This window comes from Hemiscyllium ocellatum, assembly GCF_020745735.1.
Source record: "Hemiscyllium ocellatum isolate sHemOce1 chromosome 27 unlocalized genomic scaffold, sHemOce1.pat.X.cur. SUPER_27_unloc_40, whole genome shotgun sequence".
In the NCBI taxonomy this organism is placed as follows: domain Eukaryota; kingdom Metazoa; phylum Chordata; class Chondrichthyes; order Orectolobiformes; family Hemiscylliidae; genus Hemiscyllium; species Hemiscyllium ocellatum.
This window is the reverse complement of record NW_026867510.1, coordinates 58,235-174,664: the sequence shown is the minus strand read 5'-3', so window position 1 is coordinate 174,664 and position 116,430 is coordinate 58,235. Positions and strand designations below refer to the sequence as shown.

The 116,430-nt window shown below is 46.6% G+C and overlaps 27 non-coding genes across 27 annotated transcripts; 5 read left to right on the top strand and 22 right to left on the bottom strand.

Moving 5' to 3' along the window:
• Positions 1 to 13,166: 13,166 nt before the first annotated feature.
• Positions 13,167 to 13,239, top strand: trnaw-cca (transfer RNA tryptophan (anticodon CCA)). Its single transcript has one exon. It is a non-coding gene; the product is annotated as a tRNA-Trp (tRNA).
• Positions 13,240 to 24,876: 11,637 nt separating this feature from the next.
• Positions 24,877 to 24,948, top strand: trnaw-cca (transfer RNA tryptophan (anticodon CCA)). The gene has a single exon. It is a non-coding gene; the product is annotated as a tRNA-Trp (tRNA).
• Positions 24,949 to 48,419: 23,471 nt separating this feature from the next.
• trnae-uuc (transfer RNA glutamic acid (anticodon UUC)) lies at positions 48,420 to 48,491 on the bottom strand. The gene has a single exon. It is a non-coding gene; the product is annotated as a tRNA-Glu (tRNA).
• A 567-nt stretch (positions 48,492 to 49,058) lies between these two features.
• On the bottom strand, positions 49,059 to 49,130 carry trnae-uuc (transfer RNA glutamic acid (anticodon UUC)). Its single transcript has one exon. It is a non-coding gene; the product is annotated as a tRNA-Glu (tRNA).
• A 1,205-nt stretch (positions 49,131 to 50,335) lies between these two features.
• On the bottom strand, positions 50,336 to 50,407 carry trnae-uuc (transfer RNA glutamic acid (anticodon UUC)). Its single transcript has one exon. It is a non-coding gene; the product is annotated as a tRNA-Glu (tRNA).
• Positions 50,408 to 50,974: 567 nt separating this feature from the next.
• Positions 50,975 to 51,046, bottom strand: trnae-uuc (transfer RNA glutamic acid (anticodon UUC)). Its single transcript has one exon. It is a non-coding gene; the product is annotated as a tRNA-Glu (tRNA).
• Positions 51,047 to 51,613: 567 nt separating this feature from the next.
• Positions 51,614 to 51,685, bottom strand: trnae-uuc (transfer RNA glutamic acid (anticodon UUC)). Its single transcript has one exon. It is a non-coding gene; the product is annotated as a tRNA-Glu (tRNA).
• Positions 51,686 to 53,299: 1,614 nt separating this feature from the next.
• On the bottom strand, positions 53,300 to 53,371 carry trnae-uuc (transfer RNA glutamic acid (anticodon UUC)). Its single transcript has one exon. It is a non-coding gene; the product is annotated as a tRNA-Glu (tRNA).
• Positions 53,372 to 53,921: 550 nt separating this feature from the next.
• trnae-uuc (transfer RNA glutamic acid (anticodon UUC)) lies at positions 53,922 to 53,993 on the bottom strand. The gene has a single exon. It is a non-coding gene; the product is annotated as a tRNA-Glu (tRNA).
• Positions 53,994 to 54,560: 567 nt separating this feature from the next.
• On the bottom strand, positions 54,561 to 54,632 carry trnae-uuc (transfer RNA glutamic acid (anticodon UUC)). Its single transcript has one exon. It is a non-coding gene; the product is annotated as a tRNA-Glu (tRNA).
• Positions 54,633 to 55,199: 567 nt separating this feature from the next.
• trnae-uuc (transfer RNA glutamic acid (anticodon UUC)) lies at positions 55,200 to 55,271 on the bottom strand. Its single transcript has one exon. It is a non-coding gene; the product is annotated as a tRNA-Glu (tRNA).
• Positions 55,272 to 55,838: 567 nt separating this feature from the next.
• On the bottom strand, positions 55,839 to 55,910 carry trnae-uuc (transfer RNA glutamic acid (anticodon UUC)). The gene has a single exon. It is a non-coding gene; the product is annotated as a tRNA-Glu (tRNA).
• Positions 55,911 to 56,477: 567 nt separating this feature from the next.
• trnae-uuc (transfer RNA glutamic acid (anticodon UUC)) lies at positions 56,478 to 56,549 on the bottom strand. The gene has a single exon. It is a non-coding gene; the product is annotated as a tRNA-Glu (tRNA).
• Positions 56,550 to 57,116: 567 nt separating this feature from the next.
• trnae-uuc (transfer RNA glutamic acid (anticodon UUC)) lies at positions 57,117 to 57,188 on the bottom strand. The gene has a single exon. It is a non-coding gene; the product is annotated as a tRNA-Glu (tRNA).
• Positions 57,189 to 57,755: 567 nt separating this feature from the next.
• trnae-uuc (transfer RNA glutamic acid (anticodon UUC)) lies at positions 57,756 to 57,827 on the bottom strand. The gene has a single exon. It is a non-coding gene; the product is annotated as a tRNA-Glu (tRNA).
• A 1,616-nt stretch (positions 57,828 to 59,443) lies between these two features.
• Positions 59,444 to 59,515, bottom strand: trnae-uuc (transfer RNA glutamic acid (anticodon UUC)). The gene has a single exon. It is a non-coding gene; the product is annotated as a tRNA-Glu (tRNA).
• A 567-nt stretch (positions 59,516 to 60,082) lies between these two features.
• trnae-uuc (transfer RNA glutamic acid (anticodon UUC)) lies at positions 60,083 to 60,154 on the bottom strand. The gene has a single exon. It is a non-coding gene; the product is annotated as a tRNA-Glu (tRNA).
• A 567-nt stretch (positions 60,155 to 60,721) lies between these two features.
• On the bottom strand, positions 60,722 to 60,793 carry trnae-uuc (transfer RNA glutamic acid (anticodon UUC)). Its single transcript has one exon. It is a non-coding gene; the product is annotated as a tRNA-Glu (tRNA).
• A 567-nt stretch (positions 60,794 to 61,360) lies between these two features.
• On the bottom strand, positions 61,361 to 61,432 carry trnae-uuc (transfer RNA glutamic acid (anticodon UUC)). The gene has a single exon. It is a non-coding gene; the product is annotated as a tRNA-Glu (tRNA).
• A 1,877-nt stretch (positions 61,433 to 63,309) lies between these two features.
• On the bottom strand, positions 63,310 to 63,381 carry trnae-uuc (transfer RNA glutamic acid (anticodon UUC)). The gene has a single exon. It is a non-coding gene; the product is annotated as a tRNA-Glu (tRNA).
• A 567-nt stretch (positions 63,382 to 63,948) lies between these two features.
• On the bottom strand, positions 63,949 to 64,020 carry trnae-uuc (transfer RNA glutamic acid (anticodon UUC)). Its single transcript has one exon. It is a non-coding gene; the product is annotated as a tRNA-Glu (tRNA).
• A 567-nt stretch (positions 64,021 to 64,587) lies between these two features.
• Positions 64,588 to 64,659, bottom strand: trnae-uuc (transfer RNA glutamic acid (anticodon UUC)). Its single transcript has one exon. It is a non-coding gene; the product is annotated as a tRNA-Glu (tRNA).
• A 566-nt stretch (positions 64,660 to 65,225) lies between these two features.
• On the bottom strand, positions 65,226 to 65,297 carry trnae-uuc (transfer RNA glutamic acid (anticodon UUC)). The gene has a single exon. It is a non-coding gene; the product is annotated as a tRNA-Glu (tRNA).
• Positions 65,298 to 78,301: 13,004 nt separating this feature from the next.
• On the top strand, positions 78,302 to 78,375 carry trnan-guu (transfer RNA asparagine (anticodon GUU)). Its single transcript has one exon. It is a non-coding gene; the product is annotated as a tRNA-Asn (tRNA).
• Positions 78,376 to 81,025: 2,650 nt separating this feature from the next.
• Positions 81,026 to 81,099, top strand: trnan-auu (transfer RNA asparagine (anticodon AUU)). The gene has a single exon. It is a non-coding gene; the product is annotated as a tRNA-Asn (tRNA).
• A 29,064-nt stretch (positions 81,100 to 110,163) lies between these two features.
• trnap-cgg (transfer RNA proline (anticodon CGG)) lies at positions 110,164 to 110,253 on the bottom strand. The gene is given in 2 exon segments: positions 110,164 to 110,199; positions 110,218 to 110,253. It is a non-coding gene; the product is annotated as a tRNA-Pro (tRNA).
• Positions 110,254 to 114,468: 4,215 nt separating this feature from the next.
• On the top strand, positions 114,469 to 114,540 carry trnaw-cca (transfer RNA tryptophan (anticodon CCA)). The gene has a single exon. It is a non-coding gene; the product is annotated as a tRNA-Trp (tRNA).
• Positions 114,541 to 116,430: the final 1,890 nt, after the last annotated feature.

Here is a 116,430-nt window from a genome sequence, read left to right as displayed (position 1 = left end):
ACTGAACAGGAGAATGGCGTCTCCCCAGTGAGAACGCATCTGTGGGTGTCTAGCCCCAATTGGGGAAGGGAACCCTTTCTACAGTCCCCACAATTTCCATGGTTTCCCCATAAGGGGGAGCCATTCTTTGTGTCACGCTGGTTTTGAAATTTAATAAAACAGAATGCGATGCATTGTCTCTCCCCACTGTGAGGGGTGAGATTTTGATCCCCAGCTTAGTAAATTGTTTGACACATTTTTCACAGACAGCGTACTGAATCTCCCTCACTGGGGTGTCTCAGTATTATTCCTGCCAAAACCAGTGTTCAAAATCTTTTCACACAGACAAAAGCAAACATTTCTTCTTGATTGAATGGCTGCTGATATTCAAGCCCCATTGACTCACGTGGCGCTGTCAGAAGATGATGTATCATTTGTTTTCAGATTTCTTTCTGCATGTCTTCCTGCAAAAAAAAAAAATCACAATTGAGTGATCACTGTCAGTACTGTTAAGTGACATAACATTGGTGGAATTCCTGTAGATTGCTAGATGAATGCTGACCATATATTATGGCAGGACACAGAAAACCCTCATGCAACAAGATAGCCTTAAGTGTGTATGGAGGAAAACTTAATTTAGATCGCAATAACCTGGCAAGCTGTCAACAAAGTGCTGGAAATGGAGCTGAATCAAGATATGATAATGAAATGTTAGCTGCTTGGGAAAAGAAGCCAGTGAAGTTACTGAATGGACTTCTGCTGTCCTAGTAAAAAAAAAAAAGACACGAAAAATAGATAGAATGTAACTCTATTACTGCATTAGAAGGTGTAAAATCATAGCCACAAAGTTTTTATGACAGCCAACAATATCGATATACACCATCTGAAGCAACATATATCTACATTTGAAATCAATGTGCCAATCCCTTAAATACTTTTCTGTTCCATGAGAAACTACCCTTATAATTCTGAACATTAGGTAAGAAGCAAACCTTTTCCAGGGTGCTAACTGTATACGTGCCAAACTGAGGTAATACACAAGGAAAATACCTTTGAGAGGGACAGAGAGCATCTAAGCACCTTTGGAGAGCCTGCTCCCTCCATGGAGTCACTCCAGTTGCTACAAGTGAACAGTCTCCACCCCACCCCCCCAACCCCAAATGCCTCTCTCTCTCCCCTCCCAAGATGAGGAATGGAAAGGGGGGGAGACAGTGCTTTGCTCCCAGATGTTACCCAGAGGGAGGGAGTTTCACTCTGGAAATTGACAGGGCTGCCTCCACGTTGTGACGTCCACAATGGGGTGGGGGACGCACTGCGCCTGCGCTGCCCTGCAGCTGAAGCACATGGGGAGGGGAGGACACTTTGCTAACTCCTTTCGCTCTCCTCCACATCAATGCGGTTGAGTTCTAGCAAAGCACGGGGTTTAATTTTAGCTTTCCACTCTCAGAAGACGCCCACCTCTGTGAATCCAACACTTTTACTCCCCCTCCACTCCCTGGAATACGATTTGAGAGACTCCAGAGTTCCTAAAATATCTGCTGTAGGGGGTTTGGTAGAAGCTGTTTATTTTAATGAACCATTTTGTCCTTGCCATTCAAAGACTAATTTTACAGAGAGGGTGGTGATGTGTGGAATGAACCTCCTCAGGAAGCGATGGATGCGGTACAATAAAAATACATTTGTTTTGGTACATGAATAGGAAAGGTTTGGAGGGATACAGGCCAACAGCAGGCAGGAGAGATGATTTAGTTTGGGATTATGGTTGGCATGGACTGGTTGGACCAAAGGTCCATGATCATGCTGTATGGCTCGATGGTAAGTTCATAGTTCCTTGAAGGGGAGTCGCACACAGACAGGATAGTGAAGAAGGTGTTTGATATGCCTGCCTTTATTAGTCAGTGCACGACTGCAGCAGTCGGGAGGTCATGTTGCGACTGTAGAAGATATTGGTTAGGCCACGTTTGGAGTATTGCATGCAATTCGGTACCAGTGATCCCCACCCTGACACACCATAAACCAGAGATAGTGGACTGACATTGACTCTGATACAAAATCAAATCATTAAATCGCTGCAGTGCAGAATAGGCCATTTGGCCCATTGAATGCATTTGGTATAGGAGTTGGGAGGTCATGTTGTAGCTGTACAGGACATCGGTTTGGCCACTTTTGGATTATTGCATTCGATTCAGGTCTCCCTATGATAGGATACGAACGATGTTGTGAAACTTGAAAGTGTGCAGAAAAGATTGATAAGGATGTCGCCAGGGTTGGAGGGTTTGTGGTATAAGGAGAGCCTGAATAGGATGGGGCTGCTTCCCTGGAGTGTCGGAGGCTGAGGGGTGATCTTATGGACATTTATAAAATCATGAGGGGCATGGATAGGGTAAATAGGCTAGAGGAAGTGGTGGAGGCTGGTACAATTACAACATTTAAAAGGCATCTGGATGGGTGTGTGAATAGGAAAGGTTTGGTGGGATATGGGCCAAATGCTGGCAAATGGGATACTAGATTTATACAGGACATCTTGTCAGCATGGATGTGTTGGATTAAAAAGTCTATTTCCGTGCTGTAAATCGCTATGTCTATTTGATAAAAGATGTTTTATTTCTGTTGATGTAAATATTTTTAGGGAGAGAGAATTCCTCAAGTAGGGGATGATAAGAATCCTGGGAGACCCCTAATTCTGTTCTACTATCTAATTAACACACTTTAAGCACCAAATGTGCATTTATGTCTAATTTTGTTTCATTTTTCTTGTTTTATTCCCTGCTCCGATTACTCTCTCAGTCTGGATGGTTATCAGACTGAGAATATTTGGACTGGGCCTTGATCGACTGAATGTTTTATTGCTCTGGAAGGTGTAAAAGGGGCTCAAAGTTTCAGTAGAATGCCAGCTGAGCTGAGAACAGACAACATCTTATTCTGTGGGAACAGGGAGAAGAGGACAGAGAAATCAGGACCTGAAATCCGAGCTGACACCAGATTACCATGTTATTAGTGCTTTGATTAGCAGTGCCAACCCTCTATCTTTACCTCGCTTCCTATTCAACTTGAATGTCACGTACCCCCTCAATATTCAGATCCAATCCTTGTCATCCTGAAGCCATGTCCCTGTAAGGAGTCTCAGATCATAATTATTCTCTTCAATGTGTGCAGTCAATTCATTCAGTTTTGTTACATTGCAGCACACATTCAGCCATACAGTCTTCGGTTTCAATTTTGTAGAATCCAGTTTTGATTGATTAGATTAGATTCCCTAGTGTGTGGAAACAGGCCCTTCGGCCCAACAAGTCCACACTGACACCCTGAAGAGTAACCCACCCAGACCCATTTCTTTCTGATTAATGAACCTAACACTATGGACAATTTAGCATGGTCATTTGACCTGACCTGCACATCTTTGGACTGGGACATTTACTTTCCGTGTCCCTTTCTATCATTCTCTGATGTTCATTTTCCACATCACTACATTGCTCACCTGCCTTGATTCGGATTGGCCATGAAAAATGCATGTTTATACATTCGCAGTAATAGAAGCAGGAGTAGGCCATTTGGTCCATCGAGCTACTCCACCATTCATTAAGATCATGGCTCATCTATCCATCGTCTCAGCTCCTCTTACCTGCATTATCCTGACTATCCTAAATTCACCTACTATACAAAATCCCATCGAACTAAGTCTTGAATATGGCTGCTTCTACTGCTTCCTTGGGCAGAGACTTCCATAGATTCACACTCTCCGGAAAAGCAGTTCCTTCTCCTCTGTCTTAAACCTACTCCCTAATCTTGTGACCTAGTCTCACTCACCGGCAGAAATGACTAGATAGCGTGGGTCTGGGTGACATGCTCGTTGGATGGGTCAGTGTGGACTTGATGCGATGAATGACCTGCTTCCACGCTGTAGTGATTCTATGATTTACCGCAGTTGTGTTTGCCATGGACCGCAGCACCAGAAACTCCCACCTTCTGCAAATCGAAAGACAAATCCCACCCTGCCCTCTTGTACGTGTGTTATCTAACTGCTTAATCATTTCTAGTGAATACAGCCCACACCTCCCGCTGCTGCCAGTACCTTTACAAAGCTGATGAGACAATGCAATACCTGCAGTACTGAAAATCGTAAGGCTTCTAACGCTACCAGTTACTGATTCACCGCTCCCACTGATGGACAGCATTGGAAATACAATGTTGGAGGCTGAAAGAAATGAGCAGTTTAAAACAAAAACTCACCTAACCCTTCACTAGGCTCCCTGCTCAGCACACTTTACTTCAATCACTTCAACTCCACATTAAAACAAATTCCCACTTTCCACCAATATTCTGGATGTCCTCACTCACTCAGTTGCTGTCTCACAAATGAAAGATTTCATTGTAGCTTCTGCTCCCAGTAAGGATGAAACATCCTTGAAAGCTGCTCTGAAAGTCCAGTCTTCACAATGACACTTCTGCTTTCCTTCAGTCCAAATTGTCCGTGCTGACCAGATATCCCAAATTAACATAGTCTCATTTGTCAGCACATAACCCATATCCCTCTCAATTCTCCCTATTACCAGATGCCTTTTAAAAGACTTTAATTATACCAGCCTCCACCACTTCCTCTGGCTGCTCTTTCCATACACACAACACCCTCTGCGTAAGGAAGGTGCCTGTAAAGTTCCTTTTAAATATTTCCCCTCTCACCTCAGACCTATGCCCTCTAGTTTTGGAAACCCCTACTCTGGGGAAAAGATTTTGGCTATTCACCCTATCCATGCTCCTTATGAGCTTCTATAAAGTCACCCCTCAGCCCCAATGATCCAGAGAAAACAGCCCAGCCGATTCAGCCTCTCCAATGAGATCAAACCCTCCAACTTTGGCAATAGCCTTGTAAATCTTTTCCAAATCCTTGCAAAAGTTCGTAACACTTTTCCTGTAGCAGCGAAACCAGAACCGAATGCAGTATTCCAAAAGTGGCCTAATCAATGTCCTGTACAGTCGCAACATGACCTCCCAACATCTATATTGAAATGCACTGACCTATAAAAGCAAATATACCAAATACCTTTTTTGCTATCCTGTCTACCTGCGACTCCACTATGAACCAGCACTCCAAGGTATGTTTATTCAACAACACTCCCCATTAAATGTGTAGATCCTGCCCTGATCTGCCTTTCCAAAATCCATATTTCAAAATGGGGTTGAGAAACATTTAAGCTGTGATTGAATGGTGGAGCAGATCTGATGGACTAAATGGCTTAATTTCTGCACCTATGTTGTATGGTCTCCTGCTGTCCTGGACACAGTGAGAGAATTGGAAGCAGGAATAGGTCATTTATATTTCCAGCTGGCACCAGCATTGAACAGTTCATAACTGGATATAAACATACCTGCATCTAGATGGATAGGCTGAGACTTTTTTCACTGGAGCATCAGAGATTGAGAGGTGACCTTAGAGAGGATTATAAAATCATGAGAGGTATAAATGAGGTGAACGGCAAGTATTCTTTCCCTAGTGTGGGTGTTTCAAGATTAGGGAGCAAATTTTGAAGGTGAAGAAAGAAATATTTTAAAAAGACATGAGGGGCACCTTTTTTTCTAAAAGATAAAGAGTAGATCGTGTGAGGAATCAATGTCCAGAGGAGTTGCTGGATGCAGGTGCAGTTACAATGTTTAAAAGGCATTTGGATAAGTACATGAATAGGGAAAGTTCGGAGGGATATGGGCCAATCATTGGCAGGTGGGACCAGTTTAGTTTCAGAACACCATCAGCATGGACGTGTTCGACTGAATGGTCTGTTTCTGTGCTGTATGACTCTGTAACTGTTCTGTACTGGTCTTAAAACCATTTTCTTGCCTCCTCCCATAACTTCTTCGTTCTTCAAAGTCACATGAACTCAGCCTTGAATAAATTCAATAACCGACCTAACTGCAGGAAGACATCCTCACTTCTGAACTCAATTCCTCTCGCTGATATACCACTTGCTTTGCTCATTGCTTGCTGCACTTTCTGACAACTGGCAGTGACTGGTGTAGAAGGACACTGAGGCCCCTTTGTCTATCCACACGTCACTCCTGATGTAGGGCTCGTGCCCGAAACGTCAACCCTCCTCCTCCTCAGTTGCTGCCTGACCTACTGTGGTTTTCCAGCGCCACAATATTCAACTCTGATACAGCACAGCAGTCCAACGTTGAGCACGTACACCTTAGTCCAACACAGGCACCTCCCGATCATAACAAATATTAAGCGTCCAAATGCGAATACGGGAGACAAATGCCGACGCTATTTTATTTTGCCGATTTTTTTCCCTGTGCCTCGACATTTTATTTCTTTTGCATTTTGTCTGGCTGCTCAACGTTTCTGTCCTTTCCCCAGGGTAGAGGTATTCCAAAACTAGAGGGTAAAGGCTTAGGGTGTGGGAGAAAGATTTTAAAAGATCTAAAAGACTAGGAATAGAACATTTACCCCTTACTGGGCGAAAGTGAGGACTGCAGATGCTGGAGATTAGAGTCGAGAGTGTGGAGCTGGAAAAGCACAGCAGGTCAGGCAGCATCCGAGGACCAGGAGAATTGACGTTTCGGGCAAAACCCTTCATCAGGAAATAGCCATGGGGAACTGCAGGGCTGTAGCCTAATCGAGTGAGTAAGTGGGATGCTGTTGGGAAGGTCGGTGTGAATGGCCTGTAGGGATGATATGGTTCCACTGCCTTAGCCACGTGTATAGTGAGAAATGTAGGAGGAGTGGGTTCCAGTTCGTGGGACATTGACACCAGGCCTGGAGAAGGTGGCATTTGTGCCGTCTCTCTCTTCACATTCTGCCCCCTGTCCATTTTCTCCCCATTCACTGCCCCCTGCCCATTCTCTCTCCTCACACTGCACCCTCTATTCTCCCCCCAACGCTCTGAACCCCAGTCTGTTCCCCTGTCCATTTCCCTCCTTTCTCCACTACAGCCAGCGAACCCCTCATCCCCTGCACCCCCACAATCGTCCTTTCTCGTGCCTCAGCCCTCTTTGATCGCTGTATGAAGTCTTTCTCAGGTGAGAGAGAGAATGGATGGTGATGACTTTACCTGGGAAACACGGCATGTGGGAAATAGTTGATATTTAAAATTGAGAATAACTAAAACCGTATATTCAGAAACTTCGTTAAAGTCGGGAAGAATGTTATTTTTTCCAAAACAAAAGCTGCAAAAATCTTTCTGAAACTGGCATTGATGTATGTGCAGTTAGGCCACAATAAAGGAGAGGCTGTAAGGAGTGAATGAGTGAATAAAAGACAAGTCCAACCTTGCCCTCGAGGAGAAAGTGAAAACTGCAGATGCTGGAGATCAGAGTCGAGAGCGTGGTGTTGGAAAAGCTCAGCAGGTCAGGCAGCATCCAAGGGGCAGGAGAATCGCGTTTCGTGCATAAGCACTTGGCACTCGGCCATCGCTCCTTCAATCCCCCTGCGATGGCGCGTGAACTCACTGGTGCCTCCGCAGGTGGGAGGAGCAGGTGAATCCTTTTCGGTACTTACAGCAGGTGAATGGCCTCTCTCCGGTGTGGACCCGCTGGTGGGTCAGCAGTGCAGCTGTCTGAGTGACCCCTCTCCCGCACATGGGGCACGTGAATGGCTTCTCTCCCTTGTGGACCCACTCGTGCGCCTGCAGATGGCAGATCCGACTGAAGCCCTTCCTGCACACTGAGCAGGTGAATGGCCTCTCCCGGTGTGAATGAGTCTGTGGGTTTCCAGCACGGATGGGGAAGGGAATCCTTTCCCACGGTCCCCACATTTCCACGGTTTCCCCATTGAAGGAGCTTTCCTTGTGTTACTCTGGGTTTGAAATTACCAGTCTTTCCCCACTGTGAGGGGTGAGAGTTTGATTCCCCTAAGCTGAGTAAATGGTTTGAAGCACTTTTCACAGTCAGCGCACTGAATCTCCCTCACTCGGGTGTCTCAGTATTCTTCCTGCCACACCAGTGTCCAAAATCTTTCAAGCAAACATGTCTTCTTGATTGGAATGGCTGCTGATATTCAAGTCCCAATGAATCAAGTGGCTCTGTCAGAAGTTGATGTATCATTTGCTTTCAGATTTCTTTCTGCACGTCTTCCTGCAAAGAAAAATCACAAAATAAGTGATCACTGTCAGTACAGTTAAATGAACATAACATAGGTGGCAATTCCTTTAGATTGCCAGATGCCTGCTGATCACATATTATCCAGGCCACAGAAACCTGAAAACCCTCATGCAGCCAGATAGGCTTAGGTATGTATGGAGGAAAACTTCATTCCAGTGACAATAACATGGAACAAACTGCCTACAAAGATGCTGGAAATGGAGCTGAATCAAGGATATGAAAATGAAATGTTAAGGCTGCTTGAGAAAAGAAAGGCAGTAAAATTGCTGAATGACTTCCTGCTGGCCTATTAAATAAAAAAATGACAAAAAAGGACGTAACTCCATTACTACATTAGAAGGTGAATAATAATTACAAAGAAACTTTTACAACAGCCAACAATATCAGATATACATCATATAGAACAAAGAACAAAGAAATTTTATAGCCCAGGAACAGGCCCTTCAAGCCTGAGCCGATCGAAATGTACTGTCTAAACCTGTTGGTCAATTCCTAAGTATTTATCCCTCTACTCCCACCCACTCATGCATTTATCCAGACGCATCTTAAATGAATCTACCGTGCCTGCCTCTACCACCTCTGCTGGCAACGCGTTCCAAACGCCCACCACCCTCTGTGTGAAGTAAAACTTGTTTTCGCTTTGAATAAGTGTTGCCCTTGCCACGTTCATTGTAATGGTAACTCTGTCCCATCCCTGATTCAGGAAGTCGGATCTCGTTGAACGAAGCTGCTTTTTGAGAGAATTGATTAGCCGTTTTTGCACAAGGCAATGTAAGAAGCAAGGGCTCGTCCGGGATTTGAACCCGGGATCTCTCGCACATCCACGCAGTAGGAGGCCCGAAGCGAGAATCATGCCCCTAGACCAACGAGCCACATGCCCCAAAGGCCCTACATTTTTTTGACATGTGCCAATCCCTTAAATGCTGCTCAGATCCATGAGAATCTAACCTTTTAGTTGTGAACATGAGTAAAGGAGCAATCCTTTTCGAGGGTGCAAACTGTACACGTGCCAAACTGAGTGAATACACAAGGAAAATAGCTTTAAGAGAGATAGAAAGTATTTGAGCACCTTTGGAGTGTCTGCCCCCTCCCTGGATTCACTCCAGTTGCTACAAGTGAACAGTGTTTCACCCACCCCTACCTCCCCTCCCTGCTCGAGGATGGTATATGGAAAGGGTGTGACATTGCTTTGCTCCCAGATATTGCCCAGAGGGAGGAAGTTTCACTCTGAAACTGACGGGGCTGCATCCGCATTGTGACGTCAACAATGGAGGCGGGCCGGACAGCTGCCCTGCAGTTGAGGCACGTGTGGAGGGGAGGACACTTTGCAAATCCCACTCTCCTCCAAGTCAATGCAGTTTGAGTTCAAGCAAAGCAAGGGGTTTAAATTTATTTTAGAAAACCTCCTTTGTGCCGTGGGAAAACTGCTGTCGCGGGAAACGCAGTATTGCAGATTCATAGTAACAGAAGCAGGAGGAGAGGACCATTTGGTCAAGCCTGCTTCGTCATTCGTTAAGATCACAGCTCCACCAACCTGCATTATCCCGACTACCTTTAATTCCCCTACCATGCAAAAACCCATCCAACTGTGTCTTCAATATACTTCATGAAGCTGTCTCAACTGCTTTCTTAGGCAGATAATCCCATGGAGTCTCACAGAGTGACACAGATGTACAGCACGGAAACAGACCTTTCAGTCCAACTCGTCCATGCAGCCCAGATATCCTAATCTAATCCAGTCCCATTTGACAGCACTTGGCCCAAATCCTCATAAAACCTTCCTATTCATCTACACAACCAGAAGCATTTTAAATGCTGTAATTATACCAGCCTCCATCATTTCTCCAGCAGCTCATGCCGTACATGCATCACCCTCTGCGTGAAAAGGTTGCCCCTTATGTCCCTTCTATATCTTTCCCCTCCCCTTCCTAAACCTATGCCTTCTAGTCCTGGACTCCCCCATCCCAGGTAAAAGAACTTGTCTATTTGCCATATCCATATCCCTCATGGTTTTATAAACCTCTATACGGTCACCCCTTAGCCTCTGACGCTCCAGAGAAAACAGTCTATTCAACCTCGCCCTATAGCTCAACCCTCCAACACTGGCAACATCCTTGTAAATCTTTTCTGCACCTTTTCTAGTTTCACAACATCTTTCCAATAGGAAGCAGACCAAAATTACATGCAATATTCCAAACGTGGCCTGACCAATGTTCTGTACAGTGGCAACATGAGCTCCCAACATCTATCCTCGATGCTCTGACCAACAAAGGAAAGCACACCAAAAGCCTTCTTTACTATCCTATCTACCTGCGTTTCTACGTTTAAGGAACTATCAACCTGAACTCCAAGGTCTCTTTGTTCAGCAACACTTCCAAGGAACGTACCATTAAGTGTAAAAGTCCTGCTCTGATTTGTTTTTCCAAAATGCCACACCTCATATTTATCTACATTAACCTCCAAAAGCCACTTCTCAGCCCATTGGCCCATGATCAAGGTCCCGTTGCAATCTGAGGTAACCTTCTTTGCTGTCCACTACACCTCCAATTTTGGTGTCATCTATAAACTTACTAACTATACCTCCTCCGTTTACATACAAATCATTATATAAATGACAAAAAGTAGCTGACCCAGCATCAATCCTTCTGACACACCATTGGTCACAGGCCTTCAGTCTGAAAAGCAACCCTCCATCACCACCCTCTGACTTCTGCCTTCGAGCCAGTTCTGTATCCAAATGGCTAGTTGTCCCTGCATTCCATGAATTCCTGAAGAAGGGCTCATGCCTGAAACGTCGATTCTCCTGCTCCTTGGATCCTGCCTGACCTGCTGCGCTTTTCCAGCAACACATTTTCAGCTTCCATGAGATTAAACCTTGCTCACCAGTCTCCCATGAGGACCCTTGATGAACGCCTTCCCGAAGTCCATATAGATCACGTCTATTGCTCTGCCCTTATCAATCCACTTTGTTACTTCTTCAAAAAACTCAATCATGATTGTGAGACATGATTTCCCAAGCTTAAAGCCATGCTGACTATGCCTAGTCAATTCTTGCCTTTCCAAATACATGTAAATCCTATCTCTCAGGATTCTCTCCAACAACTTGCCCATCACGGATGTCAGGCTCACCGGTCTATAGTTCCCTGGCTTTTCCTTGCCACCTTTCTTAAATACTGGCACCACAGTAGCCACCCTCTAGCCTTCCGACACCTCACCTGTGACTATGGATGATACAAATATCTCAGTGAGAGGCCCAGCAATCACTTCCCTAGTTTCCCACAGAGTTCTAGGGTACTCCTGATCAGGTCCTTGGGATTTATCCACTTTTATGCATTTCAAGATATCCAGCAATTTCTCATCTGTAATATGGACATTTTTTCAACATGTCAGCATCTATTTTCTCACATTCTATATCTTCCATGCCCTTCTCCACAGTAAACACTGATGCACAATATCCGTTCAGTATTCCACGCACCCCCCCCCCCCCCCCCCCCCCCCCATCTACTGCAGCTCCAGACAAAGGCCGCCTTGCTGATCTTTCAAGTGCCCTATTATCTCCCTTTTTTCCTTTTGTCCTTAAGGTATTTATAAAAACCCTTTGGATTATCATTAACTCTATTTGCCATAGCTATCTCAAGCCCCCTATTTGCCCTCATGATTCCCCTCTCAAGTATGCTTGTACTGCCTTCATACTCTCAGGATTCACTCGATCTCTCTGTCTATACCTGACATATGCTTCCTTGTTTTTCTTAACCAAAATCTCATTTTTTCTAGTCATCCAGCATTCCCTACATATACCAGCCTTTCCTTTCACCCTAACTGAAATATACTTGTCTGGACTCTTGTTATCTCATATCTGAAGGCTTTCCATTTTCCAGCAACCTGCGAACATCTGCCCCCAATCAGCTTTTGTAGGATCTTGCTTAATACCTGAATCTTCCTCCAATTTAGAACTTCAACTTTTAGATCTGATATATTATTTTCAATCACGATTCTAATGTTAATAGAATTGGGGTTGCTGGCCTTAGGTTTTGCACCCTCTCCAGTAGGTACATCCACATTGTGAATTAGAAAATTTCCTTGTACACACTTAACATATTCCTCTTTTTGGCAGATAGGTAAATGGGCAGGAGTTATGCCTTGGGTCCACACTTCATTCATTCCCATCAACCCTACCCCCATTCCTACCCCAATAGTCCAACGCCACTTTCCTCTGCAACTGCTGAATGTGTGACGCCAGCCCATTTACCTGTTCCCTCCTCACTATCTAAGCGCCCAAACTTACCTTCCAGGTGAAGTGGTACTTTACCTGCACTTCCCAGAACCAGTCTACTGCATTTGCTGCTCACAATGTGGTCTCATCTATATTGGGGAACCGAAGCATAAACTGGGTGACTGCTGAACAGAACATCTACGCTCTGCCTGCAAAAAAGACCCTGAGCTTCCAGCTGCCTGCCAATTCCACACCCCACCCTGTTCCCTGGCCAACATCTGTGTCTCAGGTTTGCTGTATTGTCCCAGTGAAGCTCAGCACCAGCAGAACGAAGAGCACTGGATATTCGACTTGGGGACCATACATCCCTCCGGTCCCAATATCGAATTCAATAATTCTAGGGCCTGAACTCCATGGTATCCTCGTCCCTCCCACACACACCAAGCCTTGTTATCACATCGTCTGTCATTCCACACTACTTAGCCACGAACAGTCTCCATTAACAGTTATTCACCCTCCCACGCAGATCGTTATCAACTCCTTTATCTGTCCAACAGTTCTTCCTTCGCTTTTGGCCCTGTCCTGATCTCCGCCTTCCTCCCACAATATCTCCTGCATATAAACCGACATTTTCCCAATCACCATCAGTTCTGTGGAAGGGTCACATGCTACTCCTGTTTTTTTTGTTTCTGATATACAGCATCCGCAATTCTTTCAGATTTTTATTGAGAGAGAGTTGGAAATTGTTTCGAGAGACAGAAAGAGAGGGGGGAGGAACAGAACAGATATGAACTGTTGATCTCCGTTGCGACTCAAAACGTAAAATCATTGAAGTGCGATCATTTCCTTTAATCATGAATAGAGACCACTGGCCACCCGTGAGCTTGTGGCGCAACGGTAGCGCATCTGACTCCAGATCAGAAGGTTGCGTGTTCAAATCACGTCAGGCTTCACTGAAGTCGACCGTTTATGTTTCAAACCAAGGAAGGAGGACGTTTACTCCGTTTTTCTGTTGAGCCAAATCTTCTTCCCGGAAACTTTCGATCACAGTGAAGCTTTGCTGTCAGTTTGATTTGTGAACACTGAATCAGGGAGGTGGTGTGCCCAGTGTTTGGGGCAATGCTCAGCTCCCCCCAGTGTGAGAAATAAAAGACAAACTGTTCATCACGGGATTTAAACACACAGCCGTTTCGTTCAGTTGGTGACAGCGCGGTGTGAAAAACATTATACCGATATTTTTACAACATAATCAAGAGATTATCAGCTTTGTGTTTCAAACTATCAGGAGGTCCCAGCTCCTTCTCTCATAGCAGAGTGACAAACGAGTTCAGATAGAAATGTTTCCCACCAACAGCAAATCCTTTCCTCTCACTGGACACAGTTAAAATTATCTTTATTCAACAGAAGGAGCGGAAACTACAGTCTGACGGCCCCTCTCCACATTAACGGTGAGCCTGAATTGTATAAACGGTGTCAGTAAAATCCAATGGAGGACACTGATTTGGTTCAATCGTTTTTATTTGCCAAGCGTAATTCACCGAGAGGATGCTGCTGTGTGAGACAGCGTGGGGAATTACAGCAGGGCCTCCTGCGCATGGAACACACCGCAACTGATGTGTTTCACCTTCATCAGTTTATTCCCATCTCGGAGAAGAGAGTTTTGATGATTCGGATCATAGGAGGCCGACAGAGAACATGAGAAGAGCACTCAGACCTTCACAAGCTTGTCACCACAGCTGGGTCATCGTGGCCCGTGGATCAGTATGGGACAGTAATCTGCATCTACTGACTGGAAGCACAGCAAATTGGAGTGCTGGTGGGACTATCACACAGGAGAAAACGGCTTCGACAGATCAACTGGAGTGGCTCCCAATGCGCAACTCCACTCACCTCAACTGAATAACTAAACAAATTACTCAGTGATTCAAATGAATACTCGGTTTTGAATCTGCACTGTGTCATGTACCATCAAGAATGATGTCAAAACACTTTCATTGCTGTGATGGAGTATCCTGTTGGGCAGAATATACCCGTTGCCAAATTTCCTACGTTCTGTTGGTCTAACTCCGATTTCACTCAGAATCACGAAATGTGTGACAGTGCAGACTGAGGCCATGCAGCCCACCTTAGCTCTGCTGGTTCAACACAATATGTAAATACGTGTCTCATTCTGTCTCCTTCTCCCTGTAAATCTGCACATTGTTACATTGAACATGCCCACCGAATTCCCTTTTGTGTCCATTGAATCTGCCTCTTTGTCACTGTCAGACAGCGACTTACTGACCCCACTCCCTGTGCGAAAACGGTCTTCCTAATGTCACTTTTGCTTATTTTCCTGATGACATTAAATCTCTGCCAAATTGTTCTCGATCTTTTCAGGCCTGGGAGCATTTTCACTGCATTATTTCCTCTGTCTAAAACCCTCATGATGTGGAAAACTTCAATCAGGCCAGTTTTCAGCCTTCTGTTCTCCAAACACAACTGCCCTAACTTTCCAATCTACCTTCATGACTGACATTCCTCGTACACGGTACCATTCACTTCAACCTGTTCAGCGCCGTCTGCAATCACTTCACTTCCCCGCTTCCTGAAGTATCACCCTCAGAATTGAGCGTAATACAGGTGGAGGATTCATTCAGACTCAGATTGCGCCGGCGAGAAATCTGCAAGACTTGTTCTCACTTTGAGCAAGTGTTTCCCTTCGCCGTGTTCACTGCAATGGTCCCTCTGTCCCATCCCTAATTCAGGCAGTCCGATCTGATTTAACAAAGCGGCTTTTGAGAAAACTGACCCGGCATCTTTGCTCAGGTCAATTTAAGAAATGAGGGTTCGCCTGGGATTGGAACCCGGCACCTCCCACCCGTCTGTATAAGCTAGAAAACCCAAAACTGACATCATACCCCGAGACCAATGAGCCAAAAACCATATGCGCGCCCAGCTCCTGAAGCAACTGGGAGTTGCTCAGTCCGAAATACATTGTACATTGCTCCCAGAATTACAAGCAGCAGAGAGTTTCAAGAACATCTGCTTCTCATTCTGCCTCCCTGCTCCCAGGACGCTGCTGTTTGTTCCGTCCCCAGGAACCGGGCTGTCTCCACTGGTGGATAATTGAACCATTTCGTTTCTACTTGCAATTCTCCCGCCGACAGAGGCTGTTAAGTCCATCGAGTCCACCGCGACTGTCTGCCACTTGTCTCTTTCTGAGGTGATTCACAATCAGTGATATCTGTCCTAATAGTAAGGGACTGTGTCTGAATGGTGATACAGTTTCTGACATGCTGATCGTCTTGTCATTCACGTCCGGCCCGGCGTGGCGAATTACTGCAGGGAATGGGCGAAACCGCAAGGCATGCGTTTCAACTTTTTCAGCTCATTGGCATCTCAGAGAAGTGGTTTTGCGAATCAGTTCATAGGAAACTGATGAAGAACAGGAGAAGACCACTCAGACCTCCAAAAGCATGTTACTTGAACCGTGTGAGGTTCGCTAGTGTATCGGTATGATACAGGGTATTCAGACACTCAGGCAGTAGGTGCAAAGGCAAGATACAGAACAGAGCACAGCACCATTACAAAAGGAAGCTGCTCAAGGAGACATCGAACAACAGCAGAGGATGGTTTCAACCCATCGATCTCTGCGTTATGGGCCCAGCCCGCTCCCGTTTTCCCAGGTCCCTTCAGCTTTTCATCTGGCACGCGGCATGCACGTTCCAGACTGATGTCAAAGACCTCCACTGCTGTCGTGTAATATGCTGGTGCGTAGACGTATGGAGGCTGTGTAAATAAAAACTTTTTCTCACTTCCCACATTGTGTTGATCGAACTGTGATTTCATTCTGAATCACAGCATGTGTCACAGCGCAGACGGAGGCCATGCGGCCCACCTTCCCTCTGCTGATTCGACACAGTAAGTAAACGTGTGTCTCTATTCGTATCATTCTCTTGCCTTCTCCGTGTATTTCTGCACATTGTTACTTTAAACATGACCAGCGAATTACCTTATGCGTCTATTGAATCTGCCTCTTTGTCAATGTCAGAAGATTTGCTGACCCTAACCTCACCTTTCTAATCTCTCTTTTAGTTCTTTTCCTGATGACTTTAAAACTCTGCCGATCCTTTCAGGTGTGGGAGCATTTCAACTGCATTACTTTCCCTGTCTGGACCCCACATGACTTGGAAAACTTCAAACACGCCAGATTTCAAACTTCTGTTTTCCGAGGAGAGCTGTCCCAATTTTCCAATCTGCCCTCATCGCTAACATTCCCTAAACACGGCACCACTGACGTCAGCGCAATATTCCATCATTTCACTTCCTTGCTTTCTGCTCAATTTGTACTCCAAGCAGCCCAACCTACTTTAGCAAGAGTGGGTTTTGAGAAAGTTAAGCGGGCACTCTTGCACAAACCTGGAAACGCAGGCTCATCAGAGATTCGAACCCTGGATCTCCTGCAAGCCTGCACAATAGAAGGCCCAAACCGCGAATCATACCCAGAGACCAACGAGCAACACCGACACTGCGCAAGCCCCCCCGCTGTTCCTCTTCAGCCAGCTGAGTCTTGCTCGGTGTGAAATACATTTGACATTGCTCTGAGAATTGCAAGCGGCAAAGAGTTTCCAGAACAGCTCCTTCTCATTCTGTCTCCCTGCTGCTGTTTGTCCCGGGTCCTCTCTACTGGTAGAATTTTAAAACATTTTGTTTCTAAACTTTTCTGTAACACCGGAGTGACCAGTGATAAGCATTGCCCTCCTCAACACAGGATACAGAGAACAACAGAAGACCAGTCAGACCTCCGCGAGGCTGTCATCTCAACTGTGCACATTGGGCCAGTATATCAATGTGAAATATTTATGTCGAAGTTTTTTGTGAAAGAGATGAGAAGGCGAGGTGCAGAACAGTGCGCCGTTAGACGGGAAAGTTGCTGAAGACGACATTGACTGAATAGGAGAGATGGTTTCCCTTCTGGGTGATGCTTCCATCACACACCCGCAGACATATCGCCGTTGTACCAGTATAAACTCTGTCTAAATTCCCACATTCTGTTTTTCTGAACTGTGATTTCGCTCAAAAGCACAAAATTTCAACACTCGCAATGTTCAAACTTTAACAAAGTGCTCATAGATATATTTAGCGAACACCTGGAAGGAATTCTGCCAAACGTACCTTGGGAATTTCGGTTTGAGTGCTCTTGAACTTTAAGTCAAAGGAAGGGAAATTTGCCTCGAGGCTGTGTAATGTGGAGATGTGTTCCCCATCTAAACTGATAGTGGTTCGCCATCCCAGTGCTTCCCGATGCATGGCTGCGCTGACCCACAGGGAGGTTTCTTTGATAAACTGTCCCGGGGACTTCCAGTCGCACCATGACGTCATAGTGCGAGCCCCCGGTGATGGCCTGCAGCTGCTGTGACGCAATAATGGCGCTGGCCCCGGAACATGAATACGAATTAGTTCATGAGTCACGTGGTACTGAATCATTCTATGGAGTGTTCTTTCAACTTCACGGATTTATATATGCGAGGAGGTAAATGGGCAGGGCTTACACCTCGGGTCCACTCGTCCTTCACTCTCACACCCCACAACCACCTCCTATTGTCCCAAGGCACTTGCCCCTGCAACCGCCGAATGTGTAACACCTGCCCATTTACCTGCTCCATCCTGAATATCCAAGGGATCGAACATACCTTCCAGGTGAAGCAGCACTTTACCTGCACATTTGTCACAAACTAGTCCACTGCATTCGTTGCTCACGGTGTGGTTTCCCCAAAGTAGCATGAAGCATAAACTGGGTGACTGCTTCGCAGAATATCTCGGTTCTGCCGAAAAAAAGGCCCTGAGCTTCTGGTTGCCTGTCACTTTAACACTCCACTCTGTACCCTGGCCTACTTCTCTGTCTCAGGCATGCAGCAATATTCCAGCAAAGTTCAGCCCCTGATTGAAGACCAACGCCTCATTTTCTACTTGGAGATCCTATAGTCATCAAGTCTTCAACATCGAGTTCAATATTGTTCGGACCCGAACTCCCCCATGCCCTTGACCCCGACCACACTCACACGAGGCCTTATTTTTACATCTTCTGCTGTTACACACGACATATCGTTAGCCAGCAACAGTCTTCATTAACAGTTAGTCACCCTCCTACACAGATCGTTATTCACTCCTTTGGCCATCCAATGTTCTCCCTCTGAACTGGTGGCAAAGAGAGCAATGTGGACTGATAGCCCTGAGTCAGCAGTTTGTCCCATCTCCAGGAACCGGGTTCTCTGCATTGGCGGATTATTAAACCATTTTGTTGTTGCGTTGATGTGAGGAGACTGTGTAAATATAAACTTTTCTAAATTCCCACCTTCCGTTGGTCGAACTGTGAGTTTACTCTGAATCACAATGCGTGTCACAGCGCATTTGGAGGCCCACCTTAGCTCTGCTGGTTCTACACAGCAAGTAAATAAGAGTCTCTATTCGTATCATTCTCTTACCTTCTCCCTTTAAGTCTCCACATTGTTACTTTGAACATGACCACAGAATTCCCTTTTGTGTACGTGAATCTGCCTCTTTGTCACAGTCAGACAGAGATTTACGCATCCGAACCACTCCTTGTGCCAAAATGTTCTTCCTAATGCCACTTTTACTTTTTTTCCAAATGCCTTGAAATCTCTGCCGATTTTTTGGGAAATTGAAATGATTCTCATTCCTGCACATGAGGCTGAAATAATTTAATTTCTAACGTAAAGGACTGCGGATGCTGAGAATCCGAGACAGAAAGATGAACTGCTGGAGAAACTCAGCAGGTTTGGCAGTATCTGTGGGAGAAAACAGAGTTCTGAAATATTGTCTCTGATTCTCTTTCCACCGATGTTGCCTGACCTGCTGAGTTGCTCCTGCAATTTCTGTTTTTGCTTTTAACTGAAAGTTCATTTCATCTTTCGGTGTGAAACAACCAGACTCTCCATTTGCAGATATTTAACCCTTTCGTAACCTGTGAAGTGATTGGATTCAAACAAACCCAGCAATAATTCACTCTTTCTCAGCTCCACAGGCAGAGAGACCTGGGAAATGAAGCTGTCAGTGTGGGTCTTTATTCGTGGGCAGAGTGGTGAATGCGACGGACGTGAAATCTATTGCGGTTTCCCCACGCAGGTGTGACCCCTGCCGACTACAAAATTGGAAATGTCGTCAAAACGAAAGGGAGACTGTTCCCCGGTTTTTTCTTTAAGATTCAAATCAGTGGAGGGCGAAAGATATTTCACTCACATTGGGACTGGTGGGAATCTGCAACCCACTGCCTGTTCGGGTGGAACAAGCAGATACCCGCAGAGCTTCTTTTGAGGCTATGAGCCAAGTGTTTGGAAATGAGACTAGAACAGTGAGGGGCTGGAAATCGTGATCGAAATGAAGCAGGGTGTTTCCTTTGCCAGTGAAAGATACTGCTTCACAAAGTTGGGACCGTGGAAGGGAAGCAGTGACTGTGATTATCTTTGGTTGTTGACCTTGTGACTGTTCCCATTGCTGCGCATGTCCGTGTTAACGTCAGAACTCTGCCGCATGGTGGCGTTAGATACGCACAGGGCCGCGGGCGCAATGGATGACGCATCCGACTCCACCTAACTGTTTGAAATGCAGCTCACAGCTTCTTCACACACCCCAATTAATCTTTCTCATTGTCCTGAAGCCGGCATACTGTTTGAATTCTTGATCTGCAGGAACGAGACACTTTTCACTGTCTCACGTCAGTCAGTGTCCCTGAGAACATCAGAGTCACGTCACAGCGCTGTCAGAGGAGGGGAAGCTGAAATAGCCCCACAAGCTGCTCACAGGCACATTTCACTTTCCCCAACTCACCGCCCCAACCCACTGATCCTGGGAATGGAAAGGGAACAAACACCAAAACCCAGTCTCATATTTGTGAATCTTCCGAAAATAAGAAAACTGTTTATCCCTTCGGATCTTCCATCCTGGGCTAACAAAGGGTGATTGTAAATGGTTGACCATTCAGTGTCGATTCTTTTTGGCTGAAAATATCTTCCTTATCTCATCCCAGCATTTCTTGCCACAGATAACTGTGCGGGTAAAAAATGAGGTCTGCAGATGCTGGAGAGCACAGTTGAAAATGTGTTGCTGGTTAAAGCACACCAGGTTAGGCAGCATCCAAGGAATAGGAAATTCGACGTTTCGGGCATAAGCCCTTCATCAGGAATGAGGAGACGGTGCCAGGCAGGCTAAGATAAAAGGTAGGGAGGAGGGACTTGGGGGAGGGGCGATGGAGGTGTGATGGGTGGAAAGAGGTCAAGGTGAGGGTGATAGGCCGGAGTGGGGTGGGGGCGGAGAGGTTAGGAAGAAGATTGCAGGTTAGGAGGGCGGTGCTGAGTTGAGGGAACCGACTGAGACAAGGTCGGGGGAGGGGAAATGAGGAAACTGGAGAAATCACCTACCACCCCACCAACCTCCGTATACAGCGTATCATCCGCCGTCCTTTCCGCCACCTCCAAACGGACCCCACCACCAGGGATATATTTCCCTCCCCTCCCCTATCAGCGTTCCGCAAAGACCACTCCCTTCGTGACTCCCTCGTCAGGTCCACACCCCCCACCAACCCAACCTCCACTCCCGGCACCTTCCCCTGCAACCACAGGAAATGAAAGACTTGCGCCCACACCTCCTCCCTTACTTCTCTCCAAGGCCCCAAGGGATCCTTCCATATCCGCCACAAGTTCACCTGTACCTCCACGCACATCATCTATTGCATCTGCTGCACCCGATGTGGCCTCCTCTACATTGGGGAGACGGGCCGCTTACTTGCGGAACGCTTCAGAGAACACCTCAGGGACGCCCGGACCAACCAACCCAACCACCCTGTGGCTCAACACTTTAACTCTTCCTTCCACTCCACCGAGGACATGCAGGTCCTTGGACTCCTCCACCGGCAAAACATAACAACAGGACGATTGGAGGAAGAACGCCTCATCTTCCGCCTGGGAACCCTCCAACCACAAGGGATGAACTCAGATTTCTCCAGTTTCCTCATTTCCCCTCCCCCCACCTTGTCTCAGTCGGTTCCCTCAACTCAGCACCGCCCTCCTAACCTGCAATCTTCTTCCTAACCTCTCCGCCCCCACCCCACTCCGGTCTATCACCCTCACCTTGACCTCCTTCCACCTATCATATCTCCATCGCCCCTCCCCAAGTCCCTCCTCCCTACCTTTTATCTTAGCCTGCCTGGCACCCTCTCCTCATTCCTGATGAAGGGCTTATGCCCGAAACATCGAATTTCCTATTCTTTGGATGCTGCCTAACCTGGTGTGCTTTAACCAGCAACACATTTTCAACAGATAACTGTGCGGCAGAGTTCATGTGTATATTTCCTTGAATGATATTTTGTAACTAACATTCGTTTGCTAGTTGTTTGTATCGGGTATTTCAGGTTCATTAGCCGCTGTTCAAGTGTGTTGGTAGATTTGTGGGCTACCATGATGCTGAGAGGTTTGAGTTGTCTGGACACCATTTAACAGATGTATTTAATGTAAGGTAATGTGGCTAGGGTTTCTGCACAAGTTGTGTCTGCTTGTGTCAATTTGTTGATGAGAAATCGGCACACTGGGTGTATTGGGTCGGCAAAGGTGAGGACTGGAGATGCTGGAAGCCAGAGTTTAGATCAGAATGGTGCTGGAAAAGCACAACGGGTCAAGCAGCACCTGAGGAGCAGGAACATCGAAGTTTCGGGCAAAAGCTCTTTATCAGGAATAGACGCAGGACGTCTCCAGGGTGGAGAGATAAATTTGGGTGGGGGGTGTGCTGGGGCGAAGGTAGCAAAGAGTAAAATAGGTGAATGGTGGTGGGGATAGAGGAGACAGGTCAGAGAGGAGGGTTTAGCGGATAGTTGGGAAGGGAGATTGGCAAGGAGGACAGGTCATGAGGTCAGTGCTGAGCAGGAAGGTTGGAACTGAGGTAAGGTTGGGGGAGGGGAAAGGAGGAAACTGGTGAAATCTACATTGATGCCCTGGGGTGGAAGTGTTCTGAGGCGGAAGATGAGGTGTTCTTCTTCCAGGCCTCGGGTGGGGAGGGAGCGGCGGTGAAGGAGGCCCAGGACTTGCATGTCCTTGGCAGCATGGGAGGGTGGATTGAAATGTTAGGCCACAGGGCGATGGGGTTGATTGGTGCGGGTGTCCCGGAGAAGTGACTTGACTCTCCAATCTCCCCAATGTTATAGAGATCGCATCGGGAGCAATGGATACAAAAAAAATTACATTGATGAATGGACCGGTGAAAGTCTTCTTTCTCCTGCAGCCCGGGTTCGATTCCCAGGCAGCGAGGCAATTTTTAGCAGAGCTACAAAACAGGTCTATATTTCCCTGGTGGTCTAGTGGTTAGAATTCGGCGCTCTCACCGCTGCGGCCCGGGTTCAATTCCGGGTCCGCGACGCAATTTTCCCCGGGTCTGCAGGCTATCCATTCTTCTTAAATGCGCTGTATCGTTGTTTCCTGATCTTCGTCGTTCCTAGGTGCTGCAATGTGAAGTAGCTCGTTGAAATAGCATCCTGATGCAGATTTGTTTGTATGTGTTGGGATGATTGCTTCTGCAGCTTAACTACTTGTTTCGCGTGTGCTGTTTTCCTGTCGACGCTGTTTTGAATTTACCATTGACTGTTCGCTCTACTGTGACATCTAGAACAACAACACTTTTTGTTGTTCTCCTCTTTTGTGAATTTTATGCCAGTAAGGAAATTGTTGATGGTGTTGTAGGTTTCCTCTAAGTTGTTTCACGTTGTGGTGACAAAAGTGTCATCACTGTAGCCGACCCAAAGTTTGGGTTGGATCTTTGGAAGGGCTGTTTGTTCGAAACTCTGCATTATTGCTTCTGTTAGGAATCCTGATATTGGTGGTTTCATGGGTGCTCCGTTGATTTGTTTGTCAGTCTTGTTACTGAATAGGAAGTGGGAGGTAAGGCACAGCTCCACGAGCTTGACAGTGTCATCTTTGCTGATGAAGTTGGTGCTGTTTGGTGTTTGTGTCTTTGGTTCTTCAAGTAGTGTCTTCAGTTTTCTTTGGTCACGTTGATGTTAATGGATGTGAACAGGGCTGTATGCCAAAGGACAGTATTATTCCATCCTCTTCTATCTTGTTGTCTTTGGTGTTCAAGAATTCTTGGATGGAGTAACTGGAGTGGCGTGAGTCTTCGACTTGTGTTTTAGTCTTCAGTGGAGGTCTTTGACTAGTCTGTATACTGGTGTTTCAAGTGGTGAGACTGTGGCTTGAGGGGGACTCCTGGTTTGAAGAGGAGGAGAACAGCAACAAAGTGCCATTCCTAGATGTCACAGTAGAGCGAACAGTCAATGGGGAACTTCAAACTAGCGTCGACAGAAAAACAACACACGCAAACCAAATACTTAACCGCAGAAGCAATCATCCCAACACCCACAAACGAGTGAACAATCCTCACTCTCTCCGCGGAGCAGGTAAGGGCTGTTTGGCACTATCTGTTTGTAGACGCGGTTACGTTTGTTTCATGGTTTAAATTTAAATATCTTTTTCGAAAAAAGTGCGGAGCGGACCCGGAAGCTGGTGTAGCGCAAACTTACCTGGGTAGTTTTTTTTCCCAATAAAGGCGCGCAGTGGTTAAGTAAATGGGCAGGTGTTATACCTTGGGTTCACTCTTCCTTCATTCCCACCAACCCTAACTTCACTCCCACCCCAACAGTCCAACGGCACTTTCCCCTGCAACTGCCGAATGTGTGACACCAGCCCATTTACCTGCTCCCTCCTGACTATCGAAGGGCCCAAACTTACCTTCCAGGTGTAGCGGCACTTTACCTGCACTACCCACAACCCAGTCTACTGCATTTGCTGCTCATAATACGGGCTCATTTACATTGGGGAAACCGAGGCATTAACTGGGTGACTGCTGCACAGAACATCTACGTTCTGCCCGCAAAAAAAGACGCTGAGCTTCCGGTTGCCTGCCAATTCCATACCCCACCCTGTTGCGTGGCCAACATCTCTGTCTCAGGTTTGCTGTATTGTCCCAGCGAAGCCCAGCACCAGCAGAACGAAGCGCACCGGATATTACACTTTTGGACCATACATCCCTCCGGTCCCAATATCGAATTCAATAATTCTAGGGCTTGAAATCCATAGCATCCTCGTCCCTCCCACACACACCAGGCCTTGTTATCACATAGTCTTTCATTACACACTACCTATGACTGCCACGAACAGTCTCCATTCACCCTCCCACGCAGATCGTTATCAACTCCCTTTTCTGTCCAACAGTTCTTCCCTCGCTTTGGGCTCTGTCCTGATCTATCATTTACTGCATCCGCCTTCCTCCCACAATATCTCCTGCATATAAACCAACGTTTTCCCAATCACCATCAGTTCTATGGAAGGGTCACCGGCAACTACTGTTTGTGTTTTGTTTCTGATATACAGCATCCGCAGTTCTTTCAGCTTTTTATTGAGGTAGAGTTGGAAATTGTTTCGAGAAACAGAAGGAGAGGTGGAGAGACAGAACAGACTGAACTGTTGATCTCAGTTGTTACGCAGACGTAAAATCATTGTAGTGCGATCACTTCCCTTAAGCATGAATAGCGGTCCCAATCTCCCCGTGAGCTTGTGGCGCAACGGTAGCGCGTCTGACTCCAGATCAGAAGGTTGCGTGTTCAAATCACGTCAGGCTCATTGAAGGCAATTTTGGATACTTGTGGGGAAGACGACTGAGCAGAGGTAAGCAATGGGTTTCAGGCCGATGGCACGGAGCCTGCTCCTGTTGCTCAGAAGTGAAGTTTGGAAAAGAGCAGAGCAATAGTTATGGGGCACCGATAGGCGGTTTTGTGGGGGCGAGAGAGACTCACGATTGGTATGTTGCCTCCCAGGTGCAAGGGTAAGTGACGTCTCTGATCGTGTTTTCCGGGTTCAGAAGGGGGAGAGGGAGCAGACCGAAGTCGTGGTCCACGTTGGCATCAGCGACATAGGTAGGAAGAAGGATGAAGATGTCAGGCAGGCTTTCAGGGAGCGAGGCTGGAAGCTCAGAGTTAGAACAAACAGAGTTGTTGTCTCTGGTTTGTTACCCGTGCCACGTGATAGCGAGTCGAGGAATAGTCAGAGAGAACAGTTAAATGCGTGGCTACAGGGATGGTGCAGGAGGGAGGTATTCCGGTATCTGGATAACTGGGGTTCTTTCTGGGGAAGGTGGGACCTGTGTTGTGGTTCTGTTCGCCGAGCTGGAAATTTGTGTTGCAAACGTTTCGTCCCCTGTCTAGGTGACATCCTCAGTGCTTGGGAGCCTCCTGTGAAGCGCTTCTGTGATGTTTCCTCCAGCATTTATAATGGCTTCTCTCTGCAGCTTCCAGTTGTCAGTTCCAGCTGTCCGCAGCAGTGGCCAGTATATTGGGTCCAGCTCCATGTGTTTGTTGATAGAATCTGTGAATGAGTGCCATGCCTCTAGGAATTCCCTGGCTGTTCTCTGTTTGGCTTGCCCTATAATAGTAGTGTTGTCCCAGTTGAATTCATGTTGCTTGTCATCGGCATGTGTGGCTACTAAGGATAGCTGGTCGTGTCGTTTCATGTCTAGTTGGTGTTCATGGATGCAGATCGTTAGCTGTCTTCCTGTTTGTCCTATGTAGTGTTTTGTGCAGTCCTTGCATGTGATTTTGTAAACTACATTGGTTTTGCTGATGCTGAGTATCGGGTCCTTCCTTCTGATGAGTTGTTGTCTGAGAGTGGCTGTTGGTTTGTGTGCTGTTATGAGTCCTAGTGGTCGCAGTAGTCTGGCTGTCAGTTCTGAAATGCTCCTTATGTATGGTAGTATGGCTAGTCCTTCGGGTTGCGGCATGTCCTCGTTCCGTTGTCTTTCTCTTAGGCATCTGTTGATGAAATTGCGTGGGTATCCGTTTTTGGCGAATACAGTGTTCTTCTCGCTCTTTTTGCAGTTCTGGTGTGCTGCAGTGTGTTGTGGCCCTTTTGATTAGTGTCTTGATGCAACTTCGTTTGTGTGTGTTGGGGTGGTTGCTTTCATAGTTCAGGACTTGGTCTGTGTGTGTGGCTTTCCTGTATACCTTTATGGTGAATTCTCCGTTCGGTGTTCTCTGTACCATCACGTCTAGGAATGGGAGTTGGTTATTCTTTTCTTCCTCTCTCGTGAATCAGATTCCTGTGAGTGTGGCGTTGATGATCCGGTGTGTGTTCTCTATTTCTGTGTTCTTAATGATTACAAAGGTGTCATCCACATATCTGACCCAGAGTTTGGGTTGAATTTTGTTTGACTGTTTGTTCTAACCTTTGCATTACTGCTTCTGCTATGAGTGCAGAGATCGGTGGGCCCATGGGGTGTTCCGTTGATTTGTTCGTATATCTGGTTGTTGAATGTGAAGTGTGTTGTGAGGCACAGGTCCAGTAGTTTAAGTATGCCGTCTTTGTTGATAGGTTCAATGGCCTGTTGTCTGTTCTGTATGTCCAGCAGGTTGGCTATTGTTTCTCTGGCTAGAGTTTTGTCAATAGAGGTGAACAGTGCTGTTACATCGAATGAGACCATGGTATCTTCTTTGTCTATGTGTATATTTCTGATGATGTCCAAGAATTCCTGGATTGATTGTATAGAGTGTCTGGATCCGCTGATCAGGTGTTTCAGTTTCTGCTGCAGCTCTTCAGCCAGTTTGGTAGGTGTTGGTATCTGCAAGTAGTTGTTGCGCTTTTTGGATGTACTCTGCTTTGTCCAGGATGACCGTAATTCTGCCTTTGTCTGTTGGTCGTATGATTATGTTCTTATCGTTTCTTAGTGATTTTAGTGCTTCTCCCTCCTTGGTGTTGAGGTTATGTGTTTGTCTTTTCCTTGTTATCAGAGGTGCGATACTTTGTCTCACTGTTTGTTGTGTCTCTTCTGTCAGTCCATTGTTCCTGAGTGTGCATTCTAGTGCTGCTAGGAAGTCTGCTGTCTTGGCGTCCCTGTGGTTGTAGTTAAGTCCCTTGGCCAGTATTATTCATTCCGTGTCTGTGAGCTGTCTGTGGGAGAGGTTTTTAACCCAGGTGTGTGTTGTGATGTCCTCTTCGTTGTGTGTTAGTTTGGCCATTTTTTCTTTTAGTGCCTTTTTTTTGCGGTGTTTGGTCCTGTTCTGTCCTATGGTGACGGCCTGTTCTATGGTCCGGGTCCATTCCTTCCATCCATTGGTGGATTTTGAAATTAACGATTTTTGGCACGGAATTTCTTGTATGTATTTTTGAAGTCTGTTGTGAGCGTCTGTAATCATTACCTGATCATCCCGAGTCCGTTCTGTCTGGCTGTGTCCCTGGCTTGTGGATTGTTGACTGGTGGGACCTCTATAAACAGGATGGTCTACACCTTAACCTGAGGGGCACCAGTATCCTTGGGGGGAGGTTTGCTAGTGCTGTCTGGTGGGGTTTAAACTAACTCTGCAGGGGCATGTGAACCTAGACGGTCGCTTTATGGTGTAGGACCTTGAGTGTAGGGAGGTTAGGTTCATGGCATCAATCTCGAAGGAGGGTGCCTGTAAACAGGAAGGTGATTTGAAGTGTGTATACTTCAATGCAAGAAGTATACGAAATAAAGTAGGTGAACTTGCAGCGTGGGTTGGTACCTGGGAGTTCAATGTTGTGGCTATGATGGAGACATGGGACAGAATTGGCTGTTGCAGATTCCAGTGTTTAAATGCTTTAGTAGGGTCAGAGGTGGGGGTAAAAGAGGGGGAGGTGTGGCATTGTTTGTCAAGGATAGTATTACAGCGGTGAAAGGACGATAGATGAAGACTCGCCATCTGAGGTAGTTTGGGCTGAGGTTAGAAATAGGAAAGGTGAGGTCACCCTGTTAGGAGTTTTCTACAGGCCTCCTAATAGTCCAAGAGACATAGAAGACAGGATTGCGAATATGATTCAGGAGAAGAGGGAAAGTAATAGGGTGGTTGTTTTGGGGGTCTTTAACTTTCCAGATATTGACTGGGAAAGCTATAGCTTGAGTACGTTAGATGGGTCGGTGTTTGTCCAATGTGTGCAGGAGGGTTTCCTGACACAATATGTTGACAGGCCAACAAGAGGTGAGGTCATACTGGATTTGTTTCTGGGTAACAAATCAGGCCAGGTGTTAGAATTGGAGTTAGGTGAGCGCTTTAGGAACAGTGACCACAATTCGGTGAATTCTACTCTGGTGATGAAGAGGGATAAGTGTGCACTGCAGGGCAAGAGTTATAGCTGGGGGCAGGGAAATTGTGATGTGGTGAGGCATGACTTAGGATGCATGGCTTGGAAAAGTAGGCTTCAAGGGAAGGGCACAATCGATATGTGGAGCTTGTTCAAGGAGCAACTATTGAGTGTCCTTGATAAATATGTACCTGTCAGGCAGGGAGGAAAGGGTCGTGTGAGGGAGCCGTGGTTTTATAATGAATTGGAATCGCTTGTTAAAGCGACGAGGGCGGCCGATGTAAAGATGAGGCGTGAAGGTTCAATTGGGGTGATTGAAGGTTATAAGGTAGCCAGGAAGGAGCTAAAGAGAGAGCTAAGAGCAGCAAGGAGGGAACATGAAAAGTCCTTGGTTGGTAGGATTAGGGAAAACCCAAAGGCTTTCTATAGGTATGTCAGGAATAAAAGAATGACTAGGGTAGGAATAGGTCCAGTCAAGGATAGTAGTGGGAAGTTGCGCTTGGAGGCTGAAGAGATTGGGGAGACACTGAATGAATACTTTTAGTCAGTATTCACTCAGGAACAGGACATTGTTGCCAATGTGAATATTGAGTCACAATTAATTAGAATGGACGGCTTTGAAGTATGTAGGGAAGAGGTATTGGAAATTCTGGAAAGGGTGAAAATAGATAAGTCCTCTGGGCCTGATGGCATTTATCCTAGGATTCTCTGGGAAGCAAATGAGTTTGCAGAGCCATTGGCCTTGATTTTTATGTCCTCGTTGTCTACAGGAATAGTGCCAGAAGACTGGAGGATAGCAAATGTGGTTCCCTTGTTCAAGAAGGGTAGTAGAGACAACCCTGGTCTTCCACTTGATATCCTTCAGAAAAATTAACAAAGTGAGTGTACTGTTAAATGAAAATAGCATAGGCACCAAATTCCTGTAAACTGCCAGATGCCTTCTGATCACACGTTATCCAGGACACCAAAACTGAAAACTGTCATGCAGCCAGTCAGCCAGCCTTAAGGAGCACCTAAGTGAAGCTTTCCTCCATACACAATGACCTAGAACAAGATGCTGTCAAAGATGCTGCAAATGGAGCTGAATCAAGGACATGAAAATGAAATATCAAGGCCGCTTGAGAAAAGAAAGCCATTTAAGTTGCTGAATGACTTCCTTCTATTCTATTAAATGAAAAAATGACAAGAAATATAGAATGTTATTAGAAGGTGAAACATATAAGCCATTAAACTTTTACAACAGTGAATAATCTTAGATATACTCAAAATGAAGCAACACATATGTACTTTTTATAACAATGTGCTAATCCCTTAAATGCTGCTCAGTTCCATGAGAAACTACGCTTTTAATTGTATAGGTGAGTAAAGAAGCTATCCATTTCTAGGGTGCAAATTGTATTCAAATGAATGTGTCAAATTAAGGAAAAAAGTGAAAATACATTTAAGAGGGACAGAGAGCATCTGAGCACCTTTGCAGAGTCTTGTCCCTCCCTGGATTCACTGCAGTTGCAATCAGTGAATAGTTTCCCCCCATCTCTCCCTCCCAAGATGAAGAATGGAAAAGGGGAGACATTGCTTTGCTCCTCGGTGTTGTCTAGAGGAGGGAGTTTTACTCTGAAATTGAATGAAGATAGAGCTTCATTCCGGACTGCAACTTCCTTCCATTGTCCAACATGTGAGTACGGCACTTTCTGAGGAGGGGAGGCTTGTCAGGATAGATGCCAATAAAATGCTTCCTTGTCAGAGAATCTAGAACTCGATGACACAGATTATAAATAAGGGCTTTCCCATATCAGGCAGAATGAGGAATTTATTCTCTCTTCTTTATTGCAATGCTCTCACACAGAGAGTAATAGCGACAGGCTCTTTGAATGTATTCAAGGCTGAATTGAACTGAATTTTGAGTGACAGGGAATGAAAGGTTATTGAGTGCAGGTAGCAAATGAAGTTAACACTACAGCAGGACATGCATGATCTTCTTAATTGGAAAGTAAGCCTGGTGAATGGCAGTGGCAAGAGATTTAACACGTTCCATGTCTGAGTAGTCCTTCAAACAGTTGTCGAAGCTGGACAGAGACATGGATTCCCACATCATAGAGAAACCGTGGAAATGTGAGGACTGTGGGAAGGAATTCAAAATTCCATATTTGTTTGAACGTCATTGCCATGGTCACACTGGGGAGCAGCCATTCGCCTGCTCCATGTGCGGCAAGGGCTTCATTCATTTAATCCACCCTGATGATCCACCTGAAGAGTTTCACGAGGAAAGACCTTTTTTCTGCTTCGTGGGAAGGAGTTCATTTATTTATCACCCTGGTGACCCACCAGCCGGCTCACACCGGAGAGAGGCCGTTCGCCTGCCCTAAGTGCATGAACGGATTCACCCAGTCATCCGCCTTGCTGATCCACCAATAGGGCCATACCAGGGAAGAGACCACCCTCCTGCTCTGTCTGCATGAAGGTATTCATTAATTTGTCTGCCCTGCTTATGCACCTTCGGGTTCACACCAGGGAGAGACTGTTCTCCTGCTCCATGTGCAGGAAGGGGTTCATTCATTTATCCACCCTGGTGACTCACCAGCAGGTTCACACCGGGGAGAGGTCATTCACTCGGTCCAAGTGTGGGAAGGGATCCACTAACCCCACTGACCTGCAGACAAACTGGCACATTCACACCAGGGAGAGGCTGTTCATCTGCTTCGTCTGTGGGAAAGGGTTTAGCCATTCATCCATCCTGCTGGCGCACAGGCGCATCCACACTGAGGATAGACCGTTCTCCTGGTCTGTGTGTGGTAGGGGATTTACAGATTATTCCAGTTGCAGAGACACCAGCGGGTTCACACTGGGGAAAGGCCTTTCACCTGCTCCGTGTGCGGAAAGGGATTTAGTCAGTCATCCCATCTGCTCAGACACCAATCCAATCACACCAAGCAGAGCACGTTTGGATTCTTTGTGGGTGTGACTTGTATTAGTATCAAGAGGAAGGGGAGTATTGCTGAGGCAGAACTGACTGCAGGTAGAGTAGGTGGCGGTGCATGGCTGACAGCATGGAGCATAGGATCCGGAAAGAGAATTCTTGCTGAAGGTTTTGAATTTGTAGTGTGTACTGGGTATCCTGTTCAGGTTCAAACTGTGTTGGGCTGAATGTGGTCCGGAGTCCATGTGAGATCAGATGGTTCCATATGCAGTTCTGAGGAATAGCTCTGAAAACGTGTTGCTGGTTAAAGCACAGCAGGTTAGGCAGCATCCTAGGAACAGGAAATTCGACGTTTCGGGCCAGAGCCCTTCATTAGGAATGAGGAATTTCTGGCAGTTCTGAGGAATAGCTGATTTTGATGAAGAGCTTATGACTGAACATCGATCCTGATGAAGGTCATATGCCCAAAACATCGATTCTCCTGCTCCTGGGATGCTGCCTGACCTGCCGTCCTTTTCCAGCAACGCACTCTCGACTATTAATACTCAAGAGTGCTTACATTCACTGGTCAGTTGAGCACCTATTAAGACACACTTACTGATTTGGAACATGCAGCAGAGTCGGGAGATGTAAACCTTTTATGTTTGACTCTGTGAAGAAATCAATCCCATGGAAAGATTGGCTCCAGTTTGTCCCTTCCCCAGGAGGCTGTCAGGACGATAACATGGGAAACAGAGAATGATTGTCCATTACTGAAGGTTGAACAAATTGGAAAAATGACAGTTTCTGATAATGTCTTACAATCCTGGTGGCTTTTGGAGGTATTTTTGAAATTGTCATGGCCTGTGTGACCCACTGATGTTCCCAGAGTCTGAGCCACACCACAAATGGCAGGATGGAGAAGAGAATGCAGACATGGGTTATATCCCTACCATAGACTCATAGAACCTGACCACATGGAAACAGACCTTTCTGTCCAACTCATCCATGCTGACCAGTTATCCCAAATTGGTGAGGCCACTTTTGAAATATTGTGTTCAATTCTGGCCTTCTTGCTATCAGGAGGATGTTAACGTTGAAAGGGTTCAGAAAAGATGCACAAGGATGTTGCCAGGCTTGGAGGGTTTGAGCTCCAGGGAGAGTCATAGAGCCTTAGAATCATGGAGATGTACATACGGAAACAGACCATTCATTCCAAATTGTCCATGCTGACTAGACATCCAATCCTTAACGAGTCCCACTTGCCAGCATTTGGCCCATATCCCTCAATCCCTTCCTATTCATATACCCATCCAGATGCCATTTTGAATGTTGTCATTGTAGCAGCCTCCACCACTTCCTTTAATAGCGCATTCCATACATGTGCCACCCTCTGCGTGAAAAAGTTGCCCCTTAGGTCCCTTTTCTCACCGTAAACTTATGCCTGCTAGTTCTGGACTCCCCCATCCAGGGAAAAAAAACCTTGTCTATTTCCTCTCTCCGTGCCCCTCATGATTTTATAAACCCGTATAATGTCACCCCTCACCCTCTGACACTCCAGAGAAAGTAGCCCTATATTGGTCAGAGCATTGAGTATATGAATTGGGAGGTCTCTGTCCAATGATCACTTACTGTTCCCTTCAATAATTCCATAATTGGAAGTATATGACATAGCTAAAGGACATAAATACAACAGATAATTGTATTTGAATCTCGGAGGCTAGCACATTGAATATATAACCATTTAATAACACTAGATAGATCTCTGTCCCATCTCAAGTTCCAGTCCTGATAAATGCCTTGCGGATCTGAAAGCCTTGAGAGACAGAGAGAATCTGAAACCGCTTCTATTTGATTCATTTCCTCTTTTTCCAGCTGCTATCTTGAATAGTTTTACCCTTCCCCCTCTCATTCCCCGTCTCCAAGCCAGGATGAGGAATGGAAAGGGGAGACATTGACTTGTTCTGAAACTGGCCTCGTCCCGCGTGGTGACGTTCGCGATGGAGGGCGGGGCGTCGTGAAGGAGCCAATAGGAATCGCAGCGCCGAGCGGCGATGTCGCTGTGTTCTAAGTCCTTTTGGCCAACGGCCCGTACGTCGCACTGACCAATTGCAAACCCTGGAGAACCTGAAAGGAGTCTGGTCCTCCTGCCAATCAGAGCTCACCTATTGTCTAAATGAGCTCGGGAAGCTGCTACTACTTCTCTGAATGAAGATGGAGCTTCACCCCAGACTGCAACTCCCTTCCTCTGTCCAACATCTGTGACTACGGCACTTTTTTTCTACACCCTTCCCATCCTTTTCAATTTCTTTTCTCATTCTGGGGTTAAACTGATATCCCAGCCTTACCTCAGCTTCTCAGAGCACATCTCTGTTATGCTCATCCCAGTATACAGGCGTGTCAGACCGGTTCTGAAGCAGGTAAAACCTGGCCAGGTGGAGCCATTTCTGCTCTTCAAGACTGTTTTGAGCGCACTGACTGGTGGGTGTTCAGGGAGACCACAAATGATAGCGATTCCATCAATTTAGAGGAGTACATGGTGTCGGTGATTTCCTACGTTAGCAAGTGTATTGACGGTGTAATTGTGTTCAAGACCATCACTTCTTGCCCCAACCAGAAGCCATGAATGACTGCAAAGGTGTGTGCAGTGCTGAGGGCCTGTGATTCTACCTTCATAGCAGATGACAAGGTGGGCCTGACAACAGTGAGGGCCAACCTGACCCAGGCATCAAAGAGTAAAAAATGAGGTCTGCAGATGCTGGAGATCACAGCTGCAAATGTGTTGCTGGTCAAAGCACAGCAGGTTAGGCAGCATCTCAGGAATAGAGAATTCGACGTTTCGAGCATAAGCCCTTCATCAGGAATAAGAGAGAGAGAGCCAAGCAGGCTGAGATAAAAGGTAGGGAGGAGGGACTAGGGGGAGGGGCGATGGAGGTGGGATAGGTGGAAGGAGGTCAAGGTGAGGGTGATAGGCCGGAGTGGGGTGGGGGCGGAGAGGTCAGGAAGAGGATTGCAGGTTAGGAGGGCGGTGCTGAGTTGAGGGAACCGACTGAGACAATGTGGGGGGAGGGGGGGAAATGAGGAAGCTGGAGAAATCTGAATTCATACCTTGTGGTTGGAGGGTTCCCAGGCGGAAGATGAGGCGCTCCTCCTCCAGCCGTCGTGTAGTTGTGTTCTGCCGGTGGAGGAGTCCAAGGACCTGCATGTCCTCGGTGGAGTGGGAGGGGGAGAAAGAGTCAAAATGTGCATACACACAAAAAATACACAGCCACTTTCAGGACAGCAGTGATAAACTGAGCGTGTGGAAGGGCACCCAGGCCAACACTAACCACCGAACAGCATTGCCTGGTTGTGCTGGTGGTGCCTCCCCACTGCTGGATGAGTTGAACAACTTTTTATGCATAATTTGAGGCTCAAAATGATGTGGCAGTGAGGAACTCTAACCCCCACCCCCCCTCACAACCCACCTCCCAATTCAGTCTCTCACGACCAGACTGTGCAACAGTTTCCTCCCCCAAACCATCTGACTCCTTAACACTGTATGATTGGACTCTTTTTCTATCTGAAATTTTTTGCGCAACTTCGAATTGCTGCTAGAAAAATGTCTATTCTTTATCATTCTTTTATTATGCGGTAACTTGTGTGTTTTGCACTCTGGTCCCTCGAAGTAGAGGAGATGACAGAAACATTGGAAGCTTCTGAGAGAGCGTTCTCAAAATTAATCCTGGGAATTGACGTGTTTGCTAATGATGCAATGTTGAGTAGCTTAGTTGAGCATTCGTTCGAGTTTGGAAGAATGAGAGGAGATCTTAATGAATAAATATCAGAATCTTAGTGGGCCTGAAAGGTTAGTTGCCAAAAAGGTAGTGTTCATTTGTGGGAGAGTCTCAGACCAGAAGGAATAGCCTCTAATCTTAAGCGTTTGCATATTTATTATGGAGATGATGTGGATATCTTCTCTCAGTGGTTAATGAATGACAGGGCTACTGAAGTTCTATCACTAAGTATAGTCAAGGCATATGGTGGGCAGAATTTTAATCAATAAGGGAATCAATAATAAGGCATGAATGTGGATTTTTGGATTATAATATTAATAAATGGTGGAGCAGATTCAATGGGCTGAATGGATTATTTTGGTCAAAGATTTTATAAACATCCTGTGGGATCTTGACAGGGCAGATATGGATAAAGTGCTTCAACCTATGCACGATATTCAGACCTAGGGTTCCACAGGAACCAGAATTGTCTGTTTTGAATTTCTATCCTGTGCAGATGGTGATGCTTCCTGTAATCTCCTTTTACAGGATATGAGAAAGGGAAGGAATTGCAGCCAGAAATATCAAAACAAGATCTGATAGAGACAATCATCATCAGCCTTTGAATCTCTCAGGATTTATTATGTCTCAGCTGCCCTGTCTGCTTCAAAAGGTTTCAAACATCAGTGAGACTGAGGCACACTGAGTGAGAGTGTCGCAGTGAACTGACTGTGGGAAGAGCTCTAAGCGGATACACAGCCTGAAATAGTAACATCCCATTTGCAGTGACAAGAGACAGAACACATTCCGTGTGTGAGTGGTCTTTCAACTGATTGTCAAACCTGGAGAGAGACCAGGACTTCCACGTGATGGAGAAACCATGGAAATGTGAGGATTGGAGGAAAGACTTCAAATTCCTGTGTCTGCTTGATTCCCATCATCGTGGTCACACTGGGGAGAGGCCATTCACCTGCTCAGCGTATGGGAAGGCATTCGTTCACCTATCCACCTAGTGACTCACCGGTGGGTTCACACCGGGGAGAAGCCATTAATTTGCTCAGTGTGTGAGAAGGTCTTCACCCATTCGACTTCTCTGCTAACTCACCAGCACATTCACACCTGCGAGAAGCCATTCTCCTGCTCCACCTGCAGGGAGCACAGATTCCTCCGCCCCGCAGATACAGCAGTGTGTTCACACCGGGGAAAGACCATTTACCTGCTCAGTGTGTGGGAAGGCCTTCAGTCGGTCGTCCCATCTGCTGAGACACCTCTTCAGCCACACCGAGTAGAGAGTTTTTAAACTCTTTATGTAGGTGTGACTTGTATTTATATTCAAGATAGCACACATTCACTGGTCAGTTGAGCATCTATTAAGAGGCTCTTAACGATTTGGAACATGCAGTGACATCAGGAGGTATATACCTGAAATGTTTGACTCTTTGAAGAAATCTGAGTTGAAAAGTGTGGCACTGTAAGAAGTACAGCAGGCCAGGCAGCATCCGAGGGGCAGGAGAGTTGATGTTTCAAGCATAAGCCCTACATCACATTCCAGTGCCATACTTTTTGACACTGACTTTCTAGTATCTGCAGTCACTCGACTGCTCTGAGTCTGTGACGAAATCTGCCCCGTGTAAAGATTAGCTCCACTTTCTCCTTTCTCAGTAAGGCTGTCAGGATGACTACATGGGTAAAAGAGAGAGCTCTTCCAGTGCTGAAGGTTGGACAATTAAATTTAGGTAAAATAAAGTTTCTTACTGCGGCTACAATCCTGGTAGCTTATGTGAGAAATGCCTCAAGGTATTTGGACATTGTCAGAATCTGGTGACCAACTGAGATCCATGGTTTGAACCACACAACAAGTGGCAGGATGGAGGGGGGAATGTAGCCATGGGTTATGTCCCGACCATAGAGCCATAAAACTCCACTGCACAGAAACAGACCTTTCAGTCCAACACGTCTATGCCGACCAGATATCCCAAATTGATGAGGCTATTTCTGGAATACTATGTTCAGCTCCAGTCTCTCTGCTTTGGGAAGGATTTAACACTTAAACGATTCAGAAAAAGTTTACAAGGCTGTTGCCAAGATTGAAGAGTTTGAGGTAAAGAGAGAGGATGAATAGGCTGGGATTGGTTTTCTCTGAAGCATCAGAAGTTGAGGGGTGACCTTACTAAGGTTAAAAAATCATGAGTGGTATGGATAGGGTGAATACTGATGTTGTTTCCCCAGTGTGGGCGACTCCAAACCCACCCACCCCCACACCCCCGCCCCCGGATAAGGAATGGAAAGATACATTGCTTTGTTCCCAGATGTTGCCCAGAGGGAGTCTCCCTTTGAAACAGGTAGATAAGATAGTGAAGAACATGTTTGTTATGCCTTCATTTTTTGGTCAGAGCATTCAGTATAGGAGTTGGGAGGTCGTGTTGCAGCTGTACAGGACGTTGGTAAGGCCACTTTTGGAATATTGCGTGCAATTCTGGTCTCCTTCCTATTGAAAGAATGTTATGAAACTTGAAATGATTCAGAAAAGATTTACAAGAATGTTGCCAGGGTTGGAGGATTTGAGCTATATTGAGAGGCTGAAAAGTCTGGGGCTGTTTTCCCTGGAGTGTCGGAGGCTAAGTGACCTTATAGGGGATTATAAAATAAGGGGCATGGGTAGGATAGAAATATTGGAACACAGACTTTAACCTAATACTTTCAATGCATTATCTGAGCTGAGATGGCACCTATTGTTAAAGCTATCTTGAGAATGTAACTTTTAAAAAGTTGTGGGATTTACATATGAAGGAAACAAAACTAATGTGAACTTTGAATTGGTGGGGGGTAAATGACATCTGATTCACTCATATCCTTTTTAGGGAAGGAAATTGCCGTTGTGGGAAAGGATTCACTCAGTTGTCCTAGCTGCATTCTTTACCCAGTCTGGACTACATGTGACTTCAGACCCACAGCAGAATGGTTCACTCTTGATTGTCCCTCTTCCCCCAGGGAGACATTTACTTGAATGGCAGCACGGTGGCTCAGTAGTTACCACTGCTGCTTCACAGCACCGAAGTTCCCGGTTCGATTCCAGCCTCGGGTGACTGTCAGTGTGGAATTTGCACGTTCTCCGTGTCTGCGTGGGTTTCCTCAGAGTGCTCCGGTTTCCTCCCACAGTACAAGTATGTGCAGGTCAGGTGAATTGTCCATGTTAAATTGCCCATTGTGTTAGGTGTATTAGTCAGAGAGAAATGGGTCTGGGTGTGTTACTCTTCGGAGGGTTGGTGTGGACTGGTTGGGCTGAAGAGCCTGTTTCCACACTGTAGGGAATTTAACTAATCTAACCATATCCGAACTTAACCGTATCTCTCTAAACCCTTCCTATTCATATACCTATCCAGATTCCTATTAAACATTGTAAATGCACCAGCCTCCCCCACTTCGCCTGGCAGTTCATTCCGTACACACACCACCCTCTGTGCGAAAAAGGTGCCTCTTCGGGCCATTTTAAATATTTCTCCCCTCACCTTAAACCGATGTCCTCCAGTTTACAACTTCATCTGCCCTGGTGAAAAGACATACAAAAGTTGAGCAGCCAGACAAAATGCAAAAAGAATACAACGTCGAGCCACCCGGAAAAATAAAATTGTGGCTCCAGCCGTTTTTTCTCCTTTTGGCCTTTACATTCTTTACATCTGTCAGTAACAGTAGTCACCAAAGCGCACACTGCGCATGCTCCGAGGTGTCGGCGAGGAAGGCGCATGCTCACCGGTGTCAGCAAAGTAGTACGCATGCTCCTCGAAGTCCGAAGAACGGCACGCGACTTCCTTTAGATGGACCAATGGTAAAGCCTGGAGGACCGGATGGAGATTGGTCCTCCTGCCAGTTAGAGCACCCCTATTGTCTGAATGCAGAAGGAGGAGAATGAGCTTCTGTCGCTGCTGTGAAGATTGAGCTTCACCCCAGATTGTAACTTCCTTCTCTCTAATATCTGTGAGTACAGCACTTTCTTTTCTCATCCCCTTTTCCATTTAGTTTTCATTTTGGTATTCAATTATAGTCATAGAGATGGACAATACGGAAACAGACCCTTCGGTCCAACTCGTCCATGTCGGCCAGATATTGCAACCTAATCTCGTCCTGCTTGCCAGCACCCAGCCGATATCCCTGTTCATGTAGTGTTGACTTGCAGCAACTGAAAGGAAAGGGAGTGATTCTCTGGGGTGCAGACAGACTCTGGAAATGTTGGACACAGTTGGCAAACACATGGCAAATGCAGTACCTCAATGTGAAGCTATAGCCTTTGTTGTGCAGAAAGGAGGTGCGTTTTTAAATGTGATACATTGGGATGTGGAGAAAGTGAGGATTGCAGATGCTGAAGATCAGAGTCGCAGTGTGGCATTGGAAAAATACAGCTAGTCAGGCAGTATGAGAGTTGATGTTTTGGGCACGAGCCCTTCATGAAGGATGATGTGTAGATGTACAATGGGACTTCAGTGTCCTTCTGCACCAGTCACTGCCAGTTGTCAGACAGGTGAAACAAGCAATCAGCAAGGAAAGTGGTATATTAGCAAGAGGAATTGAGTTCAGAAGTGGGGATGTCTTCCTGCAGTTAGGGGGTCATTGAACGTATTCACTGCTGAGTTCATCTGATATTTTGAACAACAATGAAATGGGTGTTTATGGGGGATGTCAAGAAAATGGTTTCAAGACCAGTATAGAACTGTTCCAGTGTCAGACAGCACAGAAACAGACCCTTCAGTCCAACCAGTCCATGCTGACTATGTTCTCAAACTAAACTAGTCCCACCCGCCAGTATTTGGTCCATATCCTCTGAATCTTTCCTATTCAGATACCTATCCAAATGTCCTTTAAGTGCGATAACTGCACCTGCATCCACCACTTCCTCTGAACATTCATTCCACACATGAACCACTCTCTGTGTAAAACGAAAAATAGTGTCCCTCGTGTCTTTCAAATCTTTCTCCTCTCTCCTTCAAAATTTGTTCCCTAATCTTGAAACCCCCACCCAAGGGAAAGGACACCTGCCATTCATGTTAGCTATATCAGTCATGATTTAACCAACCTCAGCAATGTCACCTCTCAACATCCTATGTTCCAATGAAAACTGTCCCAGCCTATCCACCAAATTGTAGGTATTTTCATATCCAGTTATGCTCTGTGCAATACTGGTCCAGGCTTGAAAAATCAAATGTCTTAATCCTGCTCCCAATTCTCACCCTCTGTGTCCAGGACAGCAAGAGACCATAAGACATAGGAGTTGAGATTAGGCCATTCAGCCCATCAGGTCTGCTGATAGCACACAATCGCAGCTGACAAGTTTCTCAGCCCCATTCTCCTGCTTTCTCCCCGTAACTCTTGATCCTCAAGAACCTGTCTACCTCCGTCTTAAATATTCTCAATGACCTGTCCTTTACAGCCTTCTGTGGCAATGAATTCCAAAGATTCACCACTTTCCGGATGAAGAAGTTTCTCCTTATCGCTGTTCCAAAAGGGCCTTCCCTTTACTGTAAGGCTGTGCCTTCAGGTTCTTGTCTCTCCTACCAATGGAAACATCTTCCCAACGTCCAGTCTGTCCAGGCCATTCAGTATTCTGTATGTTTCAATTAGAGTGTGGGCCTGTGGATCAACATGAACCAAACCCTTCAGGATGAGATGCAGCAGGAATTAGGTTCAGCAAAGTGAGAATGGAGGGAATGTGTGTGGGAAGGAGATTTTCAGCTTCTAGGGAATAAGAGAGGAAAGAGAGTTTGCTATAAATGGGAATTGAGCAGATGGGTCATTGGGCCAAGGAGTGGGAGATGGAGTTTAATTTAGCCAAATGTGAGGAGTTGCATTTTGGTCAAGCAATCCAGGCAGAACTGACACAGTTGAGGGGAGTGTTGCTGAACAAAGACCTTGGAGTGCAGGTTCATAATTCTTTGAAAGTGGAGTCTTGGGTAGCTAGGGTAGTAAAGAAGGCATTCGGTATGCTTTCCTTTATTGGTCAGAACATTGAGTATTGGAGTTGGGAGGTCATGTGGCCGCTGCACACGAAATTGGTTGGGCCACTTTTGAAACACTGCATTCAAGTCTGGTCTCCTTGATATAGGAAAGATGTTGTGAAACTTTGAAAGAGGTTGGAAAAGATTTACAAGGCTGTTACCAGAGTCGGAGGGTTTGAACTACTGGGAGAGGCAGAATAGGCCAGGGATATTTTTCCTGGAGCATCAGAGACTGATGGATGACCTTATTGAGGTTGTAACGGGCATGGATAGGGTGAGTACCCAAGATCTTTTCCCCAGGATGGTGCAGTCCAAAACTAGACGGTGCATATTTGAGGTGAGAGGAGAATGATTCACAAGTGTGGTTGTGAAGACTGGACCTTCAGAACAGCTGTCAAAGATGTTTTGCCCTGACTGGGAGCAGAAGTTGTAACAGTGAAATCTTTCATTTAAGAGCAAACAACTGAGTGAGTCCGTCTATCCCAGATTTTGGTGGAAAGTGGGAATTCGTTGCTGTTGGGCGAGATAACACCTCAAGATTAGGGGGAGTAGCTTTCAAACAAGGATTAGGAGGAACTGTTTTTCCTGGAGAGTAGTGAATCTGTGGAATTTTCTGCCCAGTGAAGCAGTAGAGGCCACTTCAGTATATTGAAGACACAGTTGGATGGGTTTTTGCATGGTTGGTGAATTAAGGATAGCTTTGACAATGCAGGGAGGAGGAACTGCGATGGTGGATTGATCAGCCATGATCTTAATGAATGGCAGAGTAGGCCTGACAGGACAAGTGGCCTACTCCTGCTTTTATTACTGTGGAACTATAACCCTGCATTTCCAATGGCTAACCCAGCTTCAGGATGACAAGGATTGTATCCTGAATATTGAGGGGATAGTCAAATGGGAAGCGAGGTAAAGGTCGAGGGTTGGCACAGCTAATCAAAGTATTGATCCCAGGGTAGTCTGGTGTCAGCTCAGATTTCAGGTCCTGATTTCTCTCTCCTCTGTTGATCTCCCTGTTCGCTAAGAATAAGATGTTAGTCTGTCAGCTCTGCTGGATTTCTGCTGAAGCTTTGACACCCATTTTACACCATTTGGAACAATAAAACATTGAAGTCAATCGAGACCCAACACACCATCTCAGCCTGTCAACCATCCAGATACAGTGTTGTCATGGCAGGGAATCAAACAAGAAAAACGAAACAAAATTAGAAATAAATCGATACTTGTGCTTAATGTTTGTTCACTAGTAAGTAAACCAGAATAGGGTTCTCCCACGTTACTTATAGTGCCCTATTTTGAGGAATTCTGTCCCTTACATCTACTATTAGTACCCAGCTATAAATTACAACAACATTTACAACCACAGAAATAAAGCATCTGTTATCTCAATGTCTGTGTGATATGCAGCACAGAAATAGACATTTTATTTCTGTCATGCGTTTGTGTGTACACACAAGTCCATGGCAATGAATTTGTGTTTGCAGCATTATATTTGCTGATTCATTCTATTTTGCTCCTAAAATGAACAATCTCCAGGTAGTCAATACATGTAGTATTATGTAAATTCAACTTTGAAAATAGAACCAGGCTGACTCAAGGTTAGGATAGACAGGCTCTGATCTCACACCTTTCATGCATTGTCTGAGCTGAAACAGAGTCGTAGAGATGTACAGCACAGAAACAGACCCTGCGATCCAACTTGTCCATGCTGACTAGATATCCCAACCTATCTCGTCCAACCTTCCCACACCCAGCCCATATCCCTCCAAACCTTTGCTATTCATATATTCCATCCAGATCCCTTTCAAAGGTTGCAATTGTACTAGCCTCCACCTCTTCCTCTTGCAGAACATTCCATACACGTACCACCCTCTTTGTGAAAAGGTTGCCCCTTAGGTCTCTTTTATATCTTTCCCCTCTCACCCTAAACCTATGCCTTCTAGTTCTGCCCTCCGGTTCGGGTGGATTAGTCAGAGGGTGAATGTAGAGGAATGGGTGTGGACTCGTTGGGCCGAAATGCTTGCTTCCACCCTATGGGGATTTGTTGAAGGGAAGAGATTTTCCCAACTGTGCAGGGCAGCGCAGGTCCTGCGGCGGCCGTCTGGAGCGGGCGTAATGCGGGTCAGTCTGACACCGACCGCAGCAGGCGCAGTGAGGGCCAGCCGGATGCCGTCCGACCGCAGCAGGCGCAGTGAGGGCAGCCGGACGCCGGCCGTCTGGAGTAGGTGCAGTGAGGGTCAGCCGGATGCTGCCGTCTGGAGTAGGCACAGTGAGGGTCAGCCGGATGCTGCCGTCCCTCCGGAGCAGGTCCGTCGGATGCCGGCCATCTGGAGCAGGCGTAATGCGGGTCAGTCGCACGCCGGCGTCCGGAGCCGGTGCAGTGCGGGGCTGTGTGTTGGCCTAGGTCTGATCTTGTGAATCATTATTAATGTCACAACGTGGAAGTGGCCCTGTAAGTTTCAGAGTGAAATTCTTTCCGTCTGGGTAACTCTTTATCCTGGGGGCGAGAGAGAGAAGGGAGGGACCTTTGTTCACTTGAGCAACTGGAATGAATCCAGGGAGGGAGCAAACTCAGGTATGAATCTTAATTATCCGGGTGAGTGAAGATGGAAGTATAGGATGGGGTTGTTTTCCCTAGTGCGGCAGAGTCTGAGGGGTGACTCACAGAGTAGAATTGCTTGTTCGGAGTTTCTACTCCGACTGACAGTGATGACATTTATAATCTCTTTTTACAGAGTATTTGAAGATAGAAGTTTCAAATCAACAGATGAAGGACTTATGCCCAAAACATCAACTCTCCTGCTCCTCAGATGCTGCCTGACCTGATGTGCTTTTCCAGCACACTTCTCGACTCACTGTACAGCATCTGCAATCCTTGCTTTGACATCAATATCTGACAGTCACTCAATCCATCAGGACCTCAGCTATTTTCAACTTAAATTCTGTGAGAAGGAGCAAAGCTTTTTGGTTCCTGTTTCAGTACATTTTCAGCATCAGTGGGACTGGATGAGAGACCCGACTGTTGAACCGCACTGAGTGTGGAGCATGGATGAGTGATACGGCCAGGAACGAGGAATTCACGGCGGGGAGGAGCTATACACGTGTTTATGTGCAGCTGAAGCTTTGGCCGTGGAGAATCCCGAGGAATCTCGCCCTGTGGAGAAACCATGGAAGTGTGGCGACTGTGGAAAAGGCTTCCGTGCCCCGTCTGCCCTGGAGATTCATCAGCTCAGTCACACCAGGGAGAGGCCATTCTCCTGCACGGCCGCCACCCTGCTGAGGCACCAGCAGGTCCACACGGGGGAGAGGCCATTCTCCCGCCCCGAGTGCGGGAAGGGCTTTACCCAGGCCTCCTCCATACTGACCCACCAGCGGGTCCACACAGGAGAGAGGCCCTTCAACTGTCCCGAGTGTGGGAAGGGATTCAGTCAAGTGGGCACCATGCGGGAGCACCATCTGCTCCACACCGGGGAGAGGCCCTTCAGCTGCCCCGAGTGCTGGAAAGCTTTCAGTGATTCCTCTGCCCTGCTGAGGCATCAGCTGGTCCACACGGGGTAATGGCCTTTCAGTTTGATTTGTGAACACTGTGTCAGGGAGGTGGTGTGCCCAGTGTTTGGGTAAATGCTCAGCTCTCCCCAATGTGAGAATGAAAACACAAGCTGTTCATCACTCGATTTAAACACAAAGCCGCTTCCCTCTGCTGGTGACTGCGTGGTGTGAATAACATTATACCGATATTTTTACAACATAATCAAGAGATTACCAGTTTTGTGTTTCAATCTATCAGGGGGTTCCAGCTCCTCCTGTCATAGCAGAGTGACAGCGGGTTAATATATGTTATTTGTTAACTTCCATGGAGCAGTTTCTCATCGGCCCTTTCGTTTCTTGGTCCAGAAAGAGTTATTGCTGACTCATGAAGCTATCAAAGTTCTGGAGTTTACAGGACCACACCACATTCCTCTCTGCCTCCGCCAGGAATAACGATTGCTCCTGAGATACTCGCAGTTCCTGACATTCCTTGGTATCCCCAAATACAATCCATATGTCAGGAAATCACTGGTGCTGCCCTGACATCAGATAGTCACTGTTGGAACAGAGGAATTATGGGGAGAAAATGAAGAAATCCGAAGTGCAAAGAGACTTGGGAGTTCAAGTCCAGTGTTTTCTCAATGTAAACTTGCAGGTTGAGATGCACTTTCGCCTGCAACTGCCGAATGTGTGACACCAGCCCATTTACCTATTCCCTCCTCGCTATCTAAGGGGCCAAACTTACCTTCCAGGTGAAGTGGCACTTTACCTGCACTACCCACAACTCAGTGTACTGCATTTACTGCTCACAATATAGGCTCATCTCCATTGGGGAAAACGAAGCATAAACTGGGTGACTGCTTCGCAGAACATCTACGTTCTGCCTGCAAAAAAGACCCTGAGCTTCCAGTTGCCTGCCAATACCACACCCCATCCTATTCCCTGGCCAACATCTCTGTCTCAGGTTTGCTGTATTGTCCCAGCGAAGCTCAGCACCAGCAGAACGAAGAGCACCGAATATTCCACTTGGGGACCATACATCCCTCCGGTCCCAATATCGAATTCAATAATTCTAGGGCCTGAACGAGACTCTTTTCACTGTCCCGCGTCAGTAAAAGTCCCTGAGAACATCAGAGACACGTCGCAGCGCTGTCAGAGGAGGGGAAGCTGAAATGGAACCACACGCTGCTCATGGGCACATTTCACTATCCCCAACTCACCGCCGCAACTCTTGGGAGAGGAAAGGGAACAAACACCAAAACGCAGTCTCCGTTTTGTGAATCTTCAGAAAATAAGAAACTTATTCATCCCTTCGGATTTTCTATCCTTGGCTGACAGGAATAGGTTTGTCACTCTTTTAGGAGAACATTGCAAGTGGATGCTTTGCAGAAAAGCACCACAATACAATCTGACAGTGACACCTGATTAATCAGACCTGGGTGTTTTCGATCTTTGAATGTGATGTGCTCCAGAACATTGTTGTTCACAGTTTATATTACTTTTCTTCCCAGTCCCCTGTATCACTTGCTGAAAATGTTTAATTTGCGTCTTGTAATCCTTTCACTGTCTGCTAATGAGAACAGCATTTCTTTGCTTTACCTAAATTACTTTGATCTTGCATACGTCAAGCCTCAAGCTAATTTCACTGGAAACCTCCTCCAGTTCAAAAGCCACCTGATAATGATAGCTCTGTTTTCTGTCACGTAACCAATTTCAGATCGATGTTGTTATTGTCGCTTTTACTACTTCAGGTCCCGATTTCGCTCACAGGGCTAGAACAGAACAGTTATAAAATACATTTACCAATCTACGTTCATCCTATCGATTGTATTCACATCATCAACACTTCTCATCAAAATAACTCCAGAGACTTGCATCACAATTTTCTGTGAACATTTCTACTTTAGCTTTCCTGAAAGAACCCCAAATTTCTTTATGTGTTTTCTTATTTTCGGCCCTAATTATTAATCTCTCTTTACATGGAAATGGATCTTTCCCACCCGCTCTACCTCTCATCAATGTGTGCAGTTCAGTTCAGTTTTCCATTAGCCTCCGCTGTTCTGATCAAATCCAGGAGAACAGGAAGCATTGGGGTTATGGTGCAGACATGACAAGCCCAATACTCACCTTTCCTGTTGGACCCATTCCATGAGAAATATTAGACAACAACTTGGGGTCTCTGGTTGTGGCTGAAAAACGTTGCTGCCTTAGACATCCTTTGAGATTCCCCCGACCAGGTTGGAATCCTGCTGAATTTGTTTACTTCGCTGGCGATTTTCAATGACTTCCTGTTGGCTGCATCATCGCTCAAACTTCACAAAACTCTTCTCAATAAAGCCATGTTTTCTCACATCAGGGAATTTATTGCCATGCAGGAAACTCGAGTTCTGAACAAAAAACATAGCACACCCAAAACGTCAGCTCCGTTTACCTTTCCACAGATGCTGCTCGACCCGTTTGCTTTCTGTAGTATTCGCTGTGTTTGTTCTACACAAATGCTGAATTCAATTAAAGAACTTCAAACCCTGTACTCTGGTAACTGACCCTGGTCAGTGGCAATAGGTTCTTCTGTCCATTCCCACCACTTCTTCTCCCATCATTGCCAACAGCCCCTGGATATCTCCAGTTAAACTTCTTCGCTGCAAAGAGTACATTCCCAAACTTGGGAATGTCTCCACAAAGTGGAAATGCCTCATCCATGAACATGATGCAAGTGTTACATGAGGGAAGAGATGTTGGCAAAAAGTTGTCAGTTAGCAGATGTTAAAATGTTCAGGAAATAAAACAGACATCCGAGTCTCCAGCTTTGTGAATCTTGAGAAACTCTTTGCGAAGTGGAATTAGAGGAGAATGAAGGATGAACTGTTCGACTGAGCAGAGACAGTCCAGACATCGTCCCCTTGTTTAAGACACCGGGAGATTGACTCTATTATTCTCGGGACATGAACTGAACAGAAACATTGAAAAAATTCTCGTTCATGCACATCAGGAAAACAAACCCCTTCTTGGCTCCACATCAATGTGAAAAGTCAGGAACAGGCAAAACACTGAAAGGCACGATGGGCGATGGCCCCGGTGTTGGAGGGCTAATTCCTCGTGACATGGATGTGCCTGCCGATGGTGGGATCAGATTGTCCACCCAACCCACCCCCCGCCCACACCCCCCCACCCAACCCCCGTCTTCACAATGAATGGCGTAGGATTTATTATACAAAAGTAGAGGGCAATGATAATTCTGGGCACGGGAGGCTGAATTGTGAATGAAAACAGCCTCCTCGAAGAGATTGCACAAGCGGCAGTAAGAAGACTTTCACCAGTACATAAATCAATGTAATGTTTTGAAACCAAATGCTCGCGATGCGATCTCTGTAACATTGGGGAGATTGGAGAGTCAAGTCACATCTCCGGGACTAACCTGCGCGCCTTTATTGGAAAAAAGCGCGGACCGGACCCGGAAGCTGGTGTAGCGCAAGCTTACCTGGGTCGGTTTTCTTTCCCATAAAGGCGCGCAGGAGAGTCCCAGAGATGTGACTTGACTCTCCAGTCTTCCCAATGTGATAGAGATCGCTTCGGGAGCAATGGATACAAAAGTATTAAATTTAAACTGTTAAACAAACATAACCGCGTCTGCAAACAGACACTGCCAAAAAGCCCGGACCTGCTCCACTGAGAGAGTGAGGATTGTTCACTCTTTTGTAGCGGCAGAAGCAATCATCCCAACACATGCAAACAAATCTGCATCAGGATGCTATTTCAACGAACTACTTCACATTGCAGTGCCCAGGAACAACGAAGATCAAGAAACAACTGTACAGCGCATTAAGACCCGTTGAAAACTGCTTCCCTGACCGGGAATCGAACCCGGGCCGCGGCGGTGAAAGCGCCAAATCCTAACCACTAGACCACCAGGGAGACGTAAATCCGCTCTTGTAGCTGTGCTGAAAATTGCCTCGCTGCCTGGGAATCGAATCCGGGCTGCGGCAGGAAGAAGACTTTATCCGATCTCTATCACATTGGGGAGACTGGAGAGTCAAGTCACATCTCCGGGACTCACCTGCGCGCCTTTATTGGAAAAAAGCGCGGACCGGACCCGGAAGCTGGTGTAGCGCAAGCTTACCTGGGTAGGTTTTTTTTCCGATAAAGGCGCGCAGGAGAGTCCCAGAGATGTGACTTGACTCTCCAGTCTTCCCAATGTGATAGAGATCGCTTCGGGAGCAATGGATACAAAAGTATTAAATTTAAACTGTTAAACAAACATAACCGCGTCTGCAAACAGACACTGCCAAAAAGCCCGGACCTGCTCCACTGAGAGAGTGAGGATTGTTCACTCTTTTGTAGCGGCAGAAGCAATCATCCCAACACATGCAAACAAATCTGCATCAGGATGCTATTTCAACGAACTACTTCACATTGCAGTGCCCAGGAACAACGAAGATCAAGAAACAACTGTACAGCGCATTAAGACCCGTTGAAAACTGCTTCCCTGACCGGGAATCGAACCCGGGCCGCGGCGGTGAAAGCGCCAAATCCTAACCACTAGACCACCAGGGAGACGTAAATCCGCTCTTGTAGCTGTGCTGAAAATTGCCTCGCTGCCTGGGAATCGAATCCGGGCTGCGGCAGGAAGAAGACTTTATCCGATCTCTATCACATTGGGGAGACTGGAGAGTCAAGTCACATCTCCGGGACTCACCTGCGCGCCTTTATTGGAAAAAAGCGCGGACCGGACCCGGAAGCTGGTGTAGCGCAAGCTTACCTGGGTAGGTTTTCTTTCCCATAAAGGCGCGCAGGAGAGTTCCAGAGATGTGACTTGACTCTCCAGTCTTCCCAATGTGATAGAGATCGCTTCGGGAGCAATGGATACAAAAGTATTAAATTTAAACTGTTAAACAAACACAACCGCGTCTGCAAACAGACACTGCCAAAAAGCCCTGACCTGCTCCACTGAGAGAGTGAGGATTGCTCACTCTTTTGTAGCGGCAGAATCAATCTTCCCAACACATGCAAACAAATCTGCATCAGGATGCTATTTCAACGAACTACTTCACATTGCAGTGCCCAGGAACAACGAAGATCAAGAAACAACTGTACAGCGCATTAAGACCCGTTGAAAACTGCTTCCCTGACCGGGAATCGAACCCGGGCCGGGCGGTGAAAGCGCCAAATCCTAACCACTAGACCACCAGGGAGACGTAAATCCGCTCTTGTAGCTGTGCTGAAAATTGCCTCGCTGCCTGGGAATCGAATCCGGGCTGCGGCAGGAAGAAGACTTTATCCGATCTCTATCACATTGGGGAGACTGGAGAGTCAAGTCACATCTCCGGGACTCACCTGCGCGCCTTTATTGGAAAAAAGCGCGGACCGGACCCGGAAGCTGGTGTAGCGCAAGCTTACCTGGGTAGGTTTTTTTTCCGATAAAGGCGCGCAGGAGAGTCCCAGAGATGTGACTTGACTCTCCAGTCTTCCCAATGTGATAGAGATCGCTTCGGGAGCAATGGATACAAAAGTATTAAATTTAAACTGTTAAACAAACATAACCGCGTCTGCAAACAGACACTGCCAAAAAGCCCGGACCTGCTCCACTGAGAGAGTGAGGATTGCTCACTCTTTTGTAGCGGCAGAAGCAATCATCCCAACACATGCAAACAAATCTGCATCAGGATGCTATTTCAACGAACTACTTCACATTGCAGTGCCCAGGAACAACGAAGATCAAGAAACAACTGTACAGCGCATTAAGACCCGTTGAAAACTGCTTCCGTGACCGGGAATCGAACCCGGGCCGCGGCGGTGAAAGCGCCAAATCCTAACCACTAGACCACCAGGGAGACGTAAATCCGCTCTTGTAGCTGTGCTGAAAATTGCCTCGCTGCCTGGGAATCGAATCCGGGCTGCGGCAGGAAGAAGACTTTATCCGATCTCTATCACATTGGGGAGACTGGAGAGTCAAGTCACATCTCCGGGACTCACCTGCGCGCCTTTATTGGAAAAAAGCGCGGACCGGACCCGGAAGCTGGTGTAGCGCAAGCTTACCTGGGTAGGTTTTTTTTCCGATAAAGGCGCGCAGGAGAGTCCCAGAGATGTGACTTGACTCTCCAGTCTTCCCAATGTGATAGAGATCGCTTCGGGAGCAATGGATACAAAAGTATTAAATTTAAACTGTTAAACAAACATAACCGCGTCTGCAAACAGACACTGCCAAAAAGCCCGGACCTGCTCCACTGAGAGAGTGAGGATTGTTCACTCTTTTGTAGCGGCAGAAGCAATCATCCCAACACATGCAAACAAATCTGCATCAGGATGCTATTTCAACGAACTACTTCACATTGCAGTGCCCAGGAACAACGAAGATCAAGAAACAACTGTACAGCGCATTAAGACCCGTTGAAAACTGCTTCCCTGACCGGGAATCGAACCCGGGCCGCGGCGGTGAAAGCGCCAAATCCTAACCACTAGACCACCAGGGAGACGTAAATCCGCTCTTGTAGCTGTGCTGAAAATTGCCTCGCTGCCTGGGAATCGAATCCGGGCTGCGGCAGGAAGAAGACTTTATCCGATCTCTATCACATTGGGGAGACTGGAGAGTCAAGTCACATCTCCGGGACTCACCTGCGCGCCTTTATTGGAAAAAAGCGCGGACCGGACCCGGAAGCTGGTGTAGCGCAAGCTTACCTGGGTAGGTTTTTTTTCCGATAAAGGCGCGCAGGAGAGTCCCAGAGATGTGACTTGACTCTCCAGTCTTCCCAATGTGATAGAGATCGCTTCGGGAGCAATGGATACAAAAGTATTAAATTTAAACTGTTAAACAAACATAACCGCGTCTGCAAACAGACACTGCCAAAAAGCCCGGACCTGCTCCACTGAGAGAGTGAGGATTGTTCACTCTTTTGTAGCGGCAGAAGCAATCATCCCAACACATGCAAACAAATCTGCATCAGGATGCTATTTCAACGAACTACTTCACATTGCAGTGCCCAGGAACAACGAAGATCAAGAAACAACTGTACAGCGCATTAAGACCCGTTGAAAACTGCTTCCCTGACCGGGAATCGAACCCGGGCAGCGGCGGTGAAAGCGCCAAATCCTAACCACTAGACCACCAGGGAGACGTAAATCCGCTCTTGTAGCTGTGCTGAAAATTGCCTCGCTGGCGATTTTCAATGACTTCCTGTTGGCTGCATCATCGCTCAAACTTCACAAAACTCTTCTCAATAAAGCCATGTTTTCTCACATCAGGGAATTTATTGCCATGCAGGAAACTCGAGTTCTGAACAAAAAACATAGCACACCCAAAACGTCAGCTCCGTTTACCTTTCCACAGATGCTGCTCGACCCGTTTGCTTTCTGTAGTATTCGCTGTGTTTGTTCTACACAAATGCTGAATTCAATTAAAGAACTTCAAACCCTGTACTCTGGTAACTGACCCTGGTCAGTGGCAATAGGTTCTTCTGTCCATTCCCACCACTTCTTCTCCCATCATTGCCAACAGCCCCTGGATATCTCCAGTTAAACTTCTTCGCTGCAAAGAGTACATTCCCAAACTTGGGAATGTCTCCACAAAGTGGAAATGCCTCATCCATGAACATGATGCAAGTGTTACATGAGGGAAGAGATGTTGGCAAAAAGTTGTCAGTTAGCAGATGTTAAAATGTTCAGGAAATAAAACAGACATCCGAGTCTCCAGCTTTGTGAATCTTGAGAAACTCTTTGCGAAGTGGAATTAGAGGAGAATGAAGGATGAACTGTTCGACTGAGCAGAGACAGTCCAGACATCGTCCCCTTGTTTAAGACACCGGGAGATTGACTCTATTATTCTCGGGACATGAACTGAACAGAAACATTGAAAAAATTCTCGTTCATGCACATCAGGAAAACAAACCCCTTCTTGGCTCCACATCAATGTGAAAAGTCAGGAACAGGCAAAACACTGAAAGGCACGATGGGCGATGGCCCCGGTGTTGGAGGGCTAATTCCTCGTGACATGGATGTGCCTGCCGATGGTGGGATCAGATTGTCCACCCAACCCACCCCCCGCCCACACCCCCCCACCCAACCCCCGTCTTCACAATGAATGGCGTAGGATTTATTATACAAAAGTAGAGGGCAATGATAATTCTGGGCACGGGAGGCTGAATTGTGAATGAAAACAGCCTCCTCGAAGAGATTGCACAAGCGGCAGTAAGAAGACTTTCACCAGTACATAAATCAATGTAATGTTTTGAAACCAAATGCTCGCGATGCGATCTCTGTAACATTGGGGAGATTGGAGAGTCAAGTCACATCTCCGGGACTAACCTGCGCGCCTTTATTGGAAAAAAGCGCGGACCGGACCCGGAAGCTGGTGTAGCGCAAGCTTACCTGGGTCGGTTTTCTTTCCCATAAAGGCGCGCAGGAGAGTCCCAGAGATGTGACTTGACTCTCCAGTCTTCCCAATGTGATAGAGATCGCTTCGGGAGCAATGGATACAAAAGTATTAAATTTAAACTGTTAAACAAACATAACCGCGTCTGCAAACAGACACTGCCAAAAAGCCCGGACCTGCTCCACTGAGAGAGTGAGGATTGTTCACTCTTTTGTAGCGGCAGAAGCAATCATCCCAACACATGCAAACAAATCTGCATCAGGATGCTATTTCAACGAACTACTTCACATTGCAGTGCCCAGGAACAACGAAGATCAAGAAACAACTGTACAGCGCATTAAGACCCGTTGAAAACTGCTTCCCTGACCGGGAATCGAACCCGGGCCGCGGCGGTGAAAGCGCCAAATCCTAACCACTAGACCACCAGGGAGACGTAAATCCGCTCTTGTAGCTGTGCTGAAAATTGCCTCGCTGCCTGGGAATCGAATCCGGGCTGCGGCAGGAAGAAGACTTTATCCGATCTCTATCACATTGGGGAGACTGGAGAGTCAAGTCACATCTCCGGGACTCACCTGCGCGCCTTTATTGGAAAAAAGCGCGGACCGGACCCGGAAGCTGGTGTAGCGCAAGCTTACCTGGGTCGGTTTTCTTTCCCATAAAGGCGCGCAGGAGAGTCCCAGAGATGTGACTTGACTCTCCAGTCTTCCCAATGTGATAGAGATCGCTTCGGGAGCAATGGATACAAAAGTATTAAATTTAAACTGTTAAACAAACATAACCGCGTCTGCAAACAGACACTGCCAAAAAGCCCGGAACTGCTCCACTGAGAGAGTGAGCATTGCTCACTCTTTTGTAGCGGCAGAATCAATCTTCCCAACACATGCAAACAAATCTGCATCAGGATGCTATTTCAACGAACTACTTCACATTGCAGTGCCCAGGAACAACTGTACAGCGCATTAAGACCCGTTGAAAACTGCTTCCCTGACCGGGAATCGAACCCGGGCCGCGGCGGTGAAAGCGCCAAATCCTAACCACTAGACCACCAGGGAGACGTAAATCCGCTCTTGTAGCTGTGCTGAAAATTGCCTCGCTGCCTGGGAATCGAATCCGGGCTGCGGCAGGAAGAAGACTTTATCCGATCTCTATCACATTGGGGAGACTGGAGAGTCAAGTCACATCTCCGGGACTCACCTGCGCGCCTTTATTGGAAAAAAGCGCGGACCGGACCCGGAAGCTGGTGTAGCGCAAGCTTACCTGGGTAGGTTTTTTTTCCGATAAAGGCGCGCAGGAGAGTCCCAGAGATGTGACTTGACTCTCCAGTCTTCCCAATGTGATAGAGATCGCTTCGGGAGCAATGGATACAAAAGTATTAAATTTAAACTGTTAAACAAACATAACCGCGTCTGCAAACAGACACTGCCAAAAAGCCCGGACCTGCTCCACTGAGAGAGTGAGGATTGTTCACTCTTTTGTAGCGGCAGAAGCAATCATCCCAACACATGCAAACAAATCTGCATCAGGATGCTATTTCAACGAACTACTTCACATTGCAGTGCCCAGGAACAACGAAGATCAAGAAACAACTGTACAGCGCATTAAGACCCGTTGAAAACTGCTTCCCTGACCGGGAATCGAACCCGGGCCGCGGCGGTGAAAGCGCCAAATCCTAACCACTAGACCACCAGGGAGACGTAAATCCGCTCTTGTAGCTGTGCTGAAAATTGCCTCGCTGCCTGGGAATCGAATCCGGGCTGCGGCAGGAAGAAGACTTTATCCGATCTCTATCACATTGGGGAGACTGGAGAGTCAAGTCACATCTCCGGGACTCACCTGCGCGCCTTTATTGGAAAAAAGCGCGGACCGGACCCGGAAGCTGGTGTAGCGCAAGCTTACCTGGGTAGGTTTTTTTTCCGATAAAGGCGCGCAGGAGAGTCCCAGAGATGTGACTTGACTCTCCAGTCTTCCCAATGTGATAGAGATCGCTTCGGGAGCAATGGATACAAAAGTATTAAATTTAAACTGTTAAACAAACATAACCGCGTCTGCAAACAGACACTGCCAAAAAGCCCGGACCTGCTCCACTGAGAGAGTGAGGATTGTTCACTCTTTTGTAGCGGCAGAAGCAATCATCCCAACACATGCAAACAAATCTGCATCAGGATGCTATTTCAACGAACTACTTCACATTGCAGTGCCCAGGAACAACGAAGATCAAGAAACAACTGTACAGCGCATTAAGACCCGTTGAAAACTGCTTCCGTGACCGGGAATCGAACCCGGGCCGCGGCGGTGAAAGCGCCAAATCCTAACCACTAGACCACCAGGGAGACGTAAATCCGCTCTTGTAGCTGTGCTGAAAATTGCCTCGCTGCCTGGGAATCGAATCCGGGCTGCGGCAGGAAGAAGACTTTATCCGATCTCTATCACATTGGGGAGACTGGAGAGTCAAGTCACATCTCCGGGACTCACCTGCGCGCCTTTATTGGAAAAAAGCGCGGACCGGACCCGGAAGCTGGTGTAGCGCAAGCTTACCTGGGTAGGTTTTTTTTCCGATAAAGGCGCGCAGGAGAGTCCCAGAGATGTGACTTGACTCTCCAGTCTTCCCAATGTGATAGAGATCGCTTCGGGAGCAATGGATACAAAAGTATTAAATTTAAACTGTTAAACAAACATAACCGCGTCTGCAAACAGACACTGCCAAAAAGCCCGGACCTGCTCCACTGAGAGAGTGAGGATTGTTCACTCTTTTGTAGCGGCAGAAGCAATCATCCCAACACATGCAAACAAATCTGCATCAGGATGCTATTTCAACGAACTACTTCACATTGCAGTGCCCAGGAACAACGAAGATCAAGAAACAACTGTACAGCGCATTAAGACCCGTTGAAAACTGCTTCCCTGACCGGGAATCGAACCCGGGCCGCGGCGGTGAAAGCGCCAAATCCTAACCACTAGACCACCAGGGAGACGTAAATCCGCTCTTGTAGCTGTGCTGAAAATTGCCTCGCTGCCTGGGAATCGAATCCGGGCTGCGGCAGGAAGAAGACTTTATCCGATCTCTATCACATTGGGGAGACTGGAGAGTCAAGTCACATCTCCGGGACTCACCTGCGCGCCTTTATTGGAAAAAAGCGCGGACCGGACCCGGAAGCTGGTGTAGCGCAAGCTTACCTGGGTAGGTTTTTTTTCCGATAAAGGCGCGCAGGAGAGTCCCAGAGATGTGACTTGACTCTCCAGTCTTCCCAATGTGATAGAGATCGCTTCGGGAGCAATGGATACAAAAGTATTAAATTTAAACTGTTAAACAAACATAACCGCGTCTGCAAACAGACACTGCCAAAAAGCCCGGACCTGCTCCACTGAGAGAGTGAGGATTGTTCACTCTTTTGTAGCGGCAGAAGCAATCATCCCAACACATGCAAACAAATCTGCATCAGGATGCTATTTCAACGAACTACTTCACATTGCAGTGCCCAGGAACAACGAAGATCAAGAAACAACTGTACAGCGCATTAAGACCCGTTGAAAACTGCTTCCGTGACCGGGAATCGAACCCGGGCCGCGGCGGTGAAAGCGCCAAATCCTAACCACTAGACCACCAGGGAGACGTAAATCCGCTCTTGTAGCTGTGCTGAAAATTGCCTCGCTGCCTGGGAATCGAATCCGGGCTGCGGCAGGAAGAAGACTTTATCCGATCTCTATCACATTGGGGAGACTGGAGAGTCAAGTCACATCTCCGGGACTCACCTGCGCGCCTTTATTGGAAAAAAGCGCGGACCGGACCCGGAAGCTGGTGTAGCGCAAGCTTACCTGGGTAGGTTTTTTTTCCGATAAAGGCGCGCAGGAGAGTCCCAGAGATGTGACTTGACTCTCCAGTCTTCCCAATGTGATAGAGATCGCTTCGGGAGCAATGGATACAAAAGTATTAAATTTAAACTGTTAAACAAACATAACCGCGTCTGCAAACAGACACTGCCAAAAAGCCCGGACCTGCTCCACTGAGAGAGTGAGGATTGTTCACTCTTTTGTAGCGGCAGAAGCAATCATCCCAACACATGCAAACAAATCTGCATCAGGATGCTATTTCAACGAACTACTTCACATTGCAGTGCCCAGGAACAACGAAGATCAAGAAACAACTGTACAGCGCATTAAGACCCGTTGAAAACTGCTTCTCTGACCGGGAATCGAACCCGGGCCGCGGCGGTGAAAGCGCCAAATCCTAACCACTAGACCACCAGGGAGACGTAAATCCGCTCTTGTAGCTGTGCTGAAAATTGCCTCGCTGCCTGGGAATCGAATCCGGGCTGCGGCAGGAAGAAGACTTTATCCGATCTCTATCACATTGGGGAGACTGGAGAGTCAAGTCACATCTCCGGGACTCACCTGCGCGCCTTTATTGGAAAAAAGCGCGGACCGGACCCGGAAGCTGGTGTAGCGCAAGCTTACCTGGGTAGGTTTTTTTTCCGATAAAGGCGCGCAGGAGAGTCCCAGAGATGTGACTTGACTCTCCAGTCTTCCCAATGTGATAGAGATCGCTTCGGGAGCAATGGATACAAAAGTATTAAATTTAAACTGTTAAACAAACATAACCGCGTCTGCAAACAGACACTGCCAAAAAGCCCGGACCTGCTCCACTGAGAGAGTGAGGATTGTTCACTCTTTTGTAGCGGCAGAAGCAATCATCCCAACACATGCAAACAAATCTGCATCAGGATGCTATTTCAACGAACTACTTCACATTGCAGTGCCCAGGAACAACGAAGATCAAGAAACAACTGTACAGCGCATTAAGACCCGTTGAAAACTGCTTCCCTGACCGGGAATCGAACCCGGGCCGCGGCGGTGAAAGCGCCAAATCCTAACCACTAGACCACCAGGGAGACGTAAATCCGCTCTTGTAGCTGTGCTGAAAATTGCCTCGCTGGCGATTTTCAATGACTTCCTGTTGGCTGCATCATCGCTCAAACTTCACAAAACTCTTCTCAATAAAGCCATGTTTTCTCACATCAGGGAATTTATTGCCATGCAGGAAACTCGAGTTCTGAACAAAAAACATAGCACACCCAAAACGTCAGCTCCGTTTACCTTTCCACAGATGCTGCTCGACCCGTTTGCTTTCTGTAGTATTCGCTGTGTTTGTTCTACACAAATGCTGAATTCAATTAAAGAACTTCAAACCCTGTACTCTGGTAACTGACCCTGGTCAGTGGCAATAGGTTCTTCTGTCCATTCCCACCACTTCTTCTCCCATCATTGCCAACAGCCCCTGGATATCTCCAGTTAAACTTCTTCGCTGCAAAGAGTACATTCCCAAACTTGGGAATGTCTCCACAAAGTGGAAATGCCTCATCCATGAACATGATGCAAGTGTTACATGAGGGAAGAGATGTTGGCAAAAAGTTGTCAGTTAGCAGATGTTAAAATGTTCAGGAAATAAAACAGACATCCGAGTCTCCAGCTTTGTGAATCTTGAGAAACTCTTTGCGAAGTGGAATTAGAGGAGAATGAAGGATGAACTGTTCGACTGAGCAGAGACAGTCCAGACATCGTCCCCTTGTTTAAGACACCGGGAGATTGACTCTATTATTCTCGGGACATGAACTGAACAGAAACATTGAAAAAATTCTCGTTCATGCACATCAGGAAAACAAACCCCTTCTTGGCTCCACATCAATGTGAAAAGTCAGGAACAGGCAAAACACTGAAAGGCACGATGGGCGATGGCCCCGGTGTTGGAGGGCTAATTCCTCGTGACATGGATGTGCCTGCCGATGGTGGGATCAGATTGTCCACCCAACCCACCCCCCCCGCCCACACCCCCCCACCCAACCCCCGTCTTCACAATGAATGGCGTAGGATTTATTATACAAAAGTAGAGGGCAATGATAATTCTGGGCACGGGAGGCTGAATTGTGAATGAAAACAGCCTCCTCGAAGAGATTGCACAAGCGGCAGTAAGAAGACTTTCACCAGTACATAAATCAATGTAATGTTTTGAAACCAAATGCTCGCGATGCGATCTCTGTAACATTGGGGAGATTGGAGAGTCAAGTCACATCTCCGGGACTAACCTGCGCGCCTTTATTGGAAAAAAGCGCGGACCGGACCCGGAAGCTGGTGTAGCGCAAGCTTACCTGGGTCGGTTTTCTTTCCCATAAAGGCGCGCAGGAGAGTCCCAGAGATGTGACTTGACTCTCCAGTCTTCTCAATGTGATAGAGATCGCTTCGGGAGCAATGGGTACAAAAGTATTAAATTTAAACTGTTAAACAAACATAACCGCGTCTGCAAACAGACACTGCCAAAAAGCCCTGACCTGCTCCACTGAGAGAGTGAGGATTGTTCACTCTTTTGTAGCGGCAGAAGCAATCATCCCAACACATGCAAACAAATCTGCATCAGGATGCTATTTCAACGAACTACTTCACATTGCAGTGCCCAGGAACAACGAAGATCAAGAAACAACTGTACAGCGCATTAAGACCCGTTGAAAACTGCTTCCCTGACCGGGAATCGAACCCGGGCCGCGGCGGTGAAAGCGCCAAATCCTAACCACTAGACCACCAGGGAGACGTAAATCCGCTCTTGTAGCTGTGCTGAAAATTGCCTCGCTGCCTGGGAATCGAATCCGGGCTGCGGCAGGAAGAAGACTTTATCCGATCTCTATCACATTGGGGAGACTGGAGAGTCAAGTCACATCTCCGGGACTCACCTGCGCGCCTTTATTGGAAAAAAGCGCGGACCGGACCCGGAAGCTGGTGTAGCGCAAGCTTACCTGGGTAGGTTTTTTTTCCGATAAAGGCGCGCAGGAGAGTCCCAGAGATGTGACTTGACTCTCCAGTCTTCCCAATGTGATAGAGATCGCTTCGGGAGCAATGGATACAAAAGTATTAAATTTAAACTGTTAAACAAACATAACCGCGTCTGCAAACAGACACTGCCAAAAAGCCCGGACCTGCTCCACTGAGAGAGTGAGGATTGTTCACTCTTTTGTAGCGGCAGAAGCAATCATCCCAACACATGCAAACAAATCTGCATCAGGATGCTATTTCAACGAACTACTTCACATTGCAGTGCCCAGGAACAACGAAGATCAAGAAACAACTGTACAGCGCATTAAGACCCGTTGAAAACTGCTTCCGTGACCGGGAATCGAACCCGGGCCGCGGCGGTGAAAGCGCCAAATCCTAACCACTAGACCACCAGGGAGACGTAAATCCGCTCTTGTAGCTGTGCTGAAAATTGCCTCGCTGCCTGGGAATCGAATCCGGGCTGCGGCAGGAAGAAGACTTTATCCGATCTCTATCACATTGGGGAGACTGGAGAGTCAAGTCACATCTCCGGGACTCACCTGCGCGCCTTTATTGGAAAAAAGCGCGGACCGGACCCGGAAGCTGGTGTAGCGCAAGCTTACCTGGGTAGGTTTTTTTTCCGATAAAGGCGCGCAGGAGAGTCCCAGAGATGTGACTTGACTCTCCAGTCTTCCCAATGTGATAGAGATCGCTTCGGGAGCAATGGATACAAAAGTATTAAATTTAAACTGTTAAACAAACATAACCGCGTCTGCAAACAGACACTGCCAAAAAGCCCGGACCTGCTCCACTGAGAGAGTGAGGATTGTTCACTCTTTTGTAGCGGCAGAAGCAATCATCCCAACACATGCAAACAAATCTGCATCAGGATGCTATTTCAACGAACTACTTCACATTGCAGTGCCCAGGAACAACGAAGATCAAGAAACAACTGTACAGCGCATTAAGACCCGTTGAAAACTGCTTCCCTGACCGGGAATCGAACCCGGGCCGCGGCGGTGAAAGCGCCAAATCCTAACCACTAGACCACCAGGGAGACGTAAATCCGCTCTTGTAGCTGTGCTGAAAATTGCCTCGCTGCCTGGGAATCGAATCCGGGCTGCGGCAGGAAGAAGACTTTATCCGATCTCTATCACATTGGGGAGACTGGAGAGTCAAGTCACATCTCCGGGACTCACCTGCGCGCCTTTATTGGAAAAAAGCGCGGACCGGACCCGGAAGCTGGTGTAGCGCAAGCTTACCTGGGTAGGTTTTTTTTCCGATAAAGGCGCGCAGGAGAGTCCCAGAGATGTGACTTGACTCTCCAGTCTTCCCAATGTGATAGAGATCGCTTCGGGAGCAATGGATACAAAAGTATTAAATTTAAACTGTTAAACAAACATAACCGCGTCTGCAAACAGACACTGCCAAAAAGCCCGGACCTGCTCCACTGAGAGAGTGAGGATTGTTCACTCTTTTGTAGCGGCAGAAGCAATCATCCCAACACATGCAAACAAATCTGCATCAGGATGCTATTTCAACGAACTACTTCACATTGCAGTGCCCAGGAACAACGAAGATCAAGAAACAACTGTACAGCGCATTAAGACCCGTTGAAAACTGCTTCCGTGACCGGGAATCGAACCCGGGCCGCGGCGGTGAAAGCGCCAAATCCTAACCACTAGACCACCAGGGAGACGTAAATCCGCTCTTGTAGCTGTGCTGAAAATTGCCTCGCTGCCTGGGAATCGAATCCGGGCTGCGGCAGGAAGAAGACTTTATCCGATCTCTATCACATTGGGGAGACTGGAGAGTCAAGTCACATCTCCGGGACTCACCTGCGCGCCTTTATTGGAAAAAAGCGCGGACCGGACCCGGAAGCTGGTGTAGCGCAAGCTTACCTGGGTAGGTTTTTTTTCCGATAAAGGCGCGCAGGAGAGGATCCCGAGGCACTACAGTGATAGTGCCTCCCACCCGCCCTCCTCCTCTAACCTTATGATAAGACCCATTGTGGTAAGCAGGTCAGTGCTGCATTTTGCTTGTTCTATTCTTCAGACCTAGTTTTTCTTAAAAGTTACTTTTAGAGGGATGGCAGTGAAGACAGTGCAATGTTCCTCTTGCAACATGTTTGAGGGGAGGGATGCCATGGTCGTCCCTGATGATTACACACAGATGCTGCTCGACCCGTTTGCTTTCTGTAGTATTCGCTGTGTTTGTTCTACACAAATGCTGAATTCAATTAAAGAACTTCAAACCCTGTACTCTGGTAACTGACCCTGGTCAGTGGCAATAGGTTCTTCTGTCCATTCCCACCACTTCTTCTCCCATCATTGCCAACAGCCCCTGGATATCTCCAGTTAAACTTCTTCGCTGCAAAGAGTACATTCCCAAACTTGGGAATGTCTCCACAAAGTGGAAATGCCTCATCCATGAACATGATGCAAGTGTTACATGAGGGAAGAGATGTTGGCAAAAAGTTGTCAGTTAGCAGATGTTAAAATGTTCAGGAAATAAAACAGACATCCGAGTCTCCAGCTTTGTGAATCTTGAGAAACTCTTTGCGAAGTGGAATTAGAGGAGAATGAAGGATGAACTGTTCGACTGAGCAGAGACAGTCCAGACATCGTCCCCTTGTTTAAGACACCGGGAGATTGACTCTATTATTCTCGGGACATGAACTGAACAGAAACATTGAAAAAATTCTCGTTCATGCACATCAGGAAAACAAACCCCTTCTTGGCTCCACATCAATGTGAAAAGTCAGGAACAGGCAAAACACTGAAAGGCACGATGGGCGATGGCCCCGGTGTTGGAGGGCTAATTCCTCGTGACATGGATGTGCCTGCCGATGGTGGGATCAGATTGTCCACCCAACCCACCCCCCCCGCCCACACCCCCCCACCCAACCCCCGTCTTCACAATGAATGGCGTAGGATTTATTATACAAAAGTAGAGGGCAATGATAATTCTGGGCACGGGAGGCTGAATTGTGAATGAAAACAGCCTCCTCGAAGAGATTGCACAAGCGGCAGTAAGAAGACTTTCACCAGTACATAAATCAATGTAATGTTTTGAAACCAAATGCTCGCGATGCGATCTCTGTAACATTGGGGAGATTGGAGAGTCAAGTCACATCTCCGGGACTAACCTGCGCGCCTTTATTGGAAAAAAGCGCGGACCGGACCCGGAAGCTGGTGTAGCGCAAGCTTACCTGGGTCGGTTTTCTTTCCCATAAAGGCGCGCAGGAGAGTCCCAGAGATGTGACTTGACTCTCCAGTCTTCTCAATGTGATAGAGATCGCTTCGGGAGCAATGGGTACAAAAGTATTAAATTTAAACTGTTAAACAAACATAACCGCGTCTGCAAACAGACACTGCCAAAAAGCCCTGACCTGCTCCACTGAGAGAGTGAGGATTGTTCACTCTTTTGTAGCGGCAGAAGCAATCATCCCAACACATGCAAACAAATCTGCATCAGGATGCTATTTCAACGAACTACTTCACATTGCAGTGCCCAGGAACAACGAAGATCAAGAAACAACTGTACAGCGCATTAAGACCCGTTGAAAACTGCTTCCCTGACCGGGAATCGAACCCGGGCCGCGGCGGTGAAAGCGCCAAATCCTAACCACTAGACCACCAGGGAGACGTAAATCCGCTCTTGTAGCTGTGCTGAAAATTGCCTCGCTGCCTGGGAATCGAATCCGGGCTGCGGCAGGAAGAAGACTTTATCCGATCTCTATCACATTGGGGAGACTGGAGAGTCAAGTCACATCTCCGGGACTCACCTGCGCGCCTTTATTGGAAAAAAGCGCGGACCGGACCCGGAAGCTGGTGTAGCGCAAGCTTACCTGGGTAGGTTTTTTTTCCGATAAAGGCGCGCAGGAGAGTCCCAGAGATGTGACTTGACTCTCCAGTCTTCCCAATGTGATAGAGATCGCTTCGGGAGCAATGGATACAAAAGTATTAAATTTAAACTGTTAAACAAACATAACCGCGTCTGCAAACAGACACTGCCAAAAAGCCCGGACCTGCTCCACTGAGAGAGTGAGGATTGTTCACTCTTTTGTAGCGGCAGAAGCAATCATCCCAACACATGCAAACAAATCTGCATCAGGATGCTATTTCAACGAACTACTTCACATTGCAGTGCCCAGGAACAACGAAGATCAAGAAACAACTGTACAGCGCATTAAGACCCGTTGAAAACTGCTTCCGTGACCGGGAATCGAACCCGGGCCGCGGCGGTGAAAGCGCCAAATCCTAACCACTAGACCACCAGGGAGACGTAAATCCGCTCTTGTAGCTGTGCTGAAAATTGCCTCGCTGCCTGGGAATCGAATCCGGGCTGCGGCAGGAAGAAGACTTTATCCGATCTCTATCACATTGGGGAGACTGGAGAGTCAAGTCACATCTCCGGGACTCACCTGCGCGCCTTTATTGGAAAAAAGCGCGGACCGGACCCGGAAGCTGGTGTAGCGCAAGCTTACCTGGGTAGGTTTTTTTTCCGATAAAGGCGCGCAGGAGAGTCCCAGAGATGTGACTTGACTCTCCAGTCTTCCCAATGTGATAGAGATCGCTTCGGGAGCAATGGATACAAAAGTATTAAATTTAAACTGTTAAACAAACATAACCGCGTCTGCAAACAGACACTGCCAAAAAGCCCGGACCTGCTCCACTGAGAGAGTGAGGATTGTTCACTCTTTTGTAGCGGCAGAAGCAATCATCCCAACACATGCAAACAAATCTGCATCAGGATGCTATTTCAACGAACTACTTCACATTGCAGTGCCCAGGAACAACGAAGATCAAGAAACAACTGTACAGCGCATTAAGACCCGTTGAAAACTGCTTCCCTGACCGGGAATCGAACCCGGGCCGCGGCGGTGAAAGCGCCAAATCCTAACCACTAGACCACCAGGGAGACGTAAATCCGCTCTTGTAGCTGTGCTGAAAATTGCCTCGCTGCCTGGGAATCGAATCCGGGCTGCGGCAGGAAGAAGACTTTATCCGATCTCTATCACATTGGGGAGACTGGAGAGTCAAGTCACATCTCCGGGACTCACCTGCGCGCCTTTATTGGAAAAAAGCGCGGACCGGACCCGGAAGCTGGTGTAGCGCAAGCTTACCTGGGTAGGTTTTTTTTCCGATAAAGGCGCGCAGGAGAGTCCCAGAGATGTGACTTGACTCTCCAGTCTTCCCAATGTGATAGAGATCGCTTCGGGAGCAATGGATACAAAAGTATTAAATTTAAACTGTTAAACAAACATAACCGCGTCTGCAAACAGACACTGCCAAAAAGCCCGGACCTGCTCCACTGAGAGAGTGAGGATTGTTCACTCTTTTGTAGCGGCAGAAGCAATCATCCCAACACATGCAAACAAATCTGCATCAGGATGCTATTTCAACGAACTACTTCACATTGCAGTGCCCAGGAACAACGAAGATCAAGAAACAACTGTACAGCGCATTAAGACCCGTTGAAAACTGCTTCCTGACCGGGAATCGAACCCGGGCCGCGGCGGTGAAAGCGCCAAATCCTAACCACTAGACCACCAGGGAGACGTAAATCCGCTCTTGTAGCTGTGCTGAAAATTGCCTCGCTGCCTGGGAATCGAATCCGGGCTGCGGCAGGAAGAAGACTTTATCCGATCTCTATCACATTGGGGAGACTGGAGAGTCAAGTCACATCTCCGGGACTCACCTGCGCGCCTTTATTGGAAAAAAGCGCGGACCGGACCCGGAAGCTGGTGTAGCGCAAGCTTACCTGGGTAGGTTTTTTTTCCGATAAAGGCGCGCAGGAGAGGATCCCGAGGCACTACAGTGATAGTGCCTCCCACCCGCCCTCCTCCTCTAACCTTATGATAAGACCCATTGTGGTAAGCAGGTCAGTGCTGCATTTTGCTTGTTCTATTCTTCAGACCTAGTTTTTCTTAAAAGTTACTTTTAGAGGGATGGCAGTGAAGACAGTGCAATGTTCCTCTTGCAACATGTTTGAGGGGAGGGATGCCATGGTCGTCCCTGATGATTACACTTGCCGTAAGTGCACCCATCTCCAGCTCCTCCAAGAGCATGTTCGCGATCTGGAGCTGGAGTTGGATGAATTTAGAATCATTCGGGAGGCAGAGGGGGTCATAGATCGGTGCTTTAGGAAAGTAGCAACTCCAAAGATTGCAGACAGATGGGTGACAGTGAGGGTCTTGGAGAAAGCAGCCAATGCAGAGACCTCCTGCGGTCGTTCCCCTCAAGAACAAGTATGCCATTTTGGATACTTGTTGGTACGACGACTTACCAGGGGTAAGCAGTGGGGTTCAGGGCTCTGGCACGGAGCCTGTTCCTGTTGCTCAGAAGGGAAGGTTGGAGAAGAGCAGAGCAAGAGTTATTGGGGACTCGATAGTTTGGGGCACAGATAGCCGGTTTCGTGGGGGCGAGAGAGACTCACTTTTGGTATGTTGCCTCCCAGGTGCAAGGGTAAGTGACGTTTCTGATCGTGTTTTCCGGTTCCTTAAGGGGGTGGGGGAGCAGCCCGAAGTCGTGGTCCACATTGGCAGCAACGACATAGGTAGGAAGAAGCATGAGGATGTTAGGCAGGCTTTCAGGGAGCTAGGTTGGAAGAGCAGTGTTCGAACAAACAGAGTTGTTGTCTCTGGTTTGTTACCCGTGCCACGTGATAGAGAGTCGAGGAATAGTGAGAGAGAACAGTTAAATGCGTGGCTACAGGGATGGTGCAGGAGGGAGGGATTCCAGTATCTGGATAACTGGGGTTCTTTCTGGGGAAGGTGGTATCTGTATAAACAGGATGGTCTCCACCTGAGCCTGAGGTGCACCACCATCCTTTGGGGGAGGTTTGCTAGTGCTCTTTGGGAGGGTTTAAACTAACTCTGCAGGGACATGTAGACTGCAGCTTTAGGGTGCAGGACCTTGAGTGTAGGGAGGTTAGGAACATGGCATCAATCTCGAAGGAGGTTGCCTCTAAACAGGAAGGTGGCTTGAAGTGTATATACGTCAATGTGAGAAGTATACGAAATAAGGAAGGTGAACTTGCAGTGTGGGTTGGTACCTGGGATTTCGATGTTGTGGCTATCACGGAGACATGGGTAGAACAGGGACAGGATTGGCTGTTGCAGGTTCCAGTGTTTAAATGTTTTAGTAGGGTCAGAGGTGGGGGTAAAAGAGGGTGTGTGTGGCATTGCTTGTAAAGGATAGTATTACAGCGGTGGAAAGGACGATGAATGAAGACTCGCCATTTGACGTAGTTTGGGCTGAGGTTGGAAATAGGAAAGGTGAGGAGTTTTCTACAGGCCTAATAGTCCTAGAGACGTAGAAGAAAGGATTGCCGGGGTGATTCAGGAGAAGAGTGTAAGTAATAGGGTGGTTGTTATGGGGGTCTTTAACTTTCCAGATATTGACTGGGAAAGCTATAGCTCTAGTACGTTAGATGACACAATATGTTGACAGGCCAACAAGAGGTGAGGCCGTACTAGATTTGGTTCTGGGTAACGAACCAGGCCAGGTGTTAGAATTGGAGGTAGGTGAGCACTTTGGGGACAGTGACCACAATTCGGTGACTTTTACTCTGGTGATGAAGAGGGATAAGTGTGCACTGTCGGGCAAGATTTATAGCTGGGGACTGGGAAATTATGATGCGGTGAGGCATGACTTAGGATGCGTGGCTTGGAAAAGTAGGCTTCAATGGAAGGGTGCAATCGATATGTGGAGCTTGTTCAAGGAGCAACTATTGAGTGTCCTTGATAAGTATGTACCAGTGAGGCAGGGAGGAAAGGGTCATGTGAGGGAGCCATGGTTTAATAATGAATTGGAATCCCTTGTTAAAGTGAAGAGGGCGGCCTATGTAAAGATGAGGCATGAAATTCAATTGGGGCGATTGAGAGTTATAAGTTAGCCAGGGAGGATCTAAAGAGAGTTAAGAGCAGCAAGGAGGGGGCACGAAAAGTAATTGGTTGGTAGGATTAGGGAAAACCCAAAGGCTTTCTATAGGTATGTCAGGAATAAAAGAATGACTCGGGTAGGAATAGGTCCAGTCAAGGATAGTAGTGGGAAGTTGCGCATGGAGGCCGAAGAGATTGGGGAGACACTGAATGAATACTTTTCATCAGTATTCACTCAGGAACAGGACATTGTTGCCGATATGAATATTGAAAATTGATGGCTTTGAAGTATGTAGGGAAGAGGTATTGGAATTTCTGGAAAGGGTGAAAATAGATAAGTCCCCTGGGCCTGATGGCATTAATACTAGGATTCTCTGGGAAGCAAGGGAGGAGATTGCAGAGCCATTGGCCTTGATTTTTATGACCTCGTTGTCTACAGGAATAGTGCCAGAAGACTGGAGGATAGCAAATGTGGTTTCCTTGTTCAAGGAGCAGAGTAGGGATAACCCTAGTAAGTATAAGCCGGTGAGTCTCACTTCTTTTGTGGGCAAAGTCTTAGAGAAAATTGTAAGGGATAGGATTTATGAACATCTGGATAGGAATAATGTGATCAAGGATACTCAGCATGGTTTTGTGAACTACGAAGAGCAGAAGAGAAAGATGTATATAGTGTATTTAAGGAGAACAGGTACCTAATAAACCCAGTCCGCTGATTTCTCAATGATGCTTCCAAGTTGACTTCAAAAATTCGGTTTGTCCTTCCCTTTTTTTCCTATTTTATTTTGTGAGTTTTAAAAACTTTCACAATCCTCTAACTTGAGTATAGGAGTTGGGAAGTTTCGTTGTGGCTGGACAGGACACTGGAATATTGTGGAATACATTTGGAATATTGTGTGCAATTCTGGTCTCACTCCTATCAGAAGGATATTGTGAAATTTGAAACGGTTCTGAAGCACCAATGAGTCCACAGTGAGGAGAGGCCCTTCTGCTGCCCCGAGTGCGGGAAGGCCTTTAGTGATTCCTCTGCCATGCGGACTCACTGGTTGATCCACACCTGGGACAACTGTTCTCAAGCCCTGAGTGCGAGATGGCCTTTAGCAGTTCTTCCCACCTGCTGAGACACCAGTGGGTCCACACCGAGGAGAGGCCGTTCTTCTGACCCGAGTGCATGAAGGGCTTTGCTCTTTCTTCTGACCTGCTGGCCCACTCGTGGGTCCACATGGGGGAGAGGTTGTTCAGTTGCTCTAAGTGCAGGAAGGCCTTCATCAAACCTCAGACCTGCATGTCTTTGGACAGGACCACCCAGAGAAAACCCACGCAGACACTGGGAGAATGTACAAACTCCTCACAGACAGTCACTCAAGGCTGGAATCAAACCTGGATCTGTGGCACAGTGAGGCTGCGGTGGTAACCACTGAGCCACTACCTACTGCAACCCGAAGTAGGCAAGCAGGAGGTCGGGAGAATACAGCAAGCCAGGCAGCACCAGGATGTGGAGTAGTCAGCATTTTGGGTATTAACGCTTCTTCAGGGCTTAAACGTTGACTTCTCTATGAGAAACGATTTACGAAATGTTGCTGGGGGTTGGAGGGTTTGAGCTACAGGGAGAGTCTGAATAGGCTGGGGCTGTTTTCAGTGGAGCATTGGAAGTAGAGGAGTGACCTAATAGAGGTTACAAATTCATGAGAGGGATGGACAGGGTAAAAGACAAGGTATTTTCCCTGGGATGGAGGAGTCCAGAACTAGAGGGCATAGGTTAGGGTGAGAGGCGAAATATATTAAAGGGTCAACTTCTTCATGCAGAGGGTGGTACATACATGAATTGAGCTGCCAGAGTATATGGGTCAGGTGCTGTCAAATGGGACTAGATTAATTTAGGATATCAGGTCAGCGTGGAAAAGTTGGACTGAAGGCTTTGTTTCCATGTTGTATGTGTCTCTGACTCCTGGTCCCGATGTAAGTTTAAAAGAGAGTCCAAGTAACTTTGAATACTTCAATCTTGTTGAACTCACCTCCTCAAATATTTCAAATGACTCCCTCCGAGCGATACTGTTTAAACATGCTGAGTTGGACAAAATATCCTATCAAGTTCAACACAAACCCAGAGTTGAAGATGTCAGAAATCACACGATACCAAGGAGACCAAAACTGATCACAATATTCCAGGTGCAGCCTCATCAACGTTCTGCATAACCACACTATATCTTGCCAACATCTTTACTCAATTCCCTAACTGATGAAGGTTAGTGTGATTAAACCTTTCTTCACTGCCTTGTGCAGCGATGTTATCAGAGATATAGGATCGACTTTAAACTGATCCACAATCCTGCGACTGGGAGCACTGAAGCAGAGTAGTGCAGTATGAGTGTGCTGGGCGCATAACCGAGGGGTCAAGACCATGTGATGCTATTGCTCAATGTCTCCATAAGCTGCTTTCCTTGGCAAAGGTGCTCTGTTCTGTATCTTGCCTTTGCATCTGCTTCCCAAAGCTTCTTCAGAAGAGCAGTGGCAGCTAGAGCCCAGGAGCTCAACAACCCCCCGGAGCTGGAGAAAACTCCGAGTTCCAAAAGGGGGGCTGGATTTGCTCAAGGCTTGTATCTATTAACTTATTTAAATGGTACCTACTGTATGGGGCTTTGGTTCACATTAAAACCGGAGGGTCATGTCAGAGTGTTTGTTTATATTTAGCAGTGGTAGTTCGTAAAATACACTCCCTGGAGGAGCACCTTCTTTGATGCTGCATTTCTTGCTTTCTGCACTTCCCCCATTTATTATCTCCCATCTTGATTGTATATTTTTTTGGTCAAATTTGATTTCATATTTATCAGGCTTGGCATTCACTGTGTGCTACTAATTTGTTTGTTCGAATATTGTAAGTCAAAATTAATGTTGTAATTTCATTTCTGATGTCAGAGTTTGACATTGAATGTGCAGGTGTGAATACCAGTAAGTTGTGAAAATAAATCAAGAACTTGTGGTTTTACAGCAAAAAGAGCAGTTCACCGCTATCAATGGCATTGTCTCATTTCAAGGGGATGAGTTGAGCCTGACCAACAAACCGTTTCAAACAGTCACCCAATTTTATTAATATTTTCGTTATCTTCATTAAAGATAATAACTCCAGCATGCTAAAATTTATACAATTTGTTTATAAAATTTATTTATACGTCCATTGCTCTGCCACATTGGGGAGACTGGATGCCAACTTGCAGAACATTTCAGGAAACAGCTCTCGGACTCCAAACCTAAACGTCCCCACCGCCCTGTGGCTGAATACTTTAACTTCCCCTCCCAATCCGTCAAGGGCATGCAAGTCCTGTGCCGCATCCCCCTCCAAGCTCTAGCTACCTGACGCTTGTAGGAAGAACACTTCATCTTTCGCCTTGGGACCCAGCAACTACATGGGATCAATATCGATTTCACCAGTTTCCATATTTCTCCTCACCCTCACTCCCACACCACGCGCCTTGTCCCAGATCCAACCTTCCAACTCGGCATTGGTCTCTTGAGCTGTCCTACATTTTCATCTTGCTTCCCACCTATTCGCTCCACCCTCCTGTCTTACCTCTCACGATAAATCAGCACCTCCATCGACCTATTTCATTCACAGCTACCTCTCCTCCATCCCCATCCCCTTCCCAATTATCTCTCAGCCCCGTTGGACCAACCTTCATTCCTGATGAAGAACTTATGCTCTGAACCAAGACTGTGGTGAAGGAACATCCTTAATAAGAAAGAGTTCCCAATTCAGATTTATTCCCCATTTGTTCCCCCGTTCTTCGAGAATTAAGAAATGTCTTTTTCTTCCACTAGAAAGTGATCTTACACTTTGCGGTGTCTGAAGTGTTATACCACTCCACTTTGTTGCCCACCTTTTAAGAATCCTTTCAACATCTTTTTCAGACAATGGTGGCGGTGACCAAAAGCAATCATTTCACTCCTCTTCAATGCCCCATTTCTCCTCCTATGAACCACTTTTACAAGTTGTCTGAGTGTACTTGGTTTTCAAAATGTAATTTGGCCATTGAAGTAAACAGGGTTAGTCTTTATCGATCGCTAGCTTTGTTTGCACCAACTGTAATTATCCACCAATTTGCTGTTTTTTTTTTGTTCCAGCAGAGCTGGAAACAATGATCTATATTTATTTTGCACTCAGGTGTGAAAACTCATCCCAAGAATCGTCATATTATTATAGTTGATTGAAGCTATAACAGGAGGAATTGTGTGGCAGTTTCAGACTAAACTCTTGGCTGGAAAGAATGTAGATTGATGATGAAAGTCAAAAAGCAGAATCTCTGGCCACAATCTATCAGTCTGGCTTGATTAATTGGTGGCTCTTCAAAAGCACTTCCAAGCCATCACCTCAACCACCAAGAGCAGGTAAGTGTGAGCACAGCATTCCAACTGTGAAATATATCGCATTGCTTCTTTGTTATTGATCAAAAACCTGGAACTCGCTCCTGAACATTATTTCAGACCAAATTATGTGAAGCAATTTAAGTGGCAGCTCAGCGCCACATTTTCAAGGACAGTTTGGGAAGGGTTGTTGGCAGACCCAATGATATTCACATCTCATGAAATAATAAGCAAAGAGGCATGGATAGAGGATTGGCTAACCAATGATACAATTGGGATAAGGGGCATGTTCAGGATAGCAAATTGTAATCAGTAGTTTGCCACAGGGATCAGTGCTGGGACCAAAATTATTTACAATATGTATTATTTACAATTATTTACTTGGATAAGTGAAGTGAATGCACTGTTGCCAAGATTGCAGAAAAGATGGTTGATAGGAAGGCAGGTGGTGAGAAGACATGAAATATCTGCAGAGGTATATAGACAGGTTAAGCAAATGGCAAATGGAATAGAATTTGGGGAAATGAGGTTGTGCACTTTGCCAGGACGAACAGTGCTGAATGTTAAATGGAGAAAGCTGTTGAATTGAGGGATTTGGAAGCCCATACCCATGCATCTCTTCATCCAAGTTCAGTGAGTAATAGGGAAGGCAAATGGGAGGTTGACCTTTAAATAGAGTATAAAAGTCGGGAGGTTATAGTGAACCTTTATCAGGCAACAGTCAGGCCAAAACTGAACACTGGGTGGGTCCTTTACCCAAGGAAAGATATACTGACTTTGGTGGCAGTCCAGAGAAGTTTGACCAGGATGAAAAGAATATCATATGAAGAGAAGTGAATTGGTTGGGCCTATACTTATTAGAAGTGAGAAGATTTAGAGGTAACCTTATTTTCACATAAGCGATTCTGAGGAGACTTGACAGGCTTGATGTGGAAAAGTTTACCTTTGTGGGTGAGTCTAGCACCAGAGGGAATAACCTGCAAATGAGAGATTGCATGTTGAAGACAGATAGGAATTTTTACTGGGGACTGTAAATCTGTGGACCATGTTACTACAGGGGGTTGTTGAGCTTGGGTCGTTAATTACATTCAAGGCTGTCAGTTTTTGTTTAACTAGTGAGGGAATCGAGGATTATGTGGAAATAGCAAGAAAGTGGAGTTGATCTTTACCAGAGCTAATGTGATCTGAATAAATGGCAGAATTGATTCAATGAGCTGAATTGAATAGTTAATAATAAAGGGGCCAGTACATCCTTCCTGAGATATGGGGCCCAAAATTGCGTTCAATACTCCAAATGCGGCTTGACCGGAGCCTTACAGAGCCTCAGAAGTACATCCCTGCCTTTATATTCAAGTCTGATCAAAATAAATGCCATCATTGCATTTGCCTCCCCAACTAGTGATTCAACCTTCAAGTTTACCTTGAGAGAATCCTGGAATAGAACTCCATCGTCTCTTTGCACATCTGATTTCTGAATTTTCTCCCCATAATCCTTCTGTTCCAGAGTAGCAGCAGAGATTTTCTGACAAACCGATTTTATTCAGGGATACCAAGGTATCTCTGGAATTTCCAATATCTCAGAAGGAATAGTTATTCCTGGACAATGCAGAGAGGAATATGGTGTGGTCCTGTAAACTCCAGAACTTTCCAAACTACCTGGGTCAGCAATAACTCCTTCTGGACCAAGAAACAAAAGGGCCACTGAGAAACTGCAAAATCATAAGCCCTCAGAAGCAGAAATTAGGCAATTCAGCCCATTGAGTCTGCTCCACCATATAATCATTCTTAAGTATCAAGGTTTACGGGGAGAATGGGGATGAGAAAGTTATCAGCCAAGATTGAATGGTGGAGCAGATTCAATGGGCTGAATGGCCTAATTTCTGCCAGTTAACTATCCCTGGGAAGAAGGATGTATAACAACAAGCTGTTTCCTGGGACAGATGAGATAAGTTTTTAATAAACTCGTGACAAAAGGACAAGTTAGTCTGTCTGTGGAAGGATGGCCTTGACACCAAGAGGTTACTTACAGGACAGGCTGTTTCAAACAGACAGCTAAACCTGTCTCTAGCAATGTGGGAGGTGGTGTTAGAATCTAAAGAAACATCACACCACAGATTTCAAAGTGAGGAATCTCCACCAGAATTTAAACCCAGAAAGATGCAGCAGTAGTACTTGGAAGAACAACACTGCAGTGAATCCCTGAACACTTCCAGAGACAGATATTGTCGGTGGAAAGTCAGTTAAATTCTGCCATCAATTGGGTGATCCCCAAGTTGGGAGTGAGGTTGAACTTGGTGACTTGAGAGGGGTTGGGTGGGGGGGGGGGGGGGGGGTGGTATCTTTGGTTGCTACATACAATAAAGTGTAAATCATTGTTTCAGCAGTTGATTCTCTGCGCAGTTTCTGAGTCAGGAGCCAAATTAAGGCAATTCACTCACAGCCACAGTGAGGCGAGGATTAATATTGACTCCATTGCATTCAGCAGGACATCACAGCAGCATTCAAGATCTCAAACAGAAACACCCAGAGGAACATGTTGCCCTACATTAGGTAAAATTAACCTGAAAAGTGGTGTAACCTGTTCTAGTGATAAAAATAAATCCCCAACACTTTAAAATCAATTATCAGCAATTTTTTTTATCCAATCGTTACAGTTAAAAAATAAACACAACTACTAACAAACTGGTTATAGGCCAAGAGCAGACAGGGGGCATTAGTTTAGTTGGGGATCATGGACTGGTTGGTCTGAAGGGTATGTTTCTGGCCTACATGACTCCATAGCACTGAATGAATGGAGATCCATCCCAAAGATGATAAAAGTTGCGAGCACCACTTTACGCAAATATGTGGACCCTCCTCCTGAGGGCAGTAGGGCACTGAGGTTCAGTAGTTCAGACAGTCAGCCAGCAAGTTCTCTCTGGGAGACTTGTCTCAAGAAAGGAAGCGGTTTCCTGTCACATCAGTTAGATTATCCAGTTTGGAGCAGGTCCGATATGTCCAACAAAATAGGTAGACAGGGCAGTGAAGAAGGCTTAAGCCTCACTGGCCTTCATCAGTCAGGGAATTGAGTATAGAAGTTGACAAGTTATGTTGCAGTTAATCAGGATATTGGTGAGGCCACACTTGGAGTATTGTGATTCGTTTTGATCATCTTGCGAAACAAAGATGTTATTAAACTTGAAAAGAGTGCAGAAGACATTTACAAGAAACCAGGACTCAAGGTCTGAGTAACAGGGAGAGGTTGGACAAGCTATGACGTTTTTATTTCGAGCATAAGAGCCTCGGGGGGTTGGGGCGGGCTTATAGAGGTGAAGAGATCCTGAGAGGCATGGAGAGGGTGAATGCACTCAATCTTTTTTCCCAGGATTGGGGAATTTCGAATATCAACGTGCATTGAGAATCCCCATGAATACACGTAGCCTGCGTGGGAGTGCTCAATGTCTCTAATTGCAGAGAGAACTTTAATTCTTTCGCGAAATGTGGACTAGTGTTCTCGCTGTAGACGAGCCTTTCATTGGATTGTTGAATCTGGCGGGTAACAACGACCCCTGACCCGTGGAAACTCTATGGAAGCAAATTGATTTCCTCAAACTGACTGGAGTGTCACCAGGATTGGGCAGAAGCCAATCGGTTGCCGAGTGCTGGAGAGGGGATTCCTTGCAGCGCCAGGGACCTGGGTTTGAACCCACCCTCATGGTGACAGTGTGGATTTTGCCCTTTCCTACCCCTCCCCCACTCCCTGTCTACGTGGGTTTCCTCTGGGTGCTTGGTTTTCCTCCCATGTTCCAAAAATGTGCAGGCTAGAATGGATTGGGCGTTCGAAATTCAGGGATAAGCTGTGGGGGTTATCGGGTGGGTCGGGGGTGAGGGTATGTTCTTCCGAGGGTCAGTATGGACTTGGTGGGTCAAACGGCCTGTATCCACAGTGGTTCCCCCAACGTGTCTCCAGCCTGGCTTCCAGCTCCATCTCTCTGTGCCGAAGGTCCTCCAGTGTGTGTTTTCCCTAGTTTCTAGCACCCAGAACGTCCCACCTTCTGCAAATCGAAAGACACGTCCCACCCTGCCCTCTCCCATGTGTGTTGTGTAACTGCTTAATCACTTTTAGTGGCCCAGCAAAGGCTAACAGCCAATTTGGCAAACCAGGAGGATGGCCTCAACCGCGACCTTGGGTTCATGTCACATGACAGGTAACCCCACTTCACTGTTATGCTCTCTCTCACACTTACACACTCACACGCTCGTGCAGAGCCTTTCCGGTAGACATGCTCTCTCTCAGACACACAATAATACGTCCCTACACTCACACCAATGCATACATCTTCGCACATGATTATACTCCATCACACACACACTTTACCCAGCATGCACACGTACTTACACACACACTCTCTCTCTCATGCACGCACTCACGCATTTGGAGTGAATTTGCATTTGCAGGATTATATATTTGGAAGTAGAACCAGTCTGACTCAAGATTGGGATACAGACAGACTCTAACCTCACAGCTTTCATGCATTGTTTGACGTGAAGTGCTCCCTCCTTTTATAAAACATTAAGTTTCCTGGAAAACGTGACTTAAAATAAGTTCTGGAATGTACAGATTAATTAGCCGAAATCTGCAATCCATTTTAAAAGATGAATGATTTAACAGAAATCTAGGTTTCTTCAATTCATCACTTATGTTGCATGACACTATAATCTTTTTGCACTATATTCTGTGCCTTGTGATCCTACTCCATAGCTACCTGATGAAGGAGCAGCACTTCGAAACCCAGTGCCTCCAAATAAACCTGTTGGACTATACCCTGGTGTTTGTGAGATTTTGAAACTTTATTTCCAGTGAATACAGCCCACACCTCTAACTGTTGCCAGTAAACTTTGCAATGCCAATGAAACAATGAACCTGTAGTCCTGAAAAATATACAATTTCTAACAAGATTAGCTACTCATTCACTGATCCTTCTGAGACATGACATTAGTGCTGGAGACTGAAAGAAATGAGCAGCTTTAAAACAAAAACCTGTTGGACCTCGCAGAGTCTGAACCTGACGGTATGTTCAGGTAACCTTTACTACGAACTTATTTTGTTACAGCTTCAGATTTCACCAGGAAAAGAGGCATACAATAAGTGCTTTTAAAAGAAAACACCTCCAGCTCAAAGTGCATCCAGTCCCCCCACCCCACTTTCTTTGTTGGTCAGCTGAGTTGTCCGTTTGTTACTGGATCCCTGGTACAGCCAGGTAAAGCATGCAGCTGGGATGACTGAGTGGACCCTTTCCTGCAACAGCAGTTTCCTTCACTAAAAAGGGACAGGAGTGAATCAGATGGTGTTTTTCTCCCCCACTGCGGCTCCTGGGAGTGGAAAGGAAACAATCACCAAAACACAGTCTTAGCTTTGCGAATCTTCAGAAAATAAGCCAACGTTCATCCCTTCAGATTTTCTATCCTGAGCTTTGTCACTCTTTTGTAGGACATTACAAGTGGAGGTTTTGCAGAAAAGCACCACAATGCAATCTGATTAATCAGGATCTGGATGTTTTCGGTCTTTGAATGTAAGTGTTGTGCTCCAGAACATTGGTGTTCACAGTTTATAATACTTATCTTCCCAGCCCCCTGTATCACTTGTCGAAAATGTTTAATTTGCGTTTTGTAAGCCTTTCACTGTCTGCTAACGAGGAAAGTGTTTGCGTGTTTTACCTAAGTTATGTTGATCTTGCATACCTCGAGCCTCAAGCTAATTTCACGAGAAACCTTCTCCAGTTCAAAAGCAAACTGTTAGTGATGGCTCTGTTTCTTGTCACGTATCCAATTTCAGATCGATGTTGTTAATGTCCCTTTTATTCCTTCAGATCCACGTTTCGCTCACAGGGCTAGAACAGAACTGTCACCAAATACATTTACCAATCTTCATTCATCCTATCGATTGTCCAGAGACAATCCAGACAACGTCCCCTTGTTGAAGAGGCCGGGAGGTTGACTCTGATGTTCTCGGGGTATGAACTGATCTGAGACATTGAAAGAATTGTCGTTCATGCACATCAGGAATTCAAACCCCTTCTCGCCTCCGAGCCAATGAGGGGACTCGGGAACAGGCAAAACACTGAAAGGCTCGAAGGGCGACGGCCCTGGAGTAAAAAGCTAGTTCCTCGTCACATGGATGTGTCTGCAGACTGTCCCCGGTGTCTCCACAATGAATGTCCCAGGCTTTATTATGTAAAAGTAAAACTGTTAGACGACAATTGTAATTCTCGGCGGGGCCGGCTGAATTATGAACACACTAACAGCCACCTCTAAGTGATGGTGCAACCCCTACACCTGCTTGCCTCTGTGGCGCAATTGGTTAGCGCGTTCGGCTGTTAACCAAAAGGTTGGTGGTTCGAGCCCACCCAGGGGCGGTGTGTTCGCTGCTCTTCCCTGGCTTTGAAGCCATCAGCTTTTAATGGGGTCAGGAAAACGTCCCCCAAACAGAAATCCTTTCCCCGAAGGGGTTTCTGGATTGAATTAATGTCTGACATGCGGGCCTGAGGAGCCGAGACAAAAAGAGAAACTCGGCAGTTTCGACAGTACCTGTCGGAGAAAAAGGAGTTCTGAAATGTGGTCTCTGATTCTCATTCCACCCATGTTGCCTGACCTCCTGCAGTTTCGTGTTTTGTTTTAACTGAAAGTTCATTTCATCTTTTGCAATGAAACACCTAGACTCGCCGTGTGCAGATATTTAACCCATTCGAATCACTGTGAAGTGAATGGATTCAAACAAACTCTGCGATGATTCACTCTTTCTCAGCTCAACAGGCAGACAGACCTGGGAAGTGAAGCTGTCAGTGTGGTTCTGTATTCGTGGGCCGAGTGGTTAATGCGATGGACTTGAAATCCATTGCGGTTTCCCCACGCAGGTGTGACCCCTGCCAACTACAAAATGAGAAATGTCGTCGAAAAGAAAGGGAGCTTGCTCCCCGGCTTCTTCTTTAAGATTCAAATCAGTGGAGGGTGAAAAATATTTCACTCACATTGGGACTGGTGGGAATCTGCAACCCACTGCCTGTTCGGGTGGATCAAACAGATATCCGCAGAGCTTCTTTTGAGGCTATGAGCCAAGTGTTTGGAAATGAGACTAGAACAGTGAGGGGTTGGAAATCGTGATCGAAATGAAGCAGGCACCTGAGGACAAGGGTGTTTCCTTTGCCAGTGAAAGGTACTCGTTCACAATGTTGGGACTGTGGAAGGGAATCAGTGACGGTGATTATCTTTGGTTGTTGACCTTGTGAATGTTCCCATTGCTGCGCATGTCCGTGTTAACGTCAGAACTCTGCAGCATGGTGGCGTTAGATATGCACAGGGCCAGGGGCGCAATGAATGACGCATCTGTCTCCAACTACCTGTTTGAAACGCAGCTCACAGCTTCTTCACACACCCCAATTAATCTTTCTCATTGTCCTGAAGCCGGTATACTGTTTGAATTCCCGATCTGCGGGAATGAGAATCTTCTCACTGTCTCGCATCAATAATTATCTCTGAGAACATCGTTGTCAAGTCACAGCGTTGTCAGATGAGAGGAAGGTGAAATAGCCCCACACGCTGCTCACCAGCACATTTTACTTTCTCCAACCCTCCGCCCCAACTTTCATCACAATTTTCTGTGAACAGTTCTACATTAGCTTTGCTGAATGAACCCCAAATTTCTTGAAGTGGCTCCTTATTTTCGGCCCTGGTTATTCATCTCTCTACGCATGGAAATGGATCCTTCCCACCCGCTCTGTCCCTCATCAATGTGTGTAGTTCAATTCGATCTCCCATCAGCCTCCTCTGTCCTGATCAAATCCAGGGGAACAGGATACGTTGGGGCTATGGCGCGGACAGGACAAGCCCAGTATTTACCTTTCCTGTTAGAGCAATTCCATGAGAAATTTTAGATCATGACTTTGGGCGTGTAGTTGTGGCCGAATACTTAAGGTGCTGGCGTGGAGATCCTTTGGGGCTCCCCCGCCCAGGGTGGTAACCTGCTGGCTATGCTTTCTTCGCTGGCGATTTTAAATGACTTCCTGTTGGTTGCATTATCGCTCAAACTTCACAAAACCCGTCTCAATAAAGTCCCGTTTTCTCATGTCTGGGAATTGATTTCCATGCAGGAAACTCGAGATCGGAACAAACAACGTACCAGACTCAAAACGTCAGCTCTGTTTACCTTTCCACAGATGATGCACGACCTGTTGGCTTTCTGCAGTATTCTCTGTGTTTATTGGGCACAAGTGCTGCTTTTCATTCAAGAACTTCAATTCCTGTTCTCTGGTAACTTACTCTGGTCAGTGGCAATTGGTTCTTCTGATCATTAATCTGCCCATTCCCACCGCTTCTTCTCCCATCATTACCAACAGCCCCAGGAAATCTCCAGTTAACCTTCTTTGCTCCAAAGCGAACATTCCCAACCTTGGGAATGTCTCCCCACAATGGAAATTCCTCATCCCTGAAAATGAAGCATGGCGGACACTTGGGAAGAGATTTTGGCAAAATATTGTCAGTTAGGAAATGGAAAAATGTTCATGAAGCAAAACAGAAATCCCAGTTTCCAGCTTTGTGAACCCTTAGAAACTCTTTGGGAAGCGGATTTAGATGAGAATGAAAGGTGAACCGTCAGACTGAGCAGAGACAGTCCAGACACCGTCCCCTTGTTGAAGAGGCTGGGAGATTGACTCTGATGTTCTCGGGACATGAACTGATCTGAGAGATTGAAAGAATTGTCGTTCGTGCACATCAGGAATTCAAACCCCTTCTCGCCTTCGAGCCAATGAGGGAACTCGGGAACAGGCAAAACACTGAAAGGCTCGAAGGGCGACGGTCCCGGAGGAAGAAAATTAGTTCCTCGTGACATGGATATGTCTGCAGAGGGTGGGATCAGACTGTCCCCGGTGTCTCCACAATGAATGTCCCAGGCATTATTAAGGAAAAGTAAAAGTGATAGATGACAATTGTAATTCTAGGCGGGGCAGGCTGAATTATGAATTCACTAATAGCCTCCCCTAAGCGATGGCGCAGTTCCTGCCATTGCCTGTCTCTGTGGCGGAATTGGTCAGCGCGTTGGGCTATTAACCGCAAGGTTGTTGGTTCGAACCCACCCAGGGACGTTTAGTTCTTTGCTCTTTCTTGGCTTCGCGGCTGTGTGCACTTTAATGCGATAAGGAAAATGTTATCCACTCGGGAACCTTCTCCACAAAGGGGTTTTGGATTTGTATTATTGTCGAACGTAAGGGACTGCGGATGCTGTGAACCCGAGCCTAAAAAGAGAAACTCGGCAGGTTTGACAACTCCTGTCGGAGAAAACGGAATTCTGAAATGCTGTGTCTGATTCTCTTTCCATAGATGTTGCCTGACCTTCTCCGTTCCTCCTGAAATTTCTAGATTTGTTTTTAACTGAAAGTTCATTTCATCTTTTGCGATGAAACACCTAGACTCGCAGTGTGCAGATATTTAACCCTTTCGAATCACTAAAGTGAATGGATTCAAACAAACTCTGCGATGATTCACTCTTTCTCAGCTCCGCAGGCAGACAGACCTGGGAAGTGAAGCTGTCAGTGTGGTTCTGTATTCGTGGGCTGAGTGGTTTATGCGATGGACTTGAAACCCATTGCGGTTTCCCCACGCAGGTGTGACCCTGAGGACAAGGGTGTTTCCTTTGCCAGTGAAAGATACTGCTTCACAAAGTTGGGACTGTGGAAGGAAAGCAGTAACGGTGATTATCTTTGGTTGTTGACCTTGTAACTGCTCCCATTGCTGCGCATGTCCGTGTTAGCGTCAGAACTCTGCAGCATGGTGGCGTTAGATACGCACTGGGCCAGGGGCGCAATGAATGACGCATCTGTCTCCACCTGTTTGAAATGCAGCTCACAGATTCTTCACACACCCCAATTAATCTTTCTCATTGTCCTGAAGCCGGCATACGGTTTGAATTCCCGATCTGCGGGAATGAGAATCTTTTCACTGTCTCGCGTCAATAAATGTCCCTCAGAACATCGGAGTCAAGTCACAGCGGAAGCTGAAATAGCCTCACACGCTGCTCAAGGGCACATTTTACTTTCCCCAACCCACCGCCCCAACCACTGCGGCTCCTGGGAGTGGAAAGGAAACAATAACCAAAACCCAGTCTTAGTTTTGTGAATCTTCAGAAAATAAGCAAACCTTCATCCCTTCGGATTTTCTATCCTGGGCTGACAGGGATGGGTTTTGTCACTCTTCTGTCGGATATTGCAAGTGGATGTTTTGCAGAAAAGCACCACAATGCAATCTGTTTAATCAGAATCTGGATGTTTTCGGTCTTTGAATGTAAGTGTTGTGCTCCAGAACTTTGTTGTTCACAGTTTATAATACTTTTCTTCCCAGTCCCCTGTATCGCTTGTCGAAAATGCTTGTAATACTTTCATGGTTGTGAACCGGAAGGTTGGTGGTTCGAACCCACCCAGGAGGGCTTTATTTGCTGCTCTTCCTCGGCTTTGACAATGTGTGCTTTTAATGGGGTCAGGAAAATGTTCCCCAAACATCTACAGAACATCTACATTCTGCCTGCAAAAAAGACCCTGAGCTTCCAGTTGCCTGCCAATTCCACACCCCACCCTGTTCCCTGACCAACATCTCTGTCTCAGGTTTGCTGTATTGTCCCAGCGAAGCCCAGCACCAGCAGAACGAAGCGCACCGGATATTACACTTGTGGACCATACATCCCTCCGGTCCCAATATCGAATTCAATAATTCTAGGGCCTGAAATCCATAGTATCCTCATCTCTACCACACACACCAAGCCTTGTTATCACATAGTCTGTCATTACACACTACCTATTCTTAGCCACGAACAGTCTCTATTAACAGTTATTCACCCTCCCACGCAGATCGTTATCAACTCCCTTTCCTGTCCAACAGTTCTTCCCTCTCTTTGGGGTCTGTCCTGATCTATCATTTACTGCATCCGCCTTCCTCCCACAATATCTCCTGCATATAAACCAACGTTTTCCCAATCACCATCAGTTCTATCGAAGGGTCACCGGCAACTACTGTTTGTTTTTTGTTTCTGATATACAGCATCCGCAGTTCTTTCAGATTTTTATTGAGGTAGAGTTGGAAATTGTTTCGAGAAATAGAAGGAGAAGTGGAGAGACAGAACAGACATAAACTGTTGATCTCCGTTGTTACTCATAACGTGAAATCATTGTAGTGCGGTCACTTCCCTTAAGCATGAATACAGGCCCCCAAACACTCCATGAGCTTGTGGCGCAACGGTAGCGCGTCTGACTCCAGATTAAAGGGTTGCGTGTTCAAATCACGTCAGGTTCACTGAGGTCGATTCCTCATATTTCCAATTGCGAAAGAATTGAGTTCGCTCTGGATGTCTGTTAAGCCCAGGCTTCTTTCCGGAATCACACGTGAAGCTTTGCTGCCAGTTTGATTTGTGAGCACTGTGTCAGGGAGGTGGTGTGCCCAGTGTTTGGGTAAATGCTCAGCTTCCCCCAGTGCATTGCTGGATTTAAACACAGCCGTCTATCTCTGGGCAGCCGCTTCTTTCAGTTGGTGACAGTGCGGTGTGAATGACATAATGCCGATAAGTTTATTACATAATCCAGAGACAATCTATCAGGAGAGTGACAGCGAGTTCAGATAGAAATGTTTCTCACCAACAACAAATTATTTCCTCTCACTGGACACAGTTAAAATTATCGAGGAGAAAGTGAGGTCTGCAGATGCTGGAAATCAGAGCTGAAAATGTGTTGCTGGAAAAACGCAGCAGGTCAGGCAGCATCCAAGGAACAGGAAATTCGACGTTTCGGGCATAAGCCCTTCATCAGGAATTCGGGTCTACGGGCTATCCGTTCTTCTTAAATGCGCTGTACAGTTGTTTATTGATCTTCGCCGTTGCTGGGCGCTGCAGTGTGAAGTAGCTCGTTGAAATAGCATCCTGATGCAGATTTGTTTACATGTGTTGGGATGATTGCTTCTGCAGCTTAAGTACTTGGTTCGCGTTGTTTCCTGGAGACGCTGTTTTGAATTTACCATTGACCGTTCGCTCTACTGTGACATCTAGAACAACAGCACTTTGTTGTTGTTCTCCTCTTTCGTGAATTTTATGCCAGTAAGGAGATTGTTGATGGTGTTGTAGGTTTCCTCTAAGTTGTTCCATTTTCTCTGCATTATTGCTTCTGTTAGGAATCCTGATATTGGTGGTTTCATGGGTGCTCCGTTGATTTGTTTGTTAGTCTTGTTACTGAATAGGAAGTGGGAGGTAAGGCACAGTACCACGTTCTTGACAGTGTTATCTTTGCTGATGAAGTTGGTGCTGTTTGGTGTTTGTGTCTTTGGTTCTTCAAGTAGTGTCTTCAGTTTTCTTTGGTCACGTTGATGTTAATGGATGTGAACAGGGCTGTATGTCAAAGGACAGTATTATTCCATCCTCTTTTATCTTGTTGTCTTTGGTGTTCAAGAATTCTTGGATGGAGTAACTGGAGTGGCGTGAGTCTTCGACTTGGTGTTTTCGTCTTCAGTGGAGGTCTTTGACTAGTCTGTATATTGGTGTTCCAAGTGGTGAGACTGTGGCCTGAGGGGGGCTCCTGGTTTGAAGAGGAGGAGAACAGCAACAAAGTTCCATTCCTAGATGTCACAGTAGAGCGAACTGTCAATGGGGAACTTCAAACTAGCATCAACAGAAAAACAACACATGCAAACCAAATACCTAACCGCAGAAGCAATCATCCCAACACCCACAAACGAGTGAACAATCCTCACTCTCTCCGCGGAGCAGGGAAGGGCTGTTTGGCACTGTCTGTTTGTAGACGCGGTTACGTTTGTTTCACGGTTTAAATTTAAATTTTTTTTTCAAAAAAAGCGCGGAGCGGACCCGGAAGCTGGTGTAGCGCAAACTTACCTGGATAGGTTTTTTTTTCTATAAAGGAGAGGAGAGTCCCGGAGATGTGACTTCACTCTCCAGTCTCCCCAATGTTACAGAGATCGCATCGGGAGCAATGGATACAAAACAATTACATTGATGGATGTACCGGTGAAAGTCTTCTTACTACCGCAGCCTGGGTTCGATTCCCGGGCAGCGAGACAATTTTCAGGAGAGCTACAAAAGCCGGTCTCTGTCTCCCTGGTGGTCTAGTGGTTCGGATTCGGCGCTCTCACCGCCGCGGCCCGGGTTTGATTCCCGGTCAGCGAAGTAATTTTCAGCGGGTCTACCGGCTGTCCATTCTTCTTAAATGCACTGGACAGTTATTTATTGATCTTCGTCGTTCCTGGGTGCTGCAGTGTGAAGTAGCTCGTTGAAATAGCATCCTGATGCAGATTTGTTTGCATGCGTTGGGCTGATTGCTTCTGCAGCTACAAACGAGTGAGCAATCCTCACTCTCTCCGCGGAGCAGGTAAGGGCTGTTTGGCAGTGTCTGGTTGTAGAAGCGGTTACGTTTGTTTCACGGTTTAAATTTAAATTTTTTTCAAAAAAATGCGCGGAGCGGACCCGGAAGCTGGTGTAGCGCAAACTTACCTGTGTAGGTTTTTATTCCTATAAAGGCGCGCAGGAGAGGAACCGGAGGCACAAAAAAGGGTAGTGCCTCCCACCCGCCCTCCTCCTCTAACCTTATAATAAGACCCGTAGTGGTGAGCAGGTCAGTGCTGCATTTTGCTTGTTCTATTCTTTAGACCTAATTTTTTTTTTAAAGGTTACTTTTAGAGGGATGGCAGTGTAGGCAGTGCAATGTTCCTCTTGTAACATGTTTGAGGTGAGGGATGCCATGGTCGTCCCTGCTGATTACACTTGCAGGAAATGTACCCATCTCCAGCTCCTCCAAGACCGCGTTTGGGAACTGGAGCTGGCGTTGGATGAATTTAGAATCATTCGGGAGGCAGAGGGGGTCATAGATCGGAGCTTTAAGGAAGTACTACCTCCAAAGATTGCAGACAGATGGGTGACAGTGAGAGGGACTTGGAGGAAGCAGCCAGTGCAGGGACCCCCTGCGGTCGTTCCCCTCAAGAACAAGTTTACTTTTTTGGATACTTGTGGGGGGAACGACTTACCGGGTTAAGCAATGGGGTTCAGGCCTCTGGCACGGAGCCTGTTCCTGTTATTCAGAAGGGAAGGGTGGAGAAGAGCAGAGCATTAGTTATTGGGGACTCTCTTGTTTGGGGCACAGATACGCGGTTTTGAGGGGGCGAGGGAGACTCACGATTACTCCAGTTACTCCATCCAAGAATTCTTGAACACCAAAGACACCAAGATAGAAGAGGATGGAATGAAGCTGTCCTTTGACATACAGCCCTGTTCACATCCATTAACATCAACGTGACCAAAGAAAACTGAAGACACTACTTGAAGAACCAAAGACACAAACACCAAACAGCACCAACGTCATCAGCAAAGATAACACTGTCAAGCTCGTGGAGCTGTGCCTTACCTCCCACTTCCTATTCAGTAACAAGACTAACAAACAAATCAACGGAGCACCCATGAAACCACCAATATCAGGATTCCTAACAGAAGCAACAATGCAGAGACTCGAACAAACAGCCCTTCCAAAGATCCAACCCAAATTTCGGGTCGGCTACAGTGATGACACTTTTGTCATCACAAAGTGAAACAACTTAGAGGAAACCTACAACACCATCACCAATATCCTTACTGGCATAAAATTCACGAAAGAGGAGAACAACAACAAAGTGCCATTTCTAGATGCCACAGTAGAGCAAACAGTCAATGGTCAATTCAAAACAGCGTCTACAGGAAAAGAACACACGGCGAACCAAGTACTTAAGCTGCAGAAGCAATCATCCCAACACATACAAATAAATCTGCATCAGGATGCTATTTCAACGAGCTACTGCACACTGCAGCACCCAGGAACGATGAAGACCAATAAAAAAAACTGAACAGCGCATTTAAAAAGAATGGGTAGCTAGCAGACCCTCTAAAAGTTGCTTCTCGGACCCGGAATCGAACAGAGGCTGCGGCGGTGAGAGCGCCGAATCCTAACCACTAGACCACCGGGGAGACATAGATGCGTTTTTGTAGCTGTGCTGAAAATTGCCTCGCTGCCCGGGAATCGAACCCGGGCTGCGGCAGTAAGAAGACTTTATCTGATCTCTGTGACATTGGAGAGTCAGGTCACATCTCCAGGACTCGCCTGCGCGCCTTTATTGGAAAAAGGCGCGGAGCGGACCCGGAAGCTGGTGTAGCGCAAGCTTACCTGGGTAGGTGTTTTTTCCCTATAAAGGCGCGCAGGAGAGTCCTAGAGATGTGACTTGACTCTCCAGTCTCCCCAGTGTTATAGAGATCGCATCGGGAGCAATGGACACAAAAACGTACATTGATGGATACAAGAAAAATTAAATTTAAACTGTAAAACACACGTAATCGAGTCTACAAACAGACACTGCCAAGCAGCCCTGACCTGCTCCACCGAGAGAGTGAGGATTGTTCACTTGTTTGTAGCTGCAAAGCCATCATCCCAACACATGCAAACAAATCTGCATCAGGATGCTAGTTCAACGAGCTACTTCACACTGCAGCACCCAGGAATGACGAAGATCAATAAAAACTGTCCAGCGCATTTAAGTAGAATGGACAGCCCGTAGACCCGCTGTAAATTACTGCCCTGACCGGGAATCGAACCCGGGACGCGGGGACGAGATCGCCGAATGCTAATCACTAGAACACCAGGGAGTCATAGACCGGTTTTTGTAGCTCTGCCGAAAATTGCCTCGCTGTCTGGGAATTGAACCCAGACTGCGGTAGTAAGAAGACTTTCACTGGTACATCCATCAACGTAATGTTTTTGGTATCCATTGCTCCCGATGCGATCTCTGTAACATTGGGGAGACTGGAGAGTGAAGTCACATCTCCGGGACTCTCCTGCGCTCCTTTATAGGAAAAAAAACCTACCCAGGTAAGTTTGCGCTACACCAGCTTCCGGGTCCACTCCGCGCTTTTTTTTAAAAAAAAATAAATTTAAACCGTGAAACAAACGTAACCTCGTCTACAAACAGACAGTGCCAAACTGCCCTTACCTGCTCCACGGAGAGAGTGAGGATTGTTCACTCGTGTGTGGATGTTGGGATGATTGCTTCTGCGGTTAAGTATTTGGTTTGCGCGTGTTGTCTTTGGTGTTCAAGAATTCTTGGATGGAGTAACTGGAGTGGCGTGAATCTTCGACTTGGTGTTTTCGTCTTCAGTGGAGGTCTTTGACTAGTGTGTATATTGGTATTCCAAGTGGTGAGACTGTGGCCTGAGGGGTGCTCCTGGTTTGAAGAGGAGGAGAACAGCAACAAAGTCCCATTCTTAGATGTCACAGTAGAGCGAACAGTCCATGGGGAACTTCAAACTGGTGTCGACAGAAAAAAAACAACAAAAAATTTAAATTTATTTTCAAAAATAGCACAGAGCGGACCCGGAAGCTGGTGTAGCGCAAACTTACCTGGGTAGGTTTTTTTTGCTATAAAGGTGCGCAGGGTGGGTATCGGGTCCTTCGTTCTGGTGAGTTGTTGTCTGCGAGTGGCTGTTGGTTTGTGTGCTGTTATGAGTCCTAGTGGTCGCAGTAGTCTGGCTGTCAGTTCTGAAATGCTCCTTATGTATGGTAGTATGGCTAGTCCTTTGGGTTGCGGCATGTCCTCGTTCTGTTGTCTTTCCCTTCGGCATCTGTTGATGAAATTGCATGGGTATCCGTTTTTGGCGAATACATTGTATAGGTGTTCTTCCTCTTTTTGCAGTTCTGGTGTGTTGTGGCACTTTTGAATAGTGTCTTGATGCAACTTCGTTTGTGTGTGTTGGGGTGGTTTCTTTCATAGTTCGGGACTTGGTCTGTGTGTGTGGCTTTCCTGTATACCTTTGTGGTGAATTCTCCGTTCGGTGTTCTCTGTACCATCACGTCTAGGAATGGGAGTTGGTTATCCTTTTCTTCCTCTCTCGTGAATCGGATTCCTGTGAGTGTGGCGTTGATGATCTGGTGTGTGTTCTCTATTTCTGTGTGTTTAATGATTACAAAGGTGTCATCCAACATATCTGACCCAGAGTTTGGGTTGAATTTGCGGTAAGACTGTTTGTTCTAACGTTTGCATTACTGCTTCTGCTATGAGTCCAGAGATCGGTGGGCCCATGGGTATTCTGTTGATTTGTTCGTATATCTGGTTGTTGAATGTGAAATGTGTTGTGAGGCACAGGTCCAGTAGTTTAAGTATGCCGTCTTTGTTGATAGGTTCAGCGTCCTGTTGTCTGTTCTGTATGTCCAGCAGATTGGCTATTGTTTCTCTGGCTAGGGTTTCGTCGATAGAGGTGAACAGTGCTGTTACATTGAAGGAGACCATGGTTTCTTCCTTGTCTATGTGTATATTTCTGATGATGTCCAAGAATTCCTGTATTGATTGTATAGAGTGTCTGGATCCGCTGATCAGGTGTTTCAGTTTCTGCTGTAGTTCTTTAGCCAGTTTGTGTGATGGTGTCCCTGTTAGTGATACGATGGGTCTGAGTGGGATGTCTGGTTTGTGCACTTTAGGTAATCCATGGAATCTTGGGGTGTTGTTGCTTTCAGGTTTCATTCTTTGCAGTCCGACCTGGTTATCTGTCCATTTTTTGTAGATTCCTCAGTGTGTTGTTTATCCTATTGGTGAGCTGTGGGGTGGGGTCAAACTCCCTCTTTTGGTAGGTGATGGTATCTGCAAGTAGTTGTTGCGCTTTTTGGATGTACTCTGCTTTGTCCAAGATGACCGTCATTCTGCCTTTGTCTGCTGGTAGTATCTTAGTGTTTCTTAGTTTCTTATCGTTTCTTAGTGTTTTTAGTGCTTCTCTCTCCTGGGTTTTGAGGTTATTTGTTTGTCTTTTCCTTGTTATCAGAGGTGTGATACTTTGTCTCACTGTTTGTTGTGTCTCTTCTGTCAGTCCATTGTTCCTGAGTGTGCATTCTAGTGCTGCTAGGACGTCTGCTGTCTTGGCGTCCCTGTGGTTGTAGTTGAGTCCCTTGGCCAGTATTATTCTTTCCATGTCTGTGAGCTGTCTGTGGGAGAGGTTTTTAACCCAGGTGTGTGTTGTGGTGTCCTCTTCGTTGTGTGTTAGTTTGGCCATTTTTTCTTTTAGTGCCGTTTTTTTGCAGTGTGTGGTCCTGTTCTGTCCTATGGTGACGGCCTGTTCTATGGTCCGGGTCCATTCCTGATTGGTGGTTTTTGAAATTAACGATTTTTGGCGCGCAATTTCTTGTCGGTATTTTTGAAGTCTGTTGTGAGCGTCTGTAATCATTACTTGGATCATCCTGAGTCCGTTCTGTCTGGCTGTGTCCCTGGCTTGTGGATTGTTGACTGGTGGGACCTCTATAAACAGGGTGGTCTACACCTGAACCTGAGGGGCACCAGTATCCTTGGGGGGAGGTTTGCTAGTGCTCTTTGGGGGGGTGTTAAACTCTGCAGGGGCATGGGAACCTAGACTGTCGCTTTAGGGTGCAGGACCTTGAGTATAGGGAGGTTAGGAACATGGCATCAATCTCGAAGGAGGGTGCCTGCAAACAGGAAGGTGACTTGAAGTGTGTATACTTCAATGCGAGAAGTATATGAAATAAGGTAGGTGAACTTGCAGCGTGGGTTGGTACCTGGGATTTCGATGTTGTGGCTATTTTGGAGACATGGGTAGAACAGGGACAGAATTGGCTGTTGCAGGTTCCAGTGTTTAAATGCTTTAGTAGGGTCAGAGGTGGGGGAAAAAGAGGGGGAGGAGTGGCATTGCTTGTCAAGGATAGTATTACAGTGGTGGAAAGGACAATGGATGAAGACTCGCCATCTGAGGTAGTTTGGGCTGAGGTTAGAAATAGGAAATAGGAAAGGTGAGGTCACCCTGTTAGGGGTTTTCTACAGGCCTCCTAATAGTCCGAGCGACGGAGAAGAAAGGATTGCGAGAATGATTCAGGAGAAGAGTGGAAGTAATAGGGTGGTTGTGATGGGGGCTTTAACTTTCCAGATATTGACTGGGAAAGCTATGGCTCGAGTACGTTAGATGGGACGGTGTTTGTTCAATGTGTGCAGGAGGGTTTCCTGACACAATATGTTGACAGGCCAACAAGAGGTGAGGCCATACTGGATTTAGCTCTGGCTAACGACTCAGGCCAGGTGTTAGAATTGGAGGTAGGTGAGCACTTTGCAAACAGTGACCACAATTCGGTGACTTTTACTCTGGTGATGAAGAGGGATAAGTGTGCACTGTAGGGCAAGAGTTATAGCTGAGAGCAGGGAAATTATGATGCGGTGAGGCATGACTTAGGAAGCGCGGCTCAGAAAAGTAGGCTTCAAGGAAAGGGCACAATTGATATGTGGAGCTTGTTCAAGGAGCAACTATTGAGTGTCCTTGATAAGTATGTACCTGTCAGGCAGGGAGGAAAGCATCGTGTGAGGCAGCCGTGGTTTAATAATGAATTGGAATCCCTTGTTAAAGCGAAGAGGGCGGCCTATGTAAAGATGAGGCGTGAAGGTTCAATTGGGGTGATTGAGGGTTATAAGGTAGCCAGGGAGGATCTGAAGAGAGAGCTAAGAGCAGCAAAGAGGGGACATGAAAATTCTTTGGTTGGTAGGATTAGGGAAAACCCAAAGGCTTTCTATAGGTATGTCAGGAATAAAAGAATGACTGGGGTAGGAATAGGTCCAGTCAAGGATAGTAGTGGGAAGTTGCGCATGGAGTCTGAAGAGATTGAGAAGACACTGAATGAATACTTTTCGTCAGTATTCACTCAGAAACAGGACATTGTTGCCGATGTGAATATTGAGTCACAATTAATTAGAATGGATGGCTTTGAGGTATGTAGGGAAGAGGTGTGGAAATTCTGGAAAGGGTGAAAATTGAAAAGTCTCCTGGGCCTGATGGCATTTATCCTAGGATTCTCTGGGAAGCAAAGGAGGAGATTGCAGAGCCATTGCCCTTGATTCTTATGTCCTCGTTGTCTACAGGAATAGTGCCAGAAGACTGGAGGATAGCAAATGTGGTTCCCTTATTCAAGAAGGGTAGTAGAGACACTTGATGTTCTTCAGAAAAATTAACAAAGTAAGTGTACTGTTAATTGAACATAGCATAGGCACCAAATTCCTGTAAACTGCCAAATACCTTCTGATCACACGTTATCCAGGACACCAAAACTGAAAACTGTCATGCAGCCAGTCAGCCAGCCTTAAGAAGCACCTAAGTGAAGCTTTCCTCCATACACAATGACCTAGAACAAGATGCTGTCAAAGTTGTTGCAAATGGAGCTGAATCAAGGACATGAAAATGAAATAACAAGGCCGCTTGAGAAAAGAAAGCCATTTAAGTTGCTGATTGACTTCCTTCTATTCTATTAAATGAAAAAGATGACAAGAAATATAGAATGTTATTAGAAGATAAAGCATATTAACCATTAAACTTTTACAACAGTAAATCATATTAGATATACTCAAAATGAAGCAACACATATGTACTTTTTATATCAATGTGCTAATCCCTTAAATGCTGCTCAGTTCCATGAGAAACTACCCTTTTAATTGTGTACATGAGGAAAGAAGCTATCCATTTCTAGGGTGCAAATTGTATTCAAATGAATGTGTCAAATTAAAGAAAAAAGTGAAAATACATTTAAGTGGGACAGAGAGCATCTGAGCACCTTTGCAGAGTGTTGTCCCTCCCTGGATTCACTGCAGTTGCAATAAGTGAACAGTTTCCCCCATCTCTCCCTCCCAAGATGAAGAATGGAAAAGGGGAGACATTGCTTTGCTCCTCAGTGTTGTCTAGAGGAGGGAATTCAATTTTACACTGAAATTGAATGAAGATAGAGCTTCATTCCAGACTGCAACTTCCTTCCATTGTCCAACATGTGAGTATGGCACTTTCTGAGGAGGGGAGGCTTGTCAGGATAGATGCCAATAAAATGCTTCCTTGTCAGAGAATCTAGAACTCGATGACACAGATTATAAATAAGGGCTTTCCCATATCAGCAGAATGAGGAATCTATTCGCTCTTCTTTATTGCAATGCTCCCACACAAAGAGTAATAGAGACAGGCTCTTTGAATGTATTCAGGGCTGAATTGAACTGAAGTTTGAGTGACAGGGAATGAAATGTTATTGAGTACAGGTAGCAAATGAAGTTAGCACTACAGCGGGACATGCATGATCTTCTTAATTGGAAAGTAAGCCTGGTGAATGGCAGTGGCAAGAGATTTAACATGTTCCATGTGTGAGTCGTCCTTCAAACAGTTGTCGAAGCTGGACAGAGACATGGATTCCCACATCATAGAGAAACCATGGAAATGTGAGGACTGTGGGAAGGAATTCAAAATTCCATATTTGCTTGAACGCCATTGCCATGGTCACACCGGGGAGCGGCCTTTCGCCTGCTCTCTATGCAGCAAGGGCTTCATTCATTTATCCACCCTGGTGCTCCACCGGTAGAGTTTCACTGGGAAAAGACTTTTCATCTGCTTCGTGTGTGGGAAAGAGTTCATTTATTTATCACCCTGGTGACCCACCAGCCGGCTCACACCGGAGAGAGCCCGTTCGCCTGCTCTAAGTGCATGAACGGATTCACCCAGTCATCTGCCTTGCTGGTCCTCCAATAGATCATACTAGGGAAGCGACCATCCTCCTTCTCTGTCTGCATGAAGGTATTCATTAACTTGTCTGCCCTGTTTATGCACCTTCGAGTTCACACCAGGGAGAGACTGCTCTCCTGCTCCATGTGCAGGAAGGGGTTCATTCATTTATCCACCCTGGTGACTCACCAGCAGGTTCACACTGGGGAGAGATCAGTCACTTGGTCCGAGTGTGGGAAGGGATCCATTAACCCCTCTGATCTGCCGACAAATCGGCACATTCACACCAAGGAGAGGCTGTTCACTTGCTTCGTCTGTGGGAAAGGGTTTAGCCATTCATCCATCCTGCTGGCGCACAGGCGCATCCACACTGAGGATAGACCGTTCTCCTGGTCTGTGTATGGTAAGGGATTCACAGATTATTCCAGTTGCAGGGGCACCAGCGGGTTCACACTGGGGAAAGGCCTTTCGCCTGCTTCACGTGAGGAAAGGGATTTAGTCAGTCATCCCATCTGCTCAGACACCAATCCAGTCACACCAAGTAGAGCATGTTTGGATTCTTTGTGGGTGTGACTTGTATTAGTATTCAAGAGGAAGGGGAGTATTGCTGAGGCAGGACTGAATGCAGGTAGAGTAGGTGGTGGTGCATGGCTGCTAGCATGGAGCAGAGGATTCGGAAAGAGAATTGTTGCTGAAGGTTTCGAATTTGTAGGTGTACTGGCTTTCCTGATCAGGTTCAAACTGTGTTGGGCTGAATGTGGTCTGGAGTCCATGTGAGATCAGATAGTTCCATAGGCAGTTCTGAGGAATAGCTGATTTTGATGAAGGTCGTCTGCCCGAACGTCGATCCTGATGAAGGGCTTATGCCCAAAACATCGACTCTCCTGCTCCTGGGATGCTGCCTGACCTGCTGTCCTTTTCCAGCAACGCACTCTCGACTAATAGTACATAAGAGTGCTGACATTCACTGGCCAGGTGAGCACCTATTAAGACACACTTACTGAAGCAGTGGAGTCGGGAAATGTATAATTGTCATGTTTTACTCTGTGAAGAAATCTATCCCATGGAAAGATTGGCTCCAGTTTGTCCCTTCCCCAGGAGGCTATCAGAACGATAACATGGGAAACAGAGAATACTTTGACCGGTACTGAAGGTTGGCCAAATTGGAAAAATGAGAGTTTCTGATAATGTCTTACAATCCTGGTGACTTTTGGAGGTATTTTTGAAATTTTCAGGGTCTGTGTGACCCACTGATGTTCCTAGAGTCTGAGACACACCACAAATGGCAGGATGGAGACGGGAATGCAGACATGGTTTATATCCCCACCATAGAGTCATAGAACCTGACCGCATGGAAACAAACCTTTCCGTCCAACTCATCCATGCTGACCAGTTATCCCAAATTGTGAGGCCACTTCTGAAATATTGTGTTCAGTTCTGGCCTTCTTGCTATCAGAAGGATGTTAAAATTGAAAGGGTTCAGAAAAGATGCACAAGGATGTTGCCAGGCTTGGGGGGTTTGAGCTCTCAGGAGAGTCAAAGAATCTTAGAATCATGGAGATGTACATACGGAAACAGATCATTCATTCCAAATTGTCCATGCTGATTAGACGTCCAAACCTAAACTAGTTCAATTTGCCAGTACTTGGCCTATATCCCTCGAACCCTTCCTATTCATATACCCATCCAGATGCCATTTTGAATGTTGTCATTGTAGCAGCCTCCACCACTTCCTTTAATAGCGCATTCCATACATGTGCCACCCTCTGCGTGAAAAAGTTGCCCCTTAGGTCCCTTTTATATCTTTCATTTCTCACCGTAAAATTATGCCTGCTAGTTCTGGACTCCCCCACCCCAGGGAAAAAAACCATGCCTATATCCTCTATCCATGCCCCTCATGATTTTATAAATCTGTATAATGTCACCCCTCACCCTCTGACACTCCAGAGAAAGTAGCCCTATATTGGTCAGAGCATCGAGTATATGAATTGGGAGGTCTCTGTCCAATGGTCACTTACTGTTCCCTTCAATAATTCTATAATTGGAAGTATATGACATAGCTAAAGAACAAAAATACAACAGATAATTGTATTTGAATCTCGGAGACTAGCATAATGAATATAAAGCCATTTATGTGGCACAGTGGTTAGCACTGTTGCCTCATACCACCAGTGACCCGGGTTCAATTCCCACCTCAGGTGACTTTCTGTGTGGAGTTTGCACATTCTCCCTTTGTCCTTCCCTCCCACCATCCAAAAATGGTAATTGGCCATGTTAAATTGCCCGTGGTGTTAGGTAAAGGGGTAAATGTAAAGGAATGGGTCTGGGTGAGTGGCGCTTCGGCGGGTCAGTGTGGACTTGTTGGGCTGAAGGGCCTGTTTCCACGCTGTAAGTAATCTAATAACACTAGATCAATCTCTGTCCCTTCTCTAGTTCCAGTCCTGATAAATGCCTTGCGGATCTGAGAGACAAAGATAAGTTGAAACCCCTTCCATTTGATTCACTTCCTCTTTTTCCAGCTGCTATATTGAATAGTTTTACCCCTCCCCCTCTCATTCCCCGTCTCCAAGCCAGCATGAGGAATGGAAAGGGGAGTCATTGATTTGCTAGCAGATGTTGCCCAGAGGTAGGGAGTTTCCCTCTGAAAGTGGCCTCTTCCCGCGTTGTGACGTTCACGATGGAGGGCAGGGCGTCATGAAGGAGCCAATAGGAATCGCAGCGCCGACCGGTGATGTCGCTGTGTTACAAGTTCTTTTGGCCAACGGCCCGTATGTCGCACAAAGACATGAACCATACTTGGCGACTGACCAATTGCAAACCCTGGAGGACCCGAAAGGAGTCTGGTCCTCCTGCCAATCAGAGCTCACCTATTGTCTAAATGAGCTGCGGAAGCTGCCTCTACTTCTCCGAATGAAGATAGAGCTTCACCCGAGACTGCAACATCCTTCCTCTGTCCAACATCTGTGAGTATGGCACTTTCTTTCTACACCCTTCCCATCCTTTTCAATTTATTTTCTCATTCTGGGGTTAAAATGATATCCCGGCCTTACCTCAGCTCCGCAGAGAACATCTCTATTATGCTCATCCCAATATATAAGGGGTGTTAGACCCGTTCTGAAGCAGGTAAAACCTGGCCAGGTGGAACCATTTCTGCTCTTCAAGACTGTTTTGAGCGCACTGACTGGTGGGTGTTCCGGGAGACCCCAAATTTTAGCGATCCCATCAATTTAGAGGAGTACATGGTGTCGACGATTTCCTACGTTAGCAAGTGTATTGACGGTGTTATTGTGTCCAAGACCATCACTTCTTGCACCAATCAGAAGCCATGAATGACTGCAAAGGTGTGTGCAGTGCTGAGGACCTGTGATTCTACCTACAAAGCAGATGACAAGTTGGGCCTAACAGTGAGAGTGAGGATTGTTCACTTGTTTGTCGCTGCAGAAGCGATCATCCCAACACATGCAAACAAATCTGCATCAGGATGCCATTTCAACGAGCTACTTCACATTGCAATGCCCAGGAACGACGAAGATCAAGAAACAACTGTACAGCGCATTAAGACCCATTGAAAACTACATCCCTGACAGGGAATCGGACCCGAGTAAAAAATGAGGTCTGCAGATGCTGGAGATCACAGCTGCAAATGTGTTGCTGGTCAAAGCACAGCAGGCCAGGCAGCATCTCAGGAATAGAGAATTCGACGTTTCGAGCATAAGCCCTTCATCAGGAATAAGAGAGAGAGAGCCAAGCAGGCTAAGATAAAAGGTAGGGAGGAGGGACTAGGGGGAGGGGCGATGGAGGTGGGATAGGTGGAAGGAGGTCAAGGTGAGGGTGATAGGCCGGAGTGAGGTGGGGGCGGAGAGGTCAGGAAGAGGATTGCAGGTTAGGAGGGCAGTGCTGAGTTGAGGGAACCGACTGAGACAAGGTGGGAGGAGGGGAAATGAGGAAACTGGAGAAATCTGAATTCATACCTTGTGGTTGGAGGGTTCCCAGGCGGAAGATGAGGCGCTCCTCCTCCAGCCGTCGTGTAGTTGTGTTCTGCCGTGGAGGAGTCCAAGGACCTGCATGTCCTCGGTGGAGTGGGAGGGAGAGTTAAAGTGTTGAGCCACGGGGTGATTGGGTTGGTTGGTTCGGGCGGCCCGGAGGTGTTCTCTGAAGCGTTCCGCAAGTAAACGGCCTGTCTCACCAATATAGAGGAGGCCACATCGGGTGCAGCGGATGCAATAGATGATGTGTGTGGAGGTACAGGTGAACTTGTGGCGGATATGGAAGGATCCCTTGGGGCCTTGGAGGGAAGTGAGTGTGGAGGTGTGGGCGCAAGTTTTACATTTCCTGCGGTCGCAGGGGAAGGTGCCGGGGGTGGAGGTTGGGTTGGTGGGGGGGTGTGGATCTGACGAGGGAGTCACGAAGGGAGTGGTCCTTGCGGAACGCTGATAGGGGAGGGGAGGGAAATATATCCTTGGTGGTGGGGTCCGTTTGGAGGTGGCGGAAATGGCGGCGGATGATACGTTGTATACGGAGGTTGGTGGGGTGGTAGGTTAGAACCAGTGGGGTTCTGTCTTGGTGGCGGTTGGAGGAGCGGGGCTCAAGGGCGGAGGAGCGGGAAGTGGAGGAGATGCGGTGGAGGGCATCGTCGATCACGTCTGGGGGGAATCTGCGGTCCTTGAAGAAGGAGGCCATCTGGGCTGTGCGGTGTTGGAATTGGTCCTCCTGGGAGCAGATGCGGCGGAGACGAAGGAATTGGGAATATGGGATGGCGTTTTTACAGGGGGCAGGGTGGGAGGAGGTGTAGTCCAGGTAGCTGTGGAGTCAGTCGGTTTATAATAGATGTCTGTGTTGAGTCGGTCGCCCGAGATAGAAATGGAAAGATCTAGGAAGGGGAGGGAGGAGTCTGAGACAGTCCAGGTGAATTTCAGGTCGGGATGGAAGGTGTTAGTAAAGTTGATGAACTGTTCAACCTCCTCGTGGGAGCACGAGGCAGCGCCGATACAGTCATCGATGTAGCGGAGGAAAAGGTGGGGGGTGGTGCCAGTGTAGTTGCGGAAGATGGACTGTTCCACATATCCTACGAAGAGGCAGGCATAGCTGGGGCCCATGCGGGTGCCCATGGCAACTCCTTTAGTTTGGAGGAAGTGGGAGGATTGAAAAGAGAAGTTATTCAGGGTGAGGACCAGTTCAGTCAGTCGAAGGAGGGTGTCAGTGGAAGGGTACTGCTTGGTGCGGCGGGAAAGGAAGAAGCGGAGGGCTTTGAGTCCTTCGTGATGGGGGATGGAGGTGTACAGGGACTGGATGTCCATAGTGAAAATAAGGCCTCCACCGGCAGAACACAACTAGACGACGGCTGGAGGAGGAGCGCCTCATCTTCCGCCTGGGAACCCTCCAACCACAAGGTATGAATTCAGATTTCTCCAGTTTCCTCATTTCCCCTCCCCCCACCTTGTCTCAGTCGGTTCCCTCAACTCAGCACCACCCTCCTAACCTGCAATCCTCTTCCTGACCTCTCCGCCCCCACCCCACTCCGGCCTATCACCCTCACCTTGACCTCCTTCCACCTATCCCACCTCCATCGCCCCTCCCCCTTGTCCCTCCTCCCTACCTTTTATCTTAGCCTGCTTGGCTCTCTCTCTCTTATTCCTGATAAAGGGCTTATGCTCGAAACGTCGAATTCTCTATTCCTGAGATGCTGCCTGGCCTGCTGTGCTTTGACCAGCAACACATTTGCAGAGGGAATCGGACCCGGGCCGCGGCGGTGAAAGCGCCAAATCCTAACCACGAGACCACCAGGGAGACGTAAATCCGCTCTTGTAGCTGCGCTGAAAATTGCCTCGCTGCCCGGGAATCGAACCCGGGCTGCGGCAGTAAGAAGACTTGATCCGATCTCTGTAACATTGGGGAGACTGGAGAGTCAAGTCACATCTCCGGGACTTACCTGCGCGCCTTTATTGGAAAAAGGCGCGGAGCGGACCCGGAAGCTGGTGTAGCGCAAGCTTACCTGGGTAGGTTTTTTTCCCTATAAAGTCATCACCATCCGCTCTCTCTCTGTCCTGAGAAGGGCTGATACAGTGAACGAAGAGGGTTCGAAGCACAAGAAAGGATGGGGGAGCGGGGTGGTGCGGGTAGAGAAATTGGATGGGAAACAGAGGCGAGGCGGAAGAGAGAGAGAGAAATGGACATGGGGACAGAGTGTTGGAGTTAGAGAAACTCTGGGGGTGCACAGGATGGGCGGCAGAACGTTTGTCAGAGAGAGAGAGAGAATGGGGTGGCAGAGTGTGGGGAGAGACAATGGACGTGGGTCAGTGGGTGGGGAGAGAATGGAAGGGGGGCAGAGGGTGGTGGAGAAAGAGAGCAACAATGAATGTTAGGAGATGGTGGGGGAGAGAGAGGGAATGGATGGACAGCAGAGGGTGGGGGAAGAGAGAGAATGGAGGGGGGCAGAGAGTGGGAGGAGAGAGAGAATGAGTGTGGGGAGAGGGACTGGATGTAGGAAGGCAGAGGGTGGATGAGAGACTGGACTGGACAGGGGGCAGAGGGTATGGAGATAGAATGGACGGAGGTGCAGAGAGTGGCATGTGTGTCAAAGGGCTGGGGGAAGCTAGGAATAGTGAGAGAGAATAGACTGGGGGCGCTGTGGGCATGATTGGATCTTGATTGAATGGGGAGTTGGTGAATGCGTCCCACCCACTCCCAGCATCCCCTTCTTTCCACATGTGCACTGCAGATTGTTGTGAATGATGCGAGAGAGAATCTGGAGCGTGAGCGCAGTTACCCTCAGATCCTGGCATCAGCAAACCACTGCCTTTCTGTTTTAAAAATTAAATAAAGATGTGGGAAATATACTGGGAGTGGCAAGAAGAGACTAAGAAACTGAACTGAGAGCGCTCTCCGGTGAGGGGAGCTAGGCAAAAACAGGAGGATGGAAGGATGAATTCGAGTTGGAATCCATTGAAAGGTGGAGGAATTGGGAAACAGAGACTTTGGGTAGGAGATAGGGAAGGCTGTTCGGTACAAACTAGAATTCTCCGATCCTATTTCCTGCCCTGCACTGACAGCAATGATCTGTTTTCTCAAGGTATTAGCAGAGGAGGATTTGCTGTTCAGGCGTGTAAAAGAAATTTACTCAGGGCCTGAATATCAGCAGCGTTTGAATCCAGGAGGGGAAATTATTTCAAGCATCAACGTGACTTGAGAAGTCCCGTGATTACACGCAGCCTGCGTGGGAGTGTTCCAGGGTTCTGACTGTGCAGACAACTTTAACTCTGTAGCGAAATGTGGACTAGAGTTCTCGCTGTAGACGAGCCCTTCTTTGGATCGTTGAAGCTGCTGAGACGCAATGGCCCCTGCAGCATGGAAACTCTGTGGAAGCAAATACAATTCCCCAAACGGGCTGGAGTGTCTGGCATGAAGCTAATCCATTCCTTCAACCCTGGAATGAAGTCAATCAATTCCTTCAATCCAAGACTGTGGGCGGCGCGGCAGCAGCTCAGTGGTTAGCACCGCTGCCTCACAGTGCCAGGGACTTGAGTTTGATCCCACCCTCAGGGTGATTGTCTGTGTGGAGTTTGCATTTTCCTACCCCCTCCCCCCCCACACCCACACCCTCCTCAATCTCTGGGTGCTCTGGTTTCCTCCCAAGGTCCCAAGATGTGCAGCTTAGAGTGGATTGTGTGTTCTAAATTCAGGGATTAGCTGTGGAGGTTATGGGGTGGGATGCTGTAAGAGGGATCAGTGTGGATTGTTGGACCAAAGGGCCTGTTTCCACAGTGTAGGGGGTTTGATGATTCCCCCAACGTGTCTGCAGCCTGGCTTCTATCTGCATCTCTCTGAGCCGAAGGTCCACCATGATGTGTTTTCCCTAGTTTCCAGCACCCAGAACCTCCAACTTTCTGCAAATCGAAAGGCAAGTCCCACCCTGCCCTCTCCAATGTGTGCTATGTAACTGCTTATTCAGTTTTAGTGGTCCAGCAGAGGCTGGTAGTCAAGTTCGGAACACATGAAGATGGCATCAACCAGGACCTTGGATTCATGTCACATGACAGGTAACCTTACTTCACTGTCACGCTCTCTCACACCCACACAAAGCACACACTCTCACATTCACACAGATCCCTCTCTGACACACACACATATACACCCTCTCACAGGCTGATACTCTATCACTCACACACTTTATCAAGCACGCACACACTCGCACATACTCTCATGCGTGCACACTTGCATATAAGGCTTTGGTGTGATTTTGTATTTGCAAATACATTGTGCGCTTTTTGAGCCAAATACAATCTACAGGCAGTCAATCCATGTGAGATTTTATAAATTCCTACTTTGGAAATAGAAACAGTCTCACTCAAGATTGGGATACAGACCTTAAGTTGTCTCGAGAATGTGTCTTCAAACAAGTTCTGGGATTTACATATTAATGAACCAAAACCTGCAACCCATCCTAAAAGATGAAAGATTTCACAACAATCTAAGTTTGTTCTATATCATTTCTGTTGCATGAAACTGCGACCTTTTGCTATAAATTTTACTATGATCCTGCTCCACAAACATCTGATGAAGGAGCAGTGTTCCGAAAGTTAGTGCTTCCAAATAAACATGTTGGACTATAACCTGGTGTTGTATGATTTTAAACTTTGTTTCTCGTGAATACATCCCACACCTCCAGGTGCTGCCAGTAAACCTTACAATGTCGATGAAATGATGCAATACCTGTAGAGATGAAAAGTTTACAATTTCTAATGATATTAGCTACTCATTCACTACTCCTTCTGATACACGATGTTGGAAACTTAGTGCAAGAGGTTGAAAGAAATGTGCAGCTTTAAAGCAAAAACCTATTGGATCTCACAGCTATCATTGACAGTCTGAGACTGGGGTTAAGTTCAAGTTACCTTTATTGCCGCCCAACTTTGTTACAGCTTCAGATCTCCTCAGCAAAAAAAAAGGTGTATGCAAAAAGCTTTTTTTAAAAAACAGCTCAAAGCTCACACACTCCTTCCAACTCTACTTCCTTTACTGTTGGTCAGCACAGAGTTGTCCCTTCATAATTGGTCCTTGGTACAGCCTTAAGCTGAAGGAAGTATTGCCTCACTCAGCAATTTCAACCTACACACTGTGCCCATTTAGGTTACTCCCATCATTTTACATGGGGGGCAGTCAAGAGTCAACCATGCTGCTGTGGGTCTGGAGTCAGGTGTACGCCTGACCGGATAAAGGATGCAGTTGAGATGACTGAGTGAATCCTTTCCTAAAAGGGACATGAGTAAATTAGATGACAGTTTCTCCCCCCAAAAATGGTTTCATTATTAGATTCAGAACTCCAAATTTCTGACCGAATTCCAATCCCACCAACTGCCTCCGCGGGATTCAAACCCCGGGAATCCCCGGAACTGGGTTGTTAGTCCAGTCGATAATGGCACTCAGCCATCTCTCCTTCAATCCTGCAATGTCACGTGAACTCAATTGACAATAGGTGTAGGAGTAGGCCATTCTGCTCTTCGAGCCTGCATCACCATTCATTATGATCATGGCTGATCATCCTCAATCAGCATCCTGTTCCTGCCTTATCTCCATAACCCTTGATTCCACGATCCTTGAGAGCTCTATCCAACTCTTTCTTAAACGAATCCAGAGACTGGGCCTCCACTGCCTTCTGGGACAGAGCATTCCACCCACCCACGACTCTCTGGGTGAAGAAGTTTCTCCTCATCTCTGTCCTAAATGGCCTACCCCTTACTTTTAAGCTGTGTCCTCTGGTTCAGGACTCACCCAACAGTGGAAACATATTTCCTGCCTCCAGAGTGTCAAATCATTAAATCGCTGCAATGCACAAATAGGCCATTTGGCTCATTGAATGCTATCGGTATAGGAGTTGGGAGGTCATGTTGTAGCTGTACAGGACATTGGTTCGGCCACTTTTGGATTATTGCATTCGATTCTGGTCTCCCTACGATAGGATACGAATGATGTTGTGAAACTTGAAAGTGTGCAGAAAAGATAGATAAGGATGTCGCCAGGGTTGGAGGGTTTGTGCTATAAGGACAGTCTGAATAGGATGGGGAGTGTCCCTGGAGTGTCGGAGGCTGAGGGGTGATCTTATGGACATTTATAAAATTATGAGGGGCATGGATAGGGTAAGTAGGCTAGAGGAAGTGATGGAGGCTGGTACAATTACAACATTTAAAAGGCATCTGGATGGGTGTGTGAATAGGAAAGGTTTGGTGGGATATGGGCCAAATGCTGGCAAATGGGATACTAGATTTATATAGGACATCTTATCAGCATGGATGTGTTGGATCAAAAAGTCTATTTCCGTGCTGTATATCTCTATGTCTATTTGATAAAAGACGTTTTATTTCTGTTGATGTAAATATTGTTAGGGAGAGAGAATTCCTCAAGTAGGGGATGATAAGAATCCTGGGAGACCTCTAATTCTGTTCTACTATCTAATTAACACACTTTAAGCACCAAATGTGCATTTATGTCTAATTTTGTTTCATTTTTCTTGTTTTATTCCCTGCTCCGATGACTCTCTCAGTCTGGAAGGTTATCAGACTGAGAATATGGTGGATTGGGCCTTGATCGACTGAATGTTTTATTGCTCTGGAAGGTGTAAAAGGGGCTCAGCAGAAAGCCAGCTGAGCTGAGAACAGACAACATCTTACTCTGTGGGAACATGGAGAAGAGGACAGAGAAATCAGGACCTGGAATCCGAGCTGACACCAGAGTACCATGTTATTAGTGCTTTGATTAGCAGTGCCAACCCTCTACCTTTACCTCGCTTCCTATTCAACTTGAATGTCACGTACCCCCTCAATATTCAGATCCAATCCTTGTCATCCTGAAGCCATGTCCCTGTAAGGAGTCTCAGATCATAATTATTCTCTTCAATGTGTGCAGACAATTCATTCAGTTTTGTTACATTGCAGCACACATTCAGCCAGACAGTCTTCAGTTTCAGTTTTTGTGTTCTGTAGAATCCAGGTTTGATTGATTAGATTAGATTCCCTACAGTGTTGAAACAGGCCCTTCGGCCCAACAAGTCCACACCGACACCCTGAAGAGTAGCCCACCCAGACCCATTTCTTTCTGATTAACGAATCTAACACTATGGACCATTTAGCATGGCCATTTGACCTGACCTGCACATCTTTGGACTGGGACATTTACTTTCCGTGTCCCTTTCTATCATTCTCTGATGTTCATTTTCCACATCACTACATTGCTCACCTGCCTTGATTCGGATTGGCCATGAAAAATGCATGTTTATACATTCGCAGTAATAGAAGCAGGAGTAGGCCATTTGGTCCATCGAGCTCCTCCACCATTCATTAAGATCATGGCTCATCTATCCATCGTCTCAGCTCCTCTTACCTGCATCATCCTGACTATCCTAAATTCACCTACTATACAAAATCCCATCGAACTATGTCTTGAATAGGGCTGCTTCTACTGCTTCCTTGGGCAGAGATTACCGTAGATTCACCACTCTCCGGGAAAAGCAGTTCCTTCTCCTCTGTCTTAAACCTACTCCCTAATCTTGTGACCTAGTCTCACTCACCGGCAGAAACGACTAGATAGCGTGGGTCTGGGTGGCATGCTCGTTGGATGGGTCAGTGTGGACTTGATGCGATTTATGGCCTGCTTCCACGCTGTAGTGATTCTATGATTTACCGCAGTTGGGTTTGCCATGGACCGAAGCACTAGAAACTCCCACCTTCTGCAAATCGAAAGACAAGTCCCACCCTGCCCTCTTGTACGTGTGTTATCTAACTGCTTAATCATTTCTAGTGAATCCAGCCCACACCTCCCGCTGCTGCCAGTAACCTTTACAATGCTGTTGAGACAATGCAATACCTGCAGTACTGAAAATCGTAAGGCTTCTAACGCTACGTTACTGATTCACCGCTCCCACTGATGGACAGCATTGGGAATACAATGTTGGAGGCTGAAAGAAATGAGCAGTTTAAAACAAAAACTCACCTAACCCTTCACTAGGCTCCCTGCTCAGCACACTTTACTTCAATCACTTCAACTCCACATTAAAACAAATACCCACTTTCCACCAATATTCTGGATGTCCTCACTCACTCAGTTGCTGTCTCACAAATGAAAGATTTCATTGTAGCTTCTGCTCCCAGTAAGGATGAAACATCCTTGAACGCTGCTCTGAAAGTCCAGTCTTCACAATGACACTTCTGCTTTCCTTCAGTCCAAATTGTCCGTGCTGACCAGATATCCCAAATTAACATAGTCTCATTTGTCAGCACATAACCCATATCCCTCTCAATTCTCCCTATTACCAGATGCCTTTTAAAATACTTTAATTATACCAGCCTCCACCACTTCCTCTGGCTGCTCTTTCCATACACACAACACCCTCTGCGTAAGGAAGGTGCCTGTAAAGTTCCTTTTTAAATATTTCCCCTCTCACCTCAGACCTATGCCCTCGAGTGTTGGAAACCCCCACTCTGGGGAAAAGATTTTGGCTATTCACCCTATCCATGCTCCTTATGAGCTTCTATAAAGTCACCCCTCAGCCCCCAATGATCCAAACAAAAACAGCCCAGCCGATTCAGCCTCTCCAAAGAGATCAAACCCTCCAACTTTGGCAATAGCCTTGTAAATCTTTTCCAAATCCTTGCAAAAGTTCGTAACACTTTTCCTGTAGCAGTGAAACCAGAACCGAATGCAGTATTCCAAAAGTGGCCTAATCAATGTCCTGTACAGTCGCAACATGACCTCCCAACATCTATATTGAAATGCACTGACCTATAAAAGCAAACATACCAAATACCTTTTTTGCTATCCTATCTACCTGCGACTCCACTATGAACCAGCACTCCAAGGTATGTTTATTCAACAACACTCACATTAAATGTGTAGATCCTGCTCTGATCTGCCTTTCCAAAATCCATATTTCAAAATGGGGTTGAGAAACATATAAGCCGTGATTGAATGGTGGAGCAGATCTGATGGACTAAATGGCTTAATTTCTGCACCTATGTTGTATGGTCTCCTGCTGTCCTGGACACAGTGAGAGAATTGGAAGCAGGAATAGGTCATTTATATTTCCAGCTGGCACCAGCAGTGAACAGTTCATAACTGGATATAAACATACCTGCATCTAGATGGATAGGCTGAGACTTTTTTCACTGGAGCATCAGAGATTGAGAGGTGACCTTAGAGAGGATTATAAAATCATGAGAGGTATAAATGAGGTGAACGGCAAGTATTCTTTCCCTAGTGTGGGTGTTTCAAGATTAGGGAGCAAATTTTGAAGGTGAAGAAAGAAATATTTTAAAAAGACATGAGGGGCACCTTTTTTTCTAAAAGATAAAGAATAGATCGTGTGAGGAATCAATGTCCAGAGGAGTTGCTGGATGCTGGTGCAGTTACAATGTTTAAAAGGCATTTGGATAAGTACATGAATAGGGACAGTTCGGATGGATATGGGCCAATCATTGGCAGGTGGGACCAGTTTAGTTTCAGAACACCATCAGCATGGACGTGTTCGACTGAATGGTCTGTTTCTGTGCTGTATGACTCTGTAACTGCTCTGTACTGGTCTTAAAACCATTTTCTTGCCTCCTCCCATAACTTCTTCGTTCTTCAAAGTCACATGAACTCAACCTTGAATAAATTCAATAACCGACCTAACTGCAGGAAGACATCCTCACTTCTGAACTCAATTCCTCTCGCTGATATACCACTTGCTTTGCTCATTGCTTGCTGCACTTTCTGACAACTGGCAGTGACTGGTGTAGAAGGACACTGAGGCCCCTTTGCCTATCCACACGTCACTCTTGATGAAGTGCTCGTGGCCGAAACGTCAACCCTCCTCCTCCTCAGTTGCTGTCTGACCTACTGTGGTTTTCCAGCGCCACAACATTCAACTCTGATACAGCACAGCAGTCCAACGTTGAGCACGTAGACCTTAGTCCAACACGGGCACCTCCCGATCATAACAAATATTAAGCGTCCAAATGCAAATACGGGAGACAAATGCCGACGCTATTTTATTTTGCCAATTTTTTTCCCTGTGCCTCGACATTTTATTTCTTTTGCATTTTGTCTGGCTGCTCAACGTTTCTGTCCTTTCCCCAGGGTAGAGGTATTCCAAAACTAGAGGGTAAAGGCTTAGGGTGTGGGAGAAAGATTTTAAAAGATCTGAAAAACTAGGAATAGAACATTTACCCCTTACTGGGCGAAAGTGAGGACTGCAGATGCTGGAGATTAGAGTCGAGAGTGTGGAGCTGGAAAAGCACAGCAGGTCAGGCAGCATCCGAGGACCAGGAGAATTGACGTTTCAGGCAAAACCCTTCATCAGGAAATAGCCATGGGGAACTGCAGGGCTGTAGCCTAATCGAGTGAGTAAGTGGGATGCTGTTGGGAAGGTCGGTGTGAATGGCCTGTAGGGATGATATGGTTCCACTGCCTTAGCCACGTGTATTGTGAGAAATGTAGGAGGAGTGGGTTCCAGTTCGTGGGACATTGACACCAGGCCTGGAGAATGTGGCATTTGTGCCGTCTCTCTCTTCAAATTCTGCTCCCCGTCCATTTTCTCTCCATTCACTGCCCCCTGCCCATTCTCTCTCCTCACACTGCACCCTCTATTCTCCCCGCAACCCTCTGAACCCCAGTCTGTTCCCCAGTCCATTTCCCTCCTTTCTCCACCACCCCCAGCGACCCCCTCATCCCCCGCACCCCCACAATCGTCCTTTCTCGTGCCTCAGCCCTCTTTGATCGCTGTATGAAGTCTTTCTCAGGGGAGATAGAGAATGGATGGTGATGACTTTACCTGGGAAACACGGCATGTGGGAAATAGTTGATATTTAAAATTGAGACTAACTAAAACCGTATATTCAGAAACTTCGTTAAAGTCGGGAAGAATGTTATTTTTTCCAAAAAAAAGCTGCAAAAATCTTTCTGAAACTTGCATTGATGTATGTGCAGTTAGGCCACAACAAAGGAGAGGCTGTAAGGAGTGAATGAGTGAATAAAAGACAAGTCCAACATTGCCCTCGAGGAGAAAGTGAAAACTGCAGATGCTGGAGATCAGAGTCGAGAGCGTGGTGTTGGAAAAGCTCAGCAGGTCAGGCAGCATCCAAGGGGCAGGAGAATCGCGTTTCGTGCATAAGCACTTGGCACTCAGCCATCGCTCCTTCAATCCCCCTGCGATGGCGCGTGAACTCACTGGTGCCTCCGCAGGTGGGAGGAGCAGGTGAATCCTTTCCGGCACTTACAGCAGGTGAATGGCCTCTCTCTGGTGTGGAGCCGCTGGTGGGTCAGCAGTGCAGCTGACTGAGTGAACCCTCTCCTGCACATGGGGCACGCGAATGGCTTCTCTCCCTTGTGGACCCACTCGTGCGCCTGCAGATGGCTGATCCGACTGAAGCCCTTCCTGCACACTGAGCAGGTGAATGGCCTCTCCCGGTGTGAATGAGTCTGTGGGTTTCCAGCACGGATGGGGAAGGGAATCCTTTCCCACGGTCCCCACATTTCCACGGTTTCCCCATTGAAGGAGCTTTCCTTGTGTTACTCTGGGTTTGAAATTACCAGTCTATCCCCACCGTGAGGGGTGAGAGTTTGATTCCCCTAAGCTGAGTAAATGGTTTGAAGCACTTTTCACAGTCAGCGCACTGAATCTCCCTCACTCGGGTGTCTCAGTATTCTTCCTGTCACACCAGCGTCCAAAATCTCTCAAGCAAACATGTCTTCTTGATTGGAATGGCTGCTGATATTCAAGGTCCAATGAATCAAGTGGCTCTGTCAGAAGTTGATGTATCATTTGCTTTCAGATTTCTTTCTGCACGTCTTCCTGCAAAGAAAAATCACAAAATAAGTGATCACTGTCAGTACAGTTAAATGAACATAACATAGGTGGCAATTCCTTTAGATTGCCAGATGCCTGCTGATCACATATTATCCAGGCCACAGAAACCTGAAAACCCTCATGCAGCCAGATAGGCTTAGGTATGTATGGAGGAAAACTTCATTCCAGTGACAATAACATGGAACAAACTGCCTACAAAGATGCTGGAAATGGAGCTGAATCAAGGATATGAAAATGAAATGTTAAGGCTGCTTGAGGAAAGAAGGGCAGTAAAATTGCTGAATGACTTCCTGCTGGCCTATTAAATTTAAAAAAATGACAAAAAAGGACGTAACTCCATTACTACATTAGAAGGTGAATAATAATTACAAAGAAACTTTTACTACAGCCAACAATATCAGATATACATCATATAGAACAAAGAACAAAGAAATTTTACAGCCCAGGAACAGGCCCTTCAAGCCTGAGCCGATCCAAATGTACTGTCTAAACCTGTTGGTCAATTCCTAAGTATTTGTATCCCTCTACTCCCCACCCACTCATGCATTTATCCAGACGCATCTTAAATGAATCTACCGTGCCTGCTTCTACCACCTCTGCTGGCAACGCGTTCCAACCGCCCACCACCCTCTGTGTGAAGTAAAACTTACTTTCGCTTTGCATAAGTGCTGCCTTTGCCGCGTTCATTGTAATGGTAGCTCTGCCCCATGCCTGATTCAGGAAGTCGGATCTCGTTGAACGAAGCTGCTTTTGAGAGAATTGATTGGCCGTTTTCGCACAAGGTAATGTAAGAAGCAAGGGCTCGTCCGGGATTTGAACCCGGGATCTCTCGCACATCCACGCAGTAGGAGGCCCGAAGCGAGAATCATACCCCTAGACCAACGAGCCACATGCCCCAGCCTCCCTGCATTTTTTTAACACGTGCCAATCCCTTAAATGCTGCTCAGATCCATGACAATCTAACCTTTTAGTTGTGAACATGAGTAAAGAAGCAATCCTTTTCGAGAGTGCAAACTGTACACGTGCCAAACTGAGTGAATACACAAGGAAAATAGTTTTAAGAGAGATAGAAAGTATTTGAGCACCTTTGGAGAGTCTGCCCCCTCCCTGGATTCACTCCAGTTGCTACAAGTGAACAGTGTTTCACCCACCCCTACCTCTCCTCCCCCCTCGCTGCTGGAGGATGGTATATGGAAAGGGTGTGACATTGCTTTGCTCCCAGATATTGCCCAGAGAGAGGAAGTTTCACTCTGAAACTGACAGGGCTGCATCCGCATTGTGACGTCAACAATGGAGGCGGGCCGGACAGCTGTCCTGCAGTTGAGGCACGTGTGGAGGGGAGGAGACTTTGCAAATCCCACTCTCCTCCAAGTCAATGCAGTTTGAGTTCAAGCAAAGCAAGGGGTTCAAATTTATTTTAGAAAACCTCCTTTGTGCCGTGGGAAAACTCCTGTCGGGGGAAACGCAGTATTGCAGATTCATATTAACAGAAGCAGGAGGAGACCATTTGGTCAAGCCTGCTACGTCATTCATTAAGATCACAGCTCCACCAACCTGCATTATCCCGACTACCTTTAAATCCCCTACCATGCAAAAACCCATCCAACTGTGTCGTCAATATACTTCATGAAGCTGTCTCAACTGCTCTCTTGGGCAGATAATCCCATGGAGTCTCACAGAGTGACACAGATGTACAGCACGGAAACAGACCCTTTACTCCAACTCGTCCATGCAGCCCAGATATCCTAACCTAATCCAGTCCCATTTGACAGCACTTGGCCCAAATCCCCATAAAACCTTCCTATTCATCTACACAACCAGACGCATTTTAAATGTTGTAATTATACCAGCCCCCATCACTTTCTCCAGCAGCTCATGCCGTACATGCATCACCCTCTGCGTGAAAAGGTTGCCCCTTATGTCCCTTCTATATCTTTCCACTCCCCTCCCTAAACCTATGCCCTCTAGTCCTGGACTCCCCCATCCCAGGTAAAAGAACTTGTCTGTTTGCCCTATCCATATCCCTCATGGTTTTATAAACCTCTATACGGTCACCCCTTAGCCTCTGACGCTCCAGAGAAAACAGTCTATTCAACCTCGCCCTATAGCTCAACCCTCCAACACTGGCAACATCCTTGTAAATCTTTTCTGCACCTTTTCTAGTTTCACAACATCTTTCCAATAGGAAGCAGACCAAAATAACATGCAATATTCCAAACGTGGCCTGACCAATTTTCTGTACAGTGGCAACATGAGCTCCCAACATCTATCCTCGATACTCTGACCAACAAAGGAAAGCACACCAAAAGCCTTCTTTACTATCCTATCTACCTGCGTTTCTACGTTTAAGGAACTATCCACCTGAACTCCAAGGTCTCTTTATTCAGCAACACTTCCAAGGAACGTACCATTAAGTGTAAAAGTCCTGCTCTGATTTGTTTTTCCAAAATGCAGCACCTCATATTTATCTACATTAACCTCCATCTGCCACTTCTCAGCCCCTTGGCCCATGATCAAGGTCCCGTTGCAATCTGAGGTACCCTTCTTTGCTGTCCACTGCACCTCCAATTTTGGTGTCATCTATAAACTTACTAACTATACCTCCTCCGTTTACACACAAATCATTATATAAATCACAAAAAGTAGGGGACCCAGCATCAATCCTTCTGACACACCATTGGTCGCAGGCCTTCAGTCTGAAAAGCAACCCTCCATCACCACCCTCTGACTTCTGCCTTCGAGCCAGTTCTGTATCCAAATGGCTAGTTGTCCCTGCATTCCATGAATTCCTGAAGAAGGGTTTATGCCTGAAACATCGATTCTCCTGCTCCTTGGATCCTGCCTGATCTGCTGCGCTTTTCCAGCAACACATTTTCAGCTTCCATGCGATTAAACCTTGCTCACCAGTCTCCCATGAGGACCCTTGATGAACGCCTTCCTGAAGTCCATATAGATCACGTCTAATGCTCTGCCCTTATCAATCCACTTTGTTACTTCTTCAAAAAACTCAATCATGTTTGTGAGACATGATTTCCCAAGCTTAAAGCCATGCTGACTATGCCTAGTCAATTCTTGCCTTTCCAAATACATTTAAATCCTATCTCTCAGGATTCTCTCCAACAATTTGCCCACCACGGATGTCAGGCTCACTGGTCTATAGTTCCCTGGCTTTTTCTTACCACCTTTCTTAAATACTGGCACTACAGTAGCCACCCTCTAGCCTTCCGACACCACACCTGCGACTATGAATGATAAAATATCTCAGTGAGAGGCCCAGCAATCACTTCCCTAGTTTCCCACAGAGTTCTTGGGTACTCCTGATCAAGTCCTTGGGATTTATCCACTTTTATGCATTTCAAGATATCCAGCAATTTCTCATCTGTAATATGGACATTTTTTCAACATGTCACCATCTACTTTCTCACATTTTATATCTTCCATGCCCTTCTCCACAGTAAACACTGATGCATAATATCCGTTCAGTATCCACCCCCCCCCCCCCCCACCCCATCTACTGCAGCTCCACACCAAGGCCGCCTTGCTGATCTTTCAGGTGCCCTATTATCTCCCTTTTATCCTTTTGTCCTTAAGGTATTTATAAAAACCCTTTGGATTATCATTAACTCTATTTGCCAAAGCTATCTCATGCCCCCTTTTTGCCCTCATGATTCCCCTCTCAAGTATGCTTGTACTGCCTTCATACTCTCAGGATTCACTCGATCTCTCTGTCTATACCTGACATATGCTTCCTTGTTTTTCTTAACCAAAATCTCATTTTTTCTAGTCATCCAGCATTCCCTCCATATACCAGCCTTTCCTTTCACCCTAACTGAAATATACTTGTCTGGATTCTTGTTATCTCATATCTGAAGGCTTTCCATTTTCCAGCAACCTGCGAACATCTGCCCCCAATCAGCTTTTGTAAGATCTTGCTTAATACCTGAATCTTCCTCCAATTTAGAACTTCAACTTTTAGATCTGATATATTATTTTCAATCACGATTCTAATGTTAATAGAATTGGGGTTGCTGGCCTTAGGTTTTGCACCCTCTCCAGTAGGTACATCCACATTGTGAATTAGAAAATTTCCTTGTACACACTTAACCTATTCCTCTTTTTGGCAGATAGGTAAATGGGCAGGAGTTATGCCTTGGGTCCACACTTCATTCATTCCCATCAACCCTCCCCCCATTCCTTCCCCAATAGTCCAACGCCACTTTCCTCTGCAACTGCTGAATGTGTGACGCCAGCCCATTTACCTGTTCCCTCCTCACTATCTAAGCGCCCAAACTTACCTTCCAGGTGAAGTGGTACTTTACCTGCACTTCCCACAACCAGTCTACTGCATTTGCTGCTCACAATGTGGTCTCATCTATATTGGGGAACCGAAGCATAAACTGGGTGACTGCTGCACAGAACATCTACGCTCTGCCCACAAAAAAGACCCTGAGCTTCCAGCTGCCTGCCAATTCCACAGCCCACCCTGTTCCCTGGCCAACATCTCTGTCTCAGGTTTGCTGTACTGTTCCAGTGAAGCTCAGCACCAGCAGAACGAAGAACACCGGATATTCCACTTGGGGACCATACATCCCTCCGGTCCCAATATCGAATTCAATAATTCTAGGGCCTGAACTCCATGGTATCCTCGTCCCTCCCACACACACCAAGCCTTGTTATCACATCGTCTGTCATTCCACACTACTTAGCCACGAACAGTCTCCATTAACAGTTATTCACCCTCCCACGCAGATCGTTATCAACTCCTTTATCTGTCCAACAGTTCTTCCTTCGCTTTTGGCTCTGTCCTGATCTCCGCCTTCCTCCCACAATATCTCCTGCATATAAACCGACATTTTCCCAATCACCATCAGTTCTGTGGAAGGGTCACATGCTACTCCTGTTTTTTTTGTTTCTGATATACAGCATCCGCAATTCTTTCAGATTTTTATTGAGAGAGAGTTGGAAATTGTTTCGAGAGACAGAAAGAGAGGGGGGAGGAACAGAACAGACATGAACTGTTGATCTCCGTTGCTACTCAAAACGTAAAATCATTGAAGTGCGATCATTTCCTTTAATCATGAATAGAGGCCTCCAGCCATCCGTGAGCTTGTGGCGCAACGGTAGCGCGTCTGACTCCAGATCAGAAGGTTGCGTGTTCAAATCACGTCAGGCTCACTGAAGTCGACCATTTATGTTTCAAACCAAGGAAGGAGTATGTTTACTCCGTTTTTCTGTTGAGCCAAATCTTCTTTCCGGAAACTTTCGATCACAGGAAAGCTTTGCTGTCAGTTTGATTTGTGAACACTGAATCAGGGAGGTGGTGTGCCCAGTGTTTGGGTAAATGCTCAGCTCCCCCCAATGTGAGAAATAAAAGACAAACTGATCATCACGGGATTTAAACACACAGCCGCTTCGGTCAGTTGGTGACAGCGCGGTGTGAAAAACATTATACCGATATTTTTACAACATAATCTAGAGATTATCAGCTTTGTGTTTCAAACTATCAGGAGGTCCCAGCTCCTTCTGTCATAGCAGAGTGACAAACGAGTTCAGATAGAAATGTTTCCCACCAACAGCAAATTCTTTCCTCTCACTGGATACAGTTAAAATTATCTTTATTCAACAGAAGGAGCGGAAACTACAGTCTGACAGCCCCTCTCCACATTAACGGTGAGCCTGAATTGTATAAACGGTGTCAGTAAAATCCAATGGAGGACACTGATTTGGTTCAATCGTTTTTATTTGCCAAGCGTAATTCACCGAGAGGATGCTGCTGTGTGAGACAGCGTGGGGAATTACTGCAGGGCCTCCTGCGCATGGAACACACCGCAACTGATGTGTTTCACCTTCACCAGTTTATTCCCATCTCGGAGAAGAGAGGTTTGATGATTCGGATCATAGCAGGCCGACAGAGAACAGGAGAAGAGCACTCAGACCTTCACAAGCTTGTCACCACAGCTGGGTCATCGTGGCCCGTGTATCAGTATGGGACAGTAATCTGTATCTACTGACTGGAAGCACAGCAAATTGGAGTGTTGGTGGGACTATCACACAGGAGAAAACGGCTTCGACAGATCAACTGGAGTGGCTCCCAATGCGCAACTCCGCTCACCTCAACTGAACAACTGTAAACAAATTACTCAGTGATTCAAAGGAATACTCAGTTTTGAATCTGCATTGTGTCATGTACCTTCGAGAATGATGTCAAAACACCTTCATTGCTGTGATGGAATATCCTGTTGGGCAGAATATATCCCATTGTCAAATTTCCTACGTTCTGTTGGTTTAACTCCGATTTCACTCAGAATCACGATATGTGTGACAGCGCAGTCTGAGGCCATGCAGCCCACCTTAGCTCGGCTGGTTCAACACAATATGTAAATAACTGTCTCATTCTGTCGCCTTCTCCCTGTAAATCTGCACATTGTTACATTGAACATGCCCACCGAATTCCCTTTTGTGTCCATTGAATCTGCCTCTTTGTCACTGTCAGACAGCGACTTACTGACCCCACTCCCTGTGCGAAAACGGTCTTCCTAATGTCACTTTTGCTTATTTTCCTGATGACATTAAATCTCTGCCAAATTGTTCTCGATCTTTTCAGGCCTGGGAGCATTTTCACTGCATTATTTCCTCTGTCTAAAACCCTCATGATGTGGAAAACTTCGATCAGGCCAGCTTTCAGCCCTCTGTTCTCCAAAGACAACTGCCCTAACTTTCCAATCTACCTTCATGACTGACATTCCTCGTACACGGTACCATTCACTTCAACCTGTTCAGCGCCGTCTGCAATCACTTCACTTCCCCGCTTCCTGAAGTATCACCCTCAGAATTGAGCGTAATACAGGTGGAGGATTCATTCAGACTCGGATTGCGCCGGCGAGAAATCTGCAAGACTTGTTCTCACTTTGAGCAAATGTTTCCCTTCGCCGTGTTCACTGCAATGGTCCCTCTGTCCCATCCCTAATTCAGGCAGTCTGATCTGATTTAACGAAGCGGCTTTTTGAGAAAACTGACCCGGCATCTTTGCTCAGGTCAATTTAAGAAATGAGGGTTCGCCTGGGA